Source organism: Loxodonta africana, chromosome 10, assembly GCF_030014295.1.
Source record: "Loxodonta africana isolate mLoxAfr1 chromosome 10, mLoxAfr1.hap2, whole genome shotgun sequence".
NCBI classification, from domain to species: Eukaryota; Metazoa; Chordata; class Mammalia; order Proboscidea; family Elephantidae; genus Loxodonta; species Loxodonta africana.
Genome location: NC_087351.1, coordinates 37,323,226 through 37,467,404, shown reverse-complemented (window position 1 = coordinate 37,467,404; position 144,179 = coordinate 37,323,226).

Genomic DNA, 144,179 nt, shown 5'->3' with positions numbered 1-144,179 from the left:
TGTTCTTTTCTGAAAAAGTGTTATTTAAGCCCTAGTCATGACACACTACACTCCAATTTAAAGTGCCCTTTGTATACTGAAAAGGAGATGACAGTGTAGGATGTTCAGATGTTTTTTGCATGGGCTGTAACGGTAATGATTCAACTAAAGTTTGTAAAAGATATTGACATTCTCGGATAAAAGATGCTGAAGCATACTGCACAGGCCTCTTAGGAAGCTCAGATCCTTTCCTTATGCAAAGATACTCTCAGATACTTCAGAACTGTGGTAATCTTGCTTTGGAAAACAAGGAAAGTGTTTTTATTTTTCCCTCTAGGTGGGAAAAGAAGTAGAATTTCTTGATGAGTGTAACAGCTTTTTAAAAGTTTCTAAAAATTGGAGGCAAGGCCAAGATGGCAGAGTAGTCAGATGTTTCCTGTGGTCCTTGTTACAACAAAGACCTGAAAAAAACAAGTGAATCAATTATATATGACAGTCTAGGAACCCTGAGCATCAAAGACAAAGTTGAGGAATCAGGCTGAGTGGCAGGGAGAGGGAGAGGTGGCTTAGAAGCAGCAAGGAGTTGCCAGAACTGACCTGGGTGGCACTGGCATGCTGCAGGCTGGATCGGCTGGTGCATAATGGGTGGGGAAGCAGTGGTGCTTGGGACACGTTTTCCGTGTGGGGAGAGATCGAGTGGCAGAATTAAGCCTCCAGAACTAGTGAGAAATGGGCTCAGTCGGCGAAAGATAAGTACAAGTGCCTAACCTACTGCGTGGATCAAAAAAATTCCCCCTTTTGGGAGGTACCTTTCTCCAATTTACCTGCCCCCTCCCAGCTCTGCTCCAGGTCCTGGTCAGGCTTCAGTGATTGTTGCACCACTGTGCTGGAAGTAGGACCCACCACGCACCCTGAGCAATTCTCCCGCTTTGGAGAGGGCACAAATTAACAAACAGGAAAAAACAATCTTCCAGCTCCCCTAAGCCAGAAACTCAGAGCAGGCACAGTCCGTTTCCCTAGGCATAGGCAAAAGTGGTCCATGGACTTTGAATGCCTTTCACTCCTGCATAGACCTTTGTGGGCCCATTTCAAAAGTGTAGGCCCTCATTAGCACAGTACAAGAGGGTATATACCTGAAGCCTATTTTCAATTGTATCAACTATAATGGGGAGTTGCACATTTGTGACATTTGAGAACACCCTGCCTATTAACCAGGGTCCTCACCTATCCACGTCAGGGGCCTGAGGACTGGAGGCTCCACCCACTCCACCAAGCCACCCACTACAGGGATCCAAGAATAAGTGTTGACTCCCAGTCCCTCCCGCCAACAGCATTATGTGCCCATAGTCTGGTTGCAAAACCCAACTACCTACATACTCTAGGGAACAGGGATACACCTTCCACCCAGAAACTCAGGGGCAGAAGTCAGCCCCCTAACCTGATAAGTGCATGACCGCCTACTGCAGCAAGATACCTGTGCCTACTCCAATTACCTCTGCTCATCTAGGACAGTAGGTGAGAGCCTGCACCACACGCCACTTGGTGACCAACTACCTGGACACCTGAGCTGAATCCACACAAGAAAAGTAGGCTCACATACCTAGTAACAGCTCTAGCCACCTGGAGATAGGACATGAGAGCTTCAAAGACAGCAATAATCAAATTAGATCACATGATCAGCCTATTTAGGCATATCAAAACAAAACAAGAAGATAGGACACAGTAAGAAAACATAAAATAAATAAATATAATAACTTACTGATGGCTTGGAGACAGCAGTCAATATCAAATCACGTAAAGAGGCAGACCATGATGGCTTCAGCAAGCCACCAAAACAAAGAATCAAGAAACCTTCTGGAGAAGAGAACTTCTTAGAGGTAGAATTCAAAAGATAAACATACAGAACTTTTCAAGAGATCAGGAAGGAGATCAGGCAAAATGCAGAACAAGCCAACAAACATACAGACAAAGCAATAGAGGAACTTAAGAAGGTAATACAAGAGCATAATGACAAATTTAACAGGCTACAAGAATCCATAGAGAGACAGCAAACAGAAATCCAAAAGATTAATAATAAAATTTAGAATTAGACAACTCAATAGAAAGTCACAGGATCTTAATTGAGGAAATTGAAGTCAGATGATAAAGCACTTGATACCAACTTATTTGAGGAAAAATCAGATAAAAGAATTTAAAAAAATGAAGAAACTCTAAGAATCACGTGGGACTCTATCAAGAGGAATAACCTACATGAGTTCGGAATACCAGAACATGAGGGAATAACAGAAAATACAGAGAGAATTGTTGAAGATTTGTTGGCAGAAAACTCCCCTGATATCGTGAAAGATGAGAAGATATCTATCCAAGAAGCCTATCAAACCAGACACAAGGTATATCCCAAAAGAAACTCACCAAGACATATTATAATCAAACTTGCCAAAACCAAAGATAAGGAGAGAATTTTAAGAGTAGTTAAGGATAAACAAAAAGTCATCTACAAAGGAGAATCAGTAAGAGTAAGCTTGGACTACTCAGCAGAAACCATGCAGGCAAGAAGGCAAAGGGATGACATATATAAAGCCTTGAAGGAAAAAAAAAATTACCAGCCAAGAATTATATATGCAGCAAAACTGTCACTCAAATATGATGGCAAAATTAGGACATTTCCAGATAAACAGAAGTTTAGGACATTTGTAAAAACAAAACCAAAATTACAAGAAACACTAAAGGGAGTCCTCTGGTTATAAAATCAGTAACATCAGACAGCAACGCAAGACTAGAACACAGGACAGAAGAACCAGATATCAATCCAGATAGGGAAGTCACAAAAATAAAGCTAAAACACTGAAAATAGGGAAACAGAGATGTCAATATGTAAAAGAAAACAACATTAAAACAAAAAAGAGGGACTAAATCATATAGTTATAGATCTTTCATATGAAGAGGAAGTCAACGCAATATAAAGAAATGAAAGATTGGTTTAAACTTAGAAAAATAGGGGTAAATATTAAGGTAATTACAAAATAAACCAACAATTCTACACATCAAAAAAAAAAAAAAAAAAAAGACTCAGCAAATACAAAATCAACAATGAGAAAAAGAAAATATATAAAGAAAAATGACCAGCACAGAAAATTAAGTGGAACAAAGAAACTGTCAATATCACACACACACACAAAGTATATCAAAATGACAGTACTAAACTCATAAAATTTTACCTATCTATAATTACGTTGAATGTAAATGGACTAAATGTACCAATAAGGAGACGAAGTGACAGAATGGATAAAAAAAAAAAAAAAAAATGATCTGTCTATATGCTACCTACAAGAGATACACCTTAGATTTAAAAACACAAACAAACTAAAACTCAAAGGATGGAAAAAATATCAAGCAAACAACAATCAAAAAAGAGCAGGAGTGGCAATATTAATCTCTGACAAAATAAACTTTAAAGCAAAATCCACTACAAAGGATAAGGAAGGACACTATATAATGATTAAGGGGTCAATACACCAGGAAGACATAACCATAATAAACATTTATGCACATAATGTCAGGGCTCCAAAATACATAAAACAAGCTCTAACAGCCTTGAAAACAGAAATAGACAGATCCACAGTAATAGTAGTAGTCTTCAACACACCACTTTTGGTAAAGGACAGAACATCCAGAAAGAAGGTCAGTAAAGACACAGAAGATCTAAATGCCACAATCAACCAACTTGATCTCATAGACATAAGCAAAACACTTCACCCAACAACAGCCAAGTGTATTTTCTTTTCTAACGCACATGGGACATTCTCCAGAATAGACCACATATTAGTATACACAGCAACCCTTAACAGAATTCAAAACATCAAAATATTACAAAGCATCTTTTCTGAACATAAAGCCACAAAAGTAAAAATCAATAACAGAAAAGGCAAGGAAAAAAAATCAAATACATGGGAACTGAACAACACCTCGCTCGAAAACTACTGGGTTATAGAAGAAATTAAAGATGGGATAAAGAAATTCACAAAATCAAATTAGAATAAAAACACTGCCTACCAGAACCTTTGGGACACAGCTAAAGCAGAGCTCAGAGGTCAATTTATAGCAATAAATGCACACATCCAAAAAGAAGAAAGGGTCAAATCAAAACAATAACCCTACAACTCGAACAACTAGAAAGAGAGGAGCAAAAGAAGCCCTCCGGCATCAGAAGAAAGGAAGTAGCAAAAACTGAAGCAGGTTTAAAAGAAATAGAGAATAGAAAAATAATTGAAAGTTAACAAGACCAAAACTGGTTCTTTTAAGAGATCAGTGAAATTGATAAACCACTGTCCAAACTGACAAAAGAAAAACACAAAAGGAAGCAAATAGCCTGAATAGGAAATGAGATGGGTGATATCACAACAGACTCAACTGAAATTAAAAGAATCATAACAGAATACTATGAAAAATTTTACTCCGAAAAATTTGAAAACCTAGAGGAAATGGACAAATTCCTAGAAACACACTACCTACCTAACCTAACACAAATAGAGGTAGAACAACTAAATACACCTATAACAAAAGAAGAGATTGAAAAGGTAATTAAAAAACTCCCAACAAAAAAAAGCCCCAGCTCTGTCGGCTTCATTGGAGAATTCTACTAAACCTTCAGAGAAGAGTTAACACCACTACTGCTAAAGGTACTTCAGAGCATAGAAAAGGACGGAATACTCCCAAACTCATTCTATGATCCCAGCATAACCCTGATACCAAAACCAGGTAAAGACACTACTAAAAAAGAAAATTACAGACCTATAGCCCTCATTAACTTAGATGCAAAAATCCTCGACAAAACTCTTGCCAATAGAATTCAACAACATATCAAAAAAATAATTCATCATGACCAAGTGGGATTCAATACCAGGTATACAGGGATGGTTCAACATTAGAAAAACAATCAATGTAATCCAGCACATAAATAAAACAAAAGACAAGAACCGCATGATCCTATCAATTGATGCAGAAAAGGCATTTGACAAAGTTCATACATTCATGATAAAAACTCTCAGCAAAATAGGAATAGAAGGGAAATTCCTCAACATAATAAAGGGCATTTTACAAAGCCAACTAGCCAACATCATCCTAAATGGAGAGAGTCTGAAAGCACTCCCCTTGAGAATGGGAACCAGACAAGGATGCCCTTTATCACCACTCTCATTCAACATTGTGCTAGAGGTCCTAGCCAGAGCAATTAGGCTAGATAAAGAAATGAAGGGCATCCAAATTGGTAAGGAAGAAGTAAAAGTATCCCTATTTGCAGATGCCATGATCTTATACACAGAAAACCCTAAAGAATCCACAAGAAAACTACTGGAACTGATAGAAGAGTTCAGCAGAGTATCGAGATACAAGACAAACATACAAAAAACAGTTGGATTCCTCTACACGAACAAAGAGAACGCTGAAGAGAAAATCACCAAATCCATGCCATTTACAAAAGCCCCCAAGAAGACAAAATACTCAGGAATAAATCTAATCAGAGATGTAAAAGAACTATACAAAGAAAACTACAAGATGCTACAGCAAGAATACAAAAAAGACCTGCATAAGTAGAAAAAACATACCTTGCTCATGCATAGGAAGACTCAATGTTGTGAAAATGTCTATTCTACCCAAAGTGATCTACAGATACAATGCAATCCCTATCCAAATTCCAATGACATTTTTTAATGAGATGGAGTAACAAATCACCAACTTCATATGGAAAGGGAAAAGGCCCTGGATAAGTAAGGCATTACTGAAGTAGAAGAACAAAGTGGGAGGACTCACACTACCTGATTTTAGAACCTATTATACTGCCACAGTAGTCAAAACAGCCCGCTACTGGTAAAACAACAGATACACAGACCAATGGAACAGAATTGAGAATCTGGATGTAAATTCATCCACCTATGATATGAGCAGCTGATATTTGACAAAGGCCCAAAGTTCATTAAATGGGGAAAAGACAGTCTCTTTAACAAAGGGTGCTGGCATAAGTGGATTTTCATCTGCAAAAAAAATGAAACAAGACCCACACTCCATACCGTGCACAAAAGCCAACTCAAAATGAATAATATAAAATCTGAAACAATGAAGATCATGGAAAAAAAAAAAAATAGGGACTATGCAAGGAGCCCTAATACATGGCATAACCAGAATACAAAACATTACTAACAGTGCACAAACACGAGAAGAGAAACTGGATAACTGGGAGCTTCTAAAAATCAAACACTTATGCACGTTCAAAGGCTTCACCAAAAGAGTGAAAAAACAACCTACATACAAGGAAAAAAATTTTGGCTATGACATACCCAAACAGGGTCTAATCTCTAAATTCTACAAGATACTGCAAAATTTCAACAACAAAAAGACAAATAACCCAATTAAATAATGGGCAAAGGATAAGAAAAGACAGTTCACCAAAGAAATCCAGGCAGCTAACAGATACATGAGGAAGTGCGCACAATCATCAGCCATTAGAGAAATGTAGATCAAAACTACAATGAGATAACATCTCACCCCAACAAGGTTAGCATTAATCCAAAAAACACAAACTAATAAATGTTGGAAAGGTTGTGGAGAGACTAGAAAATTTATACACTGCTGGTGGGAATGTAAAATGGTACAAACACTTTGGAAATTGATTTGATGCTTCCTTAAAAAGCTAGAAATAGAAGTACCATAGGACCCAGAAATCCTGCTCCTTGGAACATATCCTAGAGAAATAAGAGTCATTGCACAAATTGATATATGCATACCCATATTCATTGCAGCACTGTTCACAATAGCAAAATCATGGAAACAACCCAGGTGACCATCAATGGACAAGTGGATAAACAAATTACAGTATATTCACAAAATGGAATGCTACACAGTGATAAAGAATAATGATGAATCCATGAAACATCTCATAATGGATGAATCTGGAAGGCATTAAACCAAACCAAACTAAACCCAAACCCACTGCCATCGAGTGGATTCCGACTTATAGCAACCCTATAGGAGAGAGTAGAACTGCCCCATAGAATTTCCAAGGAGCGTCAGGTGGATTCGAACTGCCGACCTTTTGGTTAGCAGGCATAGCATTTAACCACAGCACCACCAGGGTTTCCATTATGCTGAGTGAAATTAGTCAGTCACAAAGGACAAATATCGTATGAGACAACTATTATAAGAACTCAAGAAAAGGTTTAAACACAGAAGAAAACATTCTTTGATGGTTATGAGGGTGGGAAGGGAGGGTGAGGGGAATTCACTAACTAGATAACCCAGTGCTGCTGCAAAAATTATTTTAGGTGAAGGGAAGGGCAACACACAATACAGGGTAAGTTAGCATAACTGGACTAAACCAAAAGCTAAGAAGTTTCCTGAATATAACCAAACACTTTGAGGGAAAGAGTTGCAGGGTCGGGGTCTAGGAACTATGGTTTTAGGGTATATTTAGGTCAATTGGCATAGCAAAGTTTATTAAGAAGATGTCCTGCATCCCACTTTGGTGAGTGGCATCTGGACTCTTAAGAGCCATCTAAAATGCATCAGTTGGTCCCAAACCACTTGAAGCAAAGGAGAACGAAGAACACCAAAGACACAAGTGAAATATTAGCCCAAGAGACAAAACAGTTTCATAAACCAGAGACTCCATCAGCCTGTCTAACACCAATAACCACCCCGAAGGACCAGGAGAAAAGTGGGATGAGGAACTCAAATTCTAGTAAAAAGTCCAGACTTAATGGTCTGACTGAGACTGGAGGAACCCCAGAAGACGTAGCCCCCAGACTCTCTGTTAACCCAGAACCAAAACCATTCCCGAAGCCAACCAACTCTTCAGACAAAGCATAGACTGGATTAAGAGACAAAAAAAATGATACTCATGAAGCGTGTACTTCTCAGTTCAAGTAGATACATGAGGCTAAATGGGAAGCTCCTGTATGGAGGTGAGATGAGAAGGTAGAAAGGGATAGGAGCTGGTTGGTTGAATGGACATGGGAAATCCAAGGTGGAATGGAAGAATATGTAGTCACATTATAGGTATAGCAACTAGAGTCACATAACAATGTGTGTATAAATTTTTGTATGAGAAACTAACTTGAGTTAAAAACTTTCACCTAAAGCACACACACACACACACACACACAGTTTCTAAAAATCATCAAGTCCATAGAAATCCTACTTACCCAAAAATTTCCTCTGGGGCAAAACTAAGAATGGCACCTCATTCCTTACAAACCCATCTACATCTATTTTCAGGGCCCTACGTAATCATGTTTCTCTAATGAGCTGTTATTCCCTTTTAAACTCAATAGAAATGAGATGTAGATCAGATTCATGACTGTGTATGAGGGCTTATGTTTATTTTATAGTTACTTATATTGGCCAAATTCACCTCTTACATGAGCACAATGTATATCACAAAAGCACCCTAGTGACTCTTTATTACTTTATGTTTTACCCTCAGATCCACAGTAGCAGCAGAATCTGAATTTCAACAAGCTTTCCAAGCAAGTTGTATGCCCAGTGACTGTTGAAAATATTGATAGATCACCAGGTCAACAGGGTTTGGAAAATCTGGGCAGTAGGCTGGCTATTTCAGACTTAGGACAGAAAAATTAGACAATAAAAATTTTAAACTATATTCACGAGTGTTAAATAAATGTTTTGGTAGAAATGTTGATAATCAATGCATTCCCACCCAGAAATTACATTCTTAAGGATCTTCTTTGTATTTCCCTTCTCCTCTCTTCTCTAATTCATCAAAGATGATTCATTTCTCCCTGCCTTAACAACAAAACACACTAGAAAAACAAAACAAAAAACACTTTTTGTTTTTTTGCTTCCCCATTTTCCTGTCAAAATATACCTTTGAGTTTTACCTTCAGGATATCCTCAGAAAGGCCAAGAACTAGTCAAAAAGCCACATCGAATATAGTTCCAAGTACTGAGGAAGAGAGCATTAAATAAGAGGAGCCATGTGGGATCAGCTTTCATCTCCTAACATCTCCCTGTCCATACCAGAAAACAGAAGAATAAATGTTTTCTGAGGCCTTGAAAATGACGAAAGTTTTTATTCCAAATATTATCCAACACTAGTTTCCTCTTTTCCATGTGAACTCTGCTTTCACATCTCTTTGCTCCACTTAACCCAAAGAAGATTCACTTTCTAACTTTCCCTCCAATAACTCTCCTTGGCAGCTCAAGATGGGGAAACAGCAATATCATGGCAGACTTCCAGGTATGCCGTGTCCAGCTTCAGTATGCTCATGGGAGCACTCTCATAAGAAAGCTCAGATTGGAGGAACCATTTTGAGAACCTGCTGCCTGGGATGTGCCTAAGCACATTTGGGTCTGTTATTTTTATTAGCTGACATCGAGTTGTTACCAATAGCCAATCTGACACAAAAGGTCCTTGTCTTTTCCCAAGTAAGAATACTCACGAAAGATAAACTTTATCTTCAGCAAGCTTTGTTTTGCTTGAGTCAAGCAAAAGGAGTCAGCTGCAGGACTAAGCCTCTCCAAAAGGCTGACTCGTCTGAGTCAGGGAGGTTACTGCTTTTATGTACCAGGTTATGATAAGTGGCCTGTCTTTATTCATGCAGTTTCTGAGAAAAGGTAGGGGTTTTCAGGGATTTGATGAGGTGCGAGCGCAGCCCTCGGCCAAGATGGAGTCTGCGGCAAAGGGCTCTGGGAGTACTAGCATCACTCATTATGGGATGTGGTTCCTGCACAGTTCCCTAACTCCACCAGTTCGAATCCTACCAGTGGGTTGGATATCACACTGGCTTCTGAAAGAAGGTCACCTGGTGGGCGTGGCTACTTTTTGTACACATGTTCGGAACCTGCTTTCTTGAGAGACAAAGTTGTGGTTAAGTGAGACTAAGCAAGTGGAGCAATTTCTGGATTATTCCTGCAGATTATGGGCCCTGTGGTGAGACTGTCTCTACACACTGAAAATTTCTTCCAGGATATGGCCTTTACATTCAGACACATTTTTGTCAAGGCTGTTTCCACAGATCTTTCCTATTGTTCTAGTCTATTTCAGAGTCATCCTCCAACTCATGGTGACCCCACGTGTTACAGAGTAGAACTGTTCCATAGGATTTTCTTGGCTATAATCTTTACAGAAGCAGTTTGCCAGGCCTGTCTACCATGGAGGCCCTGGGGGGTTCAAACCACTACCCCTCACATTAGCCAATCGCAAACCGCTTGCACCACCCAGGCTCTTATATTAGGACCTAGAAACTCTTGTGGCATAGTGCTTAAGAGCTAGGGCTTTTAATCAAAATGTCAGCACTTTCAATCTGCCATGCACTCCTTGAAAACGTATGGGGCAGTTCTACTCTATCCTATAGGGCCGCTATGAGTCAGAATCAACTAGATGGCAAAAGGTTTTTGTTTTTGTTTTTGTTTTTCAATGCAGCAAACCTGAGAATATCCTGGCTCTGACTGACACATGAGGGAAGAGCCCAGGCTGAGTGGTGCCGGGGTGTGTGTGTGTTTCTAACCTGTAGGTAGGAGGGTGTCTCTAAGTCCAGCTAATTCTACTTTCAAAGTGTCTCTCTTATCTGGCCCTTGCTCCCCATCTCAGCTCTTACAGCTGAAGTTCAGATCCTCATTTATCAACTGGTACTTGAAATATTGCAACACAGTCTTTAGCAGTTTACTTCCAGGACCTCACTTGCTTGAGCGAATTCTGTCCCACATGGAATTAACATGGCACCCCACCCAACAGGCTCAAGAATAAATCATATGTAAGTGTGCATTTATTCATTTTTCAATTTGGATTGTTTAAAATGGATTTAAAATTTTAAACAGTGAAAAATTATCACGTGATCCTTTCTAATACAGTGAATTGTAACTCGACAAAAGTTTACTGAATTGTCATCCAAATCCCTTTCTCTCTAAGAAGAACATTTAGAGCCAATAAAGCAAGGAAACACAGCTCTTGTGATTCACTATCGCTCCTGATATACAAACGACATAGAAGAAACATGATTATTAATAGTGTGTCACATTAAAACCACAAGGAGCTTAAACACGACAAGATGTGGAGGATACTGATCTTGTAAGTACCTTTTGCTATTCTCTAATGCTTCTCTTCTGGTATCCACATATATATTTTTTTCTATACAGTTTTGATTTAAAAAAAAATTTGTAAATTAAGGAGCATGCTTGTAAATGTTCCACATGGGGAGATAACTAGTGTCAACGTTTTATTCCTCCATACTCATAACTGACAACTCTCTGGAGAATACTTGAGATGTTCTGGGCCAAAATAACTACCTGGTGGACCACCTGAGGAGCCCTGGTGGCACAGCGGTTAAGTAATATGGCTGCTAACCAAAAGGTTGTCAGTTCAAACCCACCATCTGCTCCTTGGAAACCCTATGAAGCAGTTCTACTCTGTCTTTTAGAGTCACTATGGGTCAGAATCCACTCGATCCCAATGGGTTTGTTTCTATGGACCACTGGAGGAGGTGTCCGACCTCACCCCTCTCTCTTTACTTTCTATTAATAGCTCACTCATCGCGGCTCTTCCATTTTTCTTTATCCTCCAAGTTCTTCACTGATATATCACGTTATATAGGCAATTCATTTTTTTTTTTTTTTGCTTTTTATGGTTTTTCTGTTTTGTTTAATTACTGTACCTATATTATACAACTGTGATTTTATATTAAAAAAAAACACAAACTATTTAGTGTCTACTGTGAATGAAGCAGACTCTTGTGAGTTTGCCTGGAAACTATCCCAACAGAAAAAAATTAGATAATTTAAATGTCTTGTTCTTAGTTGCCATTGAGTTGGCTATGACTCATGGCAACCTTAAGTCTAATAAAACATTGTGACATCTCCACGATCATTTTTATGTTTGAATCCATTGTTGTGGCTTTTGTGTCAATCCATCTTGAGTGTTTCCCTCATTTTTGCTGACTTTCTGCTTTTCCAAACATGATGTTTGTTTCTGGTGAGTGGTCTTTCCTAATGACGTGTCCAAAGTAAAGGAGCCAAAGTCTCACCCATCCTTGCTTCTAAGGAGCATTCTGGCTATATTTCTTCTAAGACTGATTTGTTCATTCTTTTGGCATTCCACGGTATATTAAATATTCTTCACCAACTTCATAGTTTAAATGCAACAATTCTTCTTTTGGCTTCCTTTTCACAGTCCAGCTTTTGCATGCATATGAGGTGATTGAAAGATTTAATACCTAATTGCAAATACAATGTTAGAATGCAAATTACATGTAGGTTCAAGCATGCTAAGTGATTTCTTTCAGACCTTGTCGTTGCTACTAAGGATATATCTCTCCTCATATATCCCATTACCAATTAGGAATATGACCATAGTTAGCCTAACCCCAACATTTCATTCAGGGGGTGTTGATTCAAAAATTGCAATTGCATCCAAAATTCTTCATTTATTTAATACGTGTTTATTAAGCATCCATCAGTATGTCAGCAGTTAAAATAAACATGGTGCCAGCCCTGGTACTTTTTTCAAACAGTTTCCCCAGACCCTATAAAAAGTGGGGAGATGTAACAGAATCTCTGGAGTGGACAATGGCTGAATATGTAATTTGGAAACTCTCTCCAGGCATTTCTAAGATGCTCATCCATGCCTAGTTGAGAATCCCTTTTGTATATCTTTCCATTGGAAATCTCATTTACTCCCATGGCTTCAAATCCATTTTATATGCAAATAACCCTCAAATCTATACTTTCAACATAGTTTTCTCCCCTGAACTCTAAAAGCCTTCTACTTCTGGATTGCCTCCTTAAAGTGGTTCCTTAAATAAAACACCTTGAAAACCACCTCAGAATCATGTGTCCCTAAATATGACCCTTCCCTGAGGTTTCTACCTCATTAGGTATTGCCATTCATTCAGCCACTGATACTGGAAACTTAGAAAAAGTTTGTCAACTCCTTCTTCTGGATCATAGAACTTATCTTCTATCCATCTTGGATTCTAATTAATTCTTTACCCACAATGTGTCTCTAATCTTCCCCTTGCTCTCCATCTTCACTATTACTGTCTGCAAACTAGCCCTTTATCAACTAGTGCCTAAACAATTGCAATGCGTCCTATTTTAATTCCATTGTTGGCATGACTCTTAAGCTATCATCTATCACTAAAACAAAAATCAAAAAATTCCACTTCCTTTCTTAAAAACTTTTAAGTTACCTTCATTACTCACTAGATTAATTTCAACTCTGTTGAGGGGTATAACACCTTTCAAAACCAACTTTATTTCATAATGTTATTTTCTCTATCCCTTGCACTTGAAGCACATAAAATGTCTCCTATTTTAAGAAACAGCATACATTTTCACTTTATTCCTCTGCATATTTGAGGGAGCTTTCTTTACTAGAACAATCTGGGCTTGAACTTCAGCTTAACTCTCTAACTTCAGATTCATAATACATAAATCAAGAGTAGCAATAGCTGTCTTCCCAGATTTGTTGGAGGATTATTAAATGAAGTGTTTAGAAAGATCTTAATACATATCCTAGTGCAAAATTAATGTTCAATAAATGGTAGCTATTTAATGCTGCTTGTTTGTATCTGATGGTTTTAATTTAGTGTTATATTGTGAATATTTTGCTCATGCCATCAAATAGCCTTTAAAAATATGATTATGAACTGCTGCATAGTAATAAATCTCATGGTATACCTTAATTTATTTTACCAAATGCCTATTGGTGGACATTTATATTGTTTTTGACTTTTTACTCTTACGAACAACACTGTAATAAATATCTTAATATATAAATCTTCAGAACACTTCCCAGTATTTCCATAAGATAAATTACTAAAAGTGGAACACTTTAAGGAATCAGAAACTTATCACCAAATTATCCTTCAGAGAGGAACTGATCGATGTTCCCACCAGCAGTGTATTAGGGTTCCTATCCCTTGCACCCTTCCAGCGCTACAGAGTATAGCTGTCTTTCTCCTTTTCTCTTTCCCTCTTTACCAGTGTAATAGTATCTTGTTTATTTTGTTACAAGCAAATGCTCCTCTGTCTTTAACTCATGAGGCTCCTTTAGTAACAGATAGGACAGAATCCCATCTGCCTTGAAGAATCTTAGAAGGTTTTCTTGCCCTCTCTGTTTCTCTTGGCCTCATAAGAGCAGACTCTGAACATTTCAAGCATTGTCCAAGAAGGTAACCATATTTTTCAGCCATGTCTTAAATGGATTAATAAACAAATCACCCCAAACCAATCCCCAACCACCACCCACAAAATATAAAAAGCACTTTATGATTTCCTGCCATTCATCTCCCCTACCCTACCCTCAAAATACAAAAATCCACATCTCATGATGAATGGCAGGGTGATTATTAGGATTAATGGAAGGGACAAGACTACTTAACCTCAACATTTTCCAGCTCAGCCAAGGCTGGTATAAATGGTCCTTATCCAGCATCAAGAGATCAGTTAAACACCAAAAGTTGCATAAATCCTATTTATCAACTGGCAAAGGAGGAGATAAAGGCAAAATGATTTTACACACTATTTACTAGCTAAGAAAAATGAGGATGATGTGAGGCATTAGTTCAATAGGATTATTTTAGTCTTATGTTCATTGTACCCCTCAGATCAAACACATGGTAATCACTCAAAAAATTGTTGAATAAAAGAAAAAAAAATTAACCAATCGGATTTGACTCTAGCTTGCTTTCACTTAACTAGGGAGCTTTAGAGTTGTTCTCACAATTCTGATTAAACCTTCTTTCAACAAGTTTAATTTCCATCTATTGGATTGATAGTGCACAAAAATAGTTTCTAATATCTTTATTGTCCATTTCTATTTCTTGTTTTGTATGATTGATAGGCATTGATATGGTATGATATGATGGATGTTACTTGTGTCCTTTGAGCCAGATAGTCTATCTATGGGAATTGAACATAAGGAAATAGACATAAATTTGTAGAAATAAAAAAGAAAGTATTTTTAAATATTTATTCCTGCATGCTTTTAGAAGCAACAAAACTGGAAACAACCCATATATCAAACCATATGGAATAAAGCACACTTAAATTGTTTATAATATATTGTTAGGTGAAAATAATAACATCACACAATTATGTATATAATGTGACACCCTTTCTTTCCATTATCCACTGAACCTACCATCATCAGGCTTTTACCCCTCCCATTCCACCAAACCACCTGAAGATTACGAATGGCCTCTGTGTCGTAAAATCCAGTGCTCACTTCTCGATCTTCATCTTAATTGACCTGCCAGAATTATTTGACACAGGAGATTACACACTCCTTCTTGAAACAGTTTCAGCACTTGCCTTCAGGTAAATCATACACTTTAGACTGTCTTTTTTCTCTGGAAGCTCATCCTTTGTTGGTTTCTCTTCATATCCCAAATCTTTAAATATATGAGTTACCAGTCCTCAACCCTTGATACTCTCTTCTGTCTTCACTCACCCCCTAGGTGATTCCATCCAGTCTCAGGGGTTCAAATATTACCTATATATACTGATAACTCCCAGATTTTATCACTAGCCTGGACCTCCAGCCTGAACTACAGACTCTGTAGTCAGCTGCCTATTTGACATCACCAGTTGGGTATTTAAAATTAGGTTCTGATTAAACACATCAAGACTGAACTCCTGACGTTGTACTCTAGACCTATTCTTCCCAATATTCATCAGTGGCTCTATTCTTCCAGTTGCTTAGACCAAAATGTTGGATTCATCTATGACTCCACTTTTTCTCGCACGTGCTATCTCTTTGAAGTGCATCCTAAATTAATCCTTTACTTACCACCTTCCCCTCAAACACCTTGGACTGAGCCAACATTATTAATGGCCTCTTTACTAGTCCTATTTCTGCCTTTATCCCCTGAAGTTTATTCGTAACACAATGGCTGGAGTAATTCCTTTAAAACATATGTTAGAATAAATCACTACCCTGCTAAAAATTCTTCCATGGCTCTCCGTCTCTTTCTGCATACAAGCTTTATGCTTACCCTTAAAATGATCCTTAAGCACTACTAACTAGCTCTCTGATTTCATCTTCAGCCACTGTGCCTGTCATCTACCCTCCGCATGCTTGCATTCCCAATTCTGGTTTCCCCACTAGTCTTCAAACAGGGTAAACAGGCTCCACCATCAGCACTTTGTAGTCACTGTTTGCTCTGAGTAGAACGTTCTTCTTCCAGATACCTTGTCTCCTTCCTTTCTTCAGGCCTGTTAACCTTTCTATGTCATCTTATTATGAGGATTTCCATGACAGGTGCCACTTTACTGTAAGTTTTTCCTTGACCACCGTCACACTCCTTATCTTCTTCATCCTACTTTGTTCTTCTTCGTTATCCTATCATGGCAGGAGATGCCATATATAATGTGTTTATGTGCTTATCATGCATGGCCCTCACAAGAATATAAGTTGCATGTGGACAGGACATTTTTCTGTTTTGTCCATTTTTATATTCCCAGTTCGTAGAGCAGTACTTGGCACTTAGTAGAGACTCAGATATTTTCTAAACGAGTAAATACAAATTTGTTATTGTCGATTTTTCTACAACGATTATATATCACTTTTTGTTATTAGAAAAATAAGATATTGTGGTAGATTTCACCACGGCCTTCACTTTTCACACACTCACATACATACACATACACTCACGTACATCCTTATCTAATTTTGTGATGTCCACCTACTCTGACTCTTGGCTTGTCCATATAATTTGCTTTGGCTAAAGAGATGTTAGCAAATACAACATAAGTAGAGGTTTGAAATGTGATCTGTGTACATGATTTACTTTATTCACTCATGAACTTCTGCCATTGCCATAAGAACATGCCTGATCTAACCTGAAAGACAAAAGATAAGCAGAGGAAAGTTCCATTGTCTTAGCTGTTTCAGCTGAAGCTATCCTAGATAATCCAAAAAACAGCCAAAAACCAGTTATATGAGAGAGCCCAGCCAAGCTCAACAGTGCTACCTCATGGGGACTGCTGGGTGCAGATGAATGAGCAAGTCCAGCCCCTATCAGTCAAGCCCAGGTTAGATCAGCTGAACTTTGCAGATCTGTGAGATAATTAAATGTTTATTTCCATATGCCACTGATATTTCGTGATATTTTGTCATACAACAACATATCTATCTCTATATCTTTCTATCTCTGTATCTTTTTTCCAATAATTGTTTTTGTAAGTACAACATAGTTTTCTTAGTTTGAGTTCCCCAGATACTAGCAGCAATAGATTGTTATCACTCCTTGATTTTGATAGTGTGATTGAAAAAAAAAAAATTATCTCTTACGTGTCCTTTCAGATATTTTAATGGAAATTTTACAGAAGGTTTTTTCCAGTGCTACATTAAACTAGACCAACACTATTTCACTTACCAGCTACTATTTTAAAGTGGAAGTCCATTCAGCGTCTTTAATGCACATGATACATTTGCGTAGATGGAAGGAAGGAAATCAAAAATAGGTGTTAAAAGGAAGGAAGAATAGCAGAATTAAGGAGGAAAAGAAGGAGGAAAGGTGGACAGTCCTTTTAAACGCATTTGCTTCCTGTCACAGAAGTGTGAAAGCCATTAAGAATTTTGATGTAGGTATTACCAGTACGAGATCTCAATTACTGGTTGTAGCCTTATGGGGGCCATTACAGGCAAAGACAACCTGATGGTACATTCTTAAGACATTCTACCAGCTATAAGGAGTCTACCATATTACAGGAGTAAGTTTGTAAACTGGTTCAAGCCTTACTCAAGGAAGGGTTTTTTTTTTTTTTTTTTTCTTAAATAATTCATGTGTTTCAAGTCCCCTAAAAATTTCAGCCTATCCTATCACATGACAACCCATAACTCTCAAATGCTTTCTTACCCTTTTGAAATTCCATGGTTTACATAAACACCAGTGCCTCGGATATTATGAAACCCTTAAAGTTTGAAGATAAAGAGAATTTCACCTGTGTTAGTCATGTAGTGCTGCTATAACAGAAATACCACAAGTGAATGGTTTTAACAAAGAAAAAATTATTTCCTCACAGTAAAGTAGACTAAAAGTCCAAATTCAGAGCATCGGCTCCAGGGGAAGGCTTTCTCTCTTTGTAAACTCTGGAGGAAAGTCTTTGTCCTCAGTCTTCCCTGGTCAAGGAGCTTCTCAGGTGCAGGGACCCTGGGTCCAAAGGGCTCACTTTGCTCCGGGTGCTGCTTTCCTGGTGGTATGAGGTCCTCAACTCTCTGCTTGCTTCCTTGTCCTTTTATCTCTTAAGAGATAAAAGGTGGTGCAGTCCACATCCCAGGTAAACTCCCTTTACATTGGATCAGGGAGGTGACCTGAGTAAGGGTAGTGTTACAATCCTACCCTAATCCTCTTAACATAAAATGACAATCACAAAATGGAGGACAAAGACAGAATACTGGGAGTCATGGCCTAACAAAGTTGATACATATTTTTTCGTGGGACATAATTCAATCCATGACACCACCCAATAAGCAAAATATGGAAAAGAGGTGTTTCGTAGCAGTTACTTAGGACACCTCTCCAAAGAGTAGAAGTGAAATCAGGAATATTATAAAAATATCTGACATTTCAAAGCCACTAGGTCTAAAGAAACAATCAAATAATGGGGCAAAATGGTTCAGGGCCCTGGAAGATGGAGGAGGGAGGAATTGAAGAGAGAAGAGGAAAAATTTAAATATTCCATCCTTTTTTTTACCAGTTTACATCTAAATCTGTTTGAATGTTAGACCTCTTTAGCATCAACCTCTGCCACACTCACTATCAATATTTCCCACCAAAAGTGATTTCAGAATTGGCAGATAAATGATCTAATTGAGTAAAGAAATTCCAGTTTCAGAATAGTATGTTTTTTTACAGTACATGTTACAACCAATGGTGAAGTGTTAGAAGTAATCCCTTTAACTTTAGGAAAAAAGATGAGGATGCTCATGTTTGCCACATCTATTCAAAGTACTGGAGGTCCTAGACAACATCATAAGCTAAGAAAAAGCAATAAAGATATACATACTTAAATAGAAGAAACAAAATTATTATTAACAGTTGTTTTCCCTACATCCAACACCCAAAATAATCTACAGATAAATTATCTGAATTAATTAGAGGTTGCCACATTTTCTGAGTGAAAAACTAATACGTTAAAAAAAAAAAAAGCTAATTATATTTCTATCCACTTAGACAAAGGGTCAGAAAATGTAAAATTTTTAAAGAATGGACTTATAACAGCAAAATATGTATAAGAAACCTAGAAATAAACCTAACAAAATACTTGATATCTTTTATGGAGAAAAGCATAAGCACTTATTGAAAAGTATTAAAGATTAAATAAAGAAGAAAATATAGTAATGAGTAAGCAGACAATATTGTAAAGATATATATGGTGAGTGAAAAATTCATACCCCTGTAAATTATGCTGTGGTAAATCAATTCTCCTTCAAGTATTTTATCTTGAGCATGCCATTTGTTTCTTTTTGGGACTATATCTGATACAAATGTAGAGGGATGGAAAGAAAATCAGAAAAAAATACCGTATTAGAACATTAAAAAAAAAAATTCAGAGACAATGAATATTTTTGCTTTTGTTTAAATTAGTTTGTTTAAAACTTGATGACTATCTTAAAAAAATAATTAAAAGTGATAGGAATGGAAGCAGGGGTTTAAATCAAGATTATTTAACCTCATATGTGTTAACTCAGTGAACAGGAAAATGGCATGTTGAACACTGTTAGAGAAAGATGATTCTGGTGGCTTTATGTAGGGCAAACTGTGGGAGCAAGTTCCTAGAAGCAAGAGGTCCATGACCTAGCAAACCAGTGAGAACTTGGTGTGTGCCTGTTAAGATCAAACTTATGGTCATATTTGAGAGCATAAACAAGGTACCAGGAAGCAAGGTCTTCTCCGTTTCAAAGGGTTGGGCCACGGTCTCCTGTATCTCAAAGGGTAGGGCCACTGCCTCCTAAGTTTCAGAGTTAGATCTTCTTCAACTTGGTTCCAGACTCTGGGACTACTGTTAAAGTGTGCCAGGGAGGATGGGCTGCCACCCAAAAATGAGAAGACAGGGCTGCCATGCTCAAGGGGCAGGAGAACAAGGCCTGCTGGGTGGAGGGGGTGGGGCTGTCACTCAGATGGACTAGGAGAACAGGGCTGCGTAAAGCTGAGGGATCCTTTCTCCTGAGTAGACTGATAAAGAAAGCTTTCCCCTCTAACTAGCTTCTAGCCTACTAAATTGTGACAAAATAAACTTCTGTTTGTCAAAGCCACCCGTTTGTGGCATTTCTATTAAACAGCACTAGATAACTAACACAGAATATCTAGCCTGGATAACTAAGACTAGATAAATAAGACAGGAAAGAAGAAGAAGAAAAAAAAAACACCAGAACTGTTGTCAGAAAAGGCTCTGAAACTTGCTTTTGAACATAGAGAGCTAAAGCAAAAAGAAGAAATGACGAAGTAAAAGAGTTGAACAGAAGATTTCAAAGGGGAGACTGAGAAGACAAAATAAATTATTGTATTGAAATGTGCAAAGACCTGGAGTTAGAAAACCAAAAGGGAAGAACACACTTGACATTTCTCAAGCTGAAAGAACTTGAAGAAAAATTTCAGTCCTCAGATGGCAGTACTGAAGGATTCTATGGGCAAAATATTAAACGATAAAGGAAGCATCAAAAGAAATCGGAAGGAATACACAGAGTCACTATACAAAAAATAATTGGTCAAGGTTTAACCATTTCAGGAGGTAGCACATGGTTAGAAATCAATGGTATTGAAGGAAGAAGTCATTGGCTAAAAAACGAGCCTCCAGGAACTGATGGAATACCAATTGAGATGTTTCAACAAATGGATTCCACGCTGGAAGCTCTCATTTGTCTATGTCAAGAAATTTGGAAGAGAGCTACCTGACTAACCCACTGAAAAAGATCCGTATTTGTGCTCATTCCAAAGAAAGGTGATCCAACAGAATGTGGAAATTATTGAACAATATCATTAATTTCACCAAACCAAACCCGTTGCCATCGAGTCGATTACGACTCATAGCAGCCCTATAGGACAGAGTAGAACTGTCTGTCCCACAGGGTTTCCAAAGTGCCTGGTGGATTTAAACTGCTGACCTTTTGGTTAGCAGCCATAGCACTTACCCACTATGTCACCAAGGTTTCCCATTAATATCACACACAAGTAAAATTTTGCTAAAGATCATTCAAAAATGGTTGCAGCAGTACATCTACATAAAACTGCCAGAAATTCAAGGCAGATTCAGTAGAGGACTTGGAACAATGGATATCATTGTAACCGTCAGGTGGGTCTTGGCTGAAAGCAGAGAATACCTGAAAGATGTTTACCTGTGTTTTATTGACTATGCAAAGGCATTCCATTGTGTGGATTATAACAAATTGTTGATAACCCATTGTAAAGAATGAGAATTCCAGAACACTTTATTGAGTTCATGTGGAACCTGTACATAGATCAAGAGGCAGCCGTTCAAAGAGAACAAAGGGATATTGCATGGTTTAAAAATCAGGAAATGTGTGTCAGGGCTGTATTCTTTCATCATACTTATTAATCTCTATATTGAACAAATGTTCTGTTCCACAGTCAGCCCCTGGCCTTGTTCTGACTGATGATATTGAGATTTTCCATTGTCTCTTTCCACAGATATAGTTGATTTGATTCCTGTGTGTTCCATCTGGCAAGGTCCACGTGTATAGTAGCCGTTTATGTTGGTGAAAAAAGATATTTGCAAAAAAGAAGTCGTTGGTCTTGCAAAATTCTATCATTCGATCTCTGGTATTGTTTCTATCACCAAGGCCATACTTTCCAACTGCTGATCCTTCTTCTTTGTTTCCAACTTTTGCATTCCAATCACCAGTAATTATCACTGCATCCTGATTGCATGTTTGATCAATTTCAGACTGCCGTAGCTGATAAAAATCTTCTCTTTCTTCATCTTTGGCCTGAGTGGTTGATAGGTAAACTTGAATAATAGTTGTATTAACTGGTCTTCCTTGAAGGCATATGGATATTTATCCTATCACTGACAGCTTTGTACTTCAGGATAGATCTTGAAATGTTCTTTTTGACAATGAATGCAACACCACTCGTCTTCAAGCTGTCACTCCCAGCATAATAGACTATATGATTGTCCAAGTCAAAATGGCCAATACCAGTCCATTTCAGCTCACTAATCCCTAGGATATTGAAGTTTATGCATTTCATTTCATTTTTTAAGATTTCCAGTTTTCGTAGATTCCTACTTCATACATTCCAAGTTCTGATTATTAGTGGATGTTTACAGCTGTTTCCTCTCATTTTGAGTCATACCACATCAGCAAATGAAGGTCCCCAAAGCTTTACTCCATCTACATCATTGAGGAGGCAGCTCTTTCATGGTCATCGTTTTTTTTTTTTTTTTATTAACTTTTATTAAGCTTCAAGTGAACGTTTACAAATCCAATCAGTCTGTCACATATAAGTTTACATACATCTTACTCCGTACTCCCACTTGCTCTCCCCCTATTGAGTCAGCCCTTTCAGTCTCTCCTTTCCTGACAATTTTGCCAGCTTCCCTCTCTCTCTATCCTCCCATCCCCCCTCCAGACAAGAGATGCCAACACAATCTCAAGTGTCCACCTGATATAATTAGCTCACTCTTCATCAGCATCTCTCTCCCACCCACTGACCAGTCCCTTTCATGACTGATGAGTTGTCTTCGGGGATGATTCCTGTCCTGTGCCAACAGAAGGTCTGGGGACCATGGCCGCCGGGATTCCTCTAGTCTCAGTCAGACCATTAAGTATGGTCTTTTTATGAGAATTTGGGGTCTGCATCCCACTGATCTCCTGCTCCCTCAGGGGTTCTCTATTGTGCTCCCTGTCAGGGCAGTCATCGATTGTGGCCGGGCACCAACTAGTTCTTCTGGTCTCAGGATGATGTAGGTCTCTGGTTCATGTGGCCCTTTCTGTCTCTTGGGCTCTTAGTTGTCATGTGACCTTGGTGTTCTTCATTTTCCTTTGCTCCAGGTGGGTTGAGACCAATTGATGTATCTTAGATGGCCGCTTGTTTGCATTTAAGACCCCAGACGCCACATTTCAAAGTGGGATGCAGAATGTTTTCATAATAGAATTATTTTCCAATTGACTTAGAAGTCCCCTCAAACCATGGTCCCCAGACCCCCACCCTTGCTCCGCTGACCTTTGAAGCATTCATTTTATCCTGGAAACTTCTTTGCTTTTGGTCCAGTCCAACTGAGCTGACCTTCCATGTATTGAGTGTTGTCCTTCCCTTCACCTAAAGCAGTTCTTATCTACTGATTAATCAATAAAAAAACCTCTCCCTCCCTCCCTCCCTCCCCCCATCCGAACCACAAAAGTATGTGTTCTTCTCAGTTTTTACTATTTCTCAAGATCTTATAATAGTGGTCTTATACAATATTTGTCCTTTTGCCTCTGACTCATTTCGCTCAGCATAATGCCTTCCAGATTCCTCCATGTTATGAAATGTTTCAGAGATTCGTCACTGTTCTTTATCGATGTGTAGTATTCCATTGTGTGAATGTACCACAATTTATTTACCCATTCATCCGTTGATGGACACCTTGGTTGCTTCCAGCTTTTTGCTATTGTAAACAGAGCTGCAATAAACATGGGTGTGCATATATCTGTTTGTGTGAAGGCTCTTATTTCTCTAGGGTATATTTCGAGGAGTGGGATTTCTGGGTTGTATGGTAGTTCTATTTCTAACTGTTTAAGATAACGCCAGATAGATTTCCAAAGTGGTTGTACCATTTTACATTCCCACCAGCAGTGTATAAGAGTTCCAATGTCTCCGCAGCCTCTCCAACATTTATTATTTTGTGTTTTTTGGATTAATGCCAGCCTTGTTGGTGGGAGATGAAATCTCATTGTAGTTTTAATTTGCATTTCTCTAATGGCTAATGATCGAGAGCATTTTCTCATGTATCTGTTGGCAGCCTGAATATCTTCTTTAGTGAAATGTGTGTTCATCTCCTTTGCCCACTTCTTGATTGGGTTGTTTGTCTTTTTGTGGTTGAGTTTTGACAGAATCATGTAGATTTTAGAGATCAGGCGCTGGTCTGAGATGTCATAGCTGAAAATTCTTTCCCAGTCTGTAGGTGGTCTTTTTACTCTTTTGGTGAAGTCTTTAGAGGAGCATAGGTGTTTGATTTTTAGGAGCTCCCAGTTATCGGGTTTCTCTTCATCATTTTTGGTAATGTTTTGTATTCTGTTTATGCCTTGTATTAGGGCTCCTAGGGTTGTCCCTATTTTTTCTTCCATGATCTTTATCATTTTAGTCTTTATGTTTAGGTCTTTGATCCACTTGGAGTTAGTTTTTGTGCATGGTGTGAGGTATGGGTCCTGTTTCATTTTTTTGCAAATGGATATCCAGTTATGCCAGCACCATTTGTTAAAAAGACTATCTTTTCCCCAATTAACTGACACTGGGCCTTTGTCAAATATCAGCTGCTCATACATGGATGGATCTATGTCTGGGTTCTCAATTCTGTTCCATTGGTCTATGTGCCTGTTGTTGTACCAGTACCAGACTGTTTTGACTACTGTGGCTGTATAATAGCTTCTGAAATCAGGTAGAGTGAGGCCTCCCACTTTCTTCTTCTTTTTCAGTAATGTTTTGCTTATCCGGGGCTTCTTTCCCTTCCATATGAAATTGGTGATTTGTTTCTCTATCCCCTTAAAATATGACATTGGAATTTGGATCGGAAGTGCGTTATATGTATAGATGGCTTTTGGTAGAATAGACATTTTTACTATGTTAAGTCTTCCTATCCATGAGCAAGGTATGTTTTTCCACTTAAGTATGTCCTTTTGAATTTCTTGTAGTAGAGCTTTGTAGTTTTCTTTGTATAGGTCTTTTACATCCTTGGTAAGATTTATTCCTAAGTATTTTATCTTCTTGGGGGCTACTGTGAATGGTATTGATTTGGTTATTTCCTCTTCGGTGTTCTTTTTGTTGATGTAGAGGAATCCAAGTGATTTTTGTATGTTTATTTTATAACTGAGACTCTGCCAAACTCTTCTATTAGTTTCAGTAGTTTTCTGGAGGATTCCTTAGGGTTTTCTGTGTATAAAATCATGTCATCTGCAAATAGTGATAGCTTTACTTCCTCCTTGCCAATCCGGATACCTTTTATTTCTTTGTCTAGCCTAATTGCCCTGGCTAGGACTTCAAGCATGATGTTGCATAAGAGCAGTGATAAAGGGCATCCTTGTCTGGTTCCCATTCTCAAGGGAAATGCTTTCAGGTTCTTTCCATTTAGAGTGATATTGGCTGTTGGCTTTGCATAGATGCCCTTTATTATGTTGAGGAATTTTCCTTCAATTCCTATTTTGGTGAGAGTTTTTATCATAAATGGGTGTTGGACTTTGTCAAATGCCTTTTCTGCATCAATTGATAAGATCATGTGGTTTTTGTCTTTTGTTTTATTTATGTGATGGATTACATTAATGGTTTTTCTGATATTAATTTTTTTTTTTTGCATACCTGTTATAAATCCCACTTGATCATGGTGAATTATTTTTTTGATGTGTTGTTGGATTCTATTGGCTAGAATTTTGTTGAGGATTTTTGCATCTATGTTCATGAGGGATATAGGTCTGTAATTTTCTTTTTTTGTAAGTCTTTACCTGGTTTTGGTATCAGGGAGATGGTGGCTTCATAGGATGAGTTGGGTAGTATTCCATCATTTTCTATGCTTTGAAATACCTTCAGTAGTAGCGGTGTTAACTCTTCTCTGAAAGTTTGGTAGAACTCTGCAGTGAAGCCGTCCGGGCCAGGGCGTTTTTTTGTTGGGAGTTTTTTGATTACCGTTTCAATCTCTTTTTTTTGTTATGGGTCTATTTAGTTGTTCTACTTCTGAATGTGTTAGTTTAGGTAGGTAGTGTTTTTCAAGGAATTCATCCATTTCTTCTAGGTTTGCAAATTTGTTAGAGTACAATTTTTCGTAGTAATCTGAAATGATTCTTTTAATTTCATTTGGTTCTGTTGTGATGTGGTCCTTCTCGTTTCTTATTCGGGTTGTTTCCTTTCCTGTATTTCTTTAGTCAGTCTAGCCAATGGTTTATCAATTTTGTTAATTTTTTCAAAGAACCAGCTTTTGGCCTTGTTAATTCTTTCAATTGTTTTTCTGTTCTCTAATTCATTGAGTTCAGCTCTAATTTTTATTATTTGTTTTCTTCTGGTGCCTGATGGGTTCTTTTGTTGCTCACTTTCTATTTGTTCAAGCTATAGGGACAGTTCTCTGCTTTTGGCTCTTTCTTCTGTTTGTATGTGTGCATTTATCAATATACATTGGTCTCTGAGCACTGCTTTTGCTGTGTCCCAGAGGTTTTGATAGGAAGTATTTTCATTCTCGTTGCATTCTATGAATTTCCTTATTCCCTCCTTGATGTCTTCTATAACCCAGTCTTTTTTCAGGAGGGTATTGTTCATTTTCCAAGTATTTGATTTCTTTTCCCTAGTTTTTCTGTTATTGATTTCTAGTTTTATTGCCTTGTGGTCTGAGAAGATGCTTTGTAATATTTCGATGTTTTGGACTCTGCAAAGGTTTGTTTTATGACCTAATATGTGGTCTATTCTGGAGAATGTTCCTTGTGCGCTAGAAAAAAAAGTATGCTTTGCAGCAGTTGGGTGGAGAGTTCTGTACAAGTCAATGAGGTCAAGTTGGTTGATTGTTGTAAGTAGGTCTTCCGTGTCTCTGTTGAGCTTCTTACTGGATGTCCTGTCCTTCTCCGAAAGTGGTGTGTTGAAGTCTCCTACTATAATTGTGGAGGTGTCTATCTAACTTTTCAATTCTGTTAAAATTTGATTTATGTATCTTGCAGCCCTGTCATTGGGTGCATAAATATTTAATATGGTTATGTCTTCCTGATCAATTGTCCCTTTTATCATTATGTAGTGTCCTTCTTTATCCTTTGTGGTGGATTTAAGTCTAAAGTCTATTTTGTCAGAAATTAATATTGCTACTCCTCTTCTTTTTTGCTTATTGTTTGCTTGATATATTTTTTTCCATCCTTTGAGTTTTAGTTTGTTTGTGTCTCTAAGTCTAAGGTGTGTCTCTTGTAGGCAGCATATAGATGGATCGTGTTTCTTTATCCAGTCCGTGACTCTCTGTCTCTTTATTGGTGCATTTAGTCCATTTACATTCAGCGTAATTATAGATAAATAAGTTTTTAGTGCTGTCATTTTGATGCCTTTTTATGTGTGTTGTTGACATTTCATTTTTCCACATGCTTTTTTGTGCTGAGACGTTTTTCTTAGTAAATTGTGAGATCCTCACTTTCATAGTGTTTGACTTTATGTTAGTTGAGTTGTTACGTTTTTCTTGGCTTTTATCTTGAGTTATGGAGTTGTTATACCTTTTTGTGGTTACCTTATTATTTACCCCTATTTTTCTAAGTAAAAACCTAACTTGTATTGTTCTATATCGCCTTGTATCACTCTCCATCTGGCAGTTCAATGCCTCCTGTATTTAGTCCCTCTTTTTGATTATTGTGATCTTTTACCTATTGACTTCCATGATTCCCTGTTATGTGTATTATTTTTTTTTTTTTAATTAATCTTAATTTGTTTGTTTTTGTGATTTCCCTATTTGAGTTGATATCAGGACGATCTGTTTTGTGACCTTGTGTTGTGCTGGTATCTGATATTATTGGTTTTCTGACCAAACCATATCCTTTAGTATTTCTTGTAGCTTTGGTTTGGTTTTTGCAAATTCTCTAAACTTGTGTTTATCTGTAAATATCTTAATTTCGCCTTCATATTTCAGAGAGAGTCTTGCTGGATATATGATCCTTGGCTGGCAGTTTTTCTCCTTCAGTGCTCTCTATTTGTCGTCCCATTCCCTTCTTGCCTGCATGGTTTCTGCTGAGTAGTCTGAACTTATTCTTATTGATTCTCCCTTGAAGGAAACCTTTCTTTTCTCCCTGGCTGCTTTTAAAAGTTTCTGTTTGTCTTTGGTTTTGGCAAGTTTGATGATAATATGTCTTGGTGTTTTTCTTTTTGGATCAATCTTAAATGGGGTTCGATGAGCATCTTGGATAGATATCCTTTCGTCTTTCAGGATGTCAGGGAAGTTTTGTGTCAGGAGTTCTTCGACTATTTTCTCTGTGTTTTCTGTCCCCCCTCCCTGTTCTGGAACTCCAATCACCCGCAGGTTATCCTTCTTGATAGAGTCCCACATGATTCTTAGGGTTTCTTCATTTTTTTAAATTCTTTTATCTGATTTTTTTTCAGCTATGTTGGTGTTGATTCCCTGGTCCTCCAGATGTCCCAGTCTGCATTCTAATTGCTTGAGTCTGCTCCTCTGACTTCCTATTGCATTGTCTAATTCTGTAATTTTATTGTTAATCTTTTGGATTTCTACGTGCTGTCTCTCTATGCATTCTTGCAACTTATTAATTTTTCCACTATGTTCTTGAATAATCTTTTTGAGTTCTTCAACAGTTTTATCAGTGTGTTCCTTGGCTTTTTCTGCGGTTTGCCTTATTTCGTTTGTGATGTCTTGAAGCATTCTGTAAATTAGTTTTTTATATTCTGTATCTGATATTTCCAGGATTGTATCTTCATTTGGGAAAGATTTTGATTCTTTTGTTTGGGGGGTTGGAGAAGCTGTCATGGTCTGCTTCTTTATGTGGTTTGCTATGGACTGCTGTCTCTGAGCCATCACTGGGAAACTAGTTTTTCCAGAAAATCCGCTAAAAAAAAAAATGCAGTCAGAGCCCTATCAGAGTTTTCCCTCTGGCTCAGGCAATTCGGATGTTAATGAAGCCACCTGGGGAGGGTGGGGGAGGGAACAGAGAGCTAGGAGAGTAGCACCTCAGAATATAGCCAGAGTTGCTTGTCTTGCTTGGAATGACTCTTATATCTGAGATTCCCGCAGGGCGCGTCGCCTATGTGTGCTGGCTGTGTGGAGATTGCCCCCGGAGGGTCTGGCCCTCTGAAGTCACGGTCAGAACCTCCGCTGCCAACCCCACGCCAACGTCAAGGTTCCCCTGCTGGGACGGTGCACTCTCGACTCCAAAATCAGTCGCTGCATCCCGGGACTTCTCGTCCCGCCAGCCGCGTCGCCGTGCCACTCCGTAAACCGGCTGAGCCCCCTCCCGGGGTTAGTTCAGGTGAGTGCAGCAGCTCCCCGTGCTTGTGCCGTGACTGCGTGTCCCGGCTGGAACGCTGTTCTCCCTGCCCAAGACCAGTCACTGCCTCCCAGGGACTTCTCCCACCGGCTGCGTTGCCACGCCGCCCATGCGAACCGGACGGGCCCCCTCAGGGAGTGAGTTCGGGGGCTAGGTCTGGGCCCCTTGTTTGTGCCATCTGCTCCCCTGGGCTCTGCCCTAATTCAGGCGCCAAAGGTTACCTGACTGGTACGCTGGCTCCAGGCTCTGAAAACAATCGCTGCTTCCCCGTATTTGTTCATTCTCCGTCTCTAAATCTGTGTTTGTTGTTCAGGGTTCGTAGATTGTTATGCATGTGATCGATTCACTTGTTTTTCCGAGTCTTTGTTGCAAGAGGGATCCGAGGTAGCGTCTACCTAGTCCGCCATCTTGGCCCCGCCGGTCCCATGGTCATCTTTTGAGTGCTTTCCAATCTGGGGGGCTGATCTTCTGGCACTATATCAGACAATGTTCTGCTACTATTCATAAGGTTTTCACTGGATAATTCTTTTCAGAAGTAGACTGCTGGGTCCTTCTTCCAAGTCTGTCTTAGTCTTGAAGCTCAGCTGAAACCTATCCTCCATGGGTGATCCTGTTGGTATCTGAATACTGGTGGCATAGCTTCCAGCATCACAGCAACACACAGAGCAAGTCCATGAGATGCAAAATACGACACTGAGTATATCCCACCTGAATTTAGAGACCATCTCAAGAATATATTTGATGCATTGAACACTAATGACCAAAGACCAGACAAGTTGTAGAATGACATCAAGGACATCATACATGAAGAAAGAAGAGGTCATTGAAAAGGCTGGAAAGAAAGAAAAGACCAAGGTGGATGTCAGAGGAGACTCTGAAACTTGCTCTCGGATGTCAGCAGCTAAATTAAAAGGAAGAAATAATGAAGTAAAAGAACTAAATGGGAGATTTCAAAGGGCACCTCAAGAAGACAAAGTAAAGTATTATAACGACATGTGCAAAGAGATGGAGATAGAAAACCAAAAGGGAAGAACACACTTGGTGTTTCTCAAGCTGAAAGAACTGAAGAAAAATTCAAGCCTCAAGTTGCAACAGTGAAGAATTCTATGGGGAAAATATTAAAACATGTAGAAACCATCAAAAGAAGGTGGAAGGGATATACAGAATGATTATACCAAAAAGAATTAGTCGATGTTCAGTCATTTCAAGAGGTAGCGTACGATCAGGAGCTAATGGTATCGAAGGAGGAAGTCCAAGCTGCACTGAAGGCATTGGCAAAAAACTAGGCTCCAGGAAGTGACAGAATACCAACTGAGATATTTCAACAAATGGATGCAGCCCTGGAAGTGCTCACTCATCTATGCCAAGAAATTTGGAAGACAGCTTCCTGGCCAACTGACTGGAAGAGATCTATATTTATGCCTATTCCCAAGAAAGGTGATCCAACAAAATGAGGAAATTGTCAAACAATATCATTAATATCACACGCAAGCAAAATTTTGCTGAAGGTCATTCAAAAGCGGCTGCAATAGTATACCGACACGTCACTGCCAGAAATTCAGGCCGGATTCAGAAGAGGACGTGGAACCAGGGATACCACTGCCAATGTCAGATGGATCCTGGCTGAAAGCAGAGAATACCAGAAGGATATTTACCTCTGTTTTATTGACTATGCAAAGGCGTTCGACTTTGCGGATCATAACAAATTATGGATAACTTTGAGAAGCATGGGAATTCCAGAACACTTAATTGTGCTCATAAGGAACCTCTACATAGATCAAGAGGCAGTTGTTCAAACAGAACAAGGGGATACTGAGTGGTTTAAAATCAGGAAAACTGTGTGTCAGGGTTGTGTCCTTTCACCATACCTATTCAATGCGTATGCTGAGCAAATAATCCGAGAAGCTGGACTATATGAAGAAGGAGAGGGCATCAAGATTGGAGGAAGACTCTGTAACAACTTGTTTTATGCAGATGACACAACCTTGTTTGCTGAAAGTGAAGAGGACTTGAAGCAGTTACTAATGAAGATCAAAGACCACAACCTTTAGTGTGGATTACACCTCAACATAAAGAAAACAAAAGTCCTCACAACTGGACCAGTAAGCCACATCATGATAAATGGAGAAAAGATCAAAGTTGCCAAGGATTTCATTTTACTTGGATCCAAAATCAACACCCGTGGAAGCGGCAGTCAAGAAATCCAAAGACTCATTGCATTGGGCAACTCTGCTGCAGAGGACCTCTTTAACGTGTTGAAAAGCAAAGATGTCATCTTGAAGATTAAGGTGCACCTGACCCAAGCCATAGTGTTCTCAATCACATCACATGCATGTGAAAGCTGGACAATGAATAAGGAAGACTGGAGAAGAATTGATGCCTTTGAATTGTGGTGTTGGCAAAGAATATTGAATATAACATGGACTGCCAAAATAACGAACAAATCTGTCTTGGAAGAAGTACAACCAGAATGCTCCTTAGAGGCAAGGATGGCTAGACTGCATCTTATATACTTTGGACATGTTGTCAGGAGGGATCAGTCCCTGGAGAAGGACATGATGCTTGGTAAAGTACAGGGTCAGCGGAAAAGAGAAAGACCCTCAACAAGGTGGATTGACACAGTGGCTGCAACAATGGGCTCAAGCATAACAACAATTGTAAGGATGGCACAGGACCCGGCAGTGTTTCGTTCTGTTGTGCATAGGGTTGCCATGAGTTGGAACCAACTCGACAGCACCTAACGACAACAACAACATGCCGCCCAAATAATTTGAGAAGCTGCACTATATGAAGAACAGAGCATCAGGACTGGAGGAAGACTTTTTAACAACCTGCGATATGCACGTGACACAGTCTTCCTTGCAGAAAGTGAAAAGGACTTAAAGCACTTACTGAAGAAGAGCAAAGACTTCAGCCTTCAGTATAGATTGCACCTCAACATAAAGAAAACAAAAGTCCTCACAACTGGACCAATAAGCAATATCATGATAAATGGAGAAAAGTTTCAAGTTGTCAAGGATTTCATTTTACTTGAACCCACAATCAACACCCACGGAAGCGGCAGTCAAGAAATCAAACAGTGCATTGCACTGAACAAATCTGCTGCAAAAGACCTCTTTTAAGAGTTAAAAAGCAAAGATGTCCCCCTAAGGAGTAAGGTGCACCTGACCCAAGCCATGGTATCTTCAGCCACCTCATATGCCTCAAATTCACGCAAAAGCTGGACAATGAATAAGGACAACTGAGAAGAATTAATGCCTTTGAATTATGGCATTGGCAAAGGATATTGTTATACCATGGACTGGTAGAAGAACAAACAAATCTGTCTTGAAAGAAGTACAGTCAGAATGCTCTTTAGAAGTGATAATGGGAGACTTCATCTCTTGTACTTTGAACATGTTCTCAGGAGGGACCAGTCCCTCCCTAGAGAAGAACACCACGCTTGGAAAAGTAGAGGGTAGCAAAAAAGAGGGGACCCTCAACAAGATGAATTTACACAGTGGTTGCAACAAAGGGCTCAAACATAAAGACGATTGCGATGCCGCTGGACCCGGCAGTGTTTCATTCTGTTGTGCATAGGGTTGCTGTGAGTTGGAACCAACCCGAATGCACCTAACAACAACAACACACCAAGGTCTGTTGTCTTACACATCTAGTGCCACACCATAGCATCAGATCCTGGTCTTGTCTGCGTGCCTCATCTGTGAATAGAAATCTATCTGGATGTCAGCAAAGGGAGAGACATGACATGACAAACAAAACAGGAATTTAGTCGAACAGTTCTATTTTGCTGCCAATAATATTTTCATTAGTATCTTTATCATCACTAATTGTTTCCTATCACACTGTTCAAGGCCTTTAGCAGCATTTCATATTCCATTCTATGTGTGTTTTGAGCCTTCATTGCACCAAAACAAATACTCATTAGTGTTTTGCTCTGCCTCTTTTTAAACCCAGTCTTTTTATATTGTTACTTTGCCCACAATGGACCCTGCAATGTCTCTCTATTTAGACCATCTGCAGATTTAATTAATGTGCTGTTTTGCTCATCTTCTTGATGATTAATAAAGATGTTAAATAAAATCAAGCTTAATAAAATTCCTTGTGGCACCCAGTAGCCAACTCCTGCTAAATGAACACCACTACAATTTGGTTTTGCATCTATTCATGGTCTTGTATGCTATTCTCAGTTCATATGAAAAGGGTTTTTTTAAAGTCATACCTGGGTTTTCAAGTCCAAACTGGGAGTCTTCCTCAGGAGAAATAATTCCATCATGGGACTGTAGTGTCTGTATTATTACCAACAAAATCGAATGCTGTGTATAAGTCAATATAATGCAGATTTCGATTTCTAAAATGATATAGCCTACATTTGTAAAACACTTTTGAGATTCTCGAAATCTCCTCAGAGTTACTGTATAACTTTACTTTTTGAACAACCTGTAACTTTACCAAACTGGTTTTATATCCCTAATGAGGAATTTGAGACCCAGAAATTAATGTACGGAAGGTTAATATAGATCCAGCTCTCAAAGTCAGAAATCCATACTTGTTGACCGGTAATTTGGTATTCTAACTAGTTGAAATATGCTGTCTGGGTTTAGATACGAGAAGTCGTGTAAATAATAGATATAGAAGTTACCCTACCATCAAATTAGTGCTAGGGAGAGAAAGTTAGAAAGCTTTTGTAAATATTCAGCAACATGGATTTTAATTTTTCTCAACAATTTTGTCAGTAGTGGTTCTTAGGGATAGTAAGCCAGATGTTGTAGGTACATAAACGGGAAAAGAAAGGTGGTTCTTATAAATAACCTCTCATAGGCAGTGCTTACTTGTAGATATGCACATAGGTAATTCTCATCCTTCCGATGGTTTAACAGAAGGCAGACAATAATTCAGAGACAGCTAGGCTAAGTTATGATTGCCAGTTTATTACTTACGAGTGGGATGTTCCAGCTGATTTTCTGCTTCGTAGGAGAGGTTTTACTACCTTCCTTTAGGCTAGCTCCTCTCCCTTCTACTACTCAATGATCGAGGCCCTGAATTCAACCCAAGGCCACGGAGACCTCTGGCCTCTATTACCCACCATTCAGTTTCCTCTATGGGAGAAATACCAGGAGCTGACAGCATAGCTTTCACTTGCTCTTGCTTCTGGGATGATCTGCAATGTGGGGTTTTAAGTCCTAGTGCTGATTTCCTGCACACCGCAGGGCTCCTTTGTGCAGCAGGGATGTTGGGAGCTCCTTGGCATATTGTGAAGGAGCTCTCTCTGCCTAGTCCAAATGTGACCATAAAGAGCTTTATGTAAGACAAGGACCATGAGCAGCATAACTCAGTATTTTCTCATTAAGTTTCTGTCTCTGGCCCTGGCTGGTTCTTCGGACACTGTTAGAATCCATCCTGTAACCTTTGGGCAAGTTACATATCTTCAGTTTTTCTCATTTATAAGGATAATAAGAAACATAGAAACTTCAGCTGGCACAAAATATGTAATGTGCTAGAAATGTAAGATGCATAAATGTATGCTCTTAGATGTAAGACCTCCTCTCCTCTGTCTCATAAGACATTGTAATTCTCTACTAAAATATGTACACCAAATTGCTATATCAGTAAAGCTATACACCTTCTTAAAAAAGAAAGAAATTAGTATAGCACAGCTTGTAAGGAAACTAGATCTATTTTATACAAAGTTTTTATGTATCTGTGAACAGTAAGCAGAAAGTAAAGCATGTTTTTTTAGACTTATGTTAATAAACTTTTAAATGAAAGTCATTATTAACCAAAGATACAAATGGAAAGAAAATGTCTCAAGCTAATGTGCAAGGTACAGAGAGGAGTCTGGGGCATAAAACCTTCCACTTACCTCTCCCCCATACCCTGACTCATGACCACAACATCTCAACAAAACACTGAGTCAGATGGAAATCAGGCATCAGTTTTCTTAATGGTAAAGCTTGACTGGAGAATGGGTCAGGGATTTGAAGTCAAAATGAGATTTCCTTGGTGGCATAGTGGTTAAGAGTTAAGGTTGCTAACCAAAAGGCCGGCAGTTCAAATCCACCAGGCACTCCTTAGAAACCCTATGGATGTAGTTCTACTCTGTCCTATAGGGTCACTTTGAGTTGGAATCGACTTGACAGCAACGGGCTTAGTTTTTGCTTTTTGGTCAAGAAGGGCCAGGTCCACAGAGTTAGTCAGCCTACCTGGTTCATTGTTCAGTTTATCATAGAGCTATCAGAAGAATAGGTAAGCCACTGTACATGAGGAGAGGAGGTTTCCTCCATGGAGCAGGGTGAGTAAGAGCAGGAAGGGAAGGGGAGTCAGGGGAGAAAAAAGAAAGAAAAAGGGTGGAAGCTTCTTCTGCTAGAATTTCTGACCACATCTGAAAGTTGGTGGCCATTCCCTTTTCATAGCCAGGGGTACAAGGGTAAGAGGAAAATGCGTGCCCTTATATTACCACTCACCTGCAAGAATCACATAGATCTAATACATTTGCCAAATACAGTTGGTGTCAGAGCCGTTCTTAGAAAAACTGGGAATTTTTTGCCAGTAATAAGACTTAAATAAGAATCTGCCCTTATTTAAAATGCTCAAAAACATTTTTTTTGTTTTTTTAAGATATTCAGTAGCTCAGGTAGGTAATGAGGGAGGGTGAATAAGAGTATTTATTATTTATTATCAACCAGACCAATAAGCAACATCATGATAAGTGGAGAAAAGATTGACCTTGTCAAGGGTTTCATTTTACTTTGACTCACAATCAACACCCATGGAAGCATTAAGGGAATTGGGCAAATCTGCTGCAAAAAAAAACCTATTTAAAGGACTAAGGTGTGCCTGACCCAAGCCATGATATTTTCGATTGCCTCACATGCATGCGAAAGCTGGACAACAAATAAGGAAGATGAAAGTCGAATTGATGCCTTTGAATTATGGTGTTGGTGAAGAATATACCATTGACTGCAGGAAGAATGTATATGTCTGTCTTGGAAGACACAGCCATAGTGCTCCTTGGAAGTGAGCATGGGGAGACTTTGTTTCATGTACTTTGGACACGTTATCAGGAGGGACCAGTTCCTGGAGGAGGACATAATGTTTGGTAAAGTAGAGGGTGGTGAAAAAGAAGACCCTTAACAAGATGGATTGACACAGTGGCTGCAACAATGAGCTCAAACATAACAACTATTGTGAGGATGGTGCAGGACTGGGCAGGATTTCATTACGTAGTACATAGGGTCGCTATGAGTTGGAACCGATCCTATGGCACCTAACAACACCAACAACATTATCAACTTCATACCAGGCACTTCACATACATTATCTCACTCATTTCCTATCCAATAATATGTCAGATATTATCACAACTATTTTACCTATGAGGAGCTTGACACTGAAGGTAGAGGAAGTTGAGGCAACTAGTCCAAGGTCATTAATAAAAAGAGGTGGAGGCAGGATTAGGATCCAGCTGTGGCTGATCTCAAAGCCATGAAGCAGGCATCGTGTGTCCAGTTGGTTCAAGCAATAAGCAAACATACAAACAAAACCAGACATATTTGCACACTTTTATAATCAGCCAAACTGTGGAACTGGGACATGGTCTCTGGCAGAAAAAGCCTCATTCACTTTCCTACAAACACTTCTCTGGTGAATCTACCATTTTGTGGCATCTCTCCAGGCTCAATTAAAATCATTTTCATAACCAGATTTCACCACTTTTGTCAGCTATTATCTGTTGATGCTGAATGCCACCCAAGCTCTTCAATGCTCTCCCATTCAGAGGCTAAAATCTAGGAAGTTAGGTATCTCAGACTTCCTTGCCAGAAGGCCTTTGGTTACATTCCATCATGAGAGGCACTCCTGTGAGATTTGGAAGGCAGAAGAGAAGAGTAAACCATTATTCTTTAGCAGCCCCTAAGGGCAGATACATGAGTGAAGGCAAAGCTTCCAGCCTTCCCAGGCTTCCTCTGGAAAATCACCCAGATCACTGTTGCACATTGCCTAGATCATCTGCGTCCTTGGGGCTTCTGCACTTCTGGATATTTTGAAAGTCCACAGAGCCCTTTTTTCACTCCTTCACCCCTTCTAATGCTTATGCAAGCCTCTAATTCTCTGTATTAAATGTGTTCCTGCTTGAAATATCTACGGTTGTTGTTGTTGTTGTTTATTTGTTTAAATCTGGCCCAGTGATTGGCAAATAGAGCCCACAATCCAGTTCCGGCAGATGACCTGTTTTTGTATATAGAGTTTTTAAACACAGTTACTTCCATTGGTTTCTATATTGTCTAAGGCTGTTTTTCCTCTACAGTGGCAGAGTTAATTAGATGCAACAGAGACCATAAGACCTATGAGAGAGATCTGAAGGTGCTGTGCTGCTAGCTTTGAAGATAAAGGAAAGAGCCCAGGAATACGGGTGGCCTTTAAAAGCTAGAAAAGACAAGAAAATGGGTTATCCCCTAGAGCCTCCAGAAGTTACACCAAAAAAAAAAATTGCCATTGAGTCAATTCCAACTCACAACAACCCTATAGGACAGAGTAGAACTGCCCCATAGGGTTTTCAAGGAGTGGCTGGTGGATTCAAACTGACGAGTTCTTAACCACTGTGCCACCAGGGCTCCTGCCAAAGTCTTGATTTTAGAACTTCTGACCTTCAGAAGTATAAGATAATAAATTTATGTGGTTTTATTTCAGTAAGTTTGTGGTAATTTGTTACAAGAATAAGAAGAAACTAAAACAACCCACAAAGCCTAAAATATTTACTATCTGGCCCTTACGAAAAAGGTTTGCTAACTCCTGATTTAACCAACACACTCTCTTAGAGATGACTCTGGTTAACGATAGAGTCTTTTACTCTGGGACAGTGAAAAAACACGGTCTACTTGGCTAAGGTTTGCTGTGTCTTTCACATAAACACCTGAATATTTCCAGTAGCAAAAATTACTCAAATCCCACTGACAAAGCATTTTGAAAAAGGAAGAATTTGTTTCCTCCAATGATTGCTCACAATCCCGACCCCTCTCACATCTGCCAATTATCATGTTTTCATCACTGGCCTCCTCTACATCACCATTCCCGTTCCATTCCAATTGGTTTAGATCATCTTTCTTGCTTGCAACTTAGGTCATGGTCCTTCTACCATTTACTCCCCTTTTGTCATTGACCACATAGTATCACTTTAAGTTATTTCGCTCTCCCTTATTTTCTTCTTTCACCCTTTGTTATCCATCATGTTGTCTCCTACTTAACTTTTGTGTTCACTCTTGCTCATTCTTCCCAGTGTTTTGCAATTTCTAGAAAGCCTGGAGTATACAACGTAGAATAGCATACATTTGTCCTTTCTCTGACCATTTCTTTCCTGCTAACCCTCTCTATCGGCCACAGAAAAGGGAGTGCTTTGGGTGACATATCTTTGGATTATACAGGACAGCTTGACAGGTACCAAAATTTTTCTACTCCCAGATTGATTGTCTCAGACAATTCTAAAAACACATCTGTCCCCGGTGATTTAATTTGCTTGATAGTAAATCCATTGTAATCTACTCAGATAACAACTTGCTATTTACATCAAACTAGTCCCCAATTCTGAGATGTTAAATATAGGATTCTCCACATTTCCTGACGGTCATTTCTAACATACCATGGCATACGTGAGAATGAACGTTTAACTTTATAGAGAATCCACTGCAAGACAAAAAAGGTTTTAAAGCACCAGGTCAGATATCAGCCACAAGAGAGGCTCTATTGCTGAACTAAGTAGAGTGTTAAAATTTTTTTTTTCAGGGCTGGAAAAGGCCTTAAAGATTATCCACTGCAATCCTTTTATTTTAGAAGTGAGGAAACTGACACAATTCGAGAGCCCAGATGGCATATTCAAGGTCACACAGCCAGCCAGAGGGAGAGTCCACCGGAATCCAGGGCTTCTGGTTTCTAGCCCACAGGCTCAGTGCTCTCCTTGCCATACCCCAAAGCAACACCAAAGAGGCCACTCTGGGCATCAACAGCTCCATCCATTTTCTCAAAACAGATTTATTCCACTTGGAAGTTCAAAAATCATGCTGTACTGTATCAACTAAATGGGCAGATCTGAGTGTAAAAGGCACTTTCATGCATGAAAGCCTGGCCATGGGAAAGGGTGGCCAAATGGCCACTGCTGCTAACCTGAGACCTTGAATTTAAAACATGCAGAAAAAAAAAAATTGTCTTTGTTTTATCAAGAGGAAAATCATACCAGTAAATTTTCTAAATCCGATGTTATGGATAATTAGTCTGAGTTGGGATGTTACAAAGAAGGATAAATTAGCCCAGAGTGTTGCTGTTGTCATTGTTGTTTTTCTATTTATCCCAGGAGTCTTTGAAAAAAGACTTGTTTCATCCTGAACGAATGTCAGTGACATTAATTAAGAAAAACTAGTGAAGCAGAAAGAAAACTATAGTGGTACGTTAAGCTGAAACTGGTTCAGTAATTCTTCAGATACTTCATCTGAGAAGCCCCTTTTCTGTCCAGGAGATCTAGAGGAAAGTCTGCAGCCCAAGAAGATGGGAAACCTAACTCTACTTTAAAGACTATCTGTAAAAACCCACAGTTGCTGTTAGGTTTAATGTTTGACTAAATTTGCAACCACATATATCATAAAGTACCATTCAGATGCCACCACATGTTACTATTCCATTTAATACGGTAGACTGTTAAATGTGAACATATATATGTAACAGTAAGGATCAAAATTATAGTGCTATAATAATTTTACATAAGTTAAATGCCATCTCTGAGTAATTTTATATCAGTTAACTTTGTATCTAGGACATTATCATTAATTATTAATTGAAAGCTTTATCACATCTAAAGACAATGAAAATACAAACACCAGGTACATAACCAAAGCTATGTTAAGTCACATTTCATTAAAATCATAGAATGCAATGTTTTATATTACATAGTAACCCTCTAGTTATTGTACTATGTCAACCTAATAAAATTGGTGAAGTCCTGCTCAGCATCTTTAAATATCGGAGTCTGATATTATTCAAGTTGTTTAACCATTTATTGAAAAATATTCAGTGAGGGTTTGTTATGTGCCCAGGGATGGGCCAACCAATGGGTCTAGCTCTGAGGGGAAAATGATGCTTTAAACATACTGTCTGCCCTCAGGGGACAGACCATGAACTCTGCAGATTGTATTAATGATTTTTAAGCCTAATCATAGCTGGCCAAAGCCTCTGTTGAAGGAGGCATAATAGTCAGGTCAAGATATACTTGGGATCAGTCTACTGCTTGCAGTCAATATCCCTCACTCTACACAGATACCTTCAATTCTCTATAAATTATGGCTTATTATTCTCATAAATTTGTATTGTATGCTTAGAAGTGGATTCCCACATTAAACAACCAAACAAGAAAAAAAAAAAATTTCCAACAGACCAAAATTTTGGTTGCCAAATGGATGAAGATCCATCGCACAGTTCAATAGGAAAATCACTAGCCAGAGAAAGAAAAAGAAGACTTGGTGCCTGTCGGGGTGACCTAAAATTTACTGTTTAAACAGAACGCCATTGAGAAGAGTGAAATGGGGTGCTTTTAACAATTACGCCAGGACAATATAAGTAAACTTGGACTGTCCCTGGAAAACCTGGACATATGCTCATCCAAGTTTTAGCACCATTTCTACTTATAAAAGGAAACCCTGGTGGTGTAGTGGTTAAGCACTACAGCTGCTAACCAAAAGGTCGGCAGTTCGAATCCACCAAGTGCTCCTTGGAAACTCTTGAGGCAGTTCTACTCTGTCCTATAGGGTTGATATGAGTTGGAATTGGCTCAACGACAATGGGTTTGGTTCCACTTATAAACTCTGTCAAAGATGTGCAGTCAGCTCAAGATATACCCCTTCTTAAAACATTCCATTGGCTTTCCATCACCCATAAAATAAAATCTATAGTCCCAATCATGACCTACATAGCCCTATAGGATCTGGCCCTGGCTAACTCTCCAACCTCTGTCTCACTCACACTCAGGTTCTCCTTGCTGGTCTTGAGCCTATCAAGTATGTTCAGTCTCAGAATAGCTGACGGTTCCTTGGTCTTGAACACTCTTGTCCCAGATAGCTGCATGGCTCCATCCTACTCTTCATTCAGTCTCCTCTCAAAGGTTACTTCTTCAGAGGCACCTTCCCTATCATCCTGTCTAAAACAGCAGCCCCTCTCACATATTGTGGCACTACTTCTATCACCCTATTTCATCTTTCTTCATAATACTTTCACTACTTGACTTACATATCTGTTTCTTTGTTTATTGCTTGTCCTGTCCCTAGAAGGTTAGATCCCTGAAGTCGGTGACTTTATCTTGGTCAATGTTATATCTCCAGGGCAGGGGTTGCATTTGGCATATTAGAGGCACTTGATAAATATTTGTAAAATAAATGTTGAATGAATGGAGGTTTTCACAACTGCTCTGACCCTAATTCCTTAATTTATATTAAAAAGAAGGTTGAATACATATTATTTAATCTCCAGTCTGTGACTCTTTAAATAAAAATGTTACGTAATTAATATAGTATTTCAGGCTCAGTTGTGACCTGCCTTCTGATTCTTCTTTCAGCTTCACCATGAACAGTTACTGTCTCTCTCCTCTGTATTCTCTGTGCATCTATCACAGCTCTTATCCTATTGGCCATTGTTGGTCAGAGAAGTCAGGGCTAAGGTGTGAGAGAGCAGGGTATACTTTGGGAACTACTTAAGAAGTCTGGAAGAAGGGGGTAGAAGGAAAGTGGAAAGGCTAACAGATGCCAGATCTTGGAGGCCACATTTTGAAAAGAAAATTTTGCATTTTATCCTAAGGCAGTTGGTGGTCATTAAAGGTTCTTCAACTTTAGAGTGATATGGTCAGACTTGTATTTCAGAAAGACAAATCTGGGTGCCTTATAAAAGGATAAACCATAGGTAACAGGGCATGCTGCCAGGAAGTACTAAGGTGGTCACTGCAGCTGTCCCATTCAGAGATGGTTGTGGCCTGACTAGGGTGGTGGCCATGAGGCAGGAGAACCATCTCTATGCAGTCCCCAGAGCTTTCATTTAATGACTTGTATTGCCTTTTCTAGCACAGGGTTCAGCTATATTTTTATGAAAATGAACACAAAATCTATTGCAGCCCTCCGCAGTGGATATACCATAAAGATGGCTGATTGGATTACTTAAGATAGATTCTTTCTTCCTCAATGCTCAAAATTATCTAGAATTACCTTTTTAAAAAACTAAAATTCTTAGCGAATAAGATAGATATATGTAAGGCAGAAGATAAAACAGAGTTCTTAGTGTCCAAAACTGCTAGTTAACCTGTAATTTTAATGGTTCATGGACACCTTGAAGCCTGACAGGCCCATTAAACGAATGCAAGGAACCCTGTTTAAGAATCTCTGCTCCAAGGCAAAAGATGGGTGATGGCTGAATGCCTGATCCTAGATAAACCAACCAAACCAAACCCTCTGTTGCTGAGTCAATCCCAACTCAGAGCAACAGAGTAGAACTGCCCCATAGGGTTTTCAAGGCTCTAAATCTTTACAGAAGCTGACCGCTATATCTTTCTCCTATGGGTTCAAACTACCAAGCTCTTGGTTAGCAGACAAACACTTTAACTACTGTGCCACCAGAGCTCCTGATTTGTAGGTAGGCATGTTTAATTTAACAAGATTGCCATGATGGGAATTGTACAGAACAAGTGCTTTAACGTTTATCTAAGCAATACTGATTTCTGATATCCTGTAGAGCCTACTTAAGAGTCAACAGACTCCAGGGTGCACTGCTCATCACTTCTCCCTCTCTCTCTTTCTGTATTAGTGGAAATTATATGTGTATGCATATTCATATGTGTGTACATATGTGGATATATAAATATGTGTATGTGTATATATGTATATATATATATATATATATATATATATATACTTGTATGGCTATTTAAGAGAGAGGGAATAGATGCAATAGAACAACCTTGGTATGGAGAATGAAGTATGGAAAGATTCAAGGATAAGGGTGATTCTATTTCCTCACAGCTCTTGGCATGTCTAACATTTTCAGGGTTTGTCTTTTGTCACAACAATAAAAAAAAAAAAAAAATCGAACCTCTTGCCGTCAAGTCAATTCTGACTCATAGCAACCCCATAGGACAGAGTAGAACTGCCTCATAGAGTTTCCAAGGAGCAGCTGGTGGATTTGAACTGCCGACCTTTTGGCTAGCAACTGAGCTTTTAACCACTGTGCCATCAGGGCTCCATGGCAACAAAGGTATCAGTTAAAATGCAACATATGCTAGAGGGCTAATCCACTTGTGTGTTAACTCAAATAGTTGATTGCATTAGTTCTGTCATCTGTGGGTAGAAAGGCTGTAAAGGAAAGTAATGTAGAGAAGGTAATTTGTTAAAATACTATAGCACATATCCATTAGAAATCATTTAGAAAACTCAGATAAGAAGGAAATTAAAATCATCTATAATTACTTATTAATATTTTAATATACTATAATAATTTTTATAATAATTTACATATGTGCTCTTTAAAATAAAAATCCTTTTAAATGGCTGCAGAGTATTCACTTTCTGTATGTACCATAAAAAAACAAAAACCCATTGCTGTCGAGTTGATTCCAACTCATAGCGACCCTATAGGACAGAATAGAACTACCCCATAGGGTTTCCAAGGACCAGCTGGTGGATTCAAACTACTGAACTTTTGGTTAGCAGCCTGAGCTCTTAACAACTGCACCACCAGGGCTCCAGACATACCATAAATAGGTAAAAAAAATCCCTTAGCGTTAAATCTTTAAGTTGCTTTCAATTTTTGATTATTATAAATAATACTGCTATAGATATTTTTGTAGTTAAATGTAAATGTGGGCTTAATCAAAGAATTTATGCACAAAAAAGTTTTCATAGATATTACAAAATAGGTGGTATCTCCTTAGACCTCACTAGTAATGGGTGAGGGTACCCATTTAGTCAAATTATTGTCGAATTTGAAAAAAGAATGCATAACAAAGTGCTGGATGAAAAATGGTAATTTGTGAATTTTTTAAAATTCTATTTCTTTGACTCCCAGTGAAGCTGAACATACATATTTTTTATAATATCGAGATGCCAAAGGAAAAAAATGGCAGTCTTTCTCCCTCAAGATTAAGTTGAAAGCACACCGATATACATAACACAATTGTGAGGAAGCCATGGGGTGAAGAAGGGGTTGTTTTGACCTAGTTTTGGGGGGACATGCAACTTTGATCTCAGGCAATAGGCAGCAATGCAAGACTATAGGAGGAAATAATAAGAAAAGAACAGGAGTTCTTCTCTCCCTTCTCCAACTTTACCTTAAGACGTACTTGACAACACATCTGTGTAGACTCAGAACACTACTCCGGGTATCCACAAGAGTAAAATCAGGGCACAGTAGAAGTCCAGCACTTGTAAGGACCTGAGAAAAATAAATGGGCATTAACCAACTCAGGAAGAGTCCCCAGGTAGCACAAAGTTAAGCATTCAGCTACTAGCCATAAGATTGGCAGTTCGAACCCACCCAGGGACACCTCAGAAGATAGGCTTGGTGATCTGCTTCTGAAAGGTCACAGTCTTGCAAACCCTACAGCAGTTCTGTCCTGCACACATGGGGTCACCATGAGTCAGAACCGACTCCACATCAACTAACAACAACAACCAAGTCAGGAAGTCCCTTCCCCACCTCTACCCCATCGAAACCCATTAAGCCAGTTTATTATATAAACTATAATAGAGATCAATGGACTAAAATCACCCAATGCAGCTGTTTACATAAGACATACTAAAGCCTAAGGACTCAAAACTGAAGAAACGGGTGGAAAATAACCTGTCTGGCAAAATGCTAACTTAAAGAAAGCTACTACAGCCTAGCTAACATCAAATGAATTAGTTTAGAAAAAAATAATTATTATGCTTGAAGGGGCTCATGGCATAATGGTAAAATCTCAAATTCGCAAGAAAGCATAGCAAATTTAAACATGTACACAGTGAATAAAATGCCCTTACATATGTATAAGGAAATGGATAAAATTTCAGAGTATTTATAAATACCATCATAGTGATACCAACATGATACGAACATACTTCTCTCAACTGTCAATAAATCAACACACATAAAATCATTAAAAATACAGAAGACCTAAATATCATATTCAAAAATCTGATTCAATTGACATATAGAGAGCTCTTGACAATTACTTTGCATATATAATATGTGTATGTGTGTACGTATAGAGAGAGATATATATTAGATATCAGGCATATAGAACATCGTAGGACAATTTTACTCATGAATCCCAACCAGTGCCGTCAAGTCGATTCCGACTCATAGCGATACTCATGAATATAGGTATAGAAATCCTAAGTATAATTTTATCCAATAAAATCAGTTTATATTAACCTTAATTAATTTTGTACATTAAATATCTAAGGGATATATATATATATACTTTTAACAAGTTACAAGTTAATATGAAAACAATAGATAGAAACAAGAAAATGTGCTGCTAAGTGTTTCATGCGGTAACCTGCGGAATGCAGTAAAGGAGATATTTCAGAGGAAATGTGTAGTTATCAGTTCCCCAAACCGAGAAGCTGAATGCCCATCTTAAGACGTTAGTACCATGCAACAGAATAAACCCAAAGGAAGCGTAAGGAAACTGATAATAAAACAAGAGCTGACGTTAATGCAATAGAAAACAAAACAATAAAAGGGAAGGCAACAAATGATGGCATATTATAAAAACTAAGAAAAGACTTATTAAAAGAAAATACGATATTATAAAAGGAAAGGAGATATAACTACAGATGAAGTAGAGATTATAGAGAATGCTATCAACAACTATCTGCCAATATCTTTACATTTTCAGAAAATGTAAACATACTCAAAAGTATAATGTCATAAGAAACCCTTATACGCTCATCATTCAAATTTGACTTATCACCCACCTCATGAACTTCATTATCTATTTTTCATTTTATTTTTTATGGACTACTTTTAGAGAATATTTCAGGTCTCTTATTTTACCCCTACGTATGTCAGTAAGCATCTCTAAAATATATTTAAACATTTTTCACACAGCCATAATATCATTAACAGACTTGAAAAGTTAATAAAAATTCCATGGTGTCATCTCCCATTCTGCAATCAACATTATCTAATTTTCTCAAAAGTCACTTTTTAAAAATTGGTTTGTTCAAATAAGGGTTCAAATGACACCCACATATTCTATTTGGAACATTATGTCTCTTAAATCCCTTTTAATCTAGAACCAGGCCTCCTTCATATTTGTTTCTTACACCAATGGCCGTTTGCAAAAATCGATCAGGGTCCTGCAGAATTTCAATATTCAGAATTTACTTGGTTGCTGACTGATGGTGTCATTTAACTTGTCTATGTCTGCCTTCTGTAAAGTGGAAGTTAGCCCTAAAAGCTTGTTTGGATTTACTTTTTTAAGGAATGATTTATAAGTGGTATATGTAGTATTACTGGATCTTATAACAAGGTGCATAATGTCAAATCTGGGTGATAATAGTCTAATCCCTACAGTTTAATTTCTCTCTTGACTTTTAATCTATTGGCTTCATTCATCAGTGAATTTTTCTTAAAACCATTATTTCATTATGGGATATCACTAGAGTGATTGTCTATTACTCCTTCCACGGACATTAATTAGAAATCTTCAGTAAAATGTCCTCCCATCAAATAGGGCTATTTGGTTAAAGTGAAATGCTGTTCATACTGGGAAGTTATGCCAACAATTTTGAAAAGTTGGATGAAATAATTTCTATAAAAATATACCTTAATAAAACTGACTCAAGAAGAAATAACATATTGAAGAGCCTTGTAACTATTGGAGGTATACGAAGCATAACTTTTAATATCTTTCCAAACAGAAAAAAATGCCAGGCTTAGGTGATATGGACAAAAGTTTTACCAAGCTTTCAATGAAAGTATCATCCCAATTTTTTACAAAATCTTTTAGATGAAAGAAAACAGAGGGAATACTTTCTAATTTGTCCTACAAGGACAGCATAATTCTGATATTAAAATCAAAGACATTACTACCAAAGAAAACCATAGGCCAATTTTACACATGAACATAGGTATAAAAAACCCTAAACATAATTTTATCCAATAAAATCAAACAGTTTATATTAACTTTTATATATTAAACATTTCATATTTATATATTAACCGTTATATATATTTCTACTTTTAGCAATACATGTAGATGCCAAGAAATAAAACCCTACATAAAAGGAGAAAAAAAATTTTTTTGAAGCAGGGGAATAATGATAAAAGCAAAATTCAGAGTAATGGTTCCTTTGGAATGTGGTAGGAGGCAGGGGAATGGGGTTGGAGGGAATTATCTTGTGCCGTGTAGGTTATTGTCAGAGCCTACCCTTTGTTTGGAAACCTTGGTGGCAGTGGTTAAGAGCTATGGCTGCTAACCAAAAGGTGAGGAGTTTGAATCCACAAGGCACTTCTTGGAAACCCTATGGGGTAGTTCTACTCTGTTCTACAGGGTCACTATGAGTCAGAATCGACTCAATTGCAACACGTTTTTTTTGTTTTTTACCCTTTGTTTTATATGGTGCTTCATAAATGTTTATTACGTTATGAAAAATAACTATCTAATAACTGAAAGCAGATCATATTGGGTCAATGATGAAGATATGCCTTGAATTTATGATTAACCCAGTTCTACATACCTGAAATTGAGGAGAAAAATAGCACTTTTTGGCAACTTGAGTGCCATAAAATGGTAAGGTAGCAAAAGGGAGAAGAGCACAAAGAACAGGAAGACATTGAAAACAAATTTTACTTGGCTCACATGTTTGCTTAGTATTTTCCTACTTAGAGCACTGAGTATAATACATAACAAAAATGCACAATATTAAATTCACTGACTGACCTTATCAGTGCTTAAGAATAGCTAGGTTCAAACTCTCCAACCTTAGACCTTACCTTAAGTAGTACATTAAAAAAGTATAGTAAGTAAAACATTCTGGAAGGATAAATATCACAGAGACTTGAAAGATGCTGTACACGCATCTCTCACTAATATATCCTGCAAAAAGACTTTAAACCATAGCTCTGTATCCAAGTATATTTGAGGCACTTGTGATACAAAAGGTGGAAGGATGTAGTCTATGCTCTAGAGGTTCCCAGTTATGCAAAGGAGACAAAATGATAGCTATAGTTGCAGAAACAAAAATCATGACCAATCAAAAATTTTTTGATTAGAATGTTTGCAGAGAAGTCAGACATACACATCACCATTGTAGTTATGCTGAATGTAAACTACCTTGTGGTGGTTAGCTATATTGAAATACTATAAGAAGGAACGATCACTCTACTTAGGATAGTCAGGGACGACTTCATGGAGGAAATGACCATGGGTCTTCGGAATTTTATTAAATGTGTTATAAAGAATAAATGGACAAGCAGCCGTCTAAGATGCAATAATTGGTCTCAACCCACATGTAGCACAGGAGAATGAAGAACACCAAAGACATAAGGTAAGTATGAGCCCAAGAGTTAGAATGGGCCACATAAATCAGAGACTACATCAGCCTGAGACCAGAAGAACTAGATGGTGCCCGGCTACAACCAATGACTGCCATGACAGGGAGCACAACAGATCCCTGAAGGAGCAGGAGAGCAGTGGGATGCAGACCTCAAATTCTTGTAAAAAGACCAGACTTAATGGTCTGACTGAGACTGGAGGTACCCCAGAGGTCATGGTCCCCATACCTTCTGTTAGCCCAAGGCAGGAACCGTTCCTGAAGCCAACCCTTCAGACATGGATTGGTTTGGACTATAAGACAGAAAATGATACTGATGAGGAGTGGACTTCTTGGATCAAGTAGACACATGAGACTATGTGTGCAGCTCCTGTCTGGAGGGGAGATGGGAAGGCAGAGGGGGACAGAAGCTGGCTGAATGGACACAGAAATACAGGGTGGAGAGAAGGAGTGTGCTGTCTCGTTATAGGGAGAGCAGATAGGAGTATATAGCAAGCTGTACGTAAGGTTTTATATGAGAGACTGACTTGATTTGTAAACTTTCACTTAAAGCACAATAAAAATATTAAAAAAAAAAAAGAATAAATGGAGTTGGTGAGCCAAATGAAAGAAGAAACAATATGTATAAAACCATGGAGGTATGATAGTATGTGGTCTGTTACAGGAATTTTGATTCTCTGCTTTGCTAAGTCCTAGGTTTCATGGAAGGGGTCCTGGTGGTGCAGTGGCTAAGCACTTGGCTGCTCACCGAAAGGTTGGTGGTTGGAACCCACAAGTTGCTCCACGGGAGAAAGATGTGGAAGTCTACTTCCGTGAAAATTAAAACCCAAAAATCAAACCCTTTGCCATCAAGTGAATTCTGACTCATAGAGACTGTATAGGACAGAGTAGTACTGTCCCATAGGGTTTTTAAGGAGCGGCTGGAGGATTCAAACTGTCAACCTCTTGGTTAGCAGCTGAGCTCTTAACCACTGTACCACCAAGGCCCAACCCTTTGGGGCACATCTATTCTGACCTATTGGGTGGCTATGAGTTGGAATCGACACAATGACAATGGGCTAATGGGTAGGTTTTTATGGAGGGACAATAAAGGTAACTAAATTATGCTGGGCGCTTGGAAGTCTGGCCCAGTTCATCATAATTTTTCAAAATAGCTTTCCCATTAGTGACATGAGAACACATTGTGTTACATACAGGCTTATTCTCAACTTGGCCACTAGTATTAAAATATTCTTTTTTCCCAATTCAGTTATTATTCCACCTCTTGTCTGTCAGTTTGTTATACTGTTGTGGCCTGTGTGTTGCTATGATGCTGGAAGTTATGCCACCAGTATTTCAAATAGCAGCAGATCACACATGGTGGACAGGTTTCAGTAGAGCTTCCAGACAAAGACAGGCTAGGAAGAAAGGCCTGGCAGTTTATTTCCAAAAGTTAGCCAATGAGAACCTCATGGATCACAATAGAATACTATCCAATCTAGTGCTGGAAGATGAGCCCCCTAGGTTGGAAGTCACTCAAAATACACAGCAGTTGCAACAATGAACTCAAGCATATCAGTGATCGTGAGGATAGCCCAGGACCAGGCAAAACCTTCCCTTCTGCTGTGCATGGGGTCACCAGAATCCGAGCCGACTGCCCTGCAATTACCAAGAACAAAGTTACTGATCGTTTAAATCAGTTTGCTTTAGGAGCAGTAATGTTGCGGATGAAGGTTCTTACTCTACCTCATGCTAGCTTCCCAAGCTTTTCATATTTTTAAAAATATATCTGAACAATTTGATAAAGGAAAAATATTTCTCATTACTGCCTTAAATTCAGCAATGAAATCAGTTTTATTCAACAAAACAGTCTGTGTAAAAACAACTTTTCGATGTCCTCAAAGCCAGCTCATATTTGAACGCGTGGGTGAGTGTAATCAAATGGGGACCTCTAACAAACCTATTCCCTTCACCTGCGCAGTAACGAACCAGTGGCCACTGTAACAGGCCTCACAGGTCGAGGTGAGCTGTAATCATTCGTTTCTATGCCTCTTGTAATTGGAGACCGCTCATTCACTCCCAGAGCTGACCCTGAATTTGCCTGGCAACAGAATGTAGTTGCTAATGGTAACCGTTCCATGGGGAAATGTTTGTTCTGGGTGTTTGGGGTCTTTGTCTTTACAATAGTATAACAGTTTAATAGACTTTACGAGTGGTGATGTCTCAATACCCAAAACCTGTTCTATTCTTTTGCCTTCTGTGTATGTACAAATTTCAAAATTTCCTTCTCATAGAAGTACAGCCAACTTTTCAGGATTGCCCCCACAACTAGCAGGTTCCTACCTCTATCACCATCACCACCAACCCCAGGAAATCCATAGACAAACCTCAGGAAACCCTTGAGTTCTGCATGTAAACAGTTTGACAAGCAATGTTCCAAGGCATAAGACAACCCAGGGGCCACATTTCTAGAAAGCATTAAATATTCATACTCGGATAACTCTCATTTTATGTCTTCTAGGTCCATGGGTGGCACAAACAGTTTCCTCTTGAATACTAATCTAAAGTTTGGTGGTTCGAACCCAACCAGCAGCACCACCAAAGAAAGTCCTGGCAATCTGCTCCTATAAAGATTACAGCCAAGAAAACCATATGGAGCAGTTTTACTCTGTAACACATGGGTCTCCGGGAGTCAGAATGAACTTGGCAGCAATGGGTTATTTTACATATAACATTTTCATTTCCTTACAGAGTGCCCTTTCAATTGTGGTGGGGGGCCTCAGTGGGGCCATAACTTTCCAAACTGATGATCCTTGAGAGAGAGCTATTTCGAAGAAATTACTTTTGAAAATAGGTTTTTTGTAATGCTGCTGACACCAGTATTTCAGACTTTGTACTTAATGCCTTTTGGCAAGAAGGATATAGGGTTTCCTTCTATTGGTTTAAATAATAAGAGAACCCAGTTTGATTTGCATTTAAATACATGTGCCATTTCTGCTTGAACATTTACCTCAAATTCCAACAAATGAATCCAACAGGAAGGGAGATTTAACTAAAGACAAACAACAATGAAAATGTTCAAAGTGGCTAAATGGCAACGGTGAGTAGACTGCCTTGGAATCTTTTGCAGGTATTAAGCACCCACACGCAGATGTTTAGGCGCCATCTACACCCTCTGCAGTGAAGTTGGGTGTTGTGTCCTTATCTGAGGAAGTCAATTTTGGACTTGCTTGGAATTAAATTTGTTCCTTGGGTCCTGACATTTATCAACACAGAATGAGCTCCCCAGGAAGACTGTGTCAGCACTTCAGCACCAGGCAGCATTGAATAGTTCCACTTTCCTTCAAAGTACTTGTTCACTGTGGCTGATACACAAGAAACGGTGGTGAAGTGCATGTCTGAAAAATCCAAGCCCACTTGGAGAAAAAAGAAATCAGTTACCACTACCATCTATCGGAAATGTGGGCCAGTGCCTCCCCCACCTTGGCTTATTGTCTTGTTTGCCTTATTTAAATTGCCAACCCACTGGGCAGAGACTGTAGCTTCTTAATATTCTGTTCAGAGCCTGCTTCACAGTTGGTATTCCATAAACATTAAATAACTACAATAACACTGCGTAGAGCCTCTAATTTCAAAAAAAAACAGATAAAAGTTTGTGTTCTGAATCTCCATACTAATGGCACTGGGTTTTGATGTTTTCCCCTTCCAACCCCACCTGCCTCCCGCTGGCTATTATACCGTGTACAGTCCCCCAAACAACTGGCTACTAGCTGACCATCCTAATCAGCTGCTGCAAGGGTCGGGAAGCAGTGGGCTCTTGGAGATTGAGAAATTGTATGCATGCTAACACGCATGCCAGCACAAAGGGCTATAATCAAAGGCCACTGTCCTCAAATGACAATCTCTGATCCAGCTGCCTGGTACACACCATGGCCCTGGAACATCACCCTTCAAGTGTATCCCCCTCACCCCGCCCCGCATCCCTGTGTTAGCACAGAAGCGTCCTGGAGCGTGTTAGTAAAAGAAAGATCACGGATTCTTGTGTAACCTTTCTGTTCTCTAATGATGACCAGCAAGCTAGCCACAAGTTCAGCCTTGTGACTGGCATTTGCTTGAAATGGTTGGTTTGAAATGGATTTTTAGTGCCTTTGTTTTGTTTGTGTTTTCCTTTTAGGTTGGTGATTTTCTTTCATAAGAAAGGATTTCTTTGTATTCTGTGTGCCTCTTGGCAACTGAGAGAGAATGTTCAGCTTCAAGTTAAAATACCCAGAAAATAGTTGCTGCTAATTAAAAGGTGGCTACATGGCCAGTGGCATCTTTTTTTTTTTTTTTAATTGAAGATATTAACAGATATTTTTAACTAGATGTAAGAAAGGGAAACACTTAAGTAGGAGGGGGAGAATAAAGGAGTCTGTAGAGGGGTGTGAAGGAGGATGGACAGGGAAGGCAGGGATGTGACTTGGGCTCAGGGAGAAGTATTCAGAGGGCAGGGTGAGAGGAAAAAAAAGCAAGACTTTTTTTATTATTATTGTTTAGGCTCCTTTTTTGTCTATTTTACTAACTGTGTTTGAATCGACTTAGCGTTTGGAACAATATAATTCATCCCAGAAGGTCTTCTAAAATGCAAAACAGTATCTTTGTTTATGTTAAATGTGGTACAAATAGATAAATGTTCTAATTTATATTTATAATTGCCTCTTTACAATGGCAGTTTTTAATTCCAGAAGCAGGGGGTGACCGTTTCAGCAGTATAACTACTCCAGGAAGCTTTGTCTTAACTCTGTGGAGGGGGCTTAGGGACTGGGCAGGGTACAGGGTCAGACAAAGGGAAAGGAGGATTGTGCGTAGTAGTAAAAATAGTGATAGCACTGAGTGTTTACTCTCTGCCAAGTGCTGTTCTATCTAAATGCTTCATATATAATGATTCTCTCAATAAACCAAATAGAATAAGCAAAAAATGAGAAGAAAATCCCAGTGCAGTTGAATTGATGTAGTTGTTGTTAGGTGCCATTGAGTCAATCCTGACTCAGAGCAACCCCATGAATAACAGAACAAAATGCTGCCCAGTCCTGTGCAGATTTGCCCAGTGCAATATGTTGTTTGATTTCCTGACTGATACTTCCCCGGGTGTTGATTGCGGATTCAAGTAAAATTAAATCCTTGACAATTTCAATCTTTTCTCCATTTATCATGATGCTGTTTACTGGTCCAGTTGTGAGTACTTCTGTTGTTTTCTTTATGTTGAGGTATAATCCATAGTAAAGGCTATAGTCTTTGATCTTCATCAGTAAGTGCTTCAAGCCCTCTTCACTTTCAACAAGCAAGGTTATGTCATCTGCATATCACAGGTTGTTAATGAGTCTTCCTCCAATCCTGATGCCACATTCCTCTTCATGTAGTCCAACTTCTCAGATTATTTGTTCAGCATACAGATTGAATAAGTATGGTGAAAGCATGCAACCCCGATGCACCCTTTCCTGACTTTAAACCACACAGTACCCCCTTATTCTGTTCAAACAACTGTGTCTTGGTCTATGTACAGGGTCCTCATGAGCACAATTCAGTGTTCCGGAATTTCTGTTCTTTGCAACGTTATTCATCATCTGTCATGATCCACACAGTCAAATGCCTTTGCATAGTCAATAAAACATAGCTAAATGTTTAACCATCTTTCTGAAATTCTATGCTTTCAGCCAATACAGCTGACATCAGCAATGATATCCCTGGTTCGATGTCCTCTTCTGAATCCAGCTTGAAGTTCCCTGTCAATGTACACATGCATCTGCTTTTGAATCATCTTCAGCAAAATTTTACTTGTATATGATATCAATGAAGTGGTTCGATAATTTCTGCATTCTGTTGGATCACCTTTCTTTGGAATGGGCATAAATATGGATCTTTCCTAGTTGGTTGGTCAGGAAGCTGTCTTCCAAATTTCTTGACATAGATGAGTAAGAGCTTCTAGTGCTTCATTGTTTGTTGAAATAGCTCAATCGGTGTTCTATCAACTCCTGGAGCCTTGTTTTTCACCATTTCTTTCAGTGAAGCTTGAACTTTTTTCTTCCACACCATCAGTTCTTGATCATATGAAACGGTTTTTTGACAAATTCTTTTTCGCACAGTGACCCTGTGTATTCTTTCCATCTTCTTTTGATGTTTCCTGCATTGTGCAATATTTTCCCTGCAGAATCCTTCAATATTGCAACTAGAGACTTGAATTTTTTCTTCAGTTCTTTCAGCTTGAGAAATGCTCAGAATGTTCTTCCCTTTTGGTTTTCTGACTCAAGGTCTTTTCACATTATAATACTTTACTTTGCCTTCTAGAGATGCCCATTTGAAATCTTCTGTTCAGCTCTTTTACATCACCATTTCTTCCTTTGGTTTTAGCTACTCTATGTCCACGAGCAAGTTTTGGAGTATCTTCTGACATCCATTTTGGTCTTTTCTCTCTTTCCTGTCTTTTTAATGACCTTTGACTTTCTTTATGTATGATGTCCTTCCACAACTCATCTGGTCTTCTGTCATTAGTGTTCAATGTGTCATATCTATTCTTGAGATGGTCTCTAAATTTAGGTGGGATATACTCAAGGTCATAATTTGACTCTCGTGACTTTTTCTAATTTTCTTCAACTTCAACTCGAACTTGCACATGGGCAATTGGTGATATGTTCCACAGTCAGCCCCTGGCCTTGTTTCGACTGATGATATTGAGCTTTTCCATCATCTCTTTCCACAGATGTAGTCAACTTGATTTCTGCATATTCTCTCTGGTGAGGTCAACGTGTATAGTTACTGTTTAAGTTGTTGAAAAAAGTTATTTGCAATGAAGATGTTGTTGGTCTTGCAAAATTCTATCAAGCAATCTCAGGCATTGTTTCTATTACTAATATCACATTTTCCAACTACTGTTCCTTTTTCTTTGTTTCCAACTTTTGTATTCCAATCACCAGTCATTATCAATGCATCTTGATTGCACATTTGATTAATTTCAGACTGCAGAAGTTGGTAAAAATCTTCAATTTCTTCATCTTTGTCCTTAGTGTTTGGTGTGTAAATTTGAATAATAGTCATTTTAATTGGTTTTCCGTCTAGGTGTATGGATATTATCCTATCACTGGCAGCGTTGTACTTCAAGATAGATCTTGAAATGTTCTTTTTGACGATGAATGTGACACCATCCCTCTTCCACCTGTCTGTTAATTTGTCATATTGTGGAGGCTTATGGGTTGCTGTGATGCTGGAAGTTATGCCACCAGTATTTCAAATACCAGCAGAAGCACCCATGATGGAAAGGTTTCAGGGGAGCTTCCAGACTAAGACATACTAGGAAGAAGGACTTGGGGGCCTACTTCTGAAGGGGTTAGACAGGGAAAGCCTTGTGAGTAGCAGCCCAACATTGTCTGATCTAGTGCTGGAAGATGAGCCCCTCAGGTTGGAAGGGACTCAAAATATGACTGGAGAAGAGCTGTCTCCTCAAAGTAAAGTTGACCTTAATGATGTGGACGGTGTCAAGCTTTCCAGATCTTCATTTTCTGATGTGGCATGACTCAAAATGAGAAGAAACAACTGCAAATGTCCACTAATAATTGGAACATGGAATGTATGAAGAACGAATCTAGGAAAATTGGAAGTTGTCAAAAAGAAAATGGGACACATAAGGATCGATATCCTAGACATTAGTGAGCTGAAATGGATTGGTATATACCATTTTGAATCAGACAGTCTGCTATGAATGGGGCCTGGAATAAAATAAATGCTTAGCAAATACTTACTGAATAACTGAGTGCTCTCCTTAGAACCATGTCAGGGAGTTTCCCCACAGATGGAACCAAGGATTTCAAACAGTACAATGAAGTAAGCTGTCATGTGAAAAGTTACAGTATATTTTCTTTCTCAGATGACTGCAGTTCAAGCTCCATGTTATGCCTAATGATGGCTACTACTCTAGATTTGCTTTATTATGGTAAAATATACAGTTCTTCTAGTCATAAGTCATAGATACCCTTAATACTACAATGGATGTATGCAGTAAACCATGGTTGGGAGAGCGGAGGGTTGTGATGTTATGCTGGAGGAGAATGACTGTGTTTATAGACAAAATAATTTATAAGAGAACTCTGAGCATTTAAACCTAAATCTTTTCTTAGACCATCATTCTAAAGGTCTCAAGGTGAATGTTTTAAGTTATCTGAAATGTTATTTTTAATGCATGACTTTAATAAGCTACATTCTTTTAAAAATCCTGTTATGTTTAATTTAGTCTTAAAAAAATTGCAAACAATCCTTGAAAGTACAGAGAAAAAAACTCAAGAAAAACCCACTTTCATAGAGGTCATTTAAATAAAAGAACAAAAAGAAGTAAAAGTTTTGATGGTATTTTCCCCAGTAATTGGGCACTTTCTTACAACGATGAGAGAAGAATTTTGGTCTCAGTACCTTCATTCCCAGCTCCACAAGCAAGTGGGGCAGTTTAAGTTCATGTGGGAAATAAAGTATCAAACGATCAGCAAGAAGCTGAACTTTAAATTTATAAGTGCACTTGCAATTCTTATAGAAATTGCGCATTTTGTGCAAATGTGTTTAGATTGTCATTGTCTAGTCAAATACAGTGAAAATGCAAGTTGAAGGAGCCTAATTAAAGTTAAAAAAAAAAAAAAAGGTACAAGGAGAATGGCTGTCTTTCATGGAGCCTAATCAGCACCTTGGATATATCTACGGGCACGAAATGGTCAGACACATTCTCCTGAACCACTGGTCCTCAATTATCATCATCTTTGGCTTGTTATGTAAGTATGCACTATTTCAGTATCCTTGCTTAGGTAATCTGGCTGCTTGTTTGAATAGAATTTTTCCTTGAGTGGGCTCCTTCAGATGCCATTCTCTAGTTCTTTGATTTCATGCAGCTTGTCAAGTTATCAGTAAAATAGAAATTCTTTCTTTCTTTTTTTGAGAGCCAGAACTTCTTTGCACGACAGTTGGTGAATTCTAATGTTAGGTTTAAAGGAGAATTGCAAAGATATCAAATATGTTGTTATATTTTTCTGTGCATTCACCTGATAGAAATGTACTGATAGAAGGATTAGCTTTACAGCAAAAACTCCAAATGTCAAACCTCTCCTACAGGACAATGGTGAAATATAATTATACTTGATTCGATAAGTATATATTATTTATTGAACATCTACTATGCTCAGGGCAATGTAATATCTCCTGTGAAGGACATAGAAAAATGAATTTACAGTCCTGACCACCAAGTAGTTTTTAGTGTTTTTTAATATTCTATCACTTCAAAGAATAAATGTAGTATCATAAAAACAGATTTAAAAATTGTGAAAATCTGTACAGGAACTGATAGGGAATACATTTAAATCCTCGAATTCTGCTTTCCTGTTGCCTCACTGTATTTGCATAGGTGGAAATGGTCAGGTAGCAATCCACTGAGGATTATCAAGGTATGGGCTCATGAAAATGAACTCAAAAATCCAGAAATCAGTTATTTTTTTCTACCTAATATTTTATAATCAAGTGCTGTTAATGGTACCTACTGACCAGAGTTTCCACATGATTTTTAGTAATGTAAAATAATTACCAACTTCCAATGTACTGACTACCTGTTTTGCCTGTAGGACATGTGGCTGGCTCACTTATTTTTTTTTTTTTTTTCCTTTAAGCTATTTCATGAATTTAAAGAGACAGAGCTCAGCCCAGAGGAGGAGGTAAAATTCAAGTTATCTGGGATTTCAAAAATCCATCTAGGTCATAAAGAGGACTAGGGAGATGCCTAAAACTATCTTCCTACTCCTCCCCACTATCTTTTTTTTATTATTATTATTGCAGCAGTAACCCGTTGCCATTGAGTCAATTTCCATTCATAGCGATCCTATAGGACAGAGTAGAACGGTCTCAAAAGGTTTCCAAGGCTGTAATCTTTATGGTAACAGACCGCCACATCTTTCTCCACAGAGCACTTGGTGAGTTTGGACTGCCAACATTTTGGTTAGTAGCAGTCACGGATTGAATTGTGTCCCCCCCAAAATATGTGTCAACTTGGTTAGACCATGATTCCCAGTATTGTGTGGTTGCCCTTCATTTTGTGATTTTAATTTTATGTTGAGAAGATTAGGGCAGGATTGTAACACCACCTTTACTCAGGTCACCTCCCAAATCCAATGCAAAGGGGGTTTCCTTGGGGTGGGACCTGTACCACCTTTTATCTCTCAAAAGATAAAAGGAAAGGGAAGCAAGCAGAGAGTTGGAGCCCTCATACCACCAAAAAAGCAGCACCAGGAGCGGAGCACATCCTTTGGACACAGGGTCCCTGGCACCTGAGAAGCTCCTCGATCATGGGGGGAAGATTGAGGACAAAGACCTTTCTCCAGAGCCAACAGAGAAAGAAACCCTTCCCCTAGAGCCCACGCCCTGAATTTGGACTTGTAGCCTACTAGACTGAGAGAAAATAAATTTCTCTTTGTTAAAGCCACCTACTTGTGGTATTTCTGTTATGGCAACACTAGATGACTAAGACAGCAGCCGAGTACTTAACCACTGCACCACCAGGGCTCCTTTGCAGAAGAAAGGAACTATATATTTTCTATTATAAAAACTATTTGAAAGGCTTCTGCCTCCTTATCTATAGAATCAAGTTCACAAAATTAAATTCTAAAAGCCTCCTAGGTTTGCAGTCTTTATGCTACATTTCATCTCCTGCTCCTGAAAAACAATTCTGATTATTTCAAAAACTCGTTGACTGTAGGATATAAATATTCCTGTGCATTCTTTATGTTTGTTTTGAGGGCTAATTTTCTTACAGACAAATGAAGACAATTAATTATCTTTTAAAACTCCCAGCAGAACTCAGACATACCTCAGTACAAACCTGTTTCCAGTCATCATATACAAATTCAAATGCGTAGAGTGTTACTGGGGCTGAGCGGAAGACCAGATTGTCAGGAAAGGCAGTCAGGGGTGAGATGATAAAGAGTTGTGCGTGCAATGACAGGAAGTTTGGATGCTTTGTGTTGGTAATGGGAACCCATCAAAGAATTTTAAGCAGGAGAATAGCGTGATAATGTATTAGTTAAAAAGATCACGAGCAGTGGTATGGAGAATAAATTGGAGGAAATAAATTGGAAACCCAGAGATCATTTGCAGTGATCTCAGTATGAAATGATAAGCGTCTGCATTGAAGTGTAGCAGAAATAGGGATGGGAAAAAGAAAATAGGTTCAAGAGAGTTGCAGGATGTGGGATCAACGGCACTTGGTAAGTGTGAGAGGAAGAGAAAGGGCATAGTTATAATTCTTATGACTTCTGGCTCTTGGGATTGACTAGAGATTGGTACCATCTAACAGAATAAAGGAAACCCTGGTGGCATAGAGGTTAAGGGTTACGGCTGTTACCCAAGAGGTCGGCGGTTCGAATCCACCAGGCGCTCCTTGGAAACTCTGTGGGACAGTTCTACTCTGTCCTGTAGGGTCACTATGAGTCGGAATCTACTCAACAGCAGTGGGTTTGGTTTTTTTTTTTTTGGTTTAACAGAATAAAAGGACAAAAATAAAGAAGTAGCAGTTTGGGGGTGATAATGTTGAGTTTGAGAAGCTGGGAAGTATCCTATCAAAAAGATGCTTGCAGTAGTTTTGGGGGATATGTAGGTCTGAAAATCAAGAAAGGTCTGATTTTATATTTGTTTGTATTTGTTTAATGATGCCCCCTTTGGAGCCCTGGCAGCACAGTGGTAAACACTCAGCTGCTAACCCAAAGGTTTGTTTATATTTGTTTAATGATGCCCCCTTTGGAGCCCTGGCAGCACAGTGGTAAACACTCAGCTGCTAACCCAAAGGTTGGCCATTCAAAACCACCAGCTGCTTCCTGGGAGAAAAATGTGGCAGTCTGCTCCCATAAAGATTACAGCCTTGGAAATCCTATGGGGCAGTTATACTCTAGGGTTGCTACGAGTTAGAATCAACTGAACGGCAATGGGCTTGGGAGATGGTTCCAATCTGTAAGGAACTTTTAATTGGTCACTGGCATTGACTTGCAATTCTTTGGTGTATAGGTGGTAGTTGATAAAACCCATATGTAGAATGAGAGGGAAGGTATGTAGAATTAGAAGACTAGAAGGGTGAGAATGAAACCATCGTTTAAAGAGCGATGGAGGGAAAATCTGCAGAGGATGTGAAGGAAGTAGAGGAATCAGAAGAGAAAGTTGCCCCAGAAGCCATCGGAAGAAAATGTCTCAAAAATCACAATTGTATCAGGTAGATACAGTGGACCTCTGGAGGGACAGATGTTAAGAGCTCAGGCTGCTAACCAAAAGATCGGCAGTTCAAATCCACTGGCTGCTCTTTGGAAACCCTATGGGGCAGTTCTACTCTGTGCTATAGGGTCTCTATGAGTTGAAATCAACTGGACAGCAACAGGCTTGTTTTCATTTTATCCAGTGTATCAAATGTTCAAATGTGACATGAAAGTCAAACATGATTAATACATGTACATATGCACACATTGTTGTACATTTGATAATTTATAACATGATTTTCGATGCAGAGGGTGCCCTCTTTAGTTTGCTTGGTCTCCAATATCCCATGCCAGACCATCCCTTCACCTGACTTGGGTTCTGACCCTCCCACCTCATATCGCCCTTGTGTCACCCTGCGTGGGCTCTGACACCGACACTTTGTAGCCCTCCTATGCAAACCTCCTCACCTTTATCAGATGCCAAGACCTCAGTCTGGTCCACCACAACTTCTCTCTGCCTAGGCAATGGGGCCTAACATGCTTTGCCCCGCCTAAGGCCTTTAGGAAAGCATTGCTCATGAAAGGGAGAGAAGGAAAAAGAGAAGGAACAAATTTGTAGCTATGAGTTGGAATTGACTCAAGGGCACTGGGTTTTTTATGACATGAACCTGTTGGCCTTAAACTTTGGTATGTAGCTCCTGCCTCTCTTTTATACAGAGCCCTAGATGCATTCAGAAGTGACAAATGTGTGAAGTAAGTTTTGCCAGCTAAGAAATAAAGGTAGGATAAAAACCTTAAAATATTCATTAGACCTGTTAATACGACACTGTCAGTGATCTTCGGTAGGGCAGTCTCATTGTCTTTTCTTTTTTCATCTCTTTTAAATGTGTGAAACTCCATACTTGGCCTTTATTTCTTCCCCATATGACAGGCTGAGTATACAAATGGACAGTGGCCAGAGAGTATTCAAAAATCCACAACCTGACATAACCAATCCAGTAAGTCAAACAATAACCACTGTAACAATCAGCTCTAAACAGCCAGGACTTGATCAATAACTCACAGCTTCCCTAATTTTTTCCCCAACTTCCAACTTCTAATTAAATGGAGAAAGCCAAATTTACTCCACCAGCAATCACATAAAGAGCCCTGATGGCTCAAATGTTAAGCACTCAGCTGATAACTGAAAGGTTTGCAGTTCAAACCCAGCCAGTGGCTCCGCAAGAGAAAAGCCTGGCAATTTGCTCCTGTAGAGACTACAGCCTAGAAAACCCTATGGGGCATTTCTACTCTGTCACATGGGGCTGCTATAGTCAAAATCGACTCAGCAGCATCTAACAACAACAATCTATCACATAGGGTGACTGCTACTAGTTAGTCCACCTACAGCTTCCCCATGCCAACAGCCTCAAATCAGGGCGTATGTAAAGTTTTCCCCCTCCTCTGCCTACATTTGCATCTCTTTCAAAAGTAAGTGGTCCTAGCTGACTCCCTGCTTCTAGCAGGCTCTGAATAAATTGCCTTTATTCATTCTCATTTGGGTGTTTTTTGTTTATTTTCACACTCATATATATTTTAATCTATATCCTTTGCAAACTATTCTATATAATGATAGTGAGAATTGCTCAGTTACAAGCCTTCAACATTGCCTGGTCCCTATGTCCAAATATCTTCTAGATATCTCCATTAAATATTCCATAGATGAGGTGAGTCAACCTTATATGTCTAAAATGTAACATTATCTTTCTCCCAAGTCCACTAACCCTGCTATATTTGCTTTTTCATGAATGGTATCACCCTTCTACTGATCATCCAAGTTAGAAACCTAACACCATGCCATATGCTTCCTTCTCTCCAATTCCTGAATGCTAGTGTTTCTACTTCCTAAATAACACTCAGATTCCCCCATCCTATTCATTTCCATTATTACTACCTGTATTGGATACTTAGGTTTACAGCTCAGATCTGCATTCAGGTTCAAGGAACTCATTCTCCCAACTGCTGGGATTTTACTTGTTGATACCTCAACAGCTGGATACCCAAAACCCAGTAATTTCCCTTAAATGTAACTGCCTTACCTAAAGTCGCATCCTCTCACCAGGGGCAACCCACATCCAACAGCTACTCATTGATTCAGAAGTGCAAAAGCCTAGCCCTCATGGCACAATCTGGGAAAACTATGAATAGTCATCCCAGGATCAGGGCTCCCCATGGGATCTGCTGAGGCTTTGTTACAACTGCATTGCAGTTTAATGTCTCCCTTTCCTCAAACCTAATTTCTTTACTCCCTCACAAGGTGTAGTTGTCCAAAGCACTCCTCAATAAACTTCCTGGGAGGGAAATAACTTGCCCAAGTGCACAAAATCAGTAAGTCCTGGCTTTTAACTAGGGCTTGGAACTGGTTCCTTCAGGTTTCTGCACCCCAGTTGAAAGTTTGCATTTCTAACAACTTCCCTGCTGACAATTTGCATTTCTAACACGTTCCCAGGAAATTATACTTGAGAATCACCTGGGAATCTTGTTAAACTATAGATTCTGATTCAGAATATCTGGGAGTAAAAATGTAAATTCTCAGCAAGGAACTTGTTAGAAATGCAAATTCATAGTAGGTGTTCTGAACTTGAATGAACCAACTGGTTCGAAGCCCTCCTTCCTGCATGCAATTCTCCATCTCAGAGTTTGTGGGGAGTTTCTGGGGAACCTGAGTAAAAATAGTTGATGCCAAGAGTGATCTAAAAAAATAAGAATTTTATAACTGGATCACCTGCTAGTCAGCTGGCAATGAGCACTCAAACACTGAAGGTAGGTCAGATCTGATACTTTCTGGTATGCCGTGCTGATTCAGTTGTTAAAACTTTCACCAGTGATGAACTCAAATTGCACACTTCTGGAAGAGAATGCACTAGTAGGTGCAATATCTTAAATGCTTAAGTGATTCAGGATAAGCAATCATAAGACAACGGAGCTTGAATGGTGTTGCTGAATGCCATTTATGAATTGAAGGAAACAAAGAGAGCCCAGAGGAAATTAATTACCAATGTAAGACAAAGTGTTAAAATCAGAGGACATCCTTTGCAGCCGATAAAGAGACTCCAAACTCCTTTGAAGGGCACGCAATCTATGGGTCAGGCTAGGACCAATTATAAAGGTAGTGAAGCTCCAGAGTAGGTTGACTTTCCAGTCCTGTCAAGTTTGCTTTGCCAAAGCCAAGGCACTGGTTGGAAAGCAGTGGGGCACTGATACTTGGGATAGGAACATCTACTCAATGCACTCAAGTAACTTGAATTCTCAGATTCCCCTGAACCCTCTGGGGCTGCAGAACCAGCCCCTTCTCCCCACTAAAATGCTTCCATTCTCCCTCACTTCCTTGAAAACAAGGCAGAGCCCTTTGTTTTTAATGACAACATACATGTCATCCTCAGGATTATCTCCATGCTTTATCCTTGCTACCAGTCCAGTGACTAAAGTTACACCAATACCTAGACAGAGTATCACTGGGTCTGCTAAGGAAGGAAAGGACTATATTCTGAAGAAGTTACAGGGCCTAAGCAACACTCTGGACAGGATAAATATGATGGGAATGAATTCTGAGGTTGCAAGTTCAACAAGGACAGAACATAACATTGCATAAGAGAGAGTTTATCAATAATGGGGCACTTTTCTGTGATATAGGATTTAACACCACCATGGAAGAGGCACTAGCCCAAGTAGACATAAAAATAGCTCGGCCAGTTGACGTAGTCAGTTTCTGCCAGCAGCCACTCCAGTGCTAACTTACTAGTTTCATTAATGAACTTGCCATGGTCTCAGCAGCATGGGCCACCACTCACCAAGGGTGGGTTAGCTTCTGTGACTATTGGAAGTTTAACCTGCAACAACAGAATTTGACACTGATCTTCTGATACGGCACCACCCCTCAAGGTGACCAACCAACTTTTTGTTGGAAAGCTGATTATATTACACCCCTTCTGAAAGAGACAGCAATACATCTTGAATGGAATTGACACATATTACAGGTATGAATTTGCCTTTCCTGCCTTCAAGATTTTAGCCACTACACATCAGCAAAGAAAAATAAATACAAACCTCTGTCCTTCACTGATTTGTAATCTATCCTTTCTAAAATAGGGACAACCTGGGGAGGTAGAAAATTAAGGAAGAAGACGAAGTGAAGGAAGATGGGGAGAGAAGGGAGAAGAATGAAATGATCTGGTCAATATCTTTGCAAATATGCTAATCAGATTTTCTGGTGGCATTTACTAAAGATAAATCCTTGTCCAAGGTACACTTTAACCAGCATATACCTGGCATGTCTATGGTTGCTAGTGGAAAACAAATCAGAAATGTCTTATGATACGTGTCTCTTTATATTGGTGCCAGGTGTGTAATTGTTCCAGCATAAAATGGAAAATTTTCTTGGATAAAACAGCCCTCTGCGTACATCAAGGGTCAGCAAACTACAGGCCATGGGCCAAATCCAGACAGGCTCATTCTTCTACATACTGTCTATGGCTGCTTTCACTCTGCAGTTGTAGAGTTGAGTTGCTATAAAGACCATATGGCCTGCAAAGTCAGAAATATTTATTATCTCACATTTTACAGAAAAAGTTTGACTTCTGGTGTAGGTGATGCCTCAAAAGCACCACCTAGAAACTTCGTAGCTCACCACAATGCTGCAAAGAGGGATAAAAACCAAAATGATGTGGTTCCTATAAACCAAAGGAAGATAGTGCTTCTAAATGGATAGAGCTTCATTTTCTAAGACGTCTTTGAATTAACAGAGCTATAAATCAAACCCTTCTATGATTTAATCTGGGTAAAATCCCCCTCGATCTCTGAATCAGAAAATAATGGGGAGTTGGCAAATCAGGAGGCATTCTCTCTTGTCTCTTTATTGTTCCCTGAATTAAGTTGACAAGCAGCACTTTCCTTACTGAAGCAGAATTACTTCCTTCTAAATATTGAACAATGTTTGTCATGCACTACAAAGCCTGTATGAGTCCCTCAAGGTCTTCTACAGCTCCTCGAATAGTGATTCATTCTTTAATGTTCTTGGTAGTTAAGCTTGTCACTCTTCAATGAAGGTCTTCCAAAGCCCTTTTAAAAGGCACCTCACTGTTTTGAATAGATCTTAATAAAGGTAAACTTTGAAAACCTTGCATTAAAATAAAGGGTTAGGAGTCTAGAATTTCATCAGCTCCTCCCCTGCTCATGTTCCCTCTGAAACCCCTGAATCAGTTTCTTGGAATCCCTAGAGTTCAGTGGAGCAGATTGAAAATAACCTGAACAGTGACTATAAAAGGTCTCTTTCAAGACTATGATAAATCTCATATCACAAAAGAAAAAAAAAAATCTTGAGCTCAAGGTATTATTTTCCCTGCTTTATCAGTTATCTGTGTTCTTTGATGGAAATATATACACCTACTCCTCACTTATCAACTGTCTCATTATCCAACATTTCGTGTTTACAGTAGTAAAAAAATCTACTGTCTAATTATTCTGTCCATTAACAATGTGCATCTGGCATATTGAAAGCCAATGTGCAAGGCAAGAATAGCACTGGCTGTGATGGTTAAGAACTTGACTGGAACATAATTCTTAGTGGTTTGGTGGTTATGTAATGATGTGATGTTTGCAGTTATATAATGATGTAATTTTGCAGCTATGTAATGATGTAATTTTGCAGTTATGTAATGATATAATTGGGCAGTTATGTAATGATGTAATTGGCAGTTATGCAATGATGTAATTGGACAGTTACATAATGACGTAATTGTGCAGTTATGTAATGATGTAGTTATCTCCTATTTTGTGATCTAATGTGGTCAACCTCCTGTTTCACATAATGCCAGTTTTTGCATAATGACCTGGTCTTTGCAACCTAACCATGTTGATAAATGAGGAGTGGGTGTATTACATATTCAAGTGTCCCAAATGCTTTGTCACATTTCAAAATGCATGACCTGGGTTTCCCTAATAATAAGTCAGAAGGTTCCTCTTTCTTCTATTTTCCTATTTTAGCCCACAAAGAAGAGAACTTCTGCTAACACATTTATCCTTTACAGACTCCTTCCCATAGAAGGAGAGACTAGTCTGTCTCTTCAAAGTCCAGGGTATTCTCTGAAGCACATTACACCAGTGTGTATGGTCCCTGCATTAAAAGTCAGTGTGAGAACTCCTTTGGCTCTTTCATTTCCTGTGTCCAGGTACATACATCCACTTCCTGTCCTCCTGAGTTTGCCCATACAGACAGCACCCAGGGCTATGCTTTGGCCCACGGACTTGCATATTCTAATCTTAAATGGACACTGTAACTTGAAACAATAAACGTAAGCCACAAGATCTCACAATAGCCTTACATTATGGATTGAATTGTGTCCCCAAAAAATGTGTGCCAACTTGTCTAGGCCGTGATTCCCAGTATTGTGTGATTGTCCACAATTTTCTCATCTGATGTGATTTTCCTATGTGTTGTAAAATCCTATCTCTATGATGTTAATGAAGCAGGGTTAGAGGCAGTTGTGTAAATGAGGCAGGACTCAATTTACAAGATTAGGTTGTATCTTGGAGTCAATTTCTTTTGAGATATAAAAGACAGAATCGAGCAGAGAGAGGCAGGGGGGACCTCATACCACCAAGAAACAAGAGCTGGGAGTGAGGGTGTCCTTTAGAGCTGGAATCTCTGCACTGAGAAGATCCTAGATCAGGTGAAGATTGGTGACAAGGGTCTTGCCCCGGAGCTGACAGAGACAGAAAGCCTTCCCCCGGAGCTGGCACCCTGAATTTGGACTTCTAGCTCCCTAGACTGTGAAAGAATTTCTCTTTGTTAAAGCCATCCTCTCGCAGTATTTCTGTTATAGCAGCACTAGATAACTAAGACGTCTTAGGACCAACCTTCATGCTGCCACAAAATTTATTACAAACATAACATTCAGGGAGTTATTAGACATTTTCCTGGCTATTAATGAAATCTTTGACACCCTAACGGTCAGGACTCTGGAAGGGAGGAGGGATAAAAGTCATCCTCAAATCATAACATACTTACTAGCATTTATGATCAAGTGATTATGTAAAGCAGGGCTCCTAGAACCATTGTGGTAGTAGGCGCTGTGGACATCTGCAGGTACTGAAATGGATTTAGAAGGCATGACTTCGGATAGCTAGATATCAAGAGCATCTACATGTCGGCCTCTAGGTACTCGGCTACGCAGATGAGCTTAGCGGTGGAGGAAAAAAAGGCAGCCATTTTAGGAGCAGGAGTCAAAGCAAAGATCAAGAATTGGCTCCTGGACAGAGAGAGATTTCTTTTTTGCAACAGGAGAAAATCTCTTAGGAAAGCCAGAATGAAGACAAAATTTCCCTTCCTTGGAATACTCCACAAAGTGGCACTTTTTAAAAGCATGGACATGGCTACAAGTCACGAGACCTAGAAGAGCTTTCTCAACTCTGGTTCACGTTAGAATCGCGTGGGGAGTTTGTTTTGTTTTGTTTTTTAATATATTCAATTTCTGCGCCCTAATCCATACCAATTAATAATAGAATCTCTAGTGGGCGGGGTTCAGGCATGTGTAGTTTTAAAATTTCCCAGGTGATTCCAATATACAGCTAGCTTTGCGAATCACTAGACAGGGTAAGTATCTGCAGAAATGTAGAGAAAGATTTTTGTTGCGCTAAATGTTGTAAGGCAGAAACCTAACAGGTTTTGCTGTGTTTTTGTTCTCCCTCATTATATATTTCAGCCGAGGCTGAACAACTGGTAGAAGAACAGGTCTGGTTTGGTTACAACAGTAAAACAGAGGAAATGGATTTTTGCGCTGCTGGTGGAGAGGTGAGGTTTGAGTTAAAAAGCTGAGGAGAGGCATGATTCTGGGGAGGGTCTCATAGCAAAGATCTTATTTAGATTTTGAATAACTGGAAACTGGAAGGTTAAAACGACATCAGAAAGATTGACAGGAATTTCGGTAAACTTCGTATTTATATAGATTACCTTTGTGCCTAACATTTACCGTAGGGCTAACGAGATGACAAATATTCTGAAACCCATTCACTTTCTTTCGTTGTTCACTTCACACACTGTTCAAAGCACCACCAGGAAAACTCAATTTTTGTATTTCAGGTCCAGCCAAATCATTGAAATAGCTAGGGTGGCTTAGTGGCTTCATAAAAATTAAATCAGGCACACATTTCCAGTAAGCTCATTATGGAAATAAGAATCCACAGAGCCATTTTGCCTAGTCCAAAATCTTGCTTTTATCTTATATGTGTGCATTCATGTATGTGCTGGAATGTCCAGTCTGTGGTTATATAAAAATGCCTGATGGTGCCCCTGTCCTTTCCCCAGTGGGTATTTTGATTTATACTGCTTCCAGCTTTATTCTGCTTCCACGGTTTGGTTTGCATTTACATTTTCATAGCACCCAACCGCTCTGTATTCATGATTTACATTCATCCAATGTAATTAAAGTATTTGTTGTGGGTTTATAAGCTTTTTAATGGTCTATATTTCTGCATTTTGTGTCTCTCCTTTTCCAAATTTATTTTATTCATCAAGCCGTGTCCTAAAAAGCAGTAGAAACAATTACCTCTAAAGTATGTTAGTATACAGCATGAATAACACTCATGCTGGATTTAAAACTACCCTCACTCGAATTATCAATTCAGTGCTGAAAATAAATGTCTCTCTCTCTAGAAATTAGAATCTAATTATGTACAATAAACCATTTTAAATAATATCAAGGGTCTAGCCTAAACCAACAAAGGCTCACATATCCCCATAGAAAGCTGAAATGTTCTACCTCACGTTTGCTTTTTTAGGGCAAGGTTATTCTCAGAGGTCTGTGACACTGTTGAGAGTCACCCACGTTGTAGCGTGACAGGGTTTAAACACACGTTAAGGAAGAAGTTGTAACCTGTTTCTCTTGCCTACTACTCAGCACAAATCCAATTTGGTAAGTACTTTTATTTCAGTTTCCTGTAATTAATAGGTAATTAGCTGTGCTCTGAGAAGGAATGGAAACCCTGGTGGAGTAGTGGTTAAGTACTACGGCTGCTAACCAAGAGGTTAGCAGTTCAAATCCACCAGGCGCTCCTTGGAAACTCTATTGGGCAGTTCTACTCTGTCCTATAGGGTCGCTATGAGTTGGAATCGACTCGACAGCAATGGGTTTGGTTTTTTTTGTTGTTGTTCTGGGAAGTAATGGCAAAATTGCTATCACAAATAAACCATTTAGACTTTACTACAAATGAAATAGCATGGTGCATAGTCCTCACTTCAGTGTGATTTCAGAAATTGAAATAACCTCCAGGATTTAAATTTCCATTGACGTCTAAATCAACTCTAACTTCTAGATCTCTTTTGGCATTAATCCCACCTCATATTTGCTTTCATCTTTTGATATATGCCTATAAACCCCTAAAATCAGCTAACCTTGGCTTCTCCTAAACTTACTTCTTTCAGCCACCTCTCTGACTTTTTCCAAACTTACATAAATTTCACTAATTTACTAGTTTAGTAAATGATAAACCACATTCTCCATCTATTTCAAGCAGGACTTCCAACCAGATTATTCTGGTTTGAACCCCTGCTGATAATTTGCATATCTAACAAGTTCCCGGGAAGTCATACATACCAATTACCTGGAAATCTTGTTAAAATGTAAAATGTAGATTCTGATTCAGTATATCTGGGCTGGAAATGCAACTTCTCAGCAGGGAACTTATCAGAAATACAGATTCTCAACAGGCGTTCGAACCTGACGAAACCAGTCTGAAACCCTCATTTCCAGTCACAGATCAAAGTTAACATTTTAAGGAAGCACTGACCAGTTAGAACCAAAAATTCACTCTTAATCACTGAGTCATTACATAGTTTTAACACATTGGAACGATTGTTTCGCCCTTGTATCCATTTATGCTTTACTTTCATCTGTGTGTCTGTGTAGTTTCTTGACTACCTTATTTCCCCTATTTGATTGAAGACATAAGGTAAAAGATGACCTTTTGTTTTAATTGGTGCTGAAGAAGACAGCCTTGAATGATGACCTGAAAATAACTGTGATGTTTGGTTGGAAGAAGAATGAGAAATTGGGTAATAACAAAAAGAAACTTCATTCCATTTGGTTTCTCTTATGAAAGAAATAGAAAATATGTAAAGAGACAGCTATAAACACCTCTACTCTGCTAACTAAAAGGCCGATATTCATTGTACATAAACTTTAGTATGCTGGCTTTTATAAGTTAAATACATTAATGAACATTCTCAGTGACAAACATTAACGTAGAATTTTGTTGAGTGGACTACTGAGATCCTCACAGAATCAATTTTTGTTTTTACAGCTTAATATGATTTTACCTAAAACACCCCCTCTCGATATTTAAATTAAAAGAGATTTTTCTTTTAAATTCCCTCCCCCCAAAAAAAAGCTTTTTGAAAACCTTCCTATTTTGAAATAATCTCAGGCTTTTAGAAAAGTTACAAGAATAGTGTATTAGTTTCCTATTTCTGCTGTAACAAAATCACCACAGATTTAGTGGCTTAAAACAATGCAAACTTATCTTACAGTTTTGGAAGTTAGAAGTCCGAAATGGATATCACTGGGCTAAAACTGAGGTGTCAGCAATAGACCTGAGTTCCTTCTGTAGGCTTTTGAGGAGAATATGTTCCCTTGACTTTTCCAGCTTCTACAGCCAGCAGATACCAAAAAACCAAACCCACTGGCATTGAATCAACTCACTGTGACCCTATAGGACAGGGTAGAACTGCCACATAGGGTTTCCAAGTCCCCTGCTGAGCAGTTGATGGTTTTGAACTACTGACCTTTTGTTTAGTAGCCCAGCACTTAACCACTGAGCCACCAGGGCTCCTTAACCAGTAGATAAACCACCCCCCTCCAAAAAAGAAAATCTGTTGCCAATGAGTTGACTCCGACTCATAGAGACACTATTAAAAAAAAAAAATTCTTCCTCTGACACTGACTTTCCTGCCTCTGTCTTTTCTAGGGACCCTTTGGATACATTGGGCCCACCCAGATAATCTCTCCATCTCAAGATCTTTGATTTAATCATATCTGCAAAGATTCTTTTGGCATGTAAGGTAATGTATTTATAAAACCCTTATAGGTTCCATTTATTAGGATATGACATTTTTGAGGGCCATTATTCTACACAACACAAGAAATAGAATTCTTTTATATCCTTTATCCACACTTCTCAAATGTTAATATTTTACACTTGCTCTATATTTTTTCTTTATCTCTTTTTACATATACATACAATGTTTTTCTGAAGCTTTTCAGAGTATATTGTAGACATGATGTCCCGTTACCCTAAATATTCAGTGTGTATTTCTTAAACAGAGCCACATTCTTATATATAATTACCAAAAAATGGTCAAAATCAGAAAATTAACACTGGTACAATACTATTACTAATTTACAGATCTTTTTTTTTTTTTTCAGATTTTCCCAGTTGTCACAATAATGTCCTTTACAGCAAAAGAAAATCCCAGATCATATGCTCCATTCATTGTCGTATCTCTTTAGGCTCCTTCAATCTGAAACAATTCCTCATTTCTTCTTTAATGACATGAATAATTTTAAAAATTACAGGTCATTTACTTTGTAAAATGCCCCCCCCCATTTGTATTTGATGTTTCCTTGTGATTAGATTCAGGTTATGCACTCTTTGCAGAAATATCACAGAGGTGATACTGGGTTCTTTTTAGTGCATCCTGTCAGAAGACCCAGAAACCCTGGTGGTGTAGCAGTTAAGAGCTACAACTGCTAACCCAAAGGTTGGCAGTTCTAATCCACCAGGCGCTCCTTGGAAACTCTATTGGGCAGTTCTACTCTGTCCTATAGGGTCACTATGAGTCGGAATCTATTTGATGACAATGGGTTTGTATGTTTTTGTTTGTTTGTTTTTAATCAGAAGACCCCAGAAAATTTTGCTAGATCTGAGTAGCAGTCTCACTTTAACAGTAATACTGCCTAACATTTGTTGAATTCTTACTCTATGTCAAGATCTGTAATAAATACTCTACATATATTGTCTAATTTATTGCATCTGTTTTTACTACAATTGTATCAGTCCATACAACTGATAAGGTAAAGATCCAGAATTTGAACACCTGTTCTTTTTTACTCCAAAGGCCATATTCTTTCCACTATGCAACTTTATTCTTCATAAAGGGAGTGGTTGAATTTCCATATTTAAGTTTATATTAAAAAATATAATTTTGATGAAAGCTTTGTCCCCCAACAGACATAAAGCAATTAATTAATGACAAGTACAGCAGTTCTAGTTATTTTTAAATGACTCCTAAATCACTTATACACTGTTTGAAGGCTTTCACTTTGATAGTTTCATTTTAAGCAGAAAACTATACCTTCCTGTTTATCATTGAAATAAACACCTAATAGCATCTGCCTGTCACCTATTTTCCAGAAACTGTTATGCATGTGGAGTAATGGGAGCTGCCATGTTAGTACTATGAGCTGTCTCCTTGTTTAATCACCAATACAGTTGCCTCTTTGCTTAAAGAGTGGGTTTTAGTCATTCACAAATAACAAAGTTCTAGTAATATTCTCATCATTTAAAAAAGTGTTTCTACCTCTGCTTTGGGGCGTAAGCCCTTTCTTTGGAGATACATTTAAGGGTGTTTTTAACTCTCCAGAAATTTCAGGTCAGACCTCTTAATTAAGGCTTCTGCATCTTCCCTTCTTTGGCTCTCTCCATAAGGTGAGGATGCGGGAAAGGTTGTACACTTTCTTGTGTAAAAGATGGAAATTGTGGTATCCCAGAAGAAAGTACCCGTTGAATAAATTTAAACTAGTCCCCAGATTCCAACTCCATAATTGCCTACTTTTCTGTTTGATTTTTTTGCTTCACTCTGTCTTCGATGTTCTCAAATTCTGCAGTTATTGTTTCATAATGAAATATCTTTTCTTCTTATTTCTTAGATTATCCATTGTACTTTCTCTGAAGTTTTTTCAACTCTTAGCATTGGCTCTATCTCATTTAAGTTTTTGTATTATGGTTATCTATTTGCTTTCTTGCAGCTCATGCATTGTAGAGGCTTTCTCCCAGTATCTGATGAAGCCTGGATGTCCGTTTATATTTTAAAATGAGCCACTAAAAAGCTGACCAGAAGCTGTATGTGTGTTCATTAGGCTTTCCACCAACTGGACCTGCCCATGTCACTGGAGGACTTCTATATAATAATATCTTCAGTTCCATTTTTTCAATGAGGAATTCTACAGCCTCCTACTTATGGGGAGGACTGTGTGGGGCAGGACTCTGGGTGCTAAGGGTGAAGTTGAATAAAAGGGGCTAGGCAGCTCAGGAGTCAATATATAGACAGATTTGATTCCTGTTTTCAGTTTGCATTTCACCCAACCAACAGTGTGCTTAGTGTTGCCAAATTCGGAGCTTCTCTGATTCCATTTTTCCAGCATAAACCTCTTCTCTTTTGCTTTTGTGTGTGAGTGTATGTGTGTGTCCTGGGGTGAGGCTTGGGGAAGGGCTAGGTGCTGTTTGCAGAAGTTGGAGAGGAGAACTGGAACTCCAAATTCTTCTTATACATACTTTCTGCTAGCTCTCCTTCCTTCCTAGGTCTATTGTGCTCCCAATTTTGGAATTTTCCTGGGGTTCCACAGCACATGTTGGCTTGCTCTTGTTGGTTTCCACCACTACAGAGACATTCTTAAATTCTCCCAGTTCTCTTTGTCTTTGTGGATTCATAATTAAAATAATAATAATTTACACTCATTTTAATAGAGATAAAGGCAAGAGCTCAGTCCACCATGTTTAACTGTTAGTAGTATTCATATTTGTTTACTTAGCTTTCTCTGCTTTGATATCTATATTTTTATAAACTCTTTCTTGTATTTGGTATGTGTGTAATCTATGTATATGCACATGTTATTTGTTGGGTTTTCTTTAATAATAATTATAATATTGGAAGACAATCATAGAGCAACTACATATGCCAGGCACTGAGTTATGCACCTCACATGAATTAACTCATTTCTGCATCGTAACATTCCTGTGTTAGGCCCATATGAGGAAACTGAGATGCTCAAAGGTTAAATAACTTGTCCAAGGTCACATAGCTAGGAAGCAATGGAGCTGGGATTAAAACACAGGCAGCTTGACTCAGGTCTGAGCCCTTAACCACTATACAACACTGCCTCTCAGATACGTAGTTAATACATATATGTGTATCTGTGCTTCTGTCTCTTATGATAAGTGTGTTATTTGCTATATATGAGTACTTTTTTTTCTTTTATTTTTATGGTTATTACAGTAACTGGGAATAGGGTTTGCCTTAGAACATTTGTATCATTAGAGGACTGATGTCATTGACACTCCACAGCATTTCTTATCCTACCCTAGTGCCCTTGTCCATTGAAAAATCTCAGTGAACATTTATTATTTCCCTTCACTCTGATACTCATATACAGGGGATTTTATTGGCAATTTGGATTTTATAAAGAGTCTTCAATCTGCAAATATCCTTGCATCTAAAATTTAAGCTGTTTTTATTGGGGAGGGGAGAGATGGCTCTCTCAAGGAAGTTATTTATGCAGGAGTTGTTTACTTCTAGATTGAAATGAAGAAGTCTATTATACAACCCAATTGTTCTATTCCTATAACCACTTTGCATTTAGATGTACTCTATTTAGAGGCCACTGTACATGATTTAAGTCATTTAGGCTTAGATGGACTCTGGGTTGTGTCTGATAGCAAAAGAAGAGCAAATAAGCCCACTTTTTAAAAGTGGGTAAGTTAAACTTCTGGATGTATTAGGTTGAATCAAAATTATTGTGGCTTTCTTTTCTCAAAAGATAGCACTCTAAGTGCTTGGCTCAAAAATGTATATTTGTATATGTCCTTCTAGCCCAAAACACACACACACGCACACACACACCTTGTTTTCAGGGTTTTGGTCATAGTTGTAGCTCTTTCTTCAGCCTATGGAATGACAGCAGTAGAGAATTGATCCCTTTTCATTAATTGGTAATGCCATTTTGTTTCCCATATTCTTTTTCTTTCACCTTGCTCGGAAATAGCCACTGTTTTTAAATAAGAAAGCAGTGAGATTCTCAGCTGTACATTTTGACGAGAGACTCCATGAGGATTAGATTTTTCAGTGATGGGTCATTTTCATTGACTTGGAAATAGTCTCAAGCCCCTACTTCTTTCACAAATTGTACCTGAGGGTCTGTAGTAGACAGCAACTTTGCCGTCATTACTGATCTTTCCATAGTTCTAAATGGAAATTGTACTCCATACCTTTTTCCTGGCTCCTCTAGTAAAAAAAAAAAAAAGTTTCTATAAATCAGCTGGAACTATTTCTGTGCATTCTGATAAGAAGAGTAGAAGAATTAGAATGAGCAACCTCCCAATGTAAAGTATCACAAATGCAGACTTAGTTTAATTTTGACCTTTGAGGACATGTTTGTGTATACATACATGCTCTGTGTGTTTTTCCTCACAGTTTGTTGTAATCATAAAATAAAGATGTTTTTTAATGTTCTAATGAAATGAAAATGCATAGAACAGATTATTCTTAAATTCATTAGGTGGTTTCCGATGTTTCATAGCAGTATTCAAAATAACTTGTCATTAAAAAAAAAAAAAATAGCCGTCAAGTCTGACTCATAGCGACCCTATTATAGGATAGAGCAGAGCTGTCGCACAGAATTTCCAAGGAGCACCTGGTGGATTCGAACCGCCGGCCTTTTGGAGAGCAGCCATAGCTCGCCGTATCTCTCAACCACTGCACCACCAGGTCATAGGCATATCAAAAATATGTCTTTTATTCTCTTTCTTGCTGTTCTCAACTACCTATGAAACTGTTCTCTTTTTCCTATTAATACATTGGTATTATCTCTTCTATATCCCTCTTAGTTCTTTTTTTTTTTTTTTCCTGGCGTATAACTAAGTTTCATAAAATAAATATGAATTCATCCTGCTGAATGTTAATATGTTGAACTCTATTAGCGCTGCCCATTTGGGGAACGTCATAGAGTCTTTTGGAATTTTCCCAAAACTAATAGGATTCTGAAAAAAAAAAAAAATCCTTTGACTTACTTTTCACATTTGTTCATTGCTGATTTCTTGATGAAAGAATGTGACTTTTTCTTGATGAACTTGGCATTGATTTGAAACAGAGTTAAGGGGCCTACCCAGAAACTGAGGAACTGCATGACAAGTGGATGTGGGCAAGATTCTAGATTTCATTCTCGGAATCTATTGCACAGTTCAACTTCACCTTCTTGTCCTCTCCTGTCACTTAGCAGGGAAATTCTCTCAACACCTGCAAGACTTCTGGCACTTTACTTTTAATACAGTAATGCCATTTCCATAATTTCCTTTCCCACTTAGGAAGCTTTCTCTTCCCTCTCAATGAAATTTGCATCTCAACCTTTCTTCGTTGTAAGAGCCTTCAAAAACCCTTAAATCACAGTATTTCTGAAAACATGAATGTTTATGATTTGACTTTCCCATTGCCTGTTTATCCATAGGATTAGTGATTTTCATTAACCTCAGAAATTTAAGGAGGCAAAGCTTCTAACTGAGAATAGATCTTCATCATGAAATCAAATTATCAGATGAAACTTTAATTAGGATTTACACTGCTGATCAAAGGAACACCCAAGGGATTATGTGGCAAAAAAGGAAACACAAACTCTACCCAGTGCCAATGGGGGGATTTTCTCTATGATGCTTTTATACTTACTAAAGCAAGCTTTTGGATGTGTGGCCCACTAATGAACTAGAATTATAGATCTGTTATTTTTAAGTGAATTTACTCATTCAGTAGTTGGGAATTAAACTGAAGAAATATGAAAGCTATCCAAATAAAATAAATACTGTACGATCTATAAACTCATTTTATTTTATCTGATAGTACCATCTCTTCCTTCATTTGAGCACATGAAATCATTACAGTGGGGCTTATGAAGAATGAGACAGATAAGAGAAGGTATTTCCAAGCAATTCCATAAGATTCAGCATAGGCTAGGGACTGAAGGAAGGGGACAAGTCACTGTTTTCAGTTTTTCTTGGGTTAAGCACGAGAGAATGAAAGTCTACAGTTAGGCCAGGGATATCATTTCTTGATCTAAAATCAGCTGTACCTGCCTGCCCCAGCTTTGGCTAGCTGTTGGCATGAACATCTTGAAGCTACAAATCTAGTCTCCCTAAAGTCCTGAGCCAATGAGGCCATGTCTTTCATCAGGCTTATTATTCCCCTACAGACAATGAGTCTGAAATTGGCCTATGGCCCTCAGGCTAGCGTGATCCCCAGAGGACTCATTTTATTTACTTACTAATATTGGTTGATCACCTTCATGTGTTAACTGCCCTGAGGGGTACTAGGGAAGCAACTGTGAAAACACACCATTCATCTTCTAATGACTTTACAGTTCACTGAGTAGTCAAAAATTTAAACAATTTCAATATAATATGGTATTTGCTATGTTAGAGATAAACATGACCAAGACTGCAATAAGATCATGAAGAATACATATCAAGTCCAGGGAAAGGGTCAAGAAAGACTTCCAGCCACTTTAAAATATTTCAGTGGAGTCATAGAGGGTATGGATAAGCTCTTTAGTTGGGAAGTAAGCTATGCATTTGGAAAGGTTGGCCATGGCCAAGTTAGGAAAGTCCTTGTTTCCACACTACAGAAGTCAGACTTCATCCTAGGGCATCAGGGAATAAATGGAAGGTTTTTAATCACAGGAATGAAGTGGAAAGATGGGCATATTAGGAATAACTCTCTGAATTCAGTGTGGAGCCTGGTGTGCAGATAAGGAAGACTGAAAGCAATTTTCGAGTCTGTTGTTGTTGTTGGGTGCCACTGAGTCAATTTCAACTCAGCAACCCCATGTGACAGCATAGAACTGCCCCATTGGGTTTTCTAGGCTGTGATCTTTATGGAAGCAGGCTGCCACATCTTTCTCCCAAGGTGCCTCTGGGCGGGTTTGAACTACCAACCTCTCAGTTAGCAGCCGAGCTCTTAACCATTACAGTACCAGGTTTCCTGATGTCTAGTCTAGAGGTATTAAAAGCCTGAGCTACAGAAGTGGCAGTGGAGATGGAACAGTCGCAGGAGTTGTTAAGGTGGCAGAATCATAAGATTCAGGGATCGATTGGATAAGGGTGGGGAGAGATTAATAAATCGGCACATAAGTAAAGGATAATGCTCATGTTTCTTGACTGAGCAAATGGTGATACATTGTACTGAAATAGAGATTACATGATAAGTAGATTTTCTGGAAGATGGTATATGCTGAATTCAGTTTTGTCTGCATTTAATATGAGGCATTTGCAGGACTCAGTGGTAGGAATCTTCCCTTCCATGGTGGAGATCCAGGTGTGATTCCCACCCAGTGCACCTCATGTGCACCCACCACTTGTCAGTCAGTGGTGGCTGGCTTGTTGCTATGCTGCTGAACAGGTTTCAGCAGAGCTTCCAAACTAATATAGACTAAGAAGAAAAGCCTGGTGATCTCCTTCAGAAAATCAGCAAATGAAAACCCTGTGAATCAAAACCAATAATGATCTGCAACCAATAACGGGGATGACACAGGACCAGGTAGCATTTCATTCTATTGTGCATGGGGTTATTGTGAGTCAGGGGCCAACTGGACAGCAGCTAACAACACCAACTTTCAGGATACCCAAGTGGAGCTGTCCAGCTGTCCTCTAACTCCTGGTTACAGGAGTCTGGAACTCAGGAGACAGGTCTGAACTATAGATATTCGGGAGCCATCAACACAGTGATTGTGGGTGAAGTAATGAGAATTGATAACATCACCCATGAAGAATGAAAATTAAAAAAAAAGCTTAAAAGATCTGCAGAGAAAGAGGAACCCATTTCAGGAAAATGAGCTGCATCATCTTCCACTCCTCTTCCCTATGTAGCCACTCTGTATGATCTACCTTCTGTCCCAGCTTCTGCTTCCCACTCCCGCTCCCTGCTGTGATGGCAGTCCTACTCTGAAAGTTAAGATGGCTTCCAAAAACCCAAACCCACTGCCGTCGAGTCGATTCCAACTCATAGCGAACCTATAGGACAGGGTGGAACTGCTCCATAGAGTTTCCAAGGAGTGCCTGGAAGATTAGAACTACTGACCTCTTAGTTAGCAGCCGTAGCACTTAACCACTACACCACCAGGGTTGGTTGGTGCCAAAAATGTCTTTAAGTCCTTACTTAACAAGCTTTTTTTTTTTTTTTTAGTGAAGATTAGACACTGTTCCTTTACCATAAGCTAGTGACTGGAGTCCTGCTTTAATCCAGTTGTTTCCTCCTGGGACAAAGCTACTTTCAAGTTCCTCCCCAAAATTCCTAGTGTGAGGTCCCTCCCATGGGCTAGATTAGACTCACTGGCTATCAACACCAACCCAGATTTCTCAAGGCCTGCTGCACACCTCCTTTTGAATTTTGGATTCAGGCAGATCTTGGTTCAAAATCTGACTTTACCAGTTAATAATGTTGTGGCCTTTGGCAAGTTACTCTTTCCGAGCCCCATTTTCCATATCTGTAGAATGGATTAATAATTCCTACCTGACAGGGGTATTTTAAGGATTGAATGAGAACATTCTCATAAAGTTCCTGGCACTTCTCTGTAAATTAATACATTTTACTTCTTTCTAAATTTTCTCCAGCTTGATTGTAAGTAGTGTAAAAGCAGTGTGATATGGTGGAAATAACAACTACATGTAGTAAATGCTTAAATGTTTATATTTTTAGAGTCCTAAAATGGCTTTCAAATTACCTTACTTCTGTGTGAGTGATTTTATGTATGCCACTTCTCTTTCTGAGCTTCAGTTTTCTCATTTGTAAAATGAGGACAATAATACCTATGTTATTTACTTCACAGTTGTCATGAGCCTAAAAGATAATGCATGTGACAGCACTTTGAAAACCAGAAAGTTCTTTAAAAATATAAAATACAATCTCAAGTACTTAAGCTTTCCTCATAGAGGGTATTCACAAACTTTTCTCTTTGATATTGGTAGGTGGCCACATTAGCAATTCCAAACTTGTGAGCAGAAATATTAATTTACTGCTATTTAATTATTTGAGCTATCAAGAAAACATCTCACTTACAAAGACATTCGAGAAAATCAGATTATTTATTATTGTGGCTCTTAATTAATCTACAAATGTTCACGGAGCACTTAGTGAAAGGCACTGTGCTTAGTCCTAGGAATACAGAAACGAAATATCTAGTACCTGACTTTCAGGAGCTTACAGCCTTGAAAGAAGGGAGTCAAATAAATATCACCATTCAGACAGACATAAGAGTCATGGATTTAGTAGATGGGTACTGTCTTAGTCATCTAGTGCTGGTATAACAGAAATACCACCAGTGGATGTCTTTAACAAAGAGAAGCTAAAAGTCCAAATTCAGGGTATTAGCTCCAGCAGAAGGCTTTCTCTCTCTGTTGGCCTTCTTTTCAACGTTCCCCTGCACTAGGAGCTTCTCCCCGCAATGACTCCAGGTCCAAAGGACACACTCTGCTCCCAGCACTGCTTTCTTGGTGGTATGAGGTCCCTACTCTCTGCTTGCTTCCCTTACCTTTTATCTTTTGTAAGATAAGTAGTAGTGCAGGCCACACTCTGGAGAAACTCCCTTTACACTGAACCAGGGATGTAACCTTAGTAAGGATGTTAACAATCCCAACCTAATCCTCTTTAACATAAAATTGCAATCACAAAATGGAAGGCAACCACACAATACTGGGAATCATGGCCTAAGTTGACACACATTTTTGGAGGACACAATTCAATCCGTAACAGGTACCCAATCTAAGTTGAGAGGGTGAGTGGAGTCTTTTTAGAGGAGGTAATAAGATGTTGGGTTTTGAAGGATAATTAGAAGGAGTTAGCCATATAAATGGGGGTAAAAATTCTGAGAATGTTTCAGGCAGAAAGGCAAAAACTGTAAAGAGCCTTGGGTGGCACAATGATTAAGGGCTATGCTGCTAACCAAAAGGTGGGCAATTCAGACCCACCAGTGGCTGTACAGGAGAAAAGACTTGGCCACCTGCTCCTATAATGATTACAGTCTAGGAAATCCTACAGGAGAGTTCTACTCTGTCATATAGTGTAGCTATGAGTTGGAATCAACCCCATGGCACACAATAACAACAAAAAATATATTTACTTGTACTGTTCCCATTTTATAGATAAAAAGCTAAGGCATGGGGAAGTTAAATGACTTGCTCACCATCATACAGACAATAAGTGGAAGAGCTAGGATTCAAATCCAGGCGTTTGGTATCAGAGGATATGTGCTTAACCACCCCAATATGAAAGGTGTAGTTTATAGGACAAGAGGCTTTGTGAAAATCGGGTAAACCTGGGAGCTCTGAGGCATGACTCTGACCTTGGACAGGGTTCAAGACCCCTAATAGCTTATATATTGAATATATTAATGAGTATATTAACATTGAATATATTAAAAATATAAAGGCAGGATTTCCTTCAGCCATGAATATGAAGAGTGAAGCCATACATCACACAAGCCTGGGTTCATATCCCAGGCTTGGGACTCAGACTGCCTTGGTTTGAATACTTATGATTTGAGTGACTACATATAAGTTAATTGATCTCTCTGAGACTCACTTACTAATCAGTAAAATAAGGATAATATGACCTTCCTTACAGGGGTATGGTGAGGATTCAATGGCAGAATGAACCTGAAATATTCAGCCCAGAGTTATATTGTACTTACTGTGTACCGTCATTGTTCTAAGCACTTTACGTACATTACCTAATTAAATCCTTCCAATAAGCTAATGAAACAGGCACTATTTTTATCATTCCCATTTTACAGATTAGGAAATTGAGGCACAAAGTTATTAAATGTGGTACATGGCAGTTTAGGCTGGTCTGGCTCTAGAGTGTCTGCTCTCAACTGCCACGCCATACTGCCACTCCAAGCACAGCATACTTAATATTATGGTTATTTTCTTCTTGCCTACATGGGTATTGCACTTTTTGTCTGAAATGTGACTTCATTCCCCTTTTCTGATATAATTAGGAATAGCCTCTGTAACTCTATAGCTTAAATCATTGACACGGAAAAATAAAAGATTTTAGAGGGCATCTGTGAAATGAAGAGAAGAGAATTTTCCCTTACTCAACAATTGGTTGGAAGCCAACCCTTACCATGTAAAAATGCAGTTAACCTGGTTGTCTTCATGATTGAACTAGATGTTGTGACCCAATCTACTACTGATCTCAGGCAGTTAATATTTCAAAGATCCATTAACCCAAGGTAAACTTGTTTCTTCATCTACACATCAGTATCTAGCTCATGTAATCACCACATTGATGTAAACCATTTGGGTGTGATGTTTGTCCACCACTTTCTGCCCATGTGATCCATGGCCAATCAGCCCTTTACCTCTCATTTATCCACTTCCCACGGCTGATGTATGGGATAGAGATAATATTCGTACATATCTTAAAATTAGGTCTGACCCAGAATTAGCAGTCCGTACATTGTGGCTATTGTCATTATTGGTGTCTTGGAGATTAAGAGCTTGACTGCTAACCCAAAATTCGGCAGTTCAAATCTACTAGCCACTCCTTGGAAACCCTATGGGGCAGTTCTACTCTGTCCTATAGAGTATCCATGAGTTGGAACCCACTTAATGGCAAGCATTTTGATTTTTGGTTTTGTCATTATTATTTCAAAAAGCCACTAGACTTCCTTAGAAAAATCGAATCCTTAAGACCTTTTCCTATCCATATTTATTGATACTTCTATTTTAAAGCCAATGGTCATATCCTATTTTTAACTATAACAAATAATATCTCGGAAGGTTTAAACAATATCATCATTCACTACGAGCTGGAGACAATCCTTCTTTCTACTTTGCCGACATTTTGGTTTGAATTTATTTCACTACAACTGCATGTCTTTACTCTCCCAGTATTTATGTATGCAATTGAAAATTATGGGCTACACAAATCAGGTCAAGGAAAAGTTCTAATGGTGCTCTGCAATCTCCATTACACACACCTTCCTTTATAATTTAGTATCTCCAGGTGTGATCTGAAGTCACCATCTCAGAACTTCTGGGTGATCAGTACCCCCCCTCCACCAGGTGCTCTTATACTATTGAAATAGTTTAAAGGGTGAACCTTTCCAGAATGTTCTTTGCCTCTCAAAATAAGTGGTTTAAGAGTTTTCTTAAGGAAATGTCTACTGTGTATTATGTAGAATGTATTTCAGGCAAATAGAATGTTTGAATCCATGGACTGAAAATGATCTTCACACATAAAATGAAATCTGATCAGTTTACAGCCCAACATGAACAGAACTCCCAAATTAGGTGCTTCCAAATTCAGCACAGCAAACCTGCAAGCTGCCAAAGGAACTGAAGAAATCAAAGCCCCTCTAAATCTTCCTTCCATGACATAGAAAGGATTCAGCAGAGTGGAGGTCAAAGAATATGCGGCGGTAGAGGGTGAGGGGGAGTATAAAAGAAAAGAAAGATAGCTGATTTTTTTTTTTTTTTCAGTATGAAGGGATAGGATCTAATTATTCTTTTATGCAGAAAATTCCTTTGGCTGTACACATGAATAAGAGCACTCAAGGCAGCAACATTTTTCTTATAATTAGAAGAAATTATGATGTCTCGCTTGAAAGGCAGAATTTTCCTTATCATGAAAAAAATGTTCTTTAGGTTGGGTTATCGTCCTTACTTTTTATTAGAGCTTTCAAAATGAGATTGTCTTGAGCCTCTTGAAATAAATCCATCCCACTTTGAACTGCCGGAACTAACTACTAAAATGTGGCCTGATTCATCCTGAGAAATGGCCACATGCCCACTTGCCTGGGATAATAATGACTCTAGGTGAATTGTAAGGAACGCTGAATTCCTTTATCCTACAACCTGAGCCGTCCTAAGATGGAAAATGTATCCATCACCCACTTGAACAGGTTGGCACTTCTCATCTTCACATTCATGTATTTATTTTTCAACAATTGTTCAAGTGACACTATGTGCATGAAATTGTGTAAGGGGCTGCTCTAGAAATGGCTGGGGCTGTTTGGTTGTTTTTTTATAAAAACTAAGCTCAACAAATCACTACACATAAAAGATGACAGTCAAAGAACTGAGGTTTTTTTTTTTTTTTCCTTTTAGATAGAATTTGGAAGCATTTGGAAGGTAGCAGTGCTTTTTACTTCCATGTCAACTCTTCATCAGGCACAGATTGCACAACCCTGAGCTGTTATTGGCAACTAATGCAAATATGGATGCCTGGGATACAAAATCACAGTGCAGTATGGACTCTGCTTGCCTGTCCTCTCTGAGTTCTGGGAGAAGAGCTTCCTTCTAGGCATACTTCACAGAGTTTAGCTTTGAGGGTCACTGTTCAGTCCTCAGGACTCACCCCCCACCATGTACGTACTTACTGTGCATGAGTCTCTCCAGAGCAACCTTCTCTCACTTGTGCTCCTCTTAGTGTTTCTCTGACCATTTGCCTTTTGTTCTTATCTTAGTTACCTTATACTCTGTTTCTCTCACCCTTTCTTTCCTGCCACGAGCCTGAAGCACCTTTTTTTTTTATTTTTCTTTCCTGCCACAAGCCTGAAGCACCTTTAGAAGGCCTGGAAAGAGAAAGAGGGGAATAGATTTAAAGGCCTTCAAATAGATATGCCGTACATGTTCCCTGGGTGGCGCAAACCAAAAAGCACTCAACTACCAGCAGAAAGGTTGGTAGTTCGAACCCACCCAGAAGCGCCTCGGAAGACAGGCCCGGTAATGTGCTTCTGAAAGGTCACAGTCTTGAAAACCCAGTGGAGCAGCTCTACTCTGAACACACGGGGTCATCATGAGTGGGATTGAACAACTAACAGCAACATATGTGCCTGTAGTAGCTTGTGTTTAACCCAGTATCTTCATAATTACTTTGAATTATTAAAAAAAAAAAAACTTTTTTTTTTTTTTTTTATTATAACTGCCTATAATTATCTGTCTGCCTCCCTGCATTAGATGCAAAGTTCCTGGAGGAAAGACACCACATTCTATTTATTCTGATACCTTTAGCCATCTAACCACCACTTGGTAAACACTTGGTAAATGAAGAATTTATGTCTTCTTTGTCCCACCTCATAGCCTCTGCATAAATTATATTCAATTTATTTAAATTCAACAAGACTGCGCAACAAACCCCAGAAAATACAAAGATGAACAAAAAAGTGTATGACTTCAGAAAAGTGTAAAGGGAAAACTAAAGTGAATGTAAACTAATTATAAAGGCAGAATTTTAGGTATGGGGGTCGTAGTAAACACACAGAGTCAGAATGTGTCCTTCAACAGACGTACGAATTACATTGGGAATCATTATTCACTGCCCCTCTGTGTAATTACAGACAGTTAATGTCAACAAGAACATAGGTCTACACGGGTGGATTATCCAAAAGGCAAGGTAAGCACAGTGCTTACCTTGCTTATAAGATCATCTGTAGTGAACCACTTCATATTTTTCCACCACTTCAAAGATTTTGCTTCTAGGTATGGCTGACATCTGTCTCTCTACCAACCCCACAGAACCTTTCTACAGAATCAAAGCCTCTTTTCAAATTTACAATCCCTGCCAGAGGTGGTTGGCCCAGTTAGCAAGGTAAGCATGGACTTACTTTTTGTGCATGTTTACTAATCTGTAGTGAAAAATTTCACCTGTTTTTCACATCATGTGACATCCATCCCTGTATGTCTATCATGACTGCACTACGGACCCAGACACATAAGCCGTGTGTAATGAGAAGTTTTTAGAGCTCAAAATGAGGGACAGAGCATGTTTGACTGAAGGGGCAAGAATGGCTTTCTTGGGGAAATATTACTTAAGATGGGCCCAAAAAGATATGTAGAATGTCACCAAAAAAGATAGGAGGATGACATTGCAGGTGGAAAAAAGATATATACACTACTATTTACCAACGTACAGAGAGGAAAGGTTTAGTACTTTGAGTAGTTGGTCTGAACAGGAGATTGGAGGGGAAAATTGGTAGAACACTATTGAAGATAGAGTGTTTAAGGTTAAGTGACCATTATACCCTAAGAAACAAATATTTTTACCGAGACTGGCTCTGGAAGTACCTGTATAAAATCAACTGGAATGGTTAAAGACCCAGATGGTTCCCTGCTTCTCTGGTTCAAAGAAAATAGTTGGATCAATTATCACACATCTCTGGCATTCTTCATAAGTTGGGAAATTTAGGCAATATGCTAAGTAATAATTGCTCAATAATTATTCACTGATGGACTATTGAGCCTTATAAAATTTCCTAGACTTTATCTACAGACTAAAAGTAATAAGTACATATACCTTTTGATATCTGAACATTATTGTTGTTGTTGTTAGGTGCCATCAAGTTGGTTCTAACTCATAGCGACCCTATGCACAACAGAACGAAACACTGCCTGCTCCTGCACCATCCCTACAATCGTTGCTATGCCTGAGCTCATTGTTGCAGCCACTGCGCCAATCCACCTCTTTGAAGGTCTTCCTCTTTTCAGCTGACCCTTCACTTTGCCAAGCATGAAGTCCTTCCGGAACAGATCCCTCTAGACAACATGTCTAAAGTATGTAAGACACATCTTGACATCCTTGCTTTTAAGTAACATTCTGGTTGCACTTCTTCCAAGACAGATTTGTTCATTCTTTTGGCAGTCCACTGGCATATTCAATATTCTTTGCCAACATCACAATTCAAAGGCATCCATTCATCTTCAGTCTTCCTTATTCATTGTCCAGCTTTCACATGCATATGATGCGATTGAAAATACCATGGCTTGGTTCAGGCACACCTTAGTCTTCAGGGTGACATCTTTGCTTTTCAACACACTAAAGAGGTCCTTTGTAGCAGATTTACCCAATGCAATGCTCTCTTGATTTCTTGACTGCTACTTCCATGGGTGTTGATTGTGGATCCAAGTAAAATGAACTCCTTGACAACTTCAGTCTTTTCCCCGTTTATCATGATGTTGCTCATTGGTCCAGTTGTGAGGATTTTTGTTTTCTTTATGTTGAGGTGCAATCCATACTGAAGGCTGTGGTCTCTGATCTTCATTAGTAAGTGCTTCAGTCCTCTTCACTTTCAGCAAGCTAGGTTGTATCATCTGCATAACACAGGTTGTTAATGAGTCTTCCTCCAATCCTGATGCCCTGTTCTTCTTCATATAGTCCAGCTTCTTGGATTATTTGCTCAGCATACAGATTGAATAGGTATGGTGAAAGGATACAACCCTGACACCCACCTTTCCTGACTTTAAACCAATCAGTATCTCCTTGTTCTGTCTGAACAACTGCCTCTTGATTTATGTAAAGGTTCCTCATGAGCACGATTAAGTTTTCTGGAATTCCCATTTTTCTCAATGTTATCCATAATTTGTTATGATCCACACAGTCCAATGCCTTTGCGTAGTCAATAAAACACAGGTAAACATCTTCTGGTATTCTCTGCTTTCAGGCAGGATCCATGAGACATCAGCAGTGATATCCCTGGTTCCATGTCCTCTTCTGAAACTGGCCTGAATTTCTGGCAGTTCCCTGTCAATATACTGCTGTGGCCATTTTTGAATGACCTTCAGCAAAATTTTGCTTGCGTGTGATATTAATGATATCGTTCTATAACTTCAGCATTCAGTTGGATTACCTTTCTTGGGAATAGGCATAAATACCTGTACATTAGCCCACAGAAACAGAGCTTTTTAACTCCTAGGAAACTTATCAAGCAGAAGCCAGATCAAAGCATATCCAAATGGTCTTAGAAAAGTTTAATATTTATTCCCAGATTTCTCTTTTTGTAATGTATCTAGAAATGTGTTATTTTGTAAAAAAAAAAAAAAAAAGCTAAGAATACTGACATACTTTAAGAATAGGTAATACATCGCCCCAGTCATTAATTACCTGCCTGCTACTATTTATGCATGTATTTAAACAAAACATGTGCACTGATCACCAAATATGTACCAGGCTCTAGATAAAGTGGAGGTGATTGCCAAGATGACTTAGATAGGATTCCTGTTCATGTGGGTTCATAATTTAGGGTATAAAAAAGAAAATGAAGAATGGAAGAGGTATTGCGTTTAAGGAGCCATAAATTCCTTCCCAGATACTGCTACTAAAGAGTATTCTAGAAACTAGGTGATCACTTATTTTTAACAATCATAGAGTTTGACAGATCAAATTTTCTTTTAGACAAATTATGTATTTAGCCATTTAGTATTTTATTAAAACATTTATTGATTTCATCATAAAATAGAATCAATACTTAAAAATTATAATGTAATAAATGGGCCTGGAGGATTAAAAAAAATAATCTAGTTAAAGAAATCTAAAACAATTTGTATATATCAGTAAAACAATCAGTGAAAATGCATGGAGAGATAAATGATTAAAAAAACAAACAGACAAACTCAATTCTTTGCCTCCCAGTAAATGTCAGAACAGAGCATAAAAACGGGCCACATAAACCAGAGACTCCATCAGCCTGACACCAGAAGAACTAGGTGATGCCTGGCTACCACCAATGACCGCCCTGACAGGGAACACAACAGAGAGTCCCGGATGGAGCAGGAGAAAAGTGGGGTATAGAACTCAAATTCTAGTAAAAAGACCAGACTTAATGGTCCGACTGAGACTGGAGGAATCCCAGAAGGCACAGCCCCTGGGTTCTCCATTAACCCAGAACTAAAACCATTCCCGAAGCCAACTCGTCAGACGGAAATTAGACCAGACTATAAAACAATACTGGTGAAGAGTGTGCTTCTTAGTTCAAGTAGACATATGAGACTAAATGGGCAGTTCCTGTCTGGAGGCAAGATGAGAAGGCAGAAAGGGACAGGAGCTGGTCGAATGGGCACGGGGAATCCGAGGTGGAAAGGAGGAGTGTGCTGAGGTATTATAGGGATAATGACTAAGGCCACATAACAACGTGTGTACAAATTTTTATATGAGAAAATAACCTGAGCTATAAACTTTCACTTACAGCACAATTAAATAAATAAAATTTATTCTTGTTAGATAAGAGGACTAATGAGGGGGGAAAAAAAGGCTAGTTTATATGTTACAAAATTTTTTGATCTGATAGTTTACTTGCAGATCTAAGTCAAAGGATTTTAAGGAGGTCATTGCAGTTTGATTATATCCTTATGCTTTCCAAGAATTGAGATATCTTTAGAATCACTGAAGTTACCCCTTTCATATTTTCTTCTTGCAATTTTCAATGGTTTGAATTCTTCATGCAGCCATATATATAAATCATATGTGTGCCTAATAATTTCTTTCTTTCTTTTTTTTTTTTTCCCAAAGCTTCTTTCAGTTCTGATGCAGAGGGAAAGCTATTTTATCTGAGAGGATATATTTGTTTCCTTCGTAATTTCAATGCAGATGAGAAGCATGTTTGCAAATGCCAGTGTTTTGTGCGGTCATTTCACATCAACAGCTTCAACGCTTCACAAAGGGTCTTTACAGTTCCGCCTTTTGGACGATGGCTGGACCCTAAGGAGTTAACATAGTTTAAGGCTTGAAAGAGAAAAATGTTCCCAGGAAAAAAGGCTTACAGCTGAATAATGAGTGCCAAGGTTGAGGCTGCTCTTTCTTGCTTTAGTGTGAGAGCGGTGTTATTCACAACTGCCAATCAGCTAATCTGAAAAGAATTTGCTCCTTACTACATTTCCCCTTTATTGCCCCAACCCCACTGGTCTGGTGTACATTGCCTCCAGCTAGGAGGGTTTAGAAATAGCTCCTAAACAGACAACAAATGCTGGTCTGTGGATCAAAGGGCCACGGACACTGAAAAGAACGGGCTTTTGCCCACCCCATGTCCTTTTCACATTTAGCCTTTGCTACTGTCCTGAAAAGCTCAGGCTATGGCAGAAGGAGAAATTGCCTGTCAATTTCTGAAAATTCAACAGTGAGCTTTGACTAGAGATTCAGGGTGCAGGACTGGTCGTAACTCCCTGAGATATGGATGGTGAAAAGGAACTTTTTAACTCCAAAGGAAATGACTTTTAACAAAGGAGACTGTGGACCCTGCTGCCTAACCTGAGAAGCATTAAGGGTGAGGTGAGGGAATTAGACATCGTGATTTACAGTTGAAAACAAGGAGTCCTGAAGATGCAAACAAGATCTGTGTTCTGCAATTATCCCGAAGTTGACATTTTGAATAGCTTCACAAATGCTTTCCCTGTTATGCCAAATGTGTGTGTGTGTGTGTGCACAAGCATGCACGAGCAAGATTAGTAGATATATAAAAATAGATATATGTATAAATAATTGGAGATGTATCTTTTAACCAAGGAAGGAGTCCTAGCTTGCAAATTTGATTAATGCCCTAAGGTACTTTTTTTCCCTTGGTATATTCATGAAGCGCCAGTTAAGAATGTTGAAATTTATGTAGGTCTACTGGGGAGTAATTATCACTCAAAGCATTAGCAGTGAAAAATCAGAGATCGCTGCCAGTTTTCCTCACTTCCAAAGCAAAGCTAAACACTCTCCCAGATTGAGGCAAAAGGCCTTGTTGATTTCTTGCGCTATTTCACCAAGTGGCAATGCAGAGACGACACTGGCTTCTGAGGCTGATATTGCCATTCCACGGAAAACACAGAGGAGATACTCTCCAGGTTAAATCAGAAATTACTGTGTGCTCCAGACAGGGTACACACCTGGGGAATGTCTAGCTGCAGACCCGCAGGTAGGTAAAGGGGATGTTTGATCAAGCCTGAGGTGGTTTGTTTTGCTGTTGTCGTTAGTTCTGCAAGGCAGCCTGAAGTAAAGTGCAGGGATCTATTCAGATTGCTGGGGCAGGCTGGGGTGGATGGTCAGGTACACTTGCTAACTGTACTCTGATCCCACACCAGTGCGATTAATACGGAACTTCACTGCTGGCCAGCATCGCTGTCAGCCCCTGTGACAGGTCCACCACCCTATCTCTCAACAGCACCCCCTAAGCTACCAACCCCCTCTCTGCTGTTTCCCTGCCACATTCACCCAGGTCTCATTCCTCCCCTGGGGCCCAAACCCACCAGTAGACTTGCTGCTACTCCACTAAATTCCATCCCTCTTTTTTTTCACATCATTTTAATCTCTGAGAGAATGGAGAAGACAGGGCCATCAGATGGTCAGTGGCATTGCAGACCATGGATCATCTCACAAAGAGACAGATACAACAAAGCCACCCAAGCTGCAATCTAGCCCTGAGGAATGAGCAAATGCCTACACAGGTGCAGCGTCCGGTCATCCTAACAACAACAACAAAAAAAGCAGGTAATGGAATCAATTAATAGACTCCCCCCACCCCTTTAAAAAAAAAAAAAAAACTGCCATCAAGTGATTCTGACTCAAAGCGACCCTCTAGAACAGAGTAGAACTGCCACATAGGGTTTCTAAGACCGTAATTTCTACAGAAGCAGGCTGCCACATCTTTCTGCCACTGAGTGGCTGGTGGGTTGGAACCACCGGCCTTTAGCTTAGAAGCAGAGCATTTAACCATGGAGCCACCAGGGCTCCTCGAATGTATGCATAAAACCAAAACCCATTGCCTTCCTGTCGATTCTGACTCATATCGAGCTTACAGGACAGAGTAGAAGTACCCCACAGAGTTTCCAAGGAGCAGCTGGTGAATTCGAACAGCTGACCTTTTGGTTACCAGCAGAGCTCTTAACTACTGCACCTCCAGGGCTTGGAATATATACATAATGCCACTTAAATGTGGTTTTGTTAGAAATGAACTGCACTGAATCCATATGACTTGGACGTACATGCATACACATGTGTCTATAAATGTCACACATAGAGAAATAGAGAGTGAGAAAAGAAGGGAGAACGAGAGAGAGAGAGAGAGAGAGCGCAAGCAGGAGGGTGAGGGCACTCACTGTACTATAGGGAAAAAAATCATCCAAAGGATTCACTGCAATGCAGTTTTACATACAGGCCTGTAGGAGCAACCGGAATGTTATTAGACCATAAAAGCACATCAGGCTGATTTATGGTTTCTGATCAAGGTTTCTGTGAAAATTACTCTGCATCACCGGCTCAAGGTGACTGCTACCATTAATGTGTGGAAAATAAATGAGATGGGGAGGCTGATAGCAGAGGAAGGAGAGGAAGCGCTGAGGCAGTTTATACAGCACGGGTCCCCATTTTGTTTTACAGTGCAGAGAAGCCTGTCATCAAAATGATTGCTGTGGGGCAGGAAAGGCAATTCTTGGTAATTAGATCTTATGGCATGTAGCTGGTGCTTTCTTATACCGAATGTATCAGGATATTACGCCGAATGTGTCTGCTTTCTGCATGCCGTCTTCTTGTCTGCTCTCTGCTAATATTCAGATATGGTGGTCTATATTTAGGGGGGGGAAAAACACACTGTTTTACTGTTTCCCTGATTCTATTTCTTTTTAATAGTATTCATTCCCCCCTCAACTATTCTCCTGGCTCTATTTGTTTCTAATAGTATTCATCCCCCAAATAAATCATCTTCCAAATTTGAGACTTTCCAAGAGAACTGATGTCTTGGGATATTTTATGTTATCGGGTTGCCACAAAAGAGTTCCCCTGGCCTTCCCATTCCAGCCCTGTTTATAATTCATCACCAAAGCTTTTCATAGATGAATTGTCGTGTTCCTTGTTTAAATGTAAACCAACACCATATATCACAAGATTCTCATATGAGATAGTTGCTGTGAAAAGTATGAAGGCTGCTTTCCTGAAAGAGGCCCTTTTCCTCCACCTTCTACTCTTTGCTCTTTTCATCGGCAGGAACCCTGAGTGAGCATTTGCTTATATCGGGTGCCTCCATATTGACTTACATTTGTGTTTAGGCTCTGTTGCTGGATTTTGACTCTATATGAGTCAGAATCAATGGCACTGGGTTTTTTGGGTATGCACTTAGAGAACCCTGTATTTTGGAATGCTTGAGGTAAAACTGAGCTCATTAAAAGACGTATAAATCTTATTACTCTGCCCGTTTCTCTGAATCTGAAAACTAGCCCTGCGGTGCTTTTGTGTAGCATTCCACATCTGGAACACACCAGTGTCTGCTCTCACAGCTGGCTTCTGCTGCTGGGGTGGCTATTGAGAGACACATCTTCAAGAAAACCCTCAGGCTGGAGAACACTTGGCCCACCTGACCAAGAAAGAACTGAGACCTGAGTTTCCCTTACCCTAATTTGTAAAGTAAGTGTGGGGTTTACTTTAGCTTTATCCAAAGAATTTGGTCTTTGTCCCAGGTTGCTAAGAGATAGCCTCTAAAACCTTGCAATTGACCCAGTAATCATAAGTGTTTTTGATGAAGGCTCCAGACCACACCTAACCTGACAGTTTATGCTGGTGAGGTGATTTTGAGTGGGGAATGGCCAGGCTAGAGGGACCCGCCAGGTGATACCACCCCATAATAACCACCTTATGATGACATGACAAAAATCCTCAATAAGAGCTCTGGACACTGAAGCTCCATGGGCTTCCTGGTTGGGGAAAGCCATGAGGTACACATGAGAGCGTAGCACATCTTTTGGGACATACAAGCTCTGTGTTGGGAATCCTCTGAGATCTTGCCCTTTGTGTCTCTTCATTTGAATTCTTTTTTCTACAGTAAAACTGTAATTGTAATAATAGCACTTTCCCTGAGTTCTGAGTTGTTCTAGTGAATGATCTAACCCAAAGGAGTGGTGGAAGTCAGATCAGAAGTGGGGGGGGGGGCAGGGGAGACTATGTACCTCTGAACTATGGCTGGTACCCTTAGGGAGTAGAAAGAACTTCTGAATATGTAGCTAACAGGTTAAAAGTGGGGGAACCCAGGGGGCCCCCGAGCTTGCAGCTGGCATCCTGAGGGATAAAGGGAAAACTCTGAATTTGTAGCTAGCAGGTCAAGTGTGTGGCCAGTGTCTGATATCTTGGGCAGAGCTCGTAGTCTGGAAGACCGTGTCATTTAACTTGTGACATTTGACCTAGTTCCAGGTGGTTAGGGTCAGAGGAAGAAATGCTACATGTGCAGCTGGTATCAGAACAGAAGTGGCAGAGAAGAACAAAAAGTGAGGATTTGAATATATCCTTACAGTAAGCTTTTCATTTCAGTGGCACATCCTACTCTAACTACCCATCTTTGTATTACGGCAAGGCTGGATTTAGACTGTCATTCTTCCACACATACAAACACACACCAGAATATTAAGTGAGACAACATTCAACATTGATGCTTCTTACATATGTTGTCTAAGATTTCTGTTTCAAAACATGAAACATAGTTACCACCCTACCCACAAAACACAGACTACCAGAAGGTTTAATTGAGGCAAGGGATTCTAATATCTGGGCAGTGTTTTAAACTCTTCAAAAATGCTTTCACTCACTTCGTCTCATTTATCTTCACAACAGTGCCAAGAGATCACTAAGACAGTCGTTATGATTTTCATCTTACAGCTGGAAACTCAAGCTCAGAGAAGCTAATTGTTTTCCCTGAGATCATTTCATTCACAGTAGTGGACCCAGCTCTCATTTTCCTTGCCTTTATCTAGGTACATTAAAAAAAAAAAAAGAAAGAAAAGAAAAAGAAAAAATTGCCATGGAGTCGATTTCTACTCATGATGACCCTATACATGTCAGAGTAGAACTGTGCTCCATAGGGTTTTCAATGGCTGATTTTTTGAAAGTAGGTCTCTAGGCCTTTCTTCCGAAACATCTCTGGGTGAGCTGAAATGAGCAACCTTTTAGTTAGTAGCCAAATGTGTTAGCAATTTGTGTCCAGGGACTCGTCTAGGTAGGATTGTTGTTGTTAGGGGCCATCAAGTCGGTTCTGATGACCCTATAGGACAGAGTAGCACTGCCCATACGGTTTCCAAGGAGCGGCTGGTGGATTTGAGCTGCCAGTCTTTTGGTTAGCAGCTGAACTCTTAACCACTACATCACCAGGGCTTCCTAGGAAGGATGCTGTAGTTAAAAATAAAGTCATTGTCCTGGTAGAAAAGAGACTTGTTTAGGTAGTGGCACTGCTAAGAACAAGAGGCAAGACCTAGGCAGGGCTCCTAACCTCTTTAGTTTCCTTGCTTGGTTCAAATTCATATGAACTACGAATTTTCTATAGCACCTTCTAGCACTATTTTCTTTTTTACAAAATCTTCTTAGTAAATCACAGTATTCACAGATGAGTAACCAGTCCATATTAACATCCTAGAAGCAGAGAAAGGAACTACCTTCCCCAGGTACCTTCTTTCCCTTTCTCTAATGCATGCATATGCAGACATACACAACTCCCACACACATACAAACACCATTCCATTTGGAAGAGAAAAGTGTAGGACAGGACAGAAGCCAGAAACCTTAGGAGTATATGAGAATCTCAAAATGCCTGTTTTATTTTAAGATTAAAGTTTAGCTCTGAAAATAATTACTGAACTCCATATAGAAAAGAAAGAACGTCTACAGATTCTAGAGGGATGTGCGCCAACGTAGGGCATCATCTGAGACATTGCCAGATTGCAATTGCTTGATGACTACGGCATAAGCTCAATGGATCCATTATCTCTTCCCTCCTGTGGGGTCATCCCCCCACTTACTCAGCTTCATTTAATTTGGTAAAAGCTACCTTTTACAGAAAAAGATTCTGTAATTAACTCGTTTCTTAACTACAAGAGGACTATTAGTTGATCTTCAGGAAGGTGCATTTGTAAACACCAAAAATAATGGTATAGCGTTTGGAATCTAGCCACTCATGAGGATACATGAATGTTAAAGAAAAAAAAAAAATCATTTTCTTGCTTTAAAAAAAAGTAATTTTTTTTCTTAAGAAATCGGTAGTCAATTGATCACAAATCTTTTCCCCTACCCTTAAAAAATGTTTTTTGTTTTTTTTTTTTCCCCACAAGTCTGTCCTCTTGATGACCTCACTATAGCTCATGTGATTTCTATGGCCTGTTTCAGCCATGACACTTGGTCAGAGTTTCAGTAGCTGTATTAAGTTCGGTGGAGTATGTTGAGTTATGTCTCTTCCTCTCTCTGTCTTCCCAAAGACTCAATATCTGTAACTCCCTCTTTTCCTTCCATCCTCCTAGGAGGTGAAATAGTAACAACCAAGAGGAAACCAGAAACAATATTGAACAAATGGACTGTAAGTTCCGGTCACATGGAAAATATTTGGACAGGCCTCAGACTGTGACCACACTGACTGACACTTAAGATATAGTGGAGGGAGAAGGACAGTGCCACACCTGTGTCTGAGCAGTTTCAGGCAGTCACCTGTGCCAAGCTGCCAACTGCTCTGGAGTCAGCCAATTACCCTCAGGATTGCTCTGGGTGGATTAGAATCAATTGCTTTTGCCAATAATAATGAGCACTGCATATCTGATTTCCCAAAAAAGGCACTAAAACCTACAGCCTAGTTGAGAGAACCACACAAATGGCCTGGTGACATGTGTGTGTGTGTGTGTGTGTGTGTGTGTGTGTGTAGAGGAACAGGTGAGTCAGAGGGGGAATGGAAGAAGATAGGGCCACCTTTCAAACAAAACAGCAGCTACCTACTGTCCTTTGCCCCAGGCAACAAATCAGTGAGGCCAAACTGCTTAAACCCCCAATCTTCATAATGCAGAGAGCAGACATTATCTCCCTCCATAGATATACGTTCTCTGTGCTTTTCTTTTTCAGTCTCTTCCTGTTTTAGAATTCTGATCAATTCTGCCATTTCTTTCAGATAACTGGCTAGAAATAAAATGACACTTTTTCTCTAAGGAAACATCTCATGGTAAACAAAAACAAATTTTTTTAGGCGTGTTTAAATTTATGGCAGTCGGTGGAAACAATTTGCCTCTCAGCCCTTGTAGCCCAAATCCCCAGGTCTGTACATTTCCTCAGAGAATCTGCTTACACAATGGCCTCACGTTTTGTCAGTTTTTCTGTAAAAATACCCAGTGATTTTTTTAAGTACTATCATTTTGAAAATTTCCGTTTATTCCAAGGCATCATCTAGTGGCCAATCAGACAAAAGAAGCAAGAAGAATGACAAAGTCCTTCAATAAGTGGATCAGAATCTTTCCAAACTTTACACGATAAACACAGTTTACCACAAGAAAGGCTTCGTTTTCCTTGTGTTCCTCACCCAATTTAGTAAACCTTCATATAAAGCTTTTCTATCCACGCAGCTCTCAGGCAAGAGAACACGTCTTAGAACACACCCTGTTTCACAGAGTTTAAAAACACATTAGGGCCACTAACCATTTTTAGGAAGAAAACCTTTTGTGGCAGGAAGGAAACCTGGTGGCACAGTGGTTAAACACTTAAGCTGCCAACTGAAATGTTGATGGTTTAAGCCCACCAGTCTCTCCACAACAGAAGGTTGTGGCAATCTCCTTTTGCAAAGAGTACAGCCTTAGAAACCCTATGAGGCAGTTCTACTCTGTGCTATAGGGTCGCCATGAGTCATAATGGACTCAACAGCAACCGGTTTTTGGCTTATTGTGGCAGGTTATGAATGTTCAAGATTGCTTGGGTATGGAAATTTAACTGTTCTTTCCTTTCTTTGCTGCAGAAGTTTAAACTTAAAGTGTCCCTTGCCTTCAAGGAGAAGTAAAGCTATATTTTGGTTGATTAATTTTGCTTGTAAAGTTCAACAAGATCTGTTGAAAAAGATCCTGTGGAATGGTGAGGTGTATGGAGAAAGCGAAAGTGGGAAGACTGGGATATTTACTAACTACCTTGGTCAAAAGCAGAGAGGAAAAAAAAAAAAAAAACTTCACTGGCAAACTAAAAAGAGATTCTACCTTGTACAGGAAAGAAGAGAGAGAAAGAAGAAAGAGCCATTGGGGTGTATCTAGGAAAAAGGTGAGTCTTGAATTGAAGCTTATTTCATAAGCATGACCTGTAGGCATCACTGCAGCTCCCTGAGGGGCACAGCTTGAGAATCCAGAAGCCTCCTGGGAACTAGACCTACACAGCAGATCACCAGCCACCATGTGCAGCCAAGTGTCAAGCTGGCTCTCCTCTCTATTAAGCCTAAAGAGGAGGTCCCTTTACTTCCAAACAACTTGACCTGAGATAGCCCAGCTGGAGCAATGCTTGGCCAGGTTCAGAGAATATACTGGGCCCCCATCTGTGTTAACCTGCATGGATCCCACCATTCTCTACACATTCCACTAGGACTCTGACTATCTAAAAGCTGAAGATAAGAAGAATGGGCTCTTGATGTTTAGGAAGGTGTAGAGTGGGTAGCCATGAATGGAACTAGCTAGAGACTCACTTAAGCTAATGTCGTGCTTTCTCCTCACGTGGAAAAGTTCTTAGAATCCACAAGAGGTCCAGCCCAGTTTATCAGGGTAGATTACTCAGTTGAAGTTTGAGATCCAAGCATGTTTACTTGTCTGGAGTGTCCTCTGTGCATATCTGTATTGGAACTCCAGTGTAATATTAGGTTGAACCGTATAAAATGTCAAATTTTCAACCATTTTTGGGCCTCTAAAAATGGAAATTTTGTGTTGTTTAACATAATAGTATATGTGCAGATTGGGTATCAAGGAAGTGATGGCTACAGGATATCTACATAAGAAGAGCTCAGAAGAGGAATTGTGGTTGAAGGAAGGAGGAGATATCTAAAGAACTTATTATGAAGCTGTTTGCTTAGCAAACACATTGCTTTTATTTGGATTAAGTGTTTATTTGGAATATTCTCCTCCCCCTTTTCTCACCTAGCCGTCCTGGTCAATACCACTGATCCCAACCATTTTTCTAGTTCTATCACATCACATACATAACTAAAAATAGGTATGCCCCAAGGTTTTGCCTTCATGCCTTTTTTCTCTCTCTCTCTATACTGTTCCTCTTCTACCCCAGTGACTTTAACTACGACACCAAAGGCTGAGATTCCCAAATTAACATATATGCTACCTAGCTTCCTCATACACATAGATCTATAGTCCTTCATTTTTTTTTTTTTTTTTTTAGCGGCTTTACCTTTAACCTCAATATGGCCCAATCCAAACTCTCTGGTTTCCCATTTGAGCAGAGAATAGTTCAATGCTAAACTCTGACTACTGTGTTTCAAGGGTCTCAAATTCATTTTTTTCCGAGATAGGTATCTCTGGTTGAGTGGCAGTGTGGCTTGGTTGATTATATCACCCTTCTCCTTGTCACCCATATATGGAACTTCAAGTCACTTGTGATTTCTTCTCTACACCTTGTCACCAAACCCTGAATCATCCTACCTCCATGATGTCTCATTTCTTTTTATTAGTTCAGCAGCAGTAAGTTCCATCTATGTGCCATTCTCTTTACTAACTGTTGCTTCTCCTCTTTTTCTTCCCCTGGGTGTTGCCTCGGTTCAAGCCTTTATTACCTCCTACCTGGATTTGTGTACTGCCTTCACAACTGCCTCTCTTTATATAAATTCATCCCCTACATTGCTATCAAATGCATATTTCTCATTATTTGCACTGTATGGATCTGAAGTAAAGAAGAATGATTCCTTACCAGGTGATATGGGAAAAAAGGAAGAAAGCTGTGAACTGGTACAAGGCTAGTCACCAAAAGGAGGGCAGAACACCACAGTTATTAGGAAAATCATAATGTCCATAATTTTCCACGGGCATGGCAGGCTCAGTTTTTTATTTTTTTTTAATTTTTTTTTTATGGCAGGCTCAGTTAGTATTCAGGTCATAGATGCACTGGTTTCAAGAGGAACAACCACGTTATGAACCTGAAATAGCAACGATTGTGAGGATGGTGTAGGACCAGGCAGTGTGTCCTGTTGTACGTGGGGTCACTATGAGTTGGAACTGACTAGATGACACCTGACAGCAACTCTTTCTCTCTCTCCCTCTATGTATATAACATATAAATATACGTTATATATGATATATATAAACATATGTATATTTTTTAATAATACTCATTGTAAGAAGTGAAAGAGTATAGACACATATAAAAACTTAACAACTTTACCCCACCCAAAATCTACTTCTCTTAGGCAGACATAGTTAAGACTTCTTTTTGGAAATGCTCATCGGTTTTGAATTTCTTGTTCTTTCCCAGCCTTTTCCATGTTCTTCACTGGCATTTCTGACTCTGCCAGCTCTTAAATAGCAGCATTCACTAGTCTTCCCTAAATTATTTCCTTGTATTGTTCTATATATTTTCCTTGCTTGGTCTTATTTCACTTATTACTTCTAAACTGATGATTTTCAAATCTAGTATCTCTGACACAGAGTCTCATTCTGAGTTCTAAAAAGTATCCCTCCTAAATGCTCCATAGGAATTTCAGTGAACATGTTCTCTTCCCCCAATATGTCCCCTTGCCTGCACTCACTTTTTATTGACCCATATCATCATTCTCCTAATTCCCTTGCCAGAAACTGAGAAGTCAATCGAGAATACATTGGACAAAGAGCAGTAAACTTGTGGATTCACAGCTTTAGTTTTTGAAGAGATGCAGTAGGATCAGCTGGGCAAGAGCAAACCGTGCCTTTACTACTGTTTTATGGTCTCCTTCTAGTAAATTTTAGACTGAATAAATCTTTGTTGTGAGGGACTGTCCTATGCATTATAGGATGTTTAGTAGCATTTCTGACCTCTACTCACTAAACGCCAGTAGTACTTCCCCCACCTCAGTCATGATGATCAAAAATGTCTCCAGACATTGTCAATTGTCCCCTGGGGGGGGCAGAATTCCCCCTGTTGAGAATCACTGGCCTAACACATATCTGGGCACATGAAAGCATGAAAGATAAATAAGAATATATATTGTATTTAGGGGGTGGCAAGTAATGGTAGGAAAGGGTAGCATTTAGCATTTTCTATCCCATAATTTAGTCTTGAGAAAAGAGGGCCCCAGTGGGTAGGCAGTGGGCCAAGGCAGAGAGGCTGCAATGTTGGGGCCTGTGGAGAAAAAAACAAAGGTCTCTACAAGGAAGAAATATATCACCTAGTAAGTAGTACAGCCAAACTTTGAACCCTGGTCTTTATGCCCAACTGAGAAAAGGGCTGTGTAGATTCCCCCATTTAAACACGATCAGAGCTTAATAATCTGAAGGCATATACAAACAGGACAGGAATGTGCACCAATATTTTCACGTAAAATGCAAATAAATTTCACTGGTTCATTAAGGTGAGCAATTGTTTGGTATTTCCCCAAAATTGATTGCTGCCTTCCTGGAGATGGGAGACCTTTAATGGAGAAGAAATGAGATGAAACTTCCTCTCTTCCTTGATCTGAGCTTGGGCACCAAGATTTAGAAGACAAAAGCAGAAACAACAACAGAAGGTTTTGGATTTAAATAAGCAGGTTTATTAGGACAGATCAAATCTATTTCCGCACTGAAATAAACAACATGTGAGAGTCATAATGGAAACGCAGAAATCATAAATAGCAAAGCTAAAGCCAACGCAGCAGCACTATAAAAGATCAGCAAAGAGGCATGACCGAGTGTTGAAAATAAAATAGGCTCTGAAGAGACGTACTGAATATAGGAATTTTTTGTTGTTTTTATAAAGCCACTGTAACAAATGATGGTAATAGTAGCTTTGTCAGGCTGCTAAAAAGCTGGGTATCTCAAAAAATGATTCTGTCTTCCCTAGCAAAAATGGTATTAAATTGAAAATGGGATATTTATTTCCCTTTTTAACACAGCAGGAATCACTTAAAGCAAATAAGTCTAACTACGCTGCAATGTGAAAACCACTGACGCTGTTAGAACTGACCATTGTCATTATCCACACAACACATTAAATGCCCTCAGCGTGCTTAACAACCATCTTCTACTTCTGGTTTCGAAACACTGTTTATCCTCCCCCAAAGGAATCTTTTAAAAGGTTTTGAAACAGAAAGGAAGGTCCTCAACTATTCTCCCTCTCTCATCTCACCCCGTCCTGACACCTAAGGCCAGAAAGAGAATGTTGTTGTTCAATGACATCTAGTCAGCTCCAACTCACAGTGACCTTATGTTTACCAGAATGAAACATCACCGGGTCCTGAGACATCTTCACAATGGTCGCTATGTTTGAACCCATTGTAGCAGCCATTGTGTCAATCCATCTCATTGAGGGGCTCCCTCTTTTTCACTGACTCTCTACTTTACAAAGCATGATGCCCTTCTCCAAGATTGGTCCCCCCTGACATCATGTCCGAAGTAAGCAAGACAGAACCAAAATGCAGCATAAAGATTAGGCTCTAAATGTGGAAGGACTTACCAATTAGATAGTCACTTTTGTTCAGTGTCTCCACTGTGTCAAGAATTTTCATCAGGTTCTGTGAAAGTAAAAACAGAAAATTCAAATAGCATTTTATCTTGAGCTTGACAATTGTTAGAAAAACATACAACAGGCCCGTGAAGCAACTGCATGTTTACAAAGCAGGATGCTTAGACCCGTGAGAGCATGACAGCGGAGGAGACAGAGGAAGCTCCTGAATCGTCAAGGGGCCTCAATCAATGAAGTCTTTTAAGAAGAATGTTTAATTGTTAAAGTGTGCATGACAGATACTCAAAAGCAAAATAGACCCTTATCAACCTGAGGGAAAAAGATTTAGCAGCACTTGAAATCAGAGGAGAAAATTAAAGCACATTAGCATGGCTGCACTTGTGACTTTTAGCAAATGGCCCAATCTCTCTGAGCCTCAGTTTTCTCATTTATAAAATGGTGCAACCTTAATTCCTTCTTCATAGGTTGGTTGTGAAGTTTAAGTGAGATAATGCATATGCACAAGAAATGTTATTACTTCCAGGACAATGCACTTATAAACAGGCAGAAAAGAACTGGCCAAATAGATAAAAAGTAGATGTCTTTTGAAACTAGGATTTGAGATGACCTGTTTTCCTTCTTTCTACTTTTCTGCATTTTCTATAATGAACATATATTATTTTATAATCAGTAAAACCTTGACATTTAAAACAGATTTTAAATTTAAATGTATTGAATGAATTATTTGGCAAGATTGTTGTCGTTTTTGTTAGATGCCGTCCAGTTGGTTCCAAGTCATAGCGATCCCATGAACAACAGAATGAAACACTGACCAGTCCTGTGCCACCCTCATAATTGTTGCCATGCTCGAGCTTATTGTTCCAGTCACTGTGTCAATCCATCTCACTGAGGGTCTGCCTCTTTCTTGCTGACTCTCCACTTTACCGAGCATAATGTCCTTCTCCAGGGCCTGGTCCCTCCTGATAAAATGTCCAAAGTATGTGAGACATAGTTTCGCCATCCTTGCTTCTAAGGAGCATTCTGGTTGTACTTCTTCCAAGACAGATTTGTTCATTCTTTTGGCAGTCCATGGTATATTCAATATTCTTAGCCAACACTACAATTCAAAGGTGTCACTTCTTCTTTGGTCTTCCTTATTCATTGCCCAGCTTTTGCATGCATATGAGGTGATTGAAAACATCATGACTTGGATCAGGCACACCTTAGCCCTCAAGGAGACATCTTTGCTTTTCAACACTTTAAAGAGGTCTTTTGTAGCCAGTTTGCCCAATGTGATGCATCTTCTGATTTTTCAACTGCTGCTTCCGTGGGGGTTGATTGTTGACCCCCGTAAAATGAAATCCTTGACAACCTCAGTCTTTTCTCCATTTATCAGGAAAAAGGACCGAGCAGTCTACTTCTGAAAAGAATTAGCCAGTGAAAATCTTATGAATTCGGCAGGATAATAAATGTTAATGCAACTCACATAATCAAGTGGCTTTCAAATGTACAAATCCTTGATTATATTGAATACTTATTGTGCCAAACACTGTCCTAGGTTACATACAGAAATAGAAAAGTATTCTGCTGGCCCTCAGGGAGGTTAATCTTGTTAATGAATTCATCCTCTCCTCCTTTCTCTCTACAACAGAAGTTACCAGTACCAATAAACCCATGCTATGTACTTTTTTTTTTTTTTAATGTACATAGGCCTGGATGAAAAAGGTACTAAAGTCAGTTAAAGTTTCAAGCTCAAGAATTAGACTGTGAGTTCAAGTCCTGATTTAATTTCAACAAATCTTTATTTATTTAACTTCCTACTATGTGGTGGGTATTTTCTAGGCACGGTAAATACAGCAACGAACAAACAACAAAAGTGTAGCCTTGGGTATGCTTTTGTTATTTTTCTGTCTCTGTTTTCTTACCCTTGCAACAAGGAGAATTAAATAATCCATAAAATGTGTCTGGTGTAAAGCAAGTACACAGCCTTCCTTTGTATTAAATATTCCCCGTCAGTATTCAAACATACTGTTAAATCTCCAATTTTCAAAATTATAATAAATTTTCTTTGATTCCACATCCCCCTCAAGCTACCAATTCATTTTTCTCCCACTGTTTATTAGTTACATTACCGGTAAGAGTTGTCCATACTCAACATCTTCAATTCCTCCCCTTTCACCCTCTCTTGAACCTACTCCAAACAGGCTTTGACACAGAAACTGGTTTTGTCAACAAGGCCTCAATTTGCAAACAGTATGCCTTTGTGCAAATTAGAACACGGTGCCTCTCTGGGTGGCTGCATTAAAAATAGCTATGCCCTCCGAATAGATGCGTCAGTGTAGGAGTATTTCTCCCCAACTTACCTATTTAGCTAGGCACCTTTGTACTAGGTAGAACCTACACCTCTATAATGGTCCTGCTTGTCATGATCACCAGTGACCTCTGAGTGGTTCAAGCTCATGGTCAATCCTCCATCCTTATTTTTCCTGTACCAGCAGCAGCTCATGCCATGGCTGATTACTCCTTCCTCCTTGAAGCATCTTCTATACAGCACACTCTCCTTGTTTTTCTCCTTCTCCTTGATGGTTTCTCCTTGTCTCGCAGATCTCAACACTACAGTTGCTTCAGGGCTTAAGCCTTGAATGTATTCTATCTTCTATCTAAAATAACCCCCCTGTGCAACCTATCTAATCTCATGGATTTTAAAGCATTTATATGCTGACAAGACCAACATGTATATCTCTAACCTGGACAACTCCTGTGAGTTCTAACTCCTGTATCCACCTCTCTCTCAGTGTCTAATCTTTACCTGAGTATCTAATAGGCATCTCAAAGCTAACAAGCCTAAGACTGAGTTCCTAACCTCTCCCCTCATCCCAACCCTCAATGTGGTCTGCCCATCCTGCCAATTATTCAGAGCAAAAGCCTTCATGTTATCTGGAATTCCTTCTTTCTCTCATACTCCACATCCACCTGTCAACATATCTATGCCCATCCTGCCAATTATTCAGAGCAAAAGCCTTCATGTTATCTGGAATTCCTTCTTTCTCTCATACTCCACATCCACCTGTCAACATATCTATCTATCAACACTGTCTTCAAATATTAAAGGAGATCAACAACTGTGCACCCTCCACTATTCATACCTAGTCCAAACCATCACTGTCATTCATCTGTGCTTTCAGTTGCTCCCTAATTGTTGAAACTGCTTCTGTTCTGGGCCTCTTTCAATCAATTTTCCACATATGACAATGTGACCCAGTTAAAATTTTAGTCAGGTTATGTCACTTTTCTATTCAAAACCTTCCAATGGTTTCCTATCTAATCCAGTGATCATTATGCCACACAAGCCCCCACTGCCCAGCCTGGCCTGCATTTCCTCTCTGACCTCATCTCCAATGCCCCCCCATACACACACTGTTAATTCCTCACCCACCACATTTGCTCATTCATTCATTTTTCCTTGAACACAAAAGATATACGCCCGCCCACCATAGAGACTTTCTACATGCTGTTACTACCTCTCATTCACTCCTTTACTTTCTTCAGATATCCCCTTCTCAGTATGGCCACTCATGACTACCCTATTTAAAACGGCAGCCCTTCATTTTTCTTCCCAGCCTTATTACCCCAGCACAAGGACTGGGGTCTTTCTTTGTGTTAACTGCTCTATCCCTAGCACCTAAACCAGAGCATGGCAGTTAGTAGGTACCCAACAAATATTTGTTGAATAAACGACAAATGATTGAATGAACACATAGTAATTATTAACAGTGGCATAGCCCTTCACTTCAGAACTGTCCCCAAGCAGCATCACCAAATAAGACTCAGGAAGGTGACAAGTTGAGTCCAATGATACAGCAAGTGACTGGCTATTCTCTTGTCATAGGATAAATGCCTACAATGACATGGCAAAAATCTCAGGGCTGGAAAGTAAAGGAAGCAGCAATTTCCATCTGTCAAATTTTCCTAATTCGTATTTCTTTTATTCTCAAACAATCAAATCAAACTCAGGTGTCTATAAAAAGGTTCCTAAAGAGATGAGTGAAGTAAATCAGAGAGGTTTAATGAGTTTAGGTTTAAAAGTATGTAATAATGAGATATGCAGAAGTAAAGACATGTTGAAGTTCATTGTTGTCAGCAGTATCCTGTTCTCGTTTCCTTTCTTCTCACCCCTTACCATTATGCATGATCATATGATCAGTTCTGAACAATGAGATGTTAGATAAGGCAATGAAAAACTCCTAACCCCTGGGTGATCCACCTTGCCAAAAAAGTCATGCTGGAAGCCTCAGTTTGAAAAGATAGAGGCACAAAATTACTGAAGTCCAGGATTATTACTGAGGCACCATGTAGAGGACAGTAGCCCTGGAGAGGAGCTTAGACCTCCAGCAAGTTTTGTGTAACCAAAAAAACAGATTTGATTTTCAAAGCCACTAACATGTGGTGGTTGTTTGCAGTGGAAGTTAAACTAACCTATCCTAATAGATTCATGGAAATAAATGTAAATATGTATATCAAAGTGTAAAAAGAATGGCATAGATTGAGGAAGGAACGAGCTGTGTTGTAAAAATTGGAACATCATGAGCTAAGTAAGGGCAATTTTAACAACATGCAAGAGCAGTCCATTATGACAAATTGTATATGAGAGGGAATGTAATGACATATATAGAACGTTGTAATAAGTTGCAACAAAAAGAGGGCTCCACTGAGATGCATATACTTAAAAAAAAAAAAAAAAAAACAAAAAACACTGCTGTCAGGTTGATTCCAACTCATAGCAACTCTATAGAACAGAGTAGAACTACCCCATAGCGTTTCCAAGGAGCGGCTGGTGGATTTGAACTGCAAGAGGGGGTCTAATTAAATGCAAATTATTCTTCTTGTTTGAGTTTGTTCCCATATTGTGTGTGGTGTGTGTATTAGTTCTTCTTCAGGCAAATGTGTTATTTATAATAATCATATAGCTTCACCACCTGTGCCTACTGTACCTTAACCCTAGGCCTCCTCTAATGCACTGGCTTTTCCAAAACTTCTCTGTCCCTCTTACCCTGAGGCACACAGAAACTTCTAGGTGTACAATATTCCAATCATAGGCTGTGGTAAATGAAGAGTGTTATCTCAGGCCACCTCTCTGCCTGATGACACTGCTCCTTCATTCTACTCTACTTTGGCTACAACATTATGTTTCCATGTTCTATACCTAACAGCAAGCCTCTCCCAGAATCCCAAATGGGAAATAGAGCATGGGTCCCTTCTGCTTTTTTAGGCCTTCTACTATACTATCTACCACTTTTCATAGCAAAGTATTTTTTTTTTTTTTTACTATACTATCTACCACTTTTCATAGCAAAGTATAGGAGGTTAAAGGATTCCTACACCCTGTACCAGAGCCCTGGTGCCATCTTAATCCTATCTTGCCCCCCTTCCAACCATCTTACAGTATTTCTGCAAGTCAAAATTTAACAATCATTACAGATGAAGGAAAACATCCCTGGTACCATATCCAGTGCTTGTTCCTGCTTCAAACTCAGTTATCCAAAATTTGGTTTCACAGATTGTACAAATCCTTCTACCACCTCCATCCCCACCCAGTTCCATAAAGCCTGGTTTTTGCAAATCAAAAGTCTTCATTTTCAGACTGTTTTCTAGCTTAAACATGTAAAAACTCTTGAAATTAAAAAAAAAAAAATAGTCGACTAAGTGTTTGTAGAGAGTCTCCCTCTAAAATAACGCATGTCTTGCTTTCAGTGGTAGAGCTCCCCACCCTGCTTGTCAACCAGGGAAAAATAAGGTCTCAAGAAATATTGATCTACTTTTTAAAAATATTTTGTCTATTAAATGCATAATTTTCCCAGAATCTACTCTATTTCTGCAATACTTAGTTCTCCCAAATAAAAAGATGAAACTTCAACCTGGCTAGCTGAAGTAGAAAGTTAATCTAGAGAAAATTCACTAGAGCTGGCTCATCCAGCTCTGGGGAAATGACTAACTAGATATAATCATCCTACACCAACCACTGGCCTGCAGTGTGCTTCCCGGAAGGAAAACTATTATTTGGATTTAAGACTCAATATCTCATAAGACTGGAGATCCAAAACAAAATCTGTGCAAAGATTTAGACTCACAAGGCCACTAATTTTTTAACTAAACCAGTGAGTTCTTCCTGCCTACCACCTCCATGGAAATTCTGATGGCTTAGTGGTTAAGAGCTACTAACCAAAAGGTCAGCAGTTCAAATCCACCAGGTATTCCTTGGAAACTCTATGTGGCAGTTTCACTCTGTCCTATAGGGTCACTATGGCAATGAGTTTGACTTTTTGTTTTTTTGGTTTACCATCTCCATACCTGACCAGTCTCTGGTACATAGTTTACTTCTACTCAGTTCTTAGAAATACAGAACGTTAGCCCCACACATTATTTTGCTCAACTTTTACCAAAAGAAGAACAGTTTTCTATAACATTTAAAGCCCCCTTGGATGAACACTTCCAGGGAAAGAAGTTTTCACATCTCGTGAGTGAATGGACTCCATTTTCCGAGTTCTAATTGTTTGATTTAAAAAAAAACTGAGTTGAAATTTGCCTCTCAATAATTCATCTTCACTAATCAAATTTTGTCTTTCATAACTGCATAGCATAAATCTAATCCTACTTCCACTTAAGAACCCTTTAAATATTTGAAGATAATCTAACACAGCCAACTATGGGTATTCTTCTTGAGGGTGAACATTTTGCATTGTCCTCAACTTTTCCTTGAATGACATGCTCTTCAGATCTATTACCATCTAGGTTATTATCCACTAATCACTCTCAAGTTTTGCCACTTCCCTCCTAATGTGTCATTCAGTACTGAACACAACAGAGCAATGTAGAATATATTAGGAGTCTTTCCTTCAGTGATATACTATTTGTTTTTTGTTTTTATTAAGGCTTAACACATATACGGTGAAGTGTATGAAGTCCAAACTAACCTTAGTTATGTACACAAGCACACAACATCCCACGAGCATTCCCTTTAATTCCCTTCCAATCAGTGCTCCTCCATACCTAAAGTAACCATTAACCTGGCTTCTATTATCATTTAATATTTTTGCCTGTTTTGAATTCCTACAGAAATATGCAAAATGTGCTTTTTTTTATTTGACTACTTTTGCTCAGTACAATATCTGGGAGAAATCAATTTAATCTTTTTTATTTCTCTGTAATATTCTATTATATACGTATACCAAACTCAAAACCAAACTCATTGCCATCAAGTGGATTCCAACTCATAGTGACCCTATAGGACAGAGGAGAATTGCCCCATAGGGTTTCCAAGAGTGGCTGGTGGATTCAAACTACTGACCTTTTAGTTAATAGCCTTAGCTCTTAAACACTGCACCACCAGGCCTCCATATAAATATGCACAATGTATTCATCTAGTTTCCTGTTGATGAACATTTGGATTATGTTCAGTTTGGGACTATTATGAATAAAGTTGCTATGAGCATTTTTGTATATGTCTTTTAATGAACAGATGCAGTCATTTCTCTTGGATATACACCCAGAAGTTGGCTGCTTGGTTATGGGGATGGGACACGGCATAGGTTTATCTTTAGATAATAAAAACATTTTTCCAAAGTGTTTGCAACAATGTACATTTCTACCAGTAAATTATGCTCTACATTCTCATCAGCACATTGAATTGTCAGCCATTCTGGTGATGTGTAGTGATATTTCATCATAACTTGTATTTCCCTAATGAGAACTGATGTTGAACACATTTTCACATGCTTATTGGCAATTTGGATATCTAGGTTTGGTAAGCCCTTGTTCAAATTTTTTTGCTTATTTATTAATTGGAGAGCTTTTCATTTTCTTATCAACTTGTAAGAGCTCTTTATATATACTGGACACTATTCCTTTGTTAGCTATATATATTGTGAATATGTCCTTTCAGTCTATGACTTTTCTTTATACTCTACTTATGATATTCTCAAGGAGCCCTGATGGTACTGTGGGTCAGTGTTCAGCACCAAAAGGTAAGCAGTTCAAACTTACCAGTTGCTCAGCAGGAGAAAGATGTAGCAGTCTGCTTCCATAAAGATTCCAGCCTTGGAAACCTCATGGAGCAGTTCTATTCTGTCCTATAGGGCCCCTATGAGTTGGACTCAGCAGATTTATTTATTTATATTTTTAATTTTAATGGCACTCTCTAATGAGGTGCAATTTATCAGCCATTTCTTTTATCTTTAATGTTTTCATTTCTGTTTAAGAAATCTCTAACTCCTTAAGGGTCATGGAGCTCTTCTATGTTTTCCTCTAGAAACCATATTGTTTTACATTTTACATTTACATCAGTAATTTAATAAAAGTTAATTTCGTGTGTGGTGTGAGGTAGGTGTTAAATTTCATTTGTTTTCATATGGATATTCAGTTGTTACACTGCCACTATTGAACAATCCTGTTTTGTACCATTGTTTATCCTTATCCTTGCACTAATATCACACTGCTTTATTTGTGGTAGCTTTGCAGTAAGGAATCGACTTGACGGCAATGGGTTTGGTTTTTTTTTTTTTGGTTTTTTGCAGTAAGGTCTTGAAATCCAGCAGAGAGAAAGAGAGAAAGGTTGAGCAAACTGCTAGATTTTTAAATTAAGTTTCGATTGAATCTATCAAATGGGAAGGATTGACATTTTTAAAATATTATGTCTTCAATCCATAAACCTGGTGTATCTTTTCATTTATTTAGGTCTTCTTTAATGTCTGTCGGCTATGTTTTGTGGTTTTCATTGTAGAGGTCTTGTTCTTCTTTCATTAATTTATTCCTATGAATTTGATATTTTTATGTTGTTTTTAAATTTTTATTTTCCAATTGTTTATTGCTAGCATATATTAAGAGCCCTCTTGGCTTACCGGTTAAGAGTTTAGCTGCTAACCAAAAGGTCAGCAATTCAAATCTACCAGCCACTCCTTGGAAAGCCTATGGGGCAGTTCTACTGTGCCCTATAGGGTTACTATGAGTCAAAATCAACTTTACAGTAACAGGTTTCAGGTTTTTTAGTATACGTTAGTTCAAACCATTTGAAATTCCCTTTTGTGTGGTCAAATACATTTGATTATCTACAGTTTTACATGATTTACCCCAAAAGAAATACAATTCATTTTTACAGAATCACTTGGTATCCAGTGACTTTGATACGTTTACTTAATAATTATAATAGCCTATTTCCAGAGTGTTGTTGATTTTTATGTACACTATTGAATTATATGTAAAGAAGGTTGTCATCTTTCTTTCCAATAATTATGCATTTTATTTATTTTTCTCCTCTTATATTCTTCTAGAACTGCCAATAAAATGATCAATAAGAGTGGTAATAATGGACATTCCTATCTTGTTTCCAACCTCAGGAGAAAAGGGTTCAATATTTTACCATTAAGTATGATGCTTAGCTGTGGGTTTTTTAAATATTCTTGATCAGATTAAGAAACATTTCTTCCATTTCTAGTTTGCTGAGAAATTTTACCATAATTTTTTTTTTTTTAGTTTTATCACAAGACTGCATTGATTGAAGTAATCACCCGGCTTTTATCCTTTATTCTATTATTTTGCTGAATTACATGGATTGATTTTTTAATATAAAACCAACATTTCTTTGTTAGAATAAATCCACTGGTTGATGTCATGGTGTATTACCCTTTGTAAAAATATTGCTGGATTCAATTTGCTATTATTTTATTTAGAATTTTTGTATCTGGGTTTATTAGTGATCTTGGCCTCAAATTTGGTAATATATTGTCAGGTTTTAGGATCAGATCTATGCTGACCTGATAAAGTAAATTGGAAAGCCTTCCCTCTTTACTCTCTGAGTTTGCATAAGATCTGTTTTATTTCTTTCTAAAATATTAAGAGGAATATAGCAGTAAAGCCATCTGTGCCTGGAGCTGTCTTTGTTGGAAGGTTTTTAATTTTAATTTAATGTAAGTAACACTATAAACATGTTCTTTGCCTTTCAGTGCTTATTTTGCAAACTTATTTTTCAAATAATTTATCCACATAATCTGAGTTGTTAAATGTGTTGGTATTGTGTTGTTTATAGTATCTTTAATATAGTTTCAATACATATGGTATTTATAGTAATAGCCCAGTTTTAATCGCTGATAATAGTAATTTGTGTTTTCTTTCTCCTTTTTTTCTTATGCAGATTTGGTACAGGTTTATCCAATTCAGAAATCTATTCAAAGAACAAACTTTTAGCTTTGTGAATTCTATCTATTGCATGATTTTTGGTCTTTCATAATTTCTTCTCTATTTCTCTTTGTTTCTTCTACTTGGTCTGCTGTTCTTTTTCTAGCTTTAAAAAAAAATTTAAGCCTAGAAAGCTGATTTTAACTTTTTTTTTTCCTAACATATGCAATTAAAACTATAATTTTCCCTCTAAACATTCCTTTAGCTGTTATAGCAGAAATTATAGCTTGCCACTACCTGTTGTATCCTAAATAGCATTGGAAGTCAGATTCTGCATTTAGGCTTTTAACTGATTAAACCCAAATAAAAGACTTTACATTTATCACTGCTATGCTTTATTCCCACTCTTCAGACTTTTAAATATTCACTATGTTATATAAAGGAGACCCTGGTGGCGTAGTGGTTAAGTGCTATGGCTGCTAACCTAAAGGTCAGCAGTTCAAATCCTCCAGGCACTCCTTGGAAACTCTATGGGGCAGTTCTACTCTGTGCTATAGGGTCGCTATGAGTCAGAATTGACTCGACAGCAATGGGTTATGTTAAATAAAACATTAAAAATTATTTCCTGTTTTATGTTAGGATCAACTAAATGACAACAGTTAGTTTGTTTATCTCATCTAATACGTTGATTAGCGTGTTGTCTATGTCTTCAACCAATAGTGGTTAAGAACTCGTCTGCTAACCAAAAGGTCAGCAATTCAAATCCACCAACCACTCCTTGGAATTCCTAGGGGGCAGTTCTACTCTGTTCTATAGCGTTGCTATGAGTTGCAATCAGCTCCACGGCAATGGGTTTTGTTTTTGCTTTTTGGTAAGTTACTGAGGCTAGGCCTAGCTACAAATTCTTCTAGTGAAACACTGGAAACTTTGCTTTAATTGACAACTGCATCAATTAATATTTTTAAAACAAATATTCCACCAGATGTTAGATCATTGTTCTTTATTTTGTTTAAGTATAATTTCTTCACCTACAAAGGAGGTTGTGAATGGGAGCTAAAGCAGGAAAAGATACTCTAGAGCAATTGTGGTCGGTTTACATAATCCCCCTAAAACACCTTAAAAGTAGTAAAACTCAGTTGTTTGGAAGTTCATAATTTATAAGTCAAAATTATAACTCAATAGTTGTAATAATAGCTTAGATGTGATATTACAATATTCATAAAATTTAAGATTCTTGCAAGCTAAGTAGATAAAGCATTCAGCTTAAATTTGAAAGCATATGCTGCTAAAGAAAATACAGGTCTCAGATCTGAGCCTTCACAGAAATTCTAATAAAAGAAATCAGCACATGAAAGATGCTCAAGAAGTGATATTTGTGAGAAAATGATAAAAAAAAAAAAGGTAGTTTTCATTTGCACAAATATACCTCCTTTAGTTCCAGTAAATCACATACCAGTGTTTTACATACTGCAGATCATTCCCCATTAATGGAGAGTGAAATCATTTATTAAACCTCAATCACAAGTTATATATATACATTAAAAAACCCATTGCCATCGAGTCAATTCTGACGACAGTGGCCGTATGTTATATATATAATTGTTTGTGTTGAAGGTAAATATTATTTGAAAACCTTTTGTTTTTATTACGTATAGATATAGATACACACACATATGTATGGCTGTACACATATACACATTTACATACACACACAGAGAAGTATATGTGGGGAGAGGCCGAAAATGTATTTCTTACTATGAGTCACAGTCAAAGTAATTTGAAAGCATGTCTCAGCATTCACGGGAAAAGCTTAGTAATTTACTCACAGCGAGACAGAGTATAGAGCTTGGCATTGGATTCAGCCATCAGGGTAGATTAGGTGAAGTTAGGCAGACTCAAATTATAACTTCTAGGGCAGTCAAGCTCAGAATTTCCCAGTAGACTTCTTGACTATTATGCATACAATCTATCCATGAACACTTGGGCAGAGTGAAGCACAACTATACCTGTCCATTCACTGGGCCCTGAAAGAGTCCTATCCAACTCTTATATAGCTGATTCGGTCATGGCTCCCATCACTATACTGTATTGGCTTCCTTTTAGACTGACTAAACTGACACTTCTTTTATCTGACCACTTAGCTCTGACAATCTGGGTTTTTATTGCTTGTTCATACCTGGCTTAATTTCTTTTTTGACTCACTTTGGATTTATTGATTGGGTCTTTGTCAGTTCTCTACCTTACACCCAAGTCTCTCAAGAACCCAGTTTCTTGAGATTTTTCCTGTTGATTCACATAGACTATAAGTAGGGAAAGTCTTACCTCCTACCCACTGTTAATAATTTCTTCTTTGCACAGTTGCTCCCCCATATTGAGACATTAAGTATGCTTTTCCAAGATTCTGGCCAACTTCATTCATAGTTTGGATAAATAGAAGTCTAAAATTAAACAGAAGCAGCAAAAGTTTCCTAATAAGGGACTATGGCTTAGAAACCTATAATTCAGCAGCTGGAAGAGATGGACAAAGGCAAAGCAAGGCAGGTAATGTCTGTGTGCCTGTGAATACATGATGCAGTTGTGAGAGAAGAGAAGGTGGAATAGATGGGCTTCTAGAACCTAATCAGAATGAGATTAGAGCAGAATCCCAGTATTGTGCATTGGACCACACATCCAGGTAGTGATGCAGGTGGTGTAGATTTTAGTACTTAGGTTCAGAAGCTCATATATGGGGTTTTCTTATAAGAATGGGTCCCTAAGGCAATGTCCTTTGACTCAGAGAAAATTTTAAAATTGTAACAAGTCAACTGAGTCAGAGCCCAGAAATCATCATTAAGGTTAGAATTCTAGATATAGTAAACAGGAAGTATGGCTCCATACCAAAGCTTAACAAACATTGGATCAGAGCTCTCTCACCACTTCCTGCTCCCACCTGTTATTATTGTTGTTAGGTACTGTGAAGTAGGTTCCAACTAGTAGCCACCCTACATACAACAAAATGAAATGCTGCCTGGTCCTATGGCATCCTCACAACTGTTGCTACATTGGAGCCTATCGTTGCAGCCACTGTGTCAATCCATCTCACTGAGAGTCTTCCTCTTCTTCCCTGATCCTCTGCTTCTGCCTAAAGCCCAGATTACTCTGAGAATAGATATTCTATATCTATGCAGTCAAAAGGCTCGATTATATTAGAATTGCACTGAAAGGGCAGTGGTGGTAGGTAAGTAAATAGCATGAGCCAAGGAAATAAGTCAGTAGATAATGGCACAGATAGCTGACACTTTTCTGAAATGAAATGCTAAGGGTTTGGGTAGGTGTGAGAAAGTAGATTTAGTGTTGCTCAAATCTTGGAGGTGAAGGAGAGACCCTGCAAAAGCAACTGTGTTCAGTGGTTACTCCAAGATCAAGAAGCACCTATGAGCACTGATGCTGGATCCAATACTGCCTCTTGAGCAGAACACTTAGCCTCTGTGATCGTGCAATAAATACAGAAGGAGGTTGAGAACTGAACTAATTAATAAGTCAAAGATCAATATAAATAAGGCAAGAGACTGCCTGTGTAAATTGTTACCAGGAGAGCACAGAAAGAACAGATGCTGACTTCTTACAGAGCAGTGATTTCCAGTTTTCGAATAGTGGATCCCCAGGGAGTCCCTAAACTATCATTAGGGCTTGAACTATACTCAAATTCATATGCATTTCAGGTATTTTCAATTGATGAGATAATGTGCTTCCACATATCACTACTCTTCAAATATCTATAGATAATAGAAGATTAATCAAATATAAATTAATTTAAAAGGTTTGCTGGTGTATTGAATTCACAGGAATTTGTTTTCATTACGTATCTTCTCGGTAATTGGGAATACTAATATATAAAAGGAGCCCTGGTGGTACCGTGGTTAAGAGCTACAGAGAGCTAAGGCTGCTAATGAAAAGGTCGTTAGTTTGAATCTACCAGCCGCTCCTTGGAAACCCTATGGGGCAGCTCTACTCTGTCCTATGGGGTCGCTATGAGTCAGAATCAACTCGACGGCTGAGCTCCACTACTTTAGAAGAAAAGACAAAAAGTCAACATCATTCAGAAGAGGAGGCAACTAGAATTGGGGTTGGGCAGTGTGGTGTGATAGAGAGAACCTAGGCTCTGTAACCAGTTCAAATCTCATCTGCACCATTTCCTAGTTGTGGGATCTTGGAAGACTTATTTATTTTTCTAGAACTATTTCATCAATTTTAAAATGACAATAGCATTATTCAAATTTAGAACATCGCTGCAAGGATTAATGACAATGTACGCAATGAATCTGGCACATAATAGCTACTCAATAAATTGTAAGCATTATTGCTACTTCAAAAGAAATGGTAACAAATATGGAGAAACACACAAAATTCAAAATAAAGAAAAATAAGTAATACTGAAAAATCAGAGGAATACAGACATAGAGTCAGGGAATAGAGAAGTAAGAAAAGTACTTTACTTCCACATTTGCCACTAAGGAGGTGAATCTGAATAAATTACTTAATCTGTAGACTCCAGTTGCTTCCTCACTAAAACACATCTTATGATTTTTGCACGATAACTTTTAGGGAGAGGGAGAATACCAACTCCAGATATGGGAGTTGGGTGGCCTGTGGAGGAATAACTCCAAACTCTCCCCCAGCATCTTATTTCCGCTTCCAGAGCCCCCAAGTTCTCACAGAACCTGGAATTAGGGAATAAGCCTGCAACCAGCTAGGTTACAAATCACATAGGATTCCAAAAATCCTAAGTCAGGGGTGTGGATTTAGGATGAATATTTCAGTCTTATTGGTGATTAGTATTCCATGTTATTACATATTTAACCTATAATAGAGATGAATTACATAGAGTACTAACAGAACTGCCCTGTCTTCCAGGTCCAAGAAGATGGATATCAACACACAGGATGGACTGGAAGGCAGCAAGGCAAACACTATGCAAAACCATGAAGTATGTAAAGTTTGGGGCACTCACCCACCTCCTGTTTCCTTTTGTGTATCTCTCTCTTACCTCCAATGTTTTTCTGCCTAGGTTTTCATTATCTCCTTGCTTAAATAAACACCCAACCTGATCTGCTGTATCTCTGAAATACTATGGAATTTCTACCTCCCAGTCCCAACCTCCAGTCCCCTCAGTGATTGTTTGCTTTACCTTTATGTTGTCTCCTCTTCCACACGCACATCTCTTCATGATACATTGCTGTAATCCCTTCAAGTTAAATAGAATAAATAGAACTTTTTTATCAATAGCTGTATAAAATAATACTGTACAAATATACCATGAAATATACAAATATATCATAATTTGTTCAACTCTCTTCCTACTTGAGAACATTTATTTGATCTGCTTTTATTTCAATGAATAATTCTGCCCCCCCAAGGATATCAACATACATATGTCTTTATGCAGCCATGCTTGCATTTCTATAGGATAGTATCCCATTGTGCAGTATTTATAATTGAAAACTGTGTTTTTAATGTTAATAACCATTTCCAAATTGATTTCCATAAGTGCCTGCAACAATTCACTTTTGTACCACTAATATTTGAAAATATAATTTTTCTATGATCTCTATCAACAGTAGGCGTTATCACCCTTTTGTAATTTTTTGCCATTATGAATGTAACATAAATTCTCAATCTGATTTCCCTTAACATTTCCTTGAAAATTGGAGGGCGGGGGGAGTTAAACTTCTTTTCAAATATTTGTTTATAAATTGGATTTACTGTTCTCTGAAATGCCTGTTTCTAACTTTTACTCATTTTCCTATTTGGTGGTTTGTTTCTTTGTTGTCAACTTGTAAGAACTTTTTGTGTGTCATAGATGGTTTTCATAAACTATGTATAAAACCCATCGCTGTCAAGTTGATTCTGACTCATAGCGACACTACATGGCAGAGTAGAACTGCCTCATAGAGTTTCCAAGGAGTGGCTGGTGGACTCCAACTGCCAACCTTTTAGTTAGCAGCTGAGCTCTTAACCATTGTACCACCAGGGCCCCAAATTATTCATACCTATTTTGAAAATTTTCCCCCAACTTAAATTTACTGATTTTGCTTTTGCCACACACACACTGACACACACAAAGATTAAATTTTTATACAGCTCTATATTCTTTAAAAAACATCTGTATTTCCTCTTTTATATAAACAGGGAGTTTTATTTTATATTCCCAAAATTTTTTGAAATATTATCATCCTTTTTTCTTTTTAACATTTAAGTTTATAATGTAACTACAACTTTCTTTAAATAGAGTGTGATATAGGAATTCAATTTATTGTTTTTCCAGATGGTTCGCCATTTGACTGATATTGTTTATAAATTAAACCATTGCCTAACTACCAAATTGATAGTCCAGCTTTGTAATGTATTAAATTTGCATGAGTGCCAGAAGGCTAAGCTAATACTACAGTGTTTTTATTATGGTGACTGCAAATAGTTTAACTATTGTACTTAATTCTTCACTCTTTCTTGCCATGTACCAGTACACAAGAGTGGAGTGAGTACATTTCCCATTTCATTATGCTGGGCCTGACCACCTGACTTGTTTTTTGCCAATGAAATCTGGGCAAGAGTGACAGATTGCCAGCTTCAGGACAAGGTCTTTGGGCTTCAGTGAACCACCATGAGAAGAACATGCCCTGGGGCTGCTGCAGGTCCAAGAAGAATATGGAAACAAATGGAGCAAACCTGAAACCAATCTAAAATATAGACCCCAAGCTCAGCCAATAAAAAACATGACACAAATCTATCCCACTTAACCTGCAGACATAAGAGGAGAAAAATAAATATATGTTACTGTAAGTCACTGAGTTTTAAGGTCTTTGTTATATATTATCATGGCAACGAAACATGATTAATACATGTGAGTATAATATGATTTAATATCTAGCGAAGGAGCCATTACTATTCTTTTCTATGTAATTTTAACTATACTGAGAGGTTTATTCTTTCATATGAAATTATACATACAATTCAGAGGTTAAAAAATTTTTTTAAGTTAAAATTACGTTACAATTTGTACTATATCGCATCTTTCAATTTTATTCAGATCTTATTTCATATTCTATAATGAAATTTTACAGTTTTCTTTATATGAGTCCTTTATCACTTAGTCTGTCTATATTGGAAACGAACTATTTCCTCATTTCTATTTCTAGCTTGTTACTGCTGCTGAAGATAAAAGCTAATTTTTTTTTTCTTACTAACCCTACAACCAGCTACTTTTATCAAATTCCCGTATAAAGCTTGCTAGTTTTCTTTGCTAGCATATTGAATTTTTAAGTTTCCTGATAATATCAGTAGGGTAAAAGATAATTTTTGCTTTTTTTCATAGTAGTTATTGAAATTTATTTTCACATTATTGTCTTACTGTGGACAATGTAATAATGCAAAGTCTTGATGGGCAAAATTGTGGTGAGCCACATAATCACAATATGGATAACATGCTAAAAATACAAATAGACATGTTATGGAGAAAAGAAGTACATTATTATATTAGAATTCAACATAAAAGGGTTTGGTAAGATTAGAGTTAAACTGGAGAGATCATTGTAGACTAAAGAAAACTTTAAAAAGGAAAGACATTAGGCTCTATAACCAAGTGGTCTAGCAAGGGAGTCATATTACCTACCAAAACATCCAGCTAGAACAAATTACTTTGTTCCCCTAGCATCTAGATTTTGATCTTTGATGATACTTTCCATTAAAAGCAACCCTGCTCTTTGGTGCAGAGGAAAATCAGATGTGCTTGGCGTATGTTGTTGCTAGTAGACAAGGATGCTGTTAAAATGCCTGGTGGTAGTGCTGAAAATACTAAGAAATGTCTAAAGGGTTTGCATTGGCCAATTATAGCAACATGAGCACTGAAAGGAAAATAAATATTTGGGTTGACTAGAAATGGTTGTGTTTGGAAAAAGACATTAATCTAAAATGATACTCAAAAAAGAAAAATGGAAAGCTAATGAAATAAGGATTGACCAATTGGTACAGTTTTAATGAAAGACTGCTTTTAAATTATGTAGGTGTTCTGTTTAGTTTATTAAGTTCATATTTAGTTATAGAATAAAAGTATGCATTTTCTCTACCAAAGTAGAGTAGGTAGACAAAACGGGAAACATACTGAATAATTTCAGAGAATTTAGCAAAAAACGGGAACAATCTGCATGAAGAAACTTTGTATAGCTCCTTCGGAATATAAAAAAACCAAGGAAAGGCATGCTATGTTCTTTCATAGGAAGATTCAATACCATAAGAGTACAAATTCTTCTCAGTTTAGTCTATATATTACTGTATTCCCAATGAAAATAAAGTTTTTTTTTTTTTTTTTTGGACTAGCAATCTAATTCTAAAGTTTGTAGGAGAATTTCTTTTAAAAAATAAAGAATAATTTAAAAATCTATTCTTAGCGGGTATTTAAAAACTGTTAAGTATAATAGTTTCGTAAGTTTGTTGTTGTTAGGTTTATCAAGTCAGTTCTTCTGACCCATACCGACCCTATGTACAGCAGAACAAAACACTGCACAGTCCTGCGTCATCCTCACAATCTTTGTTATGCTTTAAGCCCATTGTTGCAGCCTCTGTGTCAGTCCATTTCATTGAGGGTCTTCCTCTTTTTTGCCAACCCTGTACTTTACCAAGCATGATGTCCTTTGCCAGGGACTGGTACCTCCTGATAACATGTCTGAAGTATGCAAGACAAAGTCATAACATCCTCGCTTCTGAGGAGCATTCTGGCTGTACTTCTTGCACAGCAGATTTGTTCCTTCTTCTGGCAGACCAAATTTTTTTTTTTTTTTTTCTGGCAGTCCATAGTCTATTTGATATTCTTCACCAAAGCCAGAATTCAAAGGTATTAATTTTTTTCTACCCTATTCGTCGTCCAGCTTTCACATACATATGAGGCAATTGAAAACACCATGGATTGGGCCAGGCACAACTTAGTCCTTAAAGTGACATTTTTTGCTTTTTAACATTTTAAAGAGGTCTTTTGCAGCAGATTTGCCCAATGCATTGTATCCTTCGATTTCCTGACTGCTGATTCCATAGGCTTGATTGTGGATCCAAATAAATCGAAACCCATTACAACTTCAGTATTTTCTCCTTTTGTCATGATGTTGCTTATTAGTCCAGTTGTGAGGATTTTGGTTTTCTTTATGTGGAGATTCAATCCATACTGAAGGCTGTGGTCTCTGATCTTCATTAGTAAATGCTTCAAGTCCTCTTCACTTTCAGCATGCAAGGTTGTGTCACCTGCCTATCACAGGTTCTTAATAAGTCTTCTTCCAATCCTGATGCTGCATTCTTCTTCATATAGTCCACCTTCTCAGATTATTTGCTCAGCATACGGATTGACTAAGTCTGTTGAAAGGATACAACCCTGCCACACATTTTTCTTGGCTTTAAATCACACGGTATCCTCTTGTTCTGTTCAGACAACTGCCTGTTGGTCTAAGTACAGGTTCCTCATGAGCACAATTAAGTGCTCTGGAATTCCCTTTCTTCACAACATCATCTATAATTGTTATGACCCACACAGTTAAATGCTTTTGCATAGTCAATAAAACACAGGTAAACACTTGTCCTGTATTCTCTGCTTTCAGCCAAGATCCATCTGACATCAGCAAAGATATCCCTTGTTCTACATCCTCTTCTGTATCTGGCTTGAATTTCTGGCAGTTCTCTGTTGATGCCTTGCTGCAAGTGCTTTTGAATGACCTTCAGCAAAATTTTACTTGCGTGTGATATTAATGATATTGTTCAATAATTTCTGCAGTCTGTTGTATCACCTTTATTTGGAATAGGTACTAATATGGATCTCTACCAGTCAGAAATCATCAAAAATGAAATCAAATGAATAAACCTTGATATCCTAGGCATTAGTGAGCTCAAATGGACTGGTATTAGTCATTTTGAATCAGATAATCATATGGTGTACTACAGCGGGAATGACAGCTCGAAAGAGAAATGGCGTTGCATTCATTGTCAAAAAGAACATTTCAAGATCTATCCTGAAGTACAATGTTGTCAGTGATAGGATAATATCCATACGCCTACAATGAAGACCAGTTAATATGACTATTATTCAAATTTATGCACCAACCACTAAAGTCAAAGATGAAGAAATTGAGAATTTTTATCAACTTCGGCAGTCTGAAATTGATTGAACATGCAATCAGGGTGCACTGATAATTACTGGTGATTGGAATGTGAAAGTTGGAAATAAGAAAGATTGGTAGTTGGAAAATATGGCCTTGGTGATAGAAATGATGTTGGAGATCACATAACTGCGTTGTGCGAGAACAATGATTTCTTCATTGCAGATACCTTTTTTCACCAACATGAACGGAGACTACACACATGGACATCTCCAGATGGAATACACACGAATCAAATGGACTACATCTGTAGAAAGAGATGGTGGAAAAGCTCAATGTCATCAGTCAGAACAAGGCCAGGGGCTGACTGTGGATCAGACCATCAATTACTTATATGCAAGTTCAAGTTGAAACTGAATAAAATTAGAACAAGTCCAGGAGAGCCAAAGTACGACCTTGAGTATATCCCACCTGAATTTAGAGACCATTTCAACACATTGAACACCAATGACCGACACATTGGACACCAATGATCAAAAAGACCAGACATCAAGGACATCATACTTGAAGGAAAAAAAAGATCATTAAAAAAACAGGAGAGAAAGAAAAGACCTAAATGGATGTCAGAAGAGACTCTGAAACTTGCTCTTGAATGTCAAGTAGCTAAAGAAAAAGGAAAAAATGACGAAGTAAAAGAGCTAAACAGAAGATTTCAGAAGGCAGCTTGAAAAGACAAATTAAGTATTATGATGACATGTGCAAAGACCTGGAGATAGAAAACCAAAAGGGAAGAACATGCTTGGCATTTCTCAAGGTGAAAGAACTGAAGACAAAATTCAAGCCTTGACTCAATACTGAAGGCTTCTATGGGAGTCACTATACCAAAAAGAATTGGTCCATGTTCAACCATTTCCAGAGGTAGCATATGATCAGGAACCAATAGTACTGAAGGAAGAAGTCCAAGCTGCACTGGAGGCATTGTCGAAAAACAAGGCCCCGGGAATTGATGGAATATCAATTGAGATGTTTTAACAATCAGATGCAGCACTGGAAGTGCTCACTGGTCTATACCAAGAAATTTGGAAGACAGCTACCTGGCCAACTGATAGAAGGAGATCCATATTTATGCCTATTCCCAAGAAAGGTGATCCAACCAAATGTGGAAATTAACAATATCATTAATATTCAAACTCAAAAAATTTACCTTGCAAGTAAAATTTTGCTGAAGATCATTCAAAAGCAGCTGCAGCAATATATTGACAGAGAACTGCCAGAAATTCAAGCCAGATTTAGAAGACGAAGTGGAACCAGGGATATCACTGCTGATGTCAGATAGACCCTGGCTGAAAGCAGAATATACCAGAAAGATATTTACCTATGTTTTATTAGCCTTACTAGGCTAAGGCATTCGACTGTGTGGACCACAACAAATTATGGATTACATTGTGGAGAATAGGAATTCCAGAACACTTAATTATGCTCATGTGGAACTGTATGTGGACCAAGAGGCAGTTGTTCAAAAAGAACAAGGGAATACTGCAAGGCTTAAAGTCAGGAAAGGTGTGCTTGAGGGTTGTGTCCTTTCACCATGCCTATTCAAACTGTAGGCTAAGGAAATAATCCAAGAAGCTGGACTATATGAAGAAGAATGGGGCATCAGGATTGGAGGAAAGCTCATTAACAACCTGTGATATGTGGATGACACAACCTTGCTTGCTGAAGGTGAAGAGAACTTGAAGCACTTACTTATGAAACTCAAAGACCACAGCCTTCAGTATGGATTATAACCTCAACATAAAGAAAACAAAAATCTTCACAACTGAACCAATAAGCAACATTGTGATGAATGGAGAAAAGATTGAAGTCGTCGAGGATTTCACAATCAATACCCATCGAAACAGCAGTCAAGAAACCAAAAGATGCATTGCACTGGGCAAATGAGCTGCAAAAGACCTCTTTAAAGTGTTGAGAACCAAAGATGTCACCTTGAGGACTAAGGCTGCCTGACCCAAGCCATGGTGTTTTCAATAACCTCATATGAATGCGAAAACTGGACAATGAATAAGGAAGACAGAAGAAGAATCGACACCTTTGAATTGTGGTGCTGGAAAAGAATATTGAATATACACCATGGACTGCCAAAAGAATGAAGAAATCTGTCTTAGAAGAAGTACAACCAGAATGCTCCTTAGAGGCAAGGATGGCGAGACTACTTCTTACTTACTCTGGACATGTTATCAGGAGGGATCAGTCACTGGAGATGGGCATCATGTTTGGTAAAGGAGAGGGTCAGCAAAAAAAATGAAGACCTTCAGCGAGATGGATTGACACAGTGGCTGCAAAAATGGACACAAGCATGGCAATTTTTTTTTTTTTTTTTTGCAATAGTTGTGAGGATGGCACATGACTACGCAGTATTTCGTTCTGTTGTGATAGGGTCACTATGAGTTGGAAACGACTTGCCAGAACCTAAAAACAACACCAGTCATTTGACCAGGCAGCTGCCTTCCAAATTTCTTGGCATAGATAAGTGAGCACCTTCAACACTGTATCTGTTTGTTGAAACATCTCAATTGGTATTCTGTCAATTCCTGGAGCCTCATTTTTCCCTAATGCCTTCAGTGCAGCTTGTACTTCTTCCTTCAGTATCATTGGTCCTTGATTATATACTACCTCCTGAAATGGTTGAACACTGAATAATTCTTTTTGGTACCGTGACTCATGTATTCCTTCTACCTTCTTTTGATGCTTTCTATGTTGTTTAATATTTTCCCCATAGAATTCTTCAGTTTCATAACTCGAGGCTTGAATTTTTTCTTCAGTTCTTTTAGCTTGAGAAATGCCGAGTGTGTTCTTTCTTCCCTTTTGGTTTCTAACTCCAGTCTTTGCACATTTTATTATAATACTTTACTTTGTCTTCTTGAACTGCCCTTTGAAATCTCCTGTTCAGCTCTTTAACTGCATCCTTTCTTCGTTTTGCTTTAGCTACTCAATGTTCAAGAGCAAGTTTCAGAGTCTCTTCTGACATCCATTTTGGCTTTTTTTTTTTCCTGTCTTTTTAATGACCTCTTGCTTTCTTCATGTATGATGTCCTTGATGTCATTCTACAACTCATCTGGTCTTCAGTTCTTAGTGTTCAAAACATCAAATCAATTCTTGAGATGGTCTGTAAATTCAGGTGGGATATACTCAAGGTCGTACTTTGGCTCTTTTGATTTGAACTTGTTCTAATTTTCTTCAACCTCATCTTGAACTTGCATGTGAGCAATTGATGGTCTGTTACATAGTCAGCCCCTGGCCTTTTTCTGACTGATGATATTGAGCTTTTCTATTGTCTATTCTTACATATGTACTCAATTTATTTCTGTGTATTCCATCTGGCAAGGTCCATGTGTATAGTTGTCATTTATGTTGTTGAAAAAAGATAATCACAATGAAGAAGTCATCGGTCTTGCAAAATTCTATCATTCGATCTCTGGCATCCTTTCTATCACCAAGGCCGTATTTCCCCAAACGTCTGTCAGTTTGTCATACTGTGGTGGCTTTCTTATTGCTGTGATGCTGGAAGCTATGCCACTGTTATTTCAAAACCAGCATGGTCACCCATGTTGGACAAAATTTAGCTGAGCTTCCAGATTAAGACTAGGAAGAAGGACTTGGCAGTCTACGTACAAGAATTTAAAAGTTAAGAAAGTACCAAAACAATGCAAATCATAAAGGAACTTTTTTTTTTTTTAAAGTGGCTTAAAACAACACAAATTTATTGCCTTTCTGTTCTGTAGGTTAGAAGCTCAACTCAGTTCTCACTGGGCAAAAATAAAGATGTTAGCAGGGCTGCTTTTCTTTTTGGATGGTGTAGGGGAGAATCCATTTCCCTATGTTTTGTAGCTTCTAGAGGCCACCGTCTTTCTTCTTCAAAGCCAGCAACATTGTATCTCTCTGTATACTTCCTCTGTTGTCACATTTCCCTCTCACTCTACTCTCCTTCCTTCCTCTTCCACTTTTAAGGACCTTTGTGATTACATTGGGCCCACCTAGATAATCCATGAAAGGAACTTTTTAAAGGATAAAGACAAAATTTCAAATTAATGGGAAAAAATTATTAATGAATGATATTGGACAGCAGGATAATTATTTAAAAAATAATTAAGTTTGATCCTAAATATCCCACTTGCATTTAAATATGTATAATGAAATTTTAAAAATAAAAATTGAAGTTATAAAATTTTTAGATGTCTCATAAACATCCTTTCTCAATTTAAAAAAATCTTAGTCTCTTGAGTTTTTTTGTTTTGTTTGTTTTTTAATGAACGCTGGACAGGAGCCTATGGAAGTAGCAATTATGGTGGTTAGTTTTAAATTTCTGAAAGATCTCTCCCAGCTGCCAATGGAAATGCCAATGGCCAGTATAAACTGCTGAGTAGTACACTCCTTAAATGGCACCCAGGACAGGTGCCCTACCTGCCATACCTTAGTTTCGCCTCTGATGCTGAGTAATCTTGAAGTTTTTTTTTTGTTTTTTGCCTGCAATCAAGCAAATTGACTTTTCCCTTTTAATATATTAATGAAGTGAATGGCATTTACAGTTTTCCTAATGTTAAACTAGTCTTACATTTCTGGGATAAATAAAACTTGGTCATGGTTATCTAATGTTTTAAAATACTTCTTTAGTTGATTTGCAGATATTTTCTTTTTAAACTACTTCACCTATGATCATGAGTGATATCAGGCTATGTTTTTTAATTTTTTTCATACAGTATTTGGTTTAGTATTTAGGTCATACTATCTTCATAAAATAAGTAGTGAAACAGCTATTTATTTTTCTATTTTCCGGAAGAATCTGTATAGAACTGGAGTAATCTGTAAATAACTATTGGGTAGAAGGCATGTATATAACCATCTGATTTCATTTGTTCTTTATGGGAAAAGTTTAACTCCAGATTTGATTTCTTTAATAGTGTTGAGACTATTCCAGCTTTCTACTTTACTTTGTGTAAACTTTGGAAATTTATATTTTCAATGGATGTGCCAATTTCATCAAGTTTTTTACTATTCCATTACTGCTGTGTAACAAACCACCCCAAAACCTTATGGCTTAAAATAACATAATAATTTATTATGCTCACTAATCTGCAATCTGGCTAGGGTTTCATGGAATGGCTTGTTTCATCTCCACATGGCATTAACTGGGGACTCTAACTAAAGCTGAATGATCCATTTCCAAGATGACTCACTCACATAGCCAGTAACCTCTCTGCTGGGACCTGAGCCTGGACTTTGGATCAGGGGCTCAGTTTTCTTCCATGGGGGCATCTCCACAGAACAGCTTGGATTTCAACACAGCATAAGGGATTGGTTCCAAGACAGGAAATAGAAACTGCCAGTCTCTTTAAGCCTTAGTCCAGAGAGAGGCATACCATCATTTCTGCTTATTCTATTGGTCAAAACATCACAGAACTCTTCCAGAATCAAGGGCAGTAGACATAGACCTCTTGTTTGGGGTGTCAGGTAAGGTCTCTTTACTCATCACATCAACTTACTTGCATAAAATTACTCATATAGTTCTATTTCCTTTTAATTCTTTATGATGTCTGTAGTAACATTTCCATTTTCATTCCTAATAATGTTTATTTGTATCTTCCTTTTTTTTTTTTTCCTTCATTTTTTGAAGGCTTGCTATTGAATTGATATTTTATCACTTTTTTCAGGGAACCACATTTTAGCTTCATTAATTCTCTCTATTACACTTTTGCTATTTTTTCAATCGCTTATCTTTTTTTTCCCATTGTTTTGATCCATTTATTTTTGTAAGGTTAATTCAGTCATTATTATTTTTTTTTTTCCTTTTGGGTGATTTTTCTTTTAACATAAGCATTTGAAGTGGTGTATTTTACCTTTAAGTAATTACAGAAAAGAGTTAGCATGGCAGACCTGACTGCTATCCCTTGGAAAGGCTTGCTTACAAGGTTGGTCCTCGGCTGGTATCTAGGAACTTAGATTTTGAGAGGATTCCCACCATTAAGTGAGAAGAGTGGCTCACTGTGCCTAAACTCTTTGCCCAAACGATATGGTCCATGATGAGCAACTGCTTTCCATCTAGGAGTTTGAAATTTGGGTACGTGCCAGGCAGGGGGTGCCTAGGTGACCAGTCCCCAGTAGAAACCCTGGGCACCAAGTCTCTTTAATGAGTTTCCCTAGCTGGCATCAGTTCACATGTGGTCACAACTCAGTGCTGGAGGAACCGAGGATGTTCCTGTTTGATTCCACTGGGAGAGGACCCTTGGTAGCTTGTGCTCAGTTTCCCCCAGGTTTTACCCCACGTACTTTTTCCTTTTGCTGATTGGACTCCATATCCTTTCACTGTAATAAGTCACAGCCATGTTGAGTCCTGTGAGGCCTGCTAGCAAATTACCAAACCTGAGGGTGGTCTTGTGGACCCCTAACACAGTGTAATGTAGCCCCATCCTACATATTTTGATATGCAGTCTATTTGTAATCATTAGATATTTTCTTATTTCCATTATGATTCTTTTCTTGGACTAATTTTTTTATTTAGAAAGATGTTTAAATATCCAGTTATATTCTCTTTCAAGTATTTTTATTATCAATTTCTAACCAGTTGCATTGTGGTCAGAGAGCCAAGGTATGGTATCAACTCTTTGATATTTGTTGAGACTCGTTTCAAGGCCCAGTATATGTTTCATTTCCATAAATGTTGCAGATGTGCTTTAAAAATGAATATTTTCAAATCATTAGTTGCTGTTATATATGTATATACAAATACAAAATATGGATTCAGGGAAGACGAATATTTCAAGTAGGAAGAAATTTAAAATAAGGAATTAGCTACCTCCAAAACAATTAGAGGAGCCCTGGTGGTGAAGTGGTTAGGAGTTTGGTTGCTATTCAAAATTTAGGAATTTCAATCCACCAGCTGCTCTTTGGAAATCCTATGGGGCAGTTGTACTCTGTCCTAGAGGGTCGCTATGAGTCGGAATGGACTTGATGGCAATAGGTTTGGTTTTGGTTGGTTTCAAAAAAAAACTAGAAGGGATGACAGATCAAGGGTCAAGAAAAATCATTACTAGCATTTAAGAAACCAGGGCATTGTAGGAATGACTGAACACTCTTGCAATGATTTCAGCTTCCTGCAGTACTGAGGTGTATAATTCCCAAAGAAGACTTAGATGCCTTTTCTACCTTTCAAAGCCCACTCATCACTTCTGTCTCCAGAACAGTAAAGACTTCTGCTTCTTTTCTCTTCAAAATTTTACAGGACAGCTTCTCACGGCAAAATCTAAACCAGAAATCTTAGAACACGGAATTTTAAGAAGTGTACGCCCCAGACTTCCTGTCCCTAAAAAACAGGAGAAAGTATAAAAAGAAGTAGGAATGAATGCTGGTGAAAAAACATGCAGACATGCAAAAACAAAACAATCACAAAATAGGAAAAAAGACACACAATATGCAGCACAGTAGACCAAAACTAAATGGTAGGTGGCTGTCCTAAAGGCAGATTCAGCACTACAGGAAAGTCTATGGCTTAAAAAAAAAAAATGGCTTAGAGACCTGGAATTTAGTTCCCACTTGAGCCTTGTCAGAAACCCTGGTGGTGTAGTGGTTAAGTGCTAAGGCTGCTAACCAAAAGGTCGGCAGTTCAAATCCATCAGGTGCTTCTTGGAAATTCTATGGGGCAGTTCTACTCCATCCTATAGGGTCACTACGAGTCGGAATCGACTCGATGGCAGTGGGTTTGCTTTTTTGGTGAGTCTTGTCATCATGGCACCTTTGCATAGAAAACAATATGACCAGGTTTGAATGCCTCTGGGTCAAACTTATTAATTTTATTGTTCAGGTGTTCTCTACTCTTACTGATTGTGAGCTGATCTATCAATGGATAGGCATTAATGAGAGAGAGAAATGTTATAATCTTTCATTTCTCATTATGATGGTGGATTTGTTACTTTCTTCTTGTATTTCTGTCAAATTTATATATCTTAAAACCACCAAGTTCATACAATGTTAGAATTGCTTTGTCTTCCTGGTGAATGACTATTTCATCAATGTGCAGTAATCCTATTTATCTCCAATAATGTTTTTTGCCATATTGTTGTTAGGTGACATTGAGTAGGTTCCAATTCATAATCCTTATGGATTACAGAATGCAACTTGGCCTGCACCAGCCTCACAATCAATGCTCTTTGCCCTAGACTCTAATATATCTGATAGCAATATGGGCACAACCAGCTTTCTTTGAATAGTATTTGTCAGGGATATCTTCTTTCCATCTTGTATGTGTCACCGTTTGTGTCCTTATATTTTAGGTGAATGTTTTTAAGTAACATATAGCTAGTTACTGTGGGGGGTTTTGAGAATTCTTGACTTTTAGTTAGAAAATTTGGATATCCACATTTACTGTGATGACCTATTTGCTTGAATTAATTGCTATCATTTGTCTTTTTCCATATTTCTTTTTTTTCTCATTTGTTATATTCTTTAGGATAGAGTTTTGTTGTCATTGTTTTCTCCTTAAACTATCCCTATACTAGTTTGGAAGCCACATACTAGTTTGGAAGCCACATAGTCTGCTTCTATTCATTGGTGTATACGTTGAAATTTGAACAAGCCAACTCAACAGTTCCTAGGTGTAAACAGAGTATCATTCTTTCCCAAACAATACAATTAGATTGTATAATTGTAACACTTTAAGTCTAATGACTGCCCTCGTAAATTACATACTCTTTTTCCCAGGATTTTAATTCTGTTTTTTCTAGTCATACGAATTAGACATTACTAATGTTGTTTACAGTTCACATTGTTTCTGATTTGGCCATGTGTTTCCTTTTTCCAATAAAGGATCCAATAAACAGCACATTTCTTACCTGTTCAGGTCCTAAACTAATTAAGAGACAGGCCAGGAAAATTTAAGCATATGGACAACAAAAATATGGCTGATATTTGAAAACGTGGGCTTCATGACATTGAGGCACAGAATGAGACAAAGTTACCCACCCAGTCACAGCTGCAGTGAATAACGTGGGACTGTCTACATGAGAATCCTTCACTGTGAAAAATGGATAGAGAAGCAGAGTGGAGTTTGTGCTTCCTTTAAGTAATTAGGCCTCTGGTCACAAAGACCATAAAGCGAACAAAGAATGAATCATTCCACAGTGCCAATACTTTCGTCATATATTAAGGGCCCTATAATAAGCTATGGTCTCGATGAGTTGGAATCAACTTGACAGCAGCAGGCTTACGGGTATAATAATAAGCACTGTAATCATTGTAAAAACATTCCGTGGTCTGTCTGCTTCTAAAGGTGTGAAGCATTTAGATGAAGTTGGATATCTGACCTCCTGTCATTAATATAGGGGTCAAAGCTCAAAATAACACAATTAGGAAGCTTAACTTTTTGCTTTATTTAAAGGATGGGCTAGTACTCCATAAGAACTGGGCTATGTTGGAGAATGAAATAGCGATGAGTACCTAAAAGTTCAGGTGTGACAGAAGTCTGAGAATTAAACTGGCCCTGTGTGCTTCTAGAATAAAGTTGCTCTCTAAAATCCACAAACTAGTAGACTGAGGGTTTGGAGGGCAGGTGAGCAAGGGTGGGTACTTATTTATATAGAGCAGACATTTTGATTGTTTGCAAGTGAAGAAATGGGATGTCATTCATAGTGATAGTGGGGATAACCTTTGCTGTGATTCCAGTCTTGTCTGTGCATTCTAGTATCAGAAAGTGCAGTGACTGAAATAGTCAAAGTGTACCATCTCTATGGATTTGCTTAAGCCAAAAGCTAAACCCTTGTTTCATCTACATGGAAGCCTTGAAGAAGCTGAGGGGCCAAAATTGGACAAAGAAAGATCATGGGGAAGGGTTAATCGGATTTTTAATGTCACAGTTGCTATTCAATGTAATGGGATGAAATAAGCCATCCCATGGCAGGAAGAGAGGCAGAACCTGGCCACAGTAAGGGATAAATGGCTTGTGTGAGGAAGAGTTGGTTGGAGATGTGTTTGATAAGTGTTTTCAGTATTAGCAGAAAGGTCAAGGAGAATGAAGGTAGAGAGGAAAACTTGAGAAATAATTTGGAAAATAATCAATACCCTAGAAATTTAGAGTAATTCTGAAGTCATGAATACCAAGCTGGCAGGCATGTTTTCGCTGAGAGAATCAGCGAGAGAAAACAGAAGGTCAGTGCACTGACGGAGTAAAGATGGATTTTCTCATCCATCTGACAACAAGCATACGCTTCATGTATTGTGATCTGCAGCTGTCTCTGGGGTTTTGATCAGTTATGAATGAGATTTCATCATATGCATGACCTGTGGAAAAAAATTCTATATAAGTGATTGGGATTACTGCAAGACGCACCACACAGCTGCATCCAGTTTGTAAATAATTAAACAAGATTTTCTTTTCGCCGCCGACCTCCCAGGTGAATTCAATATAGGGCACGTAAACAAAAATAAAAAAGTTAGATCAATGCAGTTCCATCTGGGGCCGTTGTAATGTGAAGGCCATCTTGAAGAATACTCAAGAATGACATCTGAAACAATAGTTCCTCAGGTTGATGAGCTCAGTAATGAATCATTCTGTTATTTCCTTCCAGGGCTGATTAAAATAACACTTGAGTTCCTGAATATACTGAAGTGCTTGCAAATGAAGTAAACAGATGTCTGGTGAAAAACAAGACAGGATACCTCAGACAGAGGTCTGCGTCTTTATGGTGATGCCAAATCCCTTCAACACACTCATAAAGGAAAGTATTTCTTTCAATCAAAGAATTCTGGTTTTCTGGCGGAGGGTTGATTATTCCCAATCACTCAAAGTAGATTGATTATAATTGTATGTAATGTGTCTGGATCAACCTCAGGAATCTACTTTTTTCTTCTATTATTTGCATCCTAGTGAACAAAGCTTGTCAAAATAAATGTCTTACCTAATCATTCATTTATTAAATATTTACTAAGCACCTAGTGGAAACCCTGGTGGTGTAGTGGTTAAGTGCTATAGCTGCTAACCAAAAGGTTGGCAGTTCAAATCCACCAGGTGCTCCTTGGAAACTCTATGGAGCAGTTCTACTCTGACCTATAGGGTCTCTATGAGTCGGAATTGACTCGATGGCAACGGGTTTGGCTTTTGGTAAGCACCTAGTATGTGAAAGTTTTAGTCTCAGTGGGTGAAATACGGCTAAGTCAGATCAGGTCCTCAACCAGGAGGACCACACAGTTAAAAGATTGTGATATATTTCGTACTAAGAAAGCTGTATTTTAAAAGTCCGTTGTTGTATTTGTTCTTTTTGTTGTTGTTTTGTTTTTAAGCTGGAGAGAGATCAGAAAAGACAACTTTGAGGATATGATATTTGAACCAGCCTATTAAAAAAAAAAAAAAAGATCTACTTATGTATACTACTTAGTATAGGGAGGGATCAAAGGAATGGAGAAATGAATAATAGTAGAATCATAAAACTTTAAGGACATTCAAGGGGAAATTTGGTTTATATGATGTATAAAATATGCGTCTCTCTCCTCTGAACTTCTATAATCTTTTATTAATATAATAAAAACAAACAAACCCATTGCCTTCAAGTTAATTCTGACTCACGGCAACCCCATGTATTACAGAGCAAAACTGCTCCATAGGGTTTTCTTGGCTGTAATGTTTATGGAAGCTGATCGCCAAGCCTTTCTTCTGTGACACCATTGGGTGGGATCGAATCACCAACCTTTAGGTTAGTAGTTGAGTGCAAACCTTTTGCACCACCCAGGGACTATTAATATGGTATATTGCTTTAATACATACACACACATATATATACACACATGTATATGTAAATATATGTTGTTGTTGTTAGATGTTGTGGAGTCAGCTCTGACTCATAGCGACCCTATGCACAACAGAATGAAACACTGCCCGGTCCTGAGCCATCCTTACAATCGTTGTTATGCTTGAGCTCATTGTTGCAGCCACTGTGTCAATCCACCTCGTTGAGGGTCTTCCTCTTTTTTGTTGACTCTGTACTCTGCCAAGCATGATGTCCTTCTCCAGGGACTGATCCCTCCTGACAACATGTCCAAAGTGTGTAAGACACAGTCTCACCATACTTGCCTCTAAGGAGCATTCTGGCCGTACTTCCTCCAAGACAGATTTGTTCATTCTTTTGGCAGTCCATGGTATATTCAATATTCTCCGCCAACACCACAATACAAAGGCATCAATTCTTCTTCGGTCTTCCTTATTCAATGTCCAGCTTTCACACGCATATGATGTGATCGAAAATACCATGGCTTGGGTCAGGCACACCTTAGTCTTCAGGGTGACATCTTTGCTCTTCAACATTTTAAAGAGGTCCTTTGCAGCAGAGCTGCCCAATGCAATGCGTCTTTTGATTTCTTGACTGCTGCTTCCATGGCTGTTGATTGAGGATCCAAGTAAAATGAAATCCTTGACAACTTCAGTCTTTTCACCATTTATCATGATGTTGCTCATTGGTCCAGTTGTGAGGATTTTGTAAATATATATCTGTATGTATTTTGTCTTTGTAGGCCCTTGAATACAGAAATCATATATATCTTTATATTTCCACAGTAAGTGCTCAGTATGTGTTAAAAAAAAAAAAAAAAAAAAGTTGCCATTGAATTGATTCCAGCTCATAGCAACCCTATAGGACAGAGTAGAACTGCCCCCATAGGGTTTCCAAGAAGCAACTGGTGGATTCGAACTGCTGACCTTTTAGTTAGCAGCCAAGCTCTTAACCACTGTGCCACCAGGGCTCCTAGTATGTTAGGACTGTAAAAATTTTTGTCCAGGCCAGAATAAATACATATGGGAGAGAATGGCCTTAGAACTAATATGTGTGAAACACCTTTTCTCATGACTTTTTATTCTCTTTTCACATTGTAATGATAAGATTTGATTCCTGCATTTCTTCATTCTTAGTTTCTTTTATGCATTATATTCCAGTCCTTAAAAATGCACATGTCATTACTTTCTCCAATTTTCATGTGACATGACATCATTTCCTTCATGCCCTTCATTAGATTATTTAACATGCCCATCTCATTACACCTTTCCCATCTTGCATCTCATTACCCCCCTTAAACATGCACATCTCATTACACAGTCCTTACATATCTCATTACACCATCCCATTTTTGTATCTCATTGTCATTTCATTTCTGCATCTTATTACATTAAAACCTAGTTCCCATTATACACTACATATTTTGAAAATTTATATACTCTCCCATCCTTCCTTTATGCATCTAATTATATTGCTTCCCCTTTATGTGACCAGCTCATTACACTTCTCTTTTCACCCATCTCATTTCAGCCCTGAAGAATGCCCATCTTGCAGAACATTTCTTGAGATGTAGCTCATAAACCAACTCACGTAGTCACCTCATTACAGCTTTTTAACATGTTCATGGGACTCTTCATGAATCTCATTAAAATCCTAGAAGGTACATATCTTACTTTCCTCTTCTACCTTATGCATCTCATAACATCATCACAAATACACATTTCATTAAAGTATTTCTTCTTATTATTTTAACATATCACTTTATTATATGCTTCTGTTTTTCATATTCATTAATATTTCAGTGCTTCCAACCTGTACAAGACAAGGCCATGGTAGCTCCATAGGCACACCCAAACTCCTTGAGGGACCAAATTGCTCAGCTGAGGGCTGTGGGGACCATGGTCTCTGGGAACATCTAGCTCAACTGGCATAACAGAGTTTATAAAGAATATGTTCTACATTCTACTTTGGTGAGTAACGTCTGGGGTCTTTAAAGCCTGTGAGTGGCCATCTAGGATACTCCACTGGTCTCACCCCTTTGGGAGTAAGGAATAATAAAGACAACTAAAGATACACTTATTTCAGGACTTTTTCTACCTTTTTATATGCTTTTGAGAACTATGAGTGTTAATGAAGGAGGTCTGGCCTGTGGCATTTATCAAAGGGATTGACTACACATTTTATTCACAGCCTATATCTTAACTGCTCTCCAAAACATGTGTCCCATAAAGCAAAAATTAAGAAAGTTTGCATTATAATATTTTATGTACATATCAAGCATATATTCACAACCATATGCACTTCTATACTTTTAATAACCACCACTTATTTTACTTGGTGCAGTGCTTAAGAGTTATGCCAAACTACAGCTAACAAAAATGAAACCCTGGTGAATTAGTGGTTAAGAGCTATGGCTGCTAACCAACAGATCGGCAGTTTGAATCCACCAGCAGCTCTCTGGAAACTCTATGGAACAGTTCCACTCTGTCCTGCAGAGTTGCTATGAGTCAGAATCAACTCAACAGCAACAGGGTTGGGTTTTTTTTTTTTTTTTTTTACTTGCGCACCTGATTTTCTTTCTAGAACTAATGACACTTGAGTAAATAGTTCATTGATTGATACCTCATCACAAAGAACCACAGCGGTTCTTTGGTAGATACCAAAAACACCTGAAGAACTTGAAAATACCAACACCCAGGCCTAATCTTATTTCAGTGGGCCTGGGCTTTTTTGTTCTTTATTAACATTCTAGGTGATTTCAGTACACACAAAAGTTTCAGAACCACTGCCTTATTGAGTGCTTATTGTATCATGTGCTTTGAGAGAATACATAAAGATGTAGGAGACATGGCCCGGGCCATTAAATCCTAACAGTTCAATAATAACTGCTGCCTTCTTTCTCTTTAGTCACTAGACAGAAATATGCAGGTACTTCTGGTTTTTCTCCTAACCAGTTAGCCTGCTTATCTATCTGCCAGCAACACACTGAAGTTCTTCCATAGTAGCTGGAGCACAAACTTGGGCATCAAACAGACCTGAGTTTAAATCTCCTTTCCACCAACATCTGATCTTCGGGAAAGGTACATGACTTCTCTGAGCACCAATTTCCTCAACTCTGAAGCGGGGTAATAATATTTTCTCATATATTATTGCTAGGAATCAATGAGTTCAGTGTATAGAAAGGTCTTATCACAGTTTCTAACACTGAGTAACTCCTCAAGGAAGAATAGCATTATTAGAAACTTTATTTTGACCCTCTATGTCAGACCAAGTCGGAATCAACTCGATGGCAGTGGGTGGGTGGGATGTCAGACTAAAGGAGCCCTTGGTGGTACAGTGGTTAAGCACCTGCTAACAGAAGGATTTGCAGTTCAAACCCACCAGCTTCTCTGTGGAAGAAAAATGTGGCAGTCTGCTTCCTATAGGAAAACCTATAGCACAGTTCAGCAGTTCTACTCTGTCCTATAGAGTCACTAACAGTCCAAATCAACTCAACGACAATTTTTTTTTAATGTCATGCTAAGGCCACTGGTTTTTGAAACTACTACTACACAGCAAATGATTCTCAGTTAACAGAACTAAGGGAACAAATGAAGACTCACAATCTCCCACTGGATGATACCAGGGAAGAATATACCCTAAACGTCACCAGTTTGCCCATGTTTTAGGAACTTCGAAAGATGTTAGCAAATATAGTAGATTACCTTTCTATGGTAGAAACCCTGAAGTTACACATGCATTGTTGTTGCTGTTAGGTATCATCGAGTTGGTTCTGACTTATAGCAACTCCATATACACTAGAAAGAAACACTACCCAGTCCTGTACTATCCGCACAATCCTTGCTATGTTTGATCCCATTGTTGCAACCACTGTGTGAATCCTTCTCATTGAGGAGCTGACCCTCTACTTCACCAAGCATGAAGTCCTTCTCTAGGAACTAGTCCCACTTGATAACATGTCCAATGTACCACCAAAAAAGAGGAGCTCGGAGCCAGCGTATCCTTTGGACCTGGGGTTCTTGTGCTGAGAAGCTCCTAGACCAGGGGAAGACTGATGAAAAGGGCCATTCCCCAGAGCTGACAGAGAGAGAAAGCATGCTCTGGGAACTGGTGCCCTGAATTTGGACTTCACTCTTAGACTGTGAGAGACTAAATCTCTGTTTTTTAAAGCCGTGCACTTGTGGTATTTCTGTTATAGCAGCACTAGATAACTAAGACAGTATACAGGTTGAATAAGTATGGCAAAAGGATACAACCCTGGCACATACCTTTCATAATTTTAAACCATGCAGTATCCTTTTGCTCTGTTCAAACAACTGCCTTCTGGTCTATGCACTAGTTCCTCATGAGCACAATTAAGTGTTCTGAACTTCTCGTTCTTTGCAATGTTATCCATAATTTGTTATAAACTGAGAGACAAGTGGTGGACACATGCATAAAAAAAATATAACAAAAGTGTCCTAAATAAAATATGAGTAAATGAAATTCTGATTCAAAATATTCAATAGTCTAAACCCAAGTGAAAACAGAAGAAATAAGATTTGATAAAGAATAAAAGGAAAGCAAAAACAAAAATGATTCAATAAGGAATAAAAAAGTTAACAGTATACATCAAATCTATGGTTGAAATAAGATAAACCAAATGCCTTATGAAGACATTTGATAAAATATAGTATGCATTATTTTTGCAAAGAATTCAAAAATGAAATAAAACAGGGAAAAATGCTGCAACAGTCATTCCAGGCAAATACTAGCAGCATTTCCATTAAAATCAGGGACAAAATAAAGGTCTAGTAGTTCATCATTATTTAACATGGTTTTGAAAGTTCTGGCCAATAAAAAAAAGATATGAAACAAAATAGTAATCATAGATATCAGAAAGTTGGTTTTTAAAAGTATCACTTGCAGATGGTATCATTTTCTATGTTGAAAACCCAAGATACAAAATTCTGATTAGACCGATACAATATATCATTTACAATATAAATAGGCAAAAAGGATGCAACTAGAAATCAGCAGTATCAAGTCCAAAGAAATAATAGAGAAAAAAAAAAAACTATATTCTGCAAGTTTAAAGTATAAAGTGTTAGAAATGATTTTAACAAAAATGTGAAGCACCATTGTATCTGCTGGTTATATAGCTATTAAGAGATTGAGTTTCTATCTTATTTTTTCATTTTTCTCAGACCACATGAATTTGCATTTCTTTTCATAGAATTGTTAATAATGATAATATCCACCCAAGAACGTGGCACTTAAACAAGAGGAGTTACATTCATTTGATCCAAAATGTAAAGGTTACAGTAGAAAATACATCCTCTTTGTGTAAGAAAAGATGGAACACAACTTGCGGAGACTTCATAGACTATCAGTATCTCACATTGTAACTATCCCTAGGCATTCTCTCCCAGCCCCTATTACAAAATGGTATAAGATCCAGCATTCACACCCCAAAGTGCAGGCAAAAGCATTGGCCTCTGTTGGTGTGGCGACATTTGAACTTCATGAGTTTGTTAGAATCCTGTATAGTATACGGACATTCATAAATACTCCTGTTTTCAGCTCTTCCGTGGCTCATGGTAGGGCTGTACTTCCCCAGCACATTTGAAGTTAGATGAGGATGTTGGCCAGTGAAATCCAAGCAGAAGTAGCAATGTGTCACTCCCGGGGGAAGTCTCTAAGAACCAGTGCCCTCTGTATCATCCTCTCCTCCCCTGGAATAGATTAAACGAAGCACATGTTGAAAAGGAGCCTCCATCAACCTGGGTCCCTGAATAACTATAATGACCCAAGATCTCCAGTCAAACCATTGTAAGAAATAGATATTTATTGTGTTAATAAATAAATAGGTGCTGATTGCGTTATAGTCCCTTGGTGGTATAAGTGGCTAATGCCCTTAGCTGCTAATGGAAAAGTTGGACGTTTGAGTGCACCCAGAGGCACCTATGAATGAAGGACTGATGATCTACTTATGAAAAATCAGCCATTGAAAACCCTGTGGAGCACAGTTCTATTCTGACACACGTGGGGTTGTCATCAGTTAAAATAGACTTGATGGCAAAGTATTAATTATGCTATGCCATCGAGATTTGAGGAATTTTTGTTACTGTAGCCTTATCTAGACCAGTCTGACTAAGGCATGCCCATTTTATGGTTCTCACAGAACTAAATCAATAGGATTTTCACTGGTTGATTTTTGGAAGTAGATCAATCACCAGGCCTTTCTGTCTAGTCCATCATGGTCTCGAAGCTCCACTGAAACCTGTTCAGTGTCATAACAACATGGACGTCTCCACTGATGGAAGGATGGGGGCTGTATATGAAGCGCAATCATGGGCATGAAGCAGGACTGGGCAGTGTTTTATTGCACTGTGCATGGGGTCACCATTAGTCAGGGGCTGATTCCAGGGCAGCTAACAACAATAATAGAACTAGAAGTAACTATTCGCCACTGATTCATTAGCCAGCCCAAACATTTGGTAAAATTGCTACCCAATTACTATCAGACAAGAAGCTGATGAAGTCAGTTATTAGACTGAATTTAAACAAGCATGGAAGATCTAACTTTGGCCATTGTATTGTCACATTGTCATCACAGTTATTGGGGTAGGAAATATTAAATGCAAATACTATTCAATGATCTGAGAACTATAAAATAATCTTTTTTTTTTTTTTTTTTATTCTTTAGCTGAGAGCTATCCCACTCTTGAAAAAGTGTGGTCTCTGTGCCCTTTTTGGAGCATCTGGTTTAAGGTGTTTGTCTGACATGGAGAGGAAAATGAGGAGGAACAGCTTGGAGAGGTAGGAAAAATGGGAGGAAGAGAGACTAAGGCATAAGGGAAGCATATGCATATTACAACCTCTTGAATTTTTCCTAGGATAAAAAATAATAACAATTTAAATTTAATAAAGAAAGAAAGGATGGAGAGATAGGGACGAAATAAGAGGTGAAAGGAGGAATAAATGGGGTGAGGGAAAAAGATGCAAGCATAGAAGGAGCATTGGAAAGTAAAAAGCTAAATAAGGGAGAAAATTAAAGAGATTGTTGAATGCCTGCATGATTTTCTAAGGAGCTCAAAAAGTTTTTCAAATTAGATAAACATAACTGATATAGTGCTTTTCATATATAACCAGATCACCTTCTACAGCGCAAATTGCATTTTCAGCTGACTAGTTTATAATAAATAAATATTCGCTGAAGTGCATACTTCTTGAGAATGGGTCATTTAGAAACTTCCATTGCATTAAAAGTAAGTTTTATTGCCTTGACAAAGGCCACTAGCTGAAACGTCAATTGCCTGTCCTAATGGATGACACCTGTAAGTAAAATAAACACATTTTTAATGGCATAGATGGTCAAAGTGACCTTATCTCAAGATAGGATGCACTTTGGTGAATATTTATTGCTGAACTAATGAGATCTTAATAAGAAAGGACAGTGGTTCCCCTTCATTACCTTTCATTGCTATATAAAGGCAGAAAATTTTTAAATGTCCAAATTACCTTCGGAATTTACCAATCATTGAGTAAAAACATAACACACATAATGAACATGAAGAATAATTTGAAATAAATCTGCCCATTCAGATTATAAATATTAATATGATAATGCTGCTAGAATTAACTACACACCCTTTCAGCCAAATATTCTCATTCCATTTTATCAGCAATACTTTTATCTGGTATCCTAGAACATTTAGTTGGAGGGCAATATATTTTACAATAATAAGAACCAAAAGCTGAGGCTACTGCTGACGGGAAATTGAAATGTTAAGCTGTATTTTGCAAGATAAAAATAAATAGGGCATATTTTTAATTCTTAACTAGGGAAAAATAACCTACACTTAGATTGGATCTTGGTAGACTGTTTAAATTCATAATAGACAAAGAAATGGCATTAAGATATAGTAGTTCATTCAAGTTACTAAAAATTAGACCAAATCTCCCAAGGAAACAATACTGGAAACTTTCTAATAAGATTTTTTTTTTCAATGTGTTTAAATATATTTACAAAAGCTAGTATTTTAAAATTACAAAGGATACTTAGAGATCATCTAATTGAATTATATTACTTTAAAGACTAAGAAAATAAGTTCCAAAAAGTTCAAAAAGCTTAGCATTTAATATTTGTAGAATTAGAGCCAGAGCCTTAATTCTTTGAGGAAAAAAGTACAAGGTACTTCTGAAACAGGCCCCTCAGCCATATTGAAAACCCCAACCAACACCCCTTCCCCCTCACTTTGTCTTGCTGAACTCAAGCTTGTTTTGAGCAGGAAGTCAAACCAGGTAGTGGCTCCGTCCACTGACTAGCCCTAGTTACGCCTTGAAGCATGCACAGATTGAAATCACATCCTTCAACTGACCCCCCCCAACCCCAAATATAGGCACGGGAGGGCTAAAGGCAGAAAATTCCAGGAACCAAACCCAACCCACTGACACCATTGGAAACAAAAACTCCCCAGCCCCCTTAGTCTGCGAGCACGTGGCCCTATGGTCACTAGACCCCACACGCTCCTTGTATACGCAGACAATAAACTTGCCACTTTCTGGTTCCGTTGCAATCAGTGTCCGTCTTATTTCAATCAGCTAATAAGACAGGACAAGAACCCGAGTGGCATTCGGTTACAGTTCCTTGAAAGTTTATGCCCTTCTGCCTGAATCGCAACCACTGTCCTCAGTATTCCTACTCAGTGTTGCCCCTTTACACAAACAAGACTTCTGTGTGACTTATACATAAATTAACATTTTCTGCATAACAAATCACACCAAAACTTAAAGGCTTAAGATAACAACCATTATTTATTATCTTTAGAAATTGAAGAGTGGCTCAGCTGGGGGATTCTGGCTCAGAGTGTCTTATGGGGTTTCAGTCAGGTGTCCACTCAAGCTGTAGTCAACCGAAGGCTTGCGCTGAGTTATCCTTGCCCCAGATTTACTTTATTCACAGGACTGGCAGGTTGCTGCTGGT